At 35.3% G+C, this 119,701-nt stretch overlaps 16 protein-coding genes, 4 long non-coding RNA genes and 1 pseudogene across 31 annotated transcripts; 11 read left to right on the top strand and 10 right to left on the bottom strand.

Moving 5' to 3' along the window:
• The first annotated feature begins 5,641 nt into the window (after positions 1–5,641).
• LOC125192613 (acid phosphatase 1-like) lies at positions 5,642–9,176 on the top strand. The gene is made up of 3 exons (XM_048090239.1): positions 5,642–6,090; positions 8,341–8,550; positions 8,777–9,176. Exons 1-3 carry the CDS (start codon positions 5,717–5,719, stop codon positions 8,952–8,954), a joined length of 762 nt encoding a protein of 253 aa, XP_047946196.1. The 5' UTR covers positions 5,642–5,716; the 3' UTR covers positions 8,955–9,176.
• A 558-nt stretch (positions 9,177–9,734) lies between these two features.
• On the bottom strand, positions 9,735–11,196 carry LOC125193228 (leucine-rich repeat extensin-like protein 4). The gene has a single exon (XM_048090989.1). It carries the CDS (start codon positions 11,094–11,096, stop codon positions 9,906–9,908), a length of 1,191 nt encoding a protein of 396 aa, XP_047946946.1. The 5' UTR covers positions 11,097–11,196; the 3' UTR covers positions 9,735–9,905.
• A 1,463-nt stretch (positions 11,197–12,659) lies between these two features.
• Positions 12,660–15,552, top strand: LOC125197418 (phosphatidylglycerophosphate phosphatase PTPMT2-like). The gene is made up of 6 exons (XM_048096155.1): positions 12,660–13,156; positions 13,711–13,833; positions 14,422–14,515; positions 14,631–14,713; positions 14,794–14,883; positions 15,000–15,552. Exons 1-6 carry the CDS (start codon positions 12,944–12,946, stop codon positions 15,258–15,260), a joined length of 864 nt encoding a protein of 287 aa, XP_047952112.1. The 5' UTR covers positions 12,660–12,943; the 3' UTR covers positions 15,261–15,552.
• A 3,328-nt stretch (positions 15,553–18,880) lies between these two features.
• On the bottom strand, positions 18,881–23,162 carry LOC125192529 (NAC domain-containing protein 75). Of its 4 annotated transcripts, none has more exons than XM_048090131.1 (7): positions 22,547–23,162; positions 22,215–22,392; positions 21,504–22,021; positions 21,009–21,269; positions 20,563–20,658; positions 19,353–19,480; positions 18,881–19,276 (listed from the first exon to the last, which is right to left on the bottom strand). In XM_048090131.1, the coding sequence occupies exons 1-6, from the start codon at positions 22,670–22,672 to the stop codon at positions 19,391–19,393; spliced, it is 1,269 nt and encodes a 422-aa protein (XP_047946088.1). In that variant the 5' UTR covers positions 22,673–23,162; the 3' UTR covers positions 18,881–19,276; positions 19,353–19,390. The 4 variants fall into 4 exon arrangements, with proteins under 4 accessions (XP_047946088.1, XP_047946090.1, XP_047946089.1 ...); XM_048090133.1 differs by having other exon boundaries at positions 18,881–19,235; XM_048090132.1 differs by having other exon boundaries at positions 18,881–19,480; positions 22,547–22,728; positions 22,963–23,162.
• Positions 23,163–30,758: 7,596 nt separating this feature from the next.
• Positions 30,759–36,343, bottom strand: LOC125195779 (mitochondrial-processing peptidase subunit alpha-like). Its single transcript, XM_048094010.1, has 13 exons — positions 36,191–36,343; positions 35,023–35,259; positions 34,629–34,925; positions 34,369–34,536; positions 34,070–34,237; positions 33,889–33,969; positions 33,600–33,666; positions 33,253–33,350; positions 31,893–31,965; positions 31,633–31,703; positions 31,504–31,553; positions 31,216–31,328; positions 30,759–31,046 (listed from the first exon to the last, which is right to left on the bottom strand). Exons 1-13 carry the CDS (start codon positions 36,227–36,229, stop codon positions 31,000–31,002), a joined length of 1,509 nt encoding a protein of 502 aa, XP_047949967.1. The 5' UTR covers positions 36,230–36,343; the 3' UTR covers positions 30,759–30,999.
• Positions 36,344–36,983: 640 nt separating this feature from the next.
• Positions 36,984–40,149, bottom strand: LOC125195112 (annotated as a pseudogene).
• A 602-nt stretch (positions 40,150–40,751) lies between these two features.
• Positions 40,752–42,377, bottom strand: LOC125197062. Its single transcript, XR_007171994.1, has 3 exons — positions 42,221–42,377; positions 40,981–41,841; positions 40,752–40,900 (listed from the first exon to the last, which is right to left on the bottom strand). It is a non-coding gene; the product is annotated as an uncharacterized LOC125197062 (long non-coding RNA).
• A 3,318-nt stretch (positions 42,378–45,695) lies between these two features.
• LOC125192280 (WD repeat-containing protein 55-like) lies at positions 45,696–49,676 on the top strand. Of its 5 annotated transcripts, XM_048089811.1 has the most exons (15): positions 45,703–45,911; positions 45,990–46,022; positions 46,107–46,171; positions 46,251–46,338; positions 46,432–46,504; positions 47,134–47,240; positions 47,725–47,767; positions 47,882–47,938; positions 48,152–48,228; positions 48,386–48,434; positions 48,528–48,574; positions 48,655–48,728; positions 48,859–48,914; positions 49,054–49,174; positions 49,452–49,676. In XM_048089811.1, exons 1-15 carry the CDS (start codon positions 45,817–45,819, stop codon positions 49,520–49,522), a joined length of 1,056 nt encoding a protein of 351 aa, XP_047945768.1. In that variant the 5' UTR covers positions 45,703–45,816; the 3' UTR covers positions 49,523–49,676. The 5 variants fall into 5 exon arrangements, with proteins under 5 accessions (XP_047945772.1, XP_047945770.1, XP_047945769.1 ...); XM_048089815.1 differs by lacking the exon at positions 49,452–49,676 and having other exon boundaries at positions 45,696–45,911; positions 48,843–48,914; positions 49,054–49,177; XM_048089813.1 differs by lacking the exon at positions 47,882–47,938 and having other exon boundaries at positions 45,702–45,911.
• Positions 49,677–49,872: 196 nt separating this feature from the next.
• Positions 49,873–51,997, bottom strand: LOC125196974 (inositol oxygenase 2-like). The gene is made up of 11 exons (XM_048095649.1): positions 51,873–51,997; positions 51,714–51,792; positions 51,541–51,625; positions 51,259–51,463; positions 50,985–51,044; positions 50,861–50,913; positions 50,662–50,784; positions 50,467–50,539; positions 50,357–50,432; positions 50,192–50,273; positions 49,873–50,092 (listed from the first exon to the last, which is right to left on the bottom strand). The coding sequence occupies exons 1-11, from the start codon at positions 51,901–51,903 to the stop codon at positions 50,066–50,068; spliced, it is 894 nt and encodes a 297-aa protein (XP_047951606.1). The 5' UTR covers positions 51,904–51,997; the 3' UTR covers positions 49,873–50,065.
• Positions 51,998–55,554: 3,557 nt separating this feature from the next.
• On the top strand, positions 55,555–57,696 carry LOC125195739 (probable tRNA N6-adenosine threonylcarbamoyltransferase). The gene is made up of 5 exons (XM_048093929.1): positions 55,555–55,935; positions 56,198–56,482; positions 56,588–56,743; positions 56,850–57,186; positions 57,413–57,696. Exons 1-4 carry the CDS (start codon positions 55,657–55,659, stop codon positions 57,180–57,182), a joined length of 1,053 nt encoding a protein of 350 aa, XP_047949886.1. The 5' UTR covers positions 55,555–55,656; the 3' UTR covers positions 57,183–57,186; positions 57,413–57,696.
• Positions 57,697–58,013: 317 nt separating this feature from the next.
• Positions 58,014–60,199, bottom strand: LOC125195738 (pentatricopeptide repeat-containing protein At1g73400, mitochondrial). Its single transcript, XM_048093928.1, has one exon. The coding sequence runs from the start codon at positions 59,883–59,885 to the stop codon at positions 58,173–58,175; it is 1,713 nt and encodes a 570-aa protein (XP_047949885.1). The 5' UTR covers positions 59,886–60,199; the 3' UTR covers positions 58,014–58,172.
• Positions 60,200–61,191: 992 nt separating this feature from the next.
• LOC125197093 (transcription factor RAX2-like) lies at positions 61,192–62,401 on the top strand. The gene is made up of 3 exons (XM_048095797.1): positions 61,192–61,356; positions 61,460–61,589; positions 61,924–62,401. The coding sequence occupies exons 1-3, from the start codon at positions 61,221–61,223 to the stop codon at positions 62,324–62,326; spliced, it is 669 nt and encodes a 222-aa protein (XP_047951754.1). The 5' UTR covers positions 61,192–61,220; the 3' UTR covers positions 62,327–62,401.
• Positions 62,402–73,755: 11,354 nt separating this feature from the next.
• LOC125196649 (meiotic nuclear division protein 1 homolog) lies at positions 73,756–77,260 on the bottom strand. The gene is made up of 10 exons (XM_048095245.1): positions 77,139–77,260; positions 76,347–76,427; positions 75,204–75,320; positions 75,016–75,054; positions 74,824–74,931; positions 74,683–74,745; positions 74,553–74,604; positions 74,375–74,419; positions 74,178–74,257; positions 73,756–74,039 (listed from the first exon to the last, which is right to left on the bottom strand). Exons 1-10 carry the CDS (start codon positions 77,139–77,141, stop codon positions 73,953–73,955), a joined length of 675 nt encoding a protein of 224 aa, XP_047951202.1. The 5' UTR covers positions 77,142–77,260; the 3' UTR covers positions 73,756–73,952.
• A 1,597-nt stretch (positions 77,261–78,857) lies between these two features.
• On the top strand, positions 78,858–81,659 carry LOC125193005. Of its 2 annotated transcripts, XM_048090704.1 has the most exons (7): positions 78,858–79,048; positions 79,172–79,233; positions 79,325–79,408; positions 80,198–80,252; positions 80,659–80,794; positions 81,150–81,200; positions 81,301–81,659. In XM_048090704.1, the coding sequence occupies exons 1-7, from the start codon at positions 78,940–78,942 to the stop codon at positions 81,398–81,400; spliced, it is 597 nt and encodes a 198-aa protein (XP_047946661.1). In that variant the 5' UTR covers positions 78,858–78,939; the 3' UTR covers positions 81,401–81,659. The 2 variants fall into 2 exon arrangements, with proteins under 2 accessions (XP_047946661.1, XP_047946662.1); XM_048090705.1 differs by lacking the exon at positions 79,325–79,408.
• A 938-nt stretch (positions 81,660–82,597) lies between these two features.
• LOC125193199 lies at positions 82,598–85,236 on the top strand. Its single transcript, XM_048090955.1, has 8 exons — positions 82,598–83,043; positions 83,134–83,219; positions 84,071–84,149; positions 84,227–84,286; positions 84,403–84,524; positions 84,626–84,697; positions 84,815–84,925; positions 85,028–85,236. Exons 1-7 carry the CDS (start codon positions 82,747–82,749, stop codon positions 84,915–84,917), a joined length of 819 nt encoding a protein of 272 aa, XP_047946912.1. The 5' UTR covers positions 82,598–82,746; the 3' UTR covers positions 84,918–84,925; positions 85,028–85,236.
• A 6,379-nt stretch (positions 85,237–91,615) lies between these two features.
• Positions 91,616–92,822, top strand: LOC125193421. The gene is made up of 2 exons (XR_007171577.1): positions 91,616–91,755; positions 92,637–92,822. It is a non-coding gene; the product is annotated as an uncharacterized LOC125193421 (long non-coding RNA).
• A 5,067-nt stretch (positions 92,823–97,889) lies between these two features.
• LOC125192836 lies at positions 97,890–98,783 on the bottom strand. The gene is made up of 2 exons (XR_007171478.1): positions 98,674–98,783; positions 97,890–98,176 (listed from the first exon to the last, which is right to left on the bottom strand). It is a non-coding gene; the product is annotated as an uncharacterized LOC125192836 (long non-coding RNA).
• Positions 98,784–99,145: 362 nt separating this feature from the next.
• Positions 99,146–100,996, top strand: LOC125192835. 3 transcript variants are annotated; one of them, XR_007171476.1, is made up of 4 exons: positions 99,146–99,448; positions 99,723–99,905; positions 100,027–100,099; positions 100,192–100,996. It is a non-coding gene; the product is annotated as an uncharacterized LOC125192835 (long non-coding RNA). The 3 variants fall into 3 exon arrangements; XR_007171477.1 differs by having other exon boundaries at positions 99,147–99,448; positions 99,730–99,895; XR_007171475.1 differs by having other exon boundaries at positions 99,148–99,448; positions 99,723–99,895.
• A 2,849-nt stretch (positions 100,997–103,845) lies between these two features.
• On the top strand, positions 103,846–111,702 carry LOC125195111. The gene is made up of 9 exons (XM_048093306.1): positions 103,846–108,886; positions 109,023–109,173; positions 109,251–109,377; positions 109,569–109,643; positions 110,142–110,232; positions 110,397–110,667; positions 110,749–110,791; positions 110,865–110,968; positions 111,364–111,702. The coding sequence occupies exons 1-9, from the start codon at positions 103,911–103,913 to the stop codon at positions 111,700–111,702; spliced, it is 6,177 nt and encodes a 2,058-aa protein (XP_047949263.1). The 5' UTR covers positions 103,846–103,910.
• A 1,172-nt stretch (positions 111,703–112,874) lies between these two features.
• Positions 112,875–113,809, top strand: LOC125191777 (NAD(P)H-quinone oxidoreductase subunit M, chloroplastic-like). The gene is made up of 2 exons (XM_048089189.1): positions 112,875–113,374; positions 113,545–113,809. The coding sequence occupies exons 1-2, from the start codon at positions 112,949–112,951 to the stop codon at positions 113,722–113,724; spliced, it is 606 nt and encodes a 201-aa protein (XP_047945146.1). The 5' UTR covers positions 112,875–112,948; the 3' UTR covers positions 113,725–113,809.
• LOC125191776 lies at positions 113,756–119,610 on the bottom strand. 2 transcript variants are annotated; one of them, XM_048089187.1, is made up of 5 exons: positions 119,420–119,610; positions 114,941–116,274; positions 114,659–114,824; positions 114,452–114,534; positions 113,756–114,003 (listed from the first exon to the last, which is right to left on the bottom strand). In XM_048089187.1, exons 2-5 carry the CDS (start codon positions 116,252–116,254, stop codon positions 113,929–113,931), a joined length of 1,638 nt encoding a protein of 545 aa, XP_047945144.1. In that variant the 5' UTR covers positions 116,255–116,274; positions 119,420–119,610; the 3' UTR covers positions 113,756–113,928. The 2 variants fall into 2 exon arrangements, with proteins under 2 accessions (XP_047945144.1, XP_047945145.1); XM_048089188.1 differs by lacking the exon at positions 119,420–119,610 and adding an exon at positions 117,475–117,654.
• Positions 119,611–119,701: the final 91 nt, after the last annotated feature.

The following is a 119,701-nucleotide window of genomic DNA, read 5'->3' as shown; positions in this document are numbered from 1 at the left end:
TTATATTGAAATGTCAACAACCTATAACCAAATGTCAACAGCTTGTATAAAGTGTCAACAACTCGGAAAACAAATATTATAATTAAAAAGAAAATCATACGATAGATGTCAATAGAGAGCAAAATCAAATATCACCAACTAACAAGAAAATGTCAATAACTTGTAGTATATGTTAACAACTAAAAAACAACTCTGATTGTTGTTGACATGGCTTGTACGTGTAGTTAACATGACTTATAATTGTTGTTCACATGTTTTCTATGAGTAGTTGACATGGCTTGTACGTGTAGTTGACATAGTATGTAACATAGTTGACATGACTTGTATGTGTAGTTGACACGATATGTACCGTAGTTGAGATGACTTTTATGTGTCGTTGACACGATGTGCACCATAGTTGACATCGCGCGAAAATTGTGAATGAGTGGTTGCATCAAATGTCAACAACTTATAGTTGACATTATGTCAACTAGGGGGTATTATCGTCATTTCATTTCTAAAATGGCGGAATATCAAATGTCATCAATTCGTATTAAAATGTCAACAACTAAAAAATAACACTTATAATTCACATATCAATGGCCAGAATATCAAATGTCAACAACTCGTATTAAAATGTCAACAACTAAAAAATAACACTTATAATTCACATATCAATAGCCACAATATCAAATGTCAACAACTTATAGCAAAATGTCAACAGCTTTCACCGACGACGACTTCCATTCACGCAATCAACGATTTCTCGGTCAACAACTTATAGCAAAATGTCAACAACTTATATATCAAATGTTAACGGCTTGTCAATAACTTCTATATAGTGTCAACAACTCAAAAACAATTCTTGCAGTTAAAAACTAACAACTATTTTATCTTAATTTTTTTATTTAACACAAGTTCCGGCATCATGATCATACAACACATGTCAATAGCCTGCATATTAAATGTCAACAACTTACAGCAAAATTTCAACAGCTTATCAACAGCCACGAAGATTGAATCAGAGACATATGAAGCAACAACTGATCTTGGCGCTCAAATTCGTCACTCTAAGTGGCGCGTACATGTTCACGCGCTCCTGAACTCCGGTGCACAAGCTTCCACCTCAAGTGAAGAAAACTTTTGACCTTTCATCATGTAAGCACTCGGTTCCATATGCAAAGTAATATGAGGCCTTATAATATGATATCCTTTTTAATGAGCTAGTCAAGCATCTTCACACCTCTATCATGATGACTAGCCTTGCAGCAATTTTCAATCAGAACACCGTAATGCCCTGCTTCCGTTGGAATACTCAGCTTAATCATCGCCTTCAACACATCAATACATCAAGCAAAAATTTCATTTTTCATTTATTTAAGGGAGGAAATTTGGAATTAATACCTGTCACAATAATGTTCTACAAATTCAGACAGAAAAGCTATTTGCTAGAAGAAGCTACAAAGCATCAGATCCTTTACCCCTAAACCTATCCAAGAAAAACAATTTCAATTCAATCCATACTAAAACATCAGTTCTTGAAAACACACACTCACACAATCACACTAAAATTTTCAATTCAATCCATACTTGACATTATAGCAAAATGTCAACATCATGTCAATAGCTATATAAAATGTCAATAGATCTACATTTACTCCATCCTAATAATCAACATTCTTGAGATTGCAAATAGATTACAAAATAATCAAAAAAAATTTTTCAAATAATGTAATTTTCTTCAAATAAAAACAAATGATTCACAGAAACAAATCTGAATTCAATTCTAACATATGATTACACTAAAATTTCCCCACAATTTGGATTAATGCAACAAAATCATAGCACAATGAAAAGTCAACAAATCGATCGAATCAGAAACACCACCTGTAAAATTCTCCCTTATATCTTCCGGAACAGCTTGCTTACGTGAGTTTAATCCAATTGACGCCGATGCTTGCCCCTCCTTCACAAAACTCTCGCTAAACTTCTTTGACAGCTTCGGAGCTCAGAACAATATAATATCAGAATTCTAACAGGCTTTTCATCAAACAAGTAATGAGCAACAAATTACAAATTGCATTCTATCATCACAACAACTGAGTTCTGAACACCACCGCATTACACAACATAAATTTTCAACGAATTAGGAAATCAATCAGCGTAGCAAACTATCATAATTCATCAAATATGAATGCGTAATTCAATGATTCCTAAAAATAACAACCAAAATCGCCACCAAAAATTGCGTTTAATACTCGGATTATAAAACAAAAAGATTAGTTTTTCGTTACCTTTCACAAAATTTGTACAATAACTGCAGTTGACGCTTGCTGCTGCGCCGGAATTGCCAGAACGATTTTGCAATTGGTTTCCCCTCTTTCTCTTCGTTGGCGGAGAGGAACTGACGAGCCACTTCTTCTTCAATTTTTGTTGTTCTTGTTAAAATTACTATTCTGCCCTTTCATATTAAATTAGTCTAAAAATATTTATTGTGTGGCAAAATCTGGACCACACATTTAATAAAAATGAGTGGCTGATATTGCATCTCATTTCTCAATTAGCCTAAATAATCTCAATTGATCAACAATCCTCTATATATATATATATATATATATATATATATATATATATATATATATATTATCTAAGTAGTTAAGTATTAATGCAGAAGCAAAAATATTATAATTAACTACCTAAATGTGTATGTGTTTGTGCGTACACAAGAAAAATATATTCCATTGTTTAGATTATGCAGTGTTATGCATAGGATGGGTTAATATGTATGTGTATTGATAGTACGTGTATTTTACATAAATTAATCAGATATAGTCCTATTTGCTTTTTATATCCAATTAAACATCTTCTGTTCATTAATATTTTAGTCTTCATAATTATATTATAGTACACGGGTTGAAATCATATTGGAATCATTTGATGTATCATATTGGAATTATTTGAATCATGGGATTAAAGAGGATATGTGACAGTCTTGCTTCGGATCTGATATACAATGGCAAAAGACCTACGGGTCATATACAATGATAATAGACCTACGGATCAATACAAAGAGCAAAGAGGGACCTTCGTGGAAAGGTCAAATAAATATAAGGGACCTACGGGTCGTATACAATGGAAATCCCGGGCAGATACCAGGCTTGATGTGTCACAGAATAATAAAAAGAATGGAGAGGCATATGCATATGAATGTTAAATTGTTATGATATTTATTACTTCTGGTGATATATTTTGGTGAAAGAACGTGTTTGACTTTTGTGATGTAAAATTAAAGGCAAGGTTTATACGCACTGAGTTGTGGCTCATATAAACCACTAATATTTTTCAGGAATAAGATATCAGTGAAATTTTTCGTTGACGTGGGTCGTAGGAACTCCACATGTTATCAGGGTCAGCGGCTGACACGTTTTGGCAACCTTCTCCTCCTCATCATTTTTGCATATAGATAAATGTATAGTATATAGAGTGGTGAGAGGGTCCCACTGCAGTTTAGAATGGTTTGAAATATGTAATTGATAAATGTTGATTTTTGAAATGATATAATATGTGCGTTTTATGTACTTGAAGCGTGGGTTAATTTATTTAATATTTAAAATTTATTTATTATAAGTAGTACGTCAGATAGGGTTGGGTGTGACAGTCTATTTATGATCAAAGCTATTAAATATTGATTAAAACTAAGTCGTTGTCAAATCTTATTGATTAAATATTAGACACTATCAAATATTGATTATGACTATTAATTTTTGTTATTTAATAATTTTTATAATTAAAAAATTATTATTTTTGTTATTTAATAATTTTTATAATTAAAAAAATTTATTGATTTTTAAAATTGAAATTTAAAATTTAATTTTGTAAAATTAAATCTAACATTGAAATAAAGAAACAAAGTGAAGGATGACAAAAGGGAAGAAGAATGATAATTTTGAAATAATATCAGATTTAGTACATAACTGAAATAATATCAGATTTAAAATGTTAAAAGTGTAAAAAGACCAAATTGCCCAAATCCCCCAAAACCCTCCACAAGAGCATTTTTGTCTCGAAACAGGCAAAGGGACCGTTTTTGAAATAAACCCTTAGTCCACTACAGGTGATATTTTTAAAGTTCAGAGACCATTTTTGAGATAAACCCATAGTCCGAGGACTATTTTTGAAATTCACTCTAATCTAATAAACTAAACATAATACATATTTAATCCTAGGATATAATTTTGCAAATTAAATAACCTCTTGTTGATTTTTGCATTACCAATTCAAAATACACAAAATCAAACCGAAATAAAAATCAGGATTGTAATCTCGACCGCTGATGTCATAGCTGCTTTTAACGAGGCCAACATTGAAAAAAATTACTCCCTCCATTCCATAGTAATGGAGGCAAAACTTTTCGGCACGGAGATTATAAAAAATTGTGTTAGGTGAGTTAAGTAAAGAGAGAATAAAGTGGAGAATGAAAAAAGTAGAGAGATGTAGAAAGAAAAAAGTAAGAGAGAGTAAAGTAGGTGTGGAAAAATGTGTTGACTTTTACTAAAAAGGGAAATGACTCTATTACTATGGAACGGACGAAAATAGAAAAACGCCCCTATTACTATGGAACGGAGGGAGTACTCCACAATTGATGTCGACGTTTGTCGTCCATTATAAAAGTTCTAGCTTCACCACTCATTTTAAGAGTTGTGATTTAGCTTGGCCAGTAATGGCAAGAGTTGTGATATGACGTATAAATTGAAGGTTGAAGGGGATGATGATGATGTAGCTAGACATACGATGAGAATTACTCATCTTATTGTCAGAAAATAAATTATACTCCCTCTGTCTCGGTTAAGATGACACATTGCTTAGTCGGCACGGGATTTTAGATATTATTGGTTAAAGTGTTTAATTGGAGAGAGAAAAGGTGGGTGTAAGTATTAAAGTAGATAGATAAAGAAAGATGAATATTTTAATAGGAGTGAGAAAAAGTGGTTGACTGTATTAATTGGAGAGAGAAAATTTCTAAAAAAGTAAATGTGTCATTTTAGTTGGGACAAACTAAAAAGGAAAACGTGTCATCTTAGGCGGGACGGAGGGAGTAGCTCCTTTTGTCCTATTTTAAGTAGAACATTTTCTATTCGATATGAGATTTTATATACTTCTTCCGTCCCTCTGTAGTTGAGTCGTATTCCTTTTTGGGTTGTCCGTCCAACTGTAGCGGAGTTATTTCCTTTTTTTTGGCAAAAAAGTACTTTACTCTATCTTCATCTTTCTACCTTTTTTTTCCTTTCTACTTTATTCTCCTTTTACTTAACTCATTTAAAACAATTTTTTTAAAATTCTGTGTTACGAAAAGAAATGTCTCTACTATAAAGGGACGAAAGAAGTGGACTATTATTTTGTAAGTAGTATAGAAAAGACTAAAAGTAAAAGAAAAGTATTATTTTGTAAGTCGTATAGAAAAGTCTATAGACTAAAAGTAAAAGAAAAGTAGAGGTGTTAGTGTTTTATTTTTTTTGTTTAGACATACTATGTCAATTTAAGTAGGATACAAAAAAAAAAATTGTTATTTAGAGTTGATAGTATGAGTAGTAATATTAAAATATAGAGCCATTTATTATAAAAAAACAAAAAAGGGAAAAGACATTATAAATTCTTGAATCCAAACGAAAATCTACTAATCAACCCAACCGGAAAACCCGAAAAGCACTTTTCTTAAGCAGGAGAAGAGCTTTTCAACATGGCGTTGATCCTGATTACCCTCATGGTTATCCTGGCCGCTGGGCCCACTTGGTCAGCCCCTTCGATCATTCAGATGAGGTCGGAGAAGAAGATCCTTTTGGCCGCTGACCACCTGTACTGCAGCAGCTGGCGCTTCACGGTGGAGACCAACGACGCCGGCGCGTGGACGCGTGTGCCGGTCAGGTGCGTCGATTTCGTCAAGGATTACATCACCGGCGACCTTTACGCCTCCGAGCTGGAGGCCGTGGCCGCCAATGCGGCGGAATACGCCAGGGAGATTGGGATCTCCGGCGACGGGAGGGACGCCTGGGTTTTCGACATCGACGAGACCTTGCTCTCCAATGTGCCCTACTACGCCGCCAATGGATTCGGGTAACCACCTCTTCTCCTTAATCACTCAGTCTGATCTCAGCTGTTGTGGATTTAGATCTACTTGGAAGAACACTATGGATCGATCAAATAGTCTATTGCTGATTGTTCACTGAAGCAGTTGGTTATTAATTTGAGTTAACTTGATTGATTCATGTTGGGTTGGATTGGAGAGATCCATGTGATAAGTGAAGATTAAAATGCTCAATCATGTATTTTGTCAATGCTGAACGGACTACTATCTGTGTGCTTTCAAATGGCATGAACAATCAACAAAGGGCATATGTTGATGGTCTTTTATGGCACTTGCTTCTTGAGAGATCATTGGCTTCTATCAAAGTGTGTGGCATTTTTAATGAAAACTTGGTAACAGATTCAAGTGTAGGTTGTAAAGTATTGGAAATATTGTATGACAAGTGTAGGACTCTCTGGTTTCAGCAACATATATGATGGTCTTGACATGAAACATCTATGTGTTTATAAGGATAGAAAGACTATTTTTAATTTTTGAGCACCATTATCCATCATCCATACCTCAAAGCTCACTCCTGCCTTCTTTGTCACTATATTTTTGACTTACTCTTTTTGTCCATGTTGTCTCCTCTCAGCTAATTACAGCAATCAACTAATGAATGATAAGATTCCTACTCCTTCACAATTTATACAAACACATAATGACACCAAAGTTTTTACTACTGCCTAATTTCTTTCACAAGTATGTGTTTCCAATTTTATAATTTATCTTCGGGTTGTCTGATTCTTTCAATGTTTATCTGGTAGTCAATAATGCTTGTGATACTAGAGAAAATGAGAGAGTACGAGGCCAGTTATTATGAAGTTGTGAAACCTCACCCTATCATGGAAATGTATTCAAGACTGGGAGTCTGTGTATTGCTATTAGGCATATCAATGGTGCTAGTTATTTAAGCTCGAAAGTTTATCATTCCCCGTTTACCTTTTAAAGTAAGGATAATGGGAGCTACATATGACACTAGTAATATATTAATTTTTATAATTTTATAGGAAATATACATTTTTTATGCAATCGGGGCCTACTTTCCCAAATTTTGTTCCCATACTAACTGGACACGTGGTTGCCATCACCATGGCCCAGGCCTATTAGGACTAAACTGTTTTCATATAAACCAAAGAAACTGAACGCACATAGTAACTCAAACATGCTTTTTGTTGGACAGTTAATGTCTCTGTCCAATTCCATTCTATGTCCTGCTTTTATAAATTATAGTTTAGAATCTTCGTATGTGTGTTTATTTTTCATATTCAGAATGTTTCTTGTCGAGTGGAGCTGCATCATTTGTAGGAACAGAACCATTTTCTTCGTACATCCCCATGAGTTGTGCACTATCTTCTTCACACATGTCATTGAATGACTGAATATAACAATTTGCTATAGCCCTAGGTATAGAAAGTTTGAGGTCGTGTGCATGTGTTGGCCTAGTGTTAGTGTGGTTAATACAAGAGGCCAAAGATCTCGGGTTTGAGTAAATTTTTGTTCATTTATCAGTTAAAAAGTTTGAGGTGTGATTCGTTCAAGGTGAGGTTGTGATAGGACATAGGAGGATTTGATGCGGAGGAAAAATTCACAGAAAATCTGTCATTTGGTACCCACTAACCAATGTGGTAAAGAAACGTCAATTCTCTACTTGTATCCTTGCAATTACATTTGTAAGTGTAAGTAAAGTGGTAAAGGTTATGCTTGAAAATGTCAGCATAACATAGAGAACTGATGCGCTTTTAACATGACTAAATGGAAGGTATACATCATAAGAGAGAAGAATCCTATTCATCTGTATCCAAGCATTTACATGCCTCAAAATCTATGTGACTCTTTGTAATGCCAGTGGTAAATCTGTGAACAGAAACTTTAGGAGAAATTAGTTTGAGATGTAAGCTCTGCTGTTACGTCAATAAGGATAGGTATGCACAAAGTGTAGAAGGTATACTTCTTTTGGAGAGAACAATCCAATCCATCTGTACAATAAAATTCGAACCAGCGAGAAAAAAATCAGACTCTAATTCGTTGCCATTAAAAATTCTGTTTGGACCATTCTGCAAGTGCTGCTCTAATGGTGTTTACAAAAGCCAGAAAACATGGATAATTAAGCCTGTGGCTTGTCGTAATCTATGTTGCATTCATAACACGGACTACTTTAAGCTGTAATTGTTGGTCTTGATTTCGAACCTATGTTTACCATCACTTGACATTCAACATGCTTGTTTCCATTGGGGCAGGTCGGAGAAATTTGATGAACATGCTTTCAACGAATGGGTAGAGTTGGCTGAGGCTCCTGCAATAGCCCCTAGCTTGAGATTGTACAAGGAGCTTCAGGAGCTAGGCTTCACAGTATTTCTGCTGACTGGTCGGGATGAATATGAGAGGCACGCTACCGAGCGTAATCTAATGTATGCTGGATTCAACAACTGGGAAAAGCTTATCCTCAGGTAAATAAACATAAACCTGCTTCTAATACGATGTTGTTAAGCTCAATAGTTTGCAGAAGAACCACACTCTATGTGGATGCACGGCACATCCCCACTACTTAAATCCAACTTGGGGATTAAAACGACTACCCTAATTCGTATGGATGCACCGTACAATTAGATGTACACAAGACAGGTGTTTGTCTTTGCTGAATTTGTGAGTAACATACATTCATGGATGAAACAGGGGAAAGGCTGATGAAGGTACGCCGGCAACAGTGTATAAATCTGAGAAGAGGAAGGAGATAGAGGATGCAGGTTACATAATACATGGGAGCTCCGGAGATCAGTGGAGCGACTTGATAGGATTCGCTGTGGCAAGACGATCCTTCAAATTACCGAACCCCTTATACTACATTGCCTAGTATGGAGAGAAGTCATATATATTCTGCTCCAAGTATCAGCTACTGGTCTTGCAAATATTTCCAGGTCTTTTCACGGAACTTTCTTGATTCAAAAAATAAGGATATGCATTGGCAGTTTGAGGTCAGATGAAGGGAAGCCTCCTTGCTTTGTTTTATGACTGCATTTTAGGCCACTGTAAATATTTGCGACTTCAACGAAGTTTAACATTTTTTGGTAATTTATTTCGAACGCCTCTCTAACTATTATAGAATAATTTATAATTAGTTGTTTTTATTTTTAAAACTTATAATACTACTAAATAATTAATTCAACATGGAGCATTTATTAGTAGTATGCATATTAAAAGTTTAGACTAATATAAGATCTTTGTTTATTGTACTATAATAAATCCAACTATTCACATCTACCTACAATAAAAAGTTTCTTAAATAACTTCTTGTGGGCATGACCACCTTGGCTTTTTTTGGGACACAATTTAATGTATAATAATATAGCTAGCACCTCTATATATCAATTACTACTACTGTTCAAGTATCAATGTTTTAAATTATAAATAACTTACTCATTGAAATTTTGAGACCTAATTTTTCAGTATCCAACAAACGTTATTGAGATGGTTGGTGGTAAAGAATTGCTCAGAATTTGAGAATCAATTTCCATAATGTTTTAACAAAGTTTGACAATATTTGGAGAGAAGTTGAAAAATATGAGGTGTATGAAATGAGATGAATGGAGGAATATTTTATACGTAGAATATTTCCATAATGAGGTTAGGATTCTTAATCCACGCAGTTAAATTAGTAACGATCAATCCTACAGGCTACATGAGAATATCCTCAGCTGACACAAAATATAAACACAAATTAAAAATTAATCCGAATCCCACATTTGTGGGAAAATATATATAATTAAATAGGAAAAGCCCAAAATCATGACTTTTCCACTACAGTTCACGGTGGCTGATTCGCAGTGAACTCAGCCCCCGCCAAAACCCCGCATACAAGAGGCCTCGCCGCAGGAATTCTAAGACAGCTGAGACCGCCGCCGGGAATCGCCGTGCAATCCGGCTGCGGCCGCTGCAGCTCCCTCCCCGGAATGCAGTTGAACGTGAAATCGAACCCGAATCCGGCATTCCTGTCACACTCCTGGCTGAAGCCGGAGAAGAAATTCGCCGCGACCGTCAAATTAATCAAACTCCGCAGCGAGCAGAGCAGATCCGGCAGCTCACCGGAGAGCTGGTTGCGCGCCAAATTGAGAACCTCGATGTTACGGAGGCAGGACAGAGAATCCGGCAAATGCCCCATGAGTGAATTGGAGCTCACATCCAAAACCTGAAGGTCCGACCACATCCCCACGCCTTGGGGAATGCAGCCGGTGAGCTGGTTGTTGAGGAACAGGATCTCCTTGATCCCCATGTACCCCAAGCTGAACGGGATCGCGCCGCTCAGCTTGTTGTACGCCAGGTTTATCACAGACGCCGGAGAATTCCCTAGATTTTGCGGCAGCTCGCCGGAGAAGAGGTTGTTGTTGAGGAAGATAGCGTCGAGCTTCTTATCGAATAGCTCCTCCGGAATCGGACCGTAGAAGCTGTTGAATCGGAGGTCTAAATAGACGAGATCTGGAATGTAGAGAACCGCGGTGGGGAATCCGCCGGAGAAGCGGTTGTTGCTGAGGTCTAATTCGGTGAGCGACGCCAGGTTTCTGAACGAGGGCGGCACGGCGCCGCTGAAGCGGTTGCTGTTGAGGTGGAGGAGGGAGAGATCGGAGAGGAGGGAGAGCTCTTTAACCAAAGTGCCCTGCAAATTGGCGTGGTTGAGATCTATCGCGGCCACCACAACGCCGGCTGAATTCCCCATGAAATTGACGGAATCGGAGCAGAAGACGCCTCTGTAGGAGCAGACATTGGGGCCGTTCCAGGAGGCTGTGATCTTGAGGGGGTCGTCTGTAATTGCGGCTTTCCAGGCCTGGAGGGCGGCGTAGGCGACGGCCAGCTTTGAGGCGGAGGTGGGAGGGTTGACGCCGCCGCCAATCCAGACGCCTCCGCCGCCCACGGTAATCCCTCCGCCGACAATAACTGCGGCTCTAACGACGATGATGGGGAGGAGGAAGAGGAGTGGGAGGAGGCAGCTACTATTCTTCATGTGTAAGTGTAAGTGTAAGTGTAGTGAGAGGAATTGGGTGTTGTATGTTTGAGGAAAGTAGGTTGCTTCATTGATGGCCCTTCAACTGGAAATAGATGTTATTGTCTCTATAACTACTTACTTCTACTCCACAATAAATATGTCTTCAAATAATTTACCAGCTTTTAATTTGTGGAGATGGATTTCTTTTTCTTTTTCTCACATGTTATAAAGGATTAATATCAATAATCAACGTATGACGAAACAGTAAATTCTAAGATGTTCAATGAAGTTTTTGTTAACATGAGTATTAGAGATGATGTATTTACCTAGTTAGTTATACATGTTCATATTTGCTTCTACTTTTGTGTTTAATGAATAATTCGTTGTCTAGAGCGTGGGATTAAATTTAGAGTCAAGTTGGGCCAGGTATATACTATGACAGGATTAGGTGTGTCTTTTAAAATATATGGGCCCATCGACTGCTGGGTGACTGGAAGAAGTATTATTACCCGCTTGTGTTATACTCTATCCATTTTGCAAAACATGTTACATCTATAAAATGATACTATTAGTTTTTTAAAATGTTGTTTTAGGAGTATGTGTTAGTAAAAAAAAGAAATTACTCCCTCCGTCCCATTGAAGATGACCCACTTTTCTTTTTAGTTTGTCCCAACTAAATGACACATTACTTAAAATAGAAACACAATTATCTTTACTTTATTCCCTCTCTCTTACTTTACTCTCTCCTCTCAACACACAAAATAAATTTGCATAAAATCTCATGTCGCCCAAAAAAGGGATCATCTTTCTTGAGACAGAGGGAGTATAATTTTTATATTAATTTAAAAGATAACTTTTTTCAAAAGTAAAACTATAATATTTTTAACAGGATAAACTAAAAAATATATGATAGAGATAAAGAAAACAATCAAATTCTTCAATAATCCCACCTCACCCAAAAAAACTTTAATGGTAACAGTAGGCCAGATGCAAACAAACGTATATGTCCAAATCATCATGCATAAATTAAAAAAAGGAAGCAAAATAGACCCCTCTCAATTACTTTTATCTATAGCTTTATTTTGTGCACTCATGGCATGCACGAGCCATCACAAGACTTGAATGTTGGTACCCCACGCTTACCCTTATTTCAAGTTAATAATAGTGCTTGTGTTCATGTTTGTGGTTTGTTTTTAGCATAAATATCTACCTTCATTTCAGGTTAGATAGCAGTTAGTTACACCTCTCTTTCACATCAAGATAACACCATTATTACATGGAGAGCATTCACTTCTGCCTACTTACCAAAAGGAACAAATGAAAACCCTTTCCTTTACAAACTGGACAACATTATTAACTTATTATGCCTACTATTTCACAATATCTGTGTCATTAACCTTTTTTAAGTTCAACACTAACCCCTTTTTCATTTGGCTTCAAATTTCTACTCTTGAATAAATACACAATATTCAATTAATCTCAACCATTAAATAAAGGTTGTACTATTGTTGATCCGTGCGTTAGTACGTATTAATAAACCTAATTAATGGATTAAATAATAAGATTGAGTATAATAGAAGAAGCAAAGAAAAGCAGTTCATATCGCCCAATCATATTCCTCTTTTGACTTGCATTCTCATCCTCAACATTCCACCTCTTCTCTTCCTCGATTCCACAATCTTCGCTCTATCATCTCCCGATCATTCAAATTCTCACTCCTCTCGCCTTGGATCATGCTATTTTTTCACTCAAATTTCTAAATTATCACTCACTCCTTCTGCAATTTCATCCCCTTTCTCTGATTGTGATTCTGGCCTCCGTGTTTGCCCTCAATTCCCTGAAATTTTTATGTTCTATTGATCGCGATGAAGATCGAGGAGCTCGATGATGGCGCGGAGAGTATTATAGAGAGCAAGCGTAGCAGAAATAGCGAAACAAGGCTGATCACGGTTAGGGCTGACGCAAAAAGGGCTTTAGTCGGAGCTGGGGCTCGGATCCTCTTCTATCCAACCCTTTTGTACAACGTCTTCCGCAACAAAATTCAAGCGGAGTTCCGGTGGTGGGATCAAATCGACCAGGTGTGGCTTTTCTCGATCAAATTTACCAACTTTTTATTTATTTATTTCCTGAACAGTATCTCTACTTTGCTTGTATGACTCTGTATAATTATTCCCTTTGATCTAGTTTTGCATTTTCAATTTTATGACTTTTGCCATGCTTATTTTATGAATTGGGATTTACCTTGTTAGACTGGAATGGCATGAATCATGATAATAGCCGAAAAAAACAACTACTACTATCTCCCGTCAAAAAATAGAGTCTTGGTATTGGAAAAGTGGGTGAAGTGGTGTCAGTGGAAAGCAGACCCACCTCATGAGAAAACTTACTATAAATAGATTAGAGAAACATGACTATTTTTGTAGACCTGCGCAGTATATGGCTGGCTATATGCAGTGATATATTGAGGTTATCTTTTCCTGTTTCATCAACTCTTGTTGATGATGCTTGTTAAACTGATCTTGAATGTGATTCATTTCTTTTGGATTGGGTTTTTCATTATTCGATTTGGTATATCCACTTGATCCATGTCATACACATAATGAGTACATATTTTTTTTGTGTTGAAAATTAGTATCTACTGCTAGGCGCTGTTCCATTTCCAAAGGATGTACCTCGTTTGAAGCATCTTGGAGTTGGCGGTGTAATTACTCTGAATGAGCCCTATGAGACTCTGGTCCCAACATCATTGTACTATGTAAGTGGCAAACTCAGGTTGTATCCGTCAGTTTCCAGGATATATGAATTTGGGGTTGCAATTTCACGTCTTATGCTCACTGTTCCTTGGTTCTGATCGTCATAAGGGTCTTCTGCACGTTGCATGAGTTTTTATTCGAAATGGTTGGGCAGTGAGGAAGCCAAGGCTGGTTTATCTAAATTTTTATATCTCAATTCATTTTTGGAAACTGTTGGACTAGTATGATGACTCTAATCTGGTTGGCCTAAATTTGCATGTCATGCTATATATATCCATTTTCCTGTGTTAGATTTAGTTTCTTTTTGGCCTGTAGTTGGAAGAAGAGTATCACCTCGAACTTCATAAATCTCTTCTAGTACATTATTTGTGCTGCTTAGGGAGCAATGAAAGTTTCTTTAGCACCCTTATCTGGTTTTTAGATACTTATGGTTTTGAAGAAAGAACATTTAAATTGTTCTTCAGTGAGGATGTTAACAATTGAGGCATGTCTGCCGTTGTAATAGTAATGTAAATGACCTTAGGGATAAAACTTCAATTTCTTGTCCGTACTTCTCTTAATTATTTCACTTTTCTGTCATCGCTTTTCAGGCTAATGGGATAGACCATCTTGTCATCCCTACTAGGGATTATCTCTTTGCTCCTTCTTTTGGGGATATTAACCGTGCAGTGGATTTCATTCACAGTGCGTAATTCCTTTAATTCTTTTCCATGCTATGTTGGTCAATTATATAATTGTGTGAGGTTTGTCAGTAGTAGCATCTGGATTACATGAGTTTTTTAACAACTTCCGTTTGCAGGAAATGCTTTAAGTGGTCAAACAACATATGTGCATTGCAAAGCCGGGCGAGGAAGGAGCACAACCATTGTTCTCTGTTATCTGGTTCGTTCAATTTTATTTTTTGAACAGAAAAATGTCAATTGAAGTTACGTTAGAGACTAAGAAGTTTCTATGATATTCAGATTCACTATAAGCATATGACACCTGCTGCTGCACTTGAGTATGTTCGATCTAGAAGACCCAGGGTGCTATTAGCTCCAATCCAATGGAAGGTATGCAGGATACTATACCCAATCCCAATATGGAATTGCAATTTGGGTCCCTGCACTTTTCGTTTCATGGTGCTTTCAAGATTTCTGAACCTAAATGTCATTATGTTGAATCTCAGGCAGTGCAAGAATATCAGCAGCAATGCATGGGTTCAAGAACGGTATGCACACCTGGGGATGTTGTGCTAATCACAAAAGCTGATCTGGAAGGGTATGACAGTCCTTGTAACGACAACTCTGGCAAGGAGCTTGCAGTTGTTTCTAGAAGGTTGAACACGAGTCCTATGATGGCTAAGCTGTCTTGCCTCTTTGCGTCTCTGAGGGTTACAGGAAATTATGGACCTGTAATGAGGCAGTTGACTGAAGCACGTGCGTGCTGACTTTTACCTCTACTTGAGAAGCTCGCCTGTAAGTTAATCCCACGTTTCACAAGTAGAGGAAGATCAAATAAAAAAAAGTGTCACGGCACAAGTCTGCTTGTGTATGTATATATATATCAGATGGAGTTGAGTTGAGTCACGCCGATACATTGCTAAGCTCTAGCTGTAGCTCGACTCAACACAGCTTCCTCCCCTTGTTTTTTTCTAGTTTGTGCTGAATCCCATTGCGAATTCAGTATATACTTCATCTGGATTTGGTTAATATATTGTAAATAGCAAGTAGTTTTGAGCTTGTTGTAAATTGATCGAGTTTACAACGAATTAGGTTCAGTTCAAGTCGATTTGATTATATTACATGTAAATTAATTTAGATATCACACGTAGATTACCAATAGTGAAAACTCAAAGCCTATAGAATTAGATATTAGTGAACTTGAGCAAATAATCAATAGATTTTTATGTAGGACAGTTCAATCTTTTGTTGAGCTTATGTTCCACTGGTTGAATTAATTCGATTTGATTTATTTTTCTTAGAAAATATTAGTACGTCACAATTATATAATGAATTCAACCACAATTAAAACTTACAAAGAAAAAAACAAACACATCACGACAATGTATGTTATCTTAAATCACTTATCATTATAATATTGGCGAATAGCTTCAAAAATGGATGAATTATTCGAACAATTAATGCGAGCCATCGTTCACCTGTCCAAGGTCCCACCCACCCTTATCATAGATTGACAACTGTTCCTAACAAGTTAGTAGAAAATTGATTCATAAAAGTTCTACTATTATAATATCAATAAAATTATAAATATGATAGTAATACAGTTTTGAATTGGAATGTTGGCATCGCATCGTCTCAGAATTGGAAGGCGATAACCGAAGGTGAAGAATCGGGGAAGCCAGTATAAATATAGTAGTATGTCATTTAAAAGCATCAAAATCTTTCAAAAAAGCGAAAGAAATGAATATAGACTTTATAGAATGAACATAATTTTATGTTTTTCTATTGCATGTGGAAAGTCACACAGCACTTGTCTCACAGCGCCATCAAATTATTTCTCTCCTTTCTTGTAGCAAGAATCTATCAAATTCGATATATCCTTCATACCTATATTCGACATGAACTTGCGGCTCATATATCACAATATACTATATTTTACACAAACTTGATTGATGGTTTAACTATTTGGTTGAATTAAACTAATTCTAATATACGTGAATTATGCCAACTACCACCAAATCAAATTACTACTACTATGTTACACGCGTTGTTTAATTTCATTTTCATGTACCCAAATCATACGAATTCGACTCGACGCTACAAATATGGAATCGCCTAATTAGAGATTCCAACATTGGATTGGACCACGGATTTTTATATTTTCCAAGAGATAAAATAACTGGTCATTTATAGACTCAAAATATTTTCCATTTCAAGACACATTGGAACCACTCGCTCTCTTGCAAAGTTCTTAGAATACTTCTTTAGACTGACAAATTATCAAATATAAATAATAATTATATAATTGTTGTTATAATCATTTAAAATAAAGGAAAGGGAAGAAAAGAAATACTCTGCATTGGATGCTACTTTGAATGTAACATAACTTTCCAAGGCTAATTGACTGGGGTTCTACCGTCTACAGCCTACTAAGTATAACACATACACGTTCATTTCATAACTTCATTTAAAGTTAGAACACAAAACCATATCAATTGCAAATACATTAATATTAGTCGGCATAACAACACATATCATGAATTGATATGTTTTGTGAATTGATATCGACTGTCGACTGATATTAATGTATTAGGGAATTGATATGAATTTTTAGTTTTCAAAGTTGTCACTAGAAGATTTACATAAACATAGTGAGTAAAATATAAAACGAAGAGCGACTAAGGAATTACAATTTGAGAGAAGAAATGAAATGAGAATTGAGATATTCCGGTGAGTGTGGAGATTCTGGATGGGTGTTATTTTAAAAATGTATAAAGGCCAACAAAATCTTGTCCTTAAATTCGTAAGGAGAATAAATAAATAGGTAAAAATATATAATATGTTCACCAAATCAGACATCTTTATCCCTTTAGAAACTGCATGTCTCCATGCTTTTTCCTACATGCAAGCATAAAGACGACTATATATATATATATATATATACATACGCGTATACATATCTATGTCCCTCTCTCGTTAAGTAAAGCATATTTAGAAGAAGCAATTTGCAGCAAAAGCTCGAATCTGGAATAGAATAATTAAAGTAGATTTAAAGAGCACACAAAAATGGAAATAACTGCAATTAAAGAGCACTATATTATTTACTTGAATAATGAGATCCATAATAATTTGTCACTAGTTATCTTGCTTTGGTCGCATCTCATGTGCTACCAAAAATCTATGGCATCTTGTAATATATAAAGACTGTAAAGGGCCACTACCTAATTAAAACTCATCTATCCACATACTACTATTTGCTAGTACTCCTATAATTAGTTTAGCTACACACCCATCATATTTTGTTTCAATTCCAACTCAATTGGAGTGATTCAACTAAGTTTTATTTTAAAAAATATCTATGTTTGTGTTTCTTTACTTTTCAGTTCTCCGTTTGGGCTTTTTATTTGTTGTGTTCTCAACTTATTCCAAATACTAGTAGTAGTATGTTGTTGTTGTTGTTATTATTATTATTATTATTATTATTATTATTATTATTATTATTATTATTATTATTATTATTATTATTATTATTATTATTATTATTAAATGTTCATTGGGTTTATACTTATGATTATTTTTTAAAATATTTTTAGTTATAAGTGCAGTTAATTAATAAATACTTCATCATCTGACAATATAAACTGAAATATGCTACATATTAAATTGACTTATTCAGCTCTTATTTCATTATAAAAATAGTATGTCTCACGTTCCACTATTATTTTCAATTCATATTTTTTAAAATACTGTAAAGAAAATAGGACTCTTATTTTGTGGCAGGAGGGAATAGTTATAATGATTTACCACATCATAATTCATTTCACCTACTTAAATTATAATAAAATCTAGTACTATTATATTATACTCCCTCCGTCCCTGATTAATTGTCACTCTTTATCATTTCGGTCCGTCCCTCAATAATTGTCACATTTAATTTTTTACCATAAATGGTAAGTACTCACATTCCACCAACTTATTTCACTCACATTTTATTATAAAATCAATATAAAAAAGTGGGTCTCACATTCTACTGACTTTTCAAACCAACTTTTCTTTACATTTCTTAAAACCCGTGCCCAATCAAAGAATGATAATTAATCGGGGACGAAGGTAGTAGCAAACTCAGATTAAATCTGCATGTGATAATATATTATGGCCCATCGCCATACTGTCAAGATTACACTACATTTCATGATCATTTTTCCACCATCTTTACTTCTCTTGTACTGTATCTCGCTATAATTATGTTGTTAGAACTGAATGTCATCGTATAATATTAGGGAATATAAAATATTTAATTCACCTAACATACGTTAAATGTCCTAAGGAACTGTAATAAGGTTGCACATCTAATCATGTCATGACTACAATGAAACATCAAATTAGATACTAAAAAAACTATAAACACAGTTTCCATTTGCAATATTGTGTTCTAAAAGTATCTATAATTCTTTTGTGTAACACAATTGACAAAAATTGTAGTACAAAAAAAATTTAACTTAAAAATGAAAAAATAATAATAACAAGGAATAAACATATAGTATAAAGACGGTATAGTAATGTAATGATGATGATGGTGATGATTTTGATGCAGCAAGAATTTATCGCTTTGGACATGGGGGTTTTCTTTCCTTGCTTCTATCACTCTCTCTTTCTATCTTCTCTTTGTGTTGTATTGTGTTGTGTTTGTCAGAAGAGAGGCGGCTTTTTCTTGGTTCCTTTATTTTTGTTTCTTTTTCTTGCTTTTGCAACATGTGTTTTTTGTTGAACAGTTAGTTCAGCCCTGAAATTTAGAGTAAAAAAGAGGGAGAGGAAAAGGAAGAAAAACAATAGTGTATATTGGTCTTGGCAGCACTTACAAGTAATGATTATGGTAATGATTTATGGGTGTTTGTTTCTATCCATGATGATCCGGGTTGTCCGGGTCGGGCCAGAATGTCGAGTACTTCAACCATTCTGCTTCTTGTTGGTTCGCCATTGATGACTCCTGCAATGCCACACCATTGGTGTATCTATTAGTATTACACTACTCTCCCTATGTGTGTAAATTGCAATTAACACATAAATTCATATTCAAAATATAATTATAGGAGTAAACAAACACAATCCGGCATGACACCTGAAACTATATATCCTCTCATTTTATTTATAAATCAATAGAAATTTAAAGGGGGCGACACGATCTTGACACACCAAACCTAAAAACCCTCTTTATGAATGTGGAACTTGACCAAAATTCATTCCGAGCAGTGAGTTAGGCATAAGTAATAACTGAAAAAACTGTCTCTTTCTTTCCTAGGATACCAAGACCACAAAGGAAAGTTTTGGGGTGACGAACCCCTCTTCTCTTTTTTTAATTCTAACTTATAGATATATGAATTAATTTATGTATTATATAGGAGTATAACTCTTCTAATTATATTCTAAAGTACATCTAATGATATAGCTTTTCTTTGTCTTTATTATATTCGTTCCTACTAATTCTACTAGTGTTACAAAAAGGTTATAAACAAATTAAAGGGTTTAAGTGAGCACCATTTAATTACTTTTTATTTATGATGTAAAAAAAGTATTCTTGCCTCGGCTTCCGCCCTTCATGGCTTTTGGTTTCACACTTTGTTAATTATCAGATTTTAGCCATACATGCACATGATATGACTCAAGCAAGAGAAAGTTTTGGCAAAGAAAAAAAAGGGATAAAAAAATCAAGAAAATTAGAAAAAGGACTAAACACAATACGAGATTAATTTCACCAAATTATCTCTTTATTGAAGAGGTAGATGGGGTGGAGATCACCTTAAAAATCTAGATTGGAAAGAAAAAGAAGATAAAGTGGGAAAAAGAAAAAGAAAAGGCTTCTAGTATCTCTTTTCTAGTTTTATAATCATCACATTTGAATAATATTAAAAAAATTTCCAATGGAATAAAATATATATGTAGCCCTACAAATATAATTAGGGAGCAGATTTTGATATCTAAGTCCACCTTTTTCTTTTAAGGAGTTCCCAAATTGACACATAGGAAGCATGCAATTTGAGAGTCAAAAAAGGTGAAAATTGTAATACTTACTTCTTTCATGTCAGTTGAGGTGCATCCCATGATGAGTTCCTCCAATCCAGATGCAGACCTTCCCCCAATTTTATGATGTTGTTGCTGTTGTTGTTGCTATTCAGCAAGATAATATTGTTATTTATTTTGTTTGTCCATTCAAACACAATCATGTATATGATCATGCATTGTCTGCTAAAAGATGGGAGACTCTCAACTCTAATTTTATTAATAAGCATGGAAGAGACTAACTAGGAATTGTGCCTTTTTTTTACCTTTTTATCTGACTGGAGAGCCATCATTGTCAGACACAGAATTGCATGGTTCATTATGCATGTTTTGTTTTCAGTAACTTCTTTTATTGTTTCAAGAAACTATGTTGTAGCTTTCACTCTTGATTATATGGAGTAGTACTATCATTTTAATACAAGAAAATAGTACTAGTATTTACGGGACGGAGGGAGTACCTGGTAATTTTCATTGGGGAGCATGATTCGGGGGACATGAAAGGGGTGATCTTGATCGAGAATAATCGAGGTATGGTGTAGAGGCGGAGGGGAGATGATGGTGGAGATGGAGTGCGAAGGCCGGCTTATGTGAAACGCGGTGGCGGCAATATGGTGATGGTGGTCATGGGTGGTCACGTGATGCTGTCCCATGTCACGCTCTTCGCACGTGCCTGCTCCTTCCCTTGCAATTGAAGCCTCTCCTCCTATGCTCCCAGCCTGCTGATGCAAATTTTCATTAGCTAATTAATCTATACATTCTTAATTTTGGGTGAATTACTATCGGCCTGTTGTTATCAGGAAAGTTTCCATATGATTTTCATGCTTTCCGCACAAGCAATGGGAATTAACATGTTCTTTTCTTTGTATCATCAATTTTTACTATACAGACAACAATGCTGCCCCACACATAAATTTTATGTCACAAATTAAATAAAAACGAAATTTGATAGATACCTCATTTCTGTAAGGGAGATATCCGAAGTGATCGGCTTTGAGCTGATGAATATCAATGCCGGTATAAGTCGGGACTGAAGCTGAGAAATCATCTCTTTGAGGGATCATTTCTTTAGAAGAGGAGCAGCTCCCACTCTCTCCGGCAGTGGCGGCGGCGGCGCCTCCTCTCTCCGTCCAGTTGCACTGGCGAGGCTGAGTCTGGTAGAAAATCTTGGAGACGACGAGCTCTCCTTCCTTCTCCTCCTCGTGCTGCCCTAAATGATACTGATGCATCACCCAATTCGTCTTCTCCGGCTTCCGGTTTTTGCCGAAATTAGTGTATAGGACTAAGATCTTCTTGCAGCCCTTCTGCTTGCCGTTAGCCATGACCGGCCGCGTCTTGCCCGTCTTGTGCCACCGCGTCTCGCCGCCTTGCAAGTCGCATTCCATCTGGATCTTCCTCCGCTTCCTCGTGCCGGTGGTGTAGGCCTTCGACGGCCGGTGGAAAAAGTGCCTACTCAATCCATCTCTTGTCACTCCTGCCAAAATTTAATTTGCAAAATATTAAAATCAAAGTTAGGTCTATTTAGGTGCAACAAATCACGACACAAGAAAACAAAAACCCTAAAAATTCATAGTTCCACGAAAAATGGCATTAGTAAAACCAAACTTGTTGAATGAATCCACACACACACAAACACATAGAGAGAGATAGATGAAGGTGGTTGTGACCAGGAAGTTTCTCAGGGTGAGTGTAGCAAATCCCGTCTTCGCCTTCGATGGTGGGGATGAATTCATCGATCAAGGGGTGGGATTTGGAGTCCTTGCCTTCGACTTTGGCTTCGAGATGCTCGATAAGCTCCTGGTCGGTCGGGTCGAACTTCACTCCGGCGGGTAGGCCCACCCAATCCTGCAACAATCAACATATCAATACTTGCACTTAGCTCAATTTATCATCCCAAAAAAAAAAGAATAATTATATTCCGGAATGAATGAATGAAATAAATAAAAAAAACAAATAGTAATTCCTATCTTGAAGATGAAGCGAAGAATATTATCCGTACCGGCTTGGCTTCGAGCTTGTGACCGCAGCCGGGGCACTGTTTGGATCCGCACAATTGATGCTCCTCCAGCTTTGCATCGATGAGATCAGAGCTGCTCACGGATCCCAGCTGACTATTCTTATTCATCGCTCAACCAAACAAATCCTTTTCCTTTTTTGAGTATATTTTCCCACTATTCCAACCTTAACGCCATCAAATAGTAATTGTTTTAACAAAAAAGAGGATTCAAGAATGATCCATGTGCATGATCAGGAAACAAATTAACCCTTCAAACCCAAAAAAAAAATGAGAGAAAAAATCAATCTTTGAACCCGGAATCTATTCTTATAGAAAACTGAAAGAGATGAGAGGAAAGAGATAGAAAATTAAAAAAAATAAAAAAATTGAGGAGGTGGGATACGATTTGGGTATAAAACCTGCTTTAACCATGGAAATAACACCAGAATTGGCGTCAACTTTAAGTGAAGGGATAAAGGAAAAGGCGCCCTATATACTGCCTTTAACTCTCTCTCCCTCTTTTGCTAATTTAAGCTCACCTGCTTGTACCCAGTTTCTGTTTGTGTGTGTGTGGTAGAAAGAGAGAGAGAGAGAGAAGAGAGAGAGTTTGGGGTTTTGGATTCTGATAGTAAATAAAGGTCATCCCTGTCTAAGGGTGTGTATAGCTTTGTATGTTGTGACTTGTGAGTCTTCTTGACTGGTAAAGCAAAAGTTGTTAAACCACACACTCAAAAGCATTTAGCCAACCCAAACTCAAATTAAACTAACTATACCGATTTTTCTATTATTAATTTTATTTACTACGCTAATAGAAGCAGTGTGACTTGATTTGACATGGTTTGAAATAAATTAAATAAACATTGATTGAAAGCCAAATTAACGACGATTTCGCAACATTGTGTGATATACGCAACGCCAAATGGGGAATAGGAAATAGAAAAAGGAAAAGAAAATACCGCAGTTACAAATAAATTAATTAATTAAGGAGTAGTTTTTTCATTCAAGAGCAATAGTCTCAACTTATATAGAGATAGGTCATTATAGGGGGACTAATATGTTCTTTCTATGTCTGGAAATTTTGTCTTTTATATAAGATGATGGGGAATTTTTTTTGTTTGTAGGTATTTGAATTAGTTAATGTAAGAATTTTGTACTATTAACAGAAAATTTCATGGATCTCAATCAAACGGTGTATGTCTATAAGTGTTTAGTGTGTTTCCAAGAATCATATAAGGTTTTGAATTTCCTCTATATACAATAATACATCCATTATATTTAAAATTGGAATAAATAGGTATACGAAAGGGAGGGACACCTTTGCCCCTTGAAGAAAAAAAGAAAAAGAAAAAGGTTAATATAAAATAAAGATATAAAAACAGTAAAAGAATGGCAAAAATGATAGGAAGTCACATGGGTTTGGAGCTGGAGTGCTGATCATGATTCTTTTGCCATGAATGTTGAGAGAGAGAGAGAGAGGAATAGAAGGATACTTGATATGCAAGGCAAGTGAGCAGATAGCATACTTGATGGACCACCACTATCTCCATCCCCTCCTATTAATTTAATCCTTCATTACTATTTTATTTCCCCCATTAATACTACTTATGGTATACAAATATTATACTCTATTTAACTAACAAGACTTTGAGTGTAAGCACCCCCCATAATTTACTACTTCTGAAAAGCTAAATTCCAAACAAACAACATTACAAGTGCTACGTATTAATTAAAGTAGGTTTGTTTTAGCAGTGTGTATTACTTACAAAAATCGTATGGAATGGTTGTAGGCCATCCACAACCCATGTGTAATAGTCTCAAATATTTTTAATTTTTAATTTGAAAATTTGAAGAATAATTTGCATATATTTCCTTTATTGATATCACACAAAATACTAAAATTTCAGTAATGTAAAATTAATAAATTTCACTTCGTATGGGCTTAAGCCGGCCCCTTAATGGTAAAATTAATAAATTTCATTTTTTTTATATGACTCAGAATCATATGCATAAGTTCCTTACTCACTATATCATATATTCATCTTTTTATTTTATTTGATATTTCTGATTATAACTTCTAATTCAATTGAGTTATAAAAAAAAAAATTAATAGTACAATTACATAATTAAAAATTATGAATTCCAATAGAGCATCAACTTAAATTCAGTGGCATTGCTCGGCCACCTAGATATATAGCAGCCACGGGCATAAATACAACTATGATTGCGCATTAGCATTAGCGATTTCGCCTCTAATAGGTCGAGAAAATTCAGCTAATATAGTAGGTGAATTTTCTAAAAATAGAAGAGATTAAAATTTAAAAATGTGGGAGAAAAAAAAAAAAGAGAAACCGAAGATATGAAGAATGGTGTGAAAAACAAAGGTATTTATAAATAAAAAAAATCTAATTTTCCAATAATAAAAAAATATTATTCATTAAATATGGCACGCGCGGTATAATTGACCACGATTACTGATTGTGTCAGCATACACATGCACATGCAAGTGTGTAAATCAAGCGTGTCATACTTAAAGGCATGTAATGTCGTGCTCAAAGGTATTGTGTATAGACAATTTGCTATAAGTATAGTACCAACAATGCTAAAAAAAAGTAAAGTTTATGAGATTATATTAAAAATTAATTTAATTGTTTATAAATCATGAAATTTGGTCAAATTCTGATTTAAGTTGCTAGGACTAGAAATATCTATACCCCATGATGGGCCCACTTGAGAGATTTTCTTGTGTGGCCACTTACACCCCAAACCTACACGGATGTATTGCTATATGCTAAAGGGTATTAATCCTTAGAAGTTAAATGTAATTTAGGTATTCATGCATTTTCATGTGGTCAAAGAAACAAAGGATGAAGGCTTCACAGCATTGTTTGCAGAGAGCATATTGTAATGATTGAATTTATTCATTATCTGTCTTCAATTTGTCAAATAACGAAATACATGAAAAGATACAAGTACACTATACACCATTTACCAATTATACATATTGGAATATCTAGAATGCGTAAATTCTACAGAAAGACTGTCTTCAATTTATCTTTTTGTACGCTTTTTTTCCACTTTCACTGAGTTTGATTAATTTTCTGATGTATGGAGCCTATGACTATGAGTATACTATACAGTAGTATATTTAATTTTCAATTTTTGATTCTTTTAGAGCTGATATATTTTCAAAATTTTCAGAAAGAGACGGACTATATCTCTGTTTTACTTTGAGACTCTACATGAGATCTTTTAAATCATTATCATGTTCTTTTCTGAATTTTAATGTCACAAATGAAGAGTTTTATTATAAGAAAAAAAGCTCAAACCAATCAGTGGTGAGTATTGCAAAATCACAACCAGCTAGATTCACTACATCCAAAAAAAATCGGTTAAGACACTTTTTAATGCTATCATCTAATATTATGCAATACTCAGGGAGAAATTCGGTCGCCGGCCACGATCGTAGACATCATAAAAGTATTTTCTTCTCAAACTCTCAATTCAACTCCAAGCCTTTGATATAACTATATCTCAAAGTGACGACTATAGAAAAATGAGTGTCTAACCACAAGGCAAAACATATTGTTAGTTCTTGAACACAAAAACACAATGTTACGTTATCAAAACAGTAATATCAATAGTTGCTAGAGATTTTATATAGAACTAGTCAATTTAAAATTTTGACATAGAATTCACACATTCATTAAAAATTAGAAGAATTCATAGTTAACCCTATGATAAATATTTATATACTACTCCATCCGTCCGCGAATAGAAGTTCCATTTATTTTCGGTACGGGTTTTAAGAAATGTTAAGAAAATGAGAGGAAGAAAGTTAGTGGAATAGAGGTCTCACTTTTATATATTAGTAGTTTTTAAGATATGTGAGTGGAATGAGTTAGTGGAATGTATGCTTCTTTACTATTTATGGTAATTATGAATCAAAACTCTTATTCGCGAATGGACCAAAATGAAAAAATGGGATTTCTATTCACGGACAAAGGAGTATCTATTTATATAATAATAGAAGTAGAACGGGACAGAAGAAATTGGATATTCATATGATTTTCATTTTTCAGCGACAAGAAGAGAGACCGGAATTGAATGTTGGGTGTTGACTAATTATATTTGCGGGGCCCCCATAACACTATAGACATGCCCCAATAATCATCTTGGTATTCCGTGCATGCCAATTTTTTATAATAAAATATTAGTAAGAATTTAGAGACAGAAGAAATATGGTGCACCAGCCAAAGATATGGACAAATATTACTCTCTTTCTTCCAGATTTGCATTTCTTCAAGTTTCCAAAATTATATTCGGATCTTTTTCCTTAGATGCATCATATTTTATTTCACTCGAATGGAATAGTTCCGGACAACAATAATTTTACTATCCATGTTATAATTAATTTTAAATTCTATTTATGATTTGGTTATGAAAATATTAACTTTAAGAAAATTATGTCATGATTCATCAGAATTGGGACTTTGAGCTCAAGTATTACATATTTTATCACATTGCTAGGCCTTATACTACTAGATTTTTTTTATATAGTCTTCTTCCTAGAATTTAGCATTCCTAATTATAAAACTTTAGAATTCATACTCTTTCGTTCCTTTGAGGTATTCCTAAACAGAAATACCTTAGTACGTGACTTTAATTTACTTGGGTCTTTCTCCACCACTTGTGTAGGACAACCTACACTCTTTGAGAAGTGCTAGACTAGAATTGAGTAACCTAACAACGGTACAAGAAGAATGATGGGACTTATTGTAGGTGTTCCGATAACATTAACCAAAATTAGATTGAATTCATCTAACGGATGGGACCATAAATTTGGCAACTTGTAACACCTCAGCGAGAGTGATACTCATGTCATAACAAAGATCGAATTAATTCTTAAAAGAATGAAAACGTGTGTATTGTGAAAGGCAACGTATAGTACTTCCTCCGTTCCATGTTAATAGATGTATATCTTTTTGACATGGAAATTAAGAAATAAATATTTAATATGTGAAGTAGAGAGTAAAATAAGAGATTTTAAGAAAGAATATAGTTAGAGGAGTGTATTGCTTTTTGCCAAATATAATAGCTCTATTATTTTGGAACGTCCCGAAAATGACTCTATTAACATGGAACGGGAGGAGTATAGTTTTCCCCCATTCCAAATAGGCAACATAATGGTATAGTTAAATTAGTTACATTTGACAGTCTAGTAAATTAGTACTCCCTCCGTCCCGCTTAAGATGACACGTTTTCCTTTTTAGTTTGTCCCAACTAAGATGACACATTTCCTTTTTTGGTAACTTTCTCTCTCCAATTAATACACTCAACCACTTTTCTCACTCCTATTAAAATATTCTTCTTTCTTTATCTCTCTACTTTAATACTTATACTCACCTTCTCTCTCCAATTAAACACTTTAACCAATAATTCCTAAAGTCCCGTGTCGACTAAGCAATGTGTCATCTTAGCCGGGACGGAGGGAGTACTATTATTTATGAGTACGCAAAATCCATGATCATGTGAAGTAACTTTTCAAGGCTGAATTCAATGTCGCTAGTAGTATTATTATCAATTGCTTTTAGTGATATTCTTTTCCAATAAAATTAAGTTTAAGTCATTGGGTTGTTTGAACCTTTCCATTTTAGACTAAAACGAGCGAGAAAGAAGTTACATATGTTTTCTTCGAATTTAGGGTTTTGCTTCAATAATGGACAAAAAACTACATAATTGCTAGCTAGGTTTGAAATTGTGGTTGAGATAGAGAGAGAGAGAGGGAGAAGTATTCCCATTAATTAACACATGACAGCCTTAATTAACTGATCATGTTAGCAAATGTACAACTTTCACATTATTAGTTCCTTTTTTCACAACAAAAAGAGATATATTTTCCAGAGAAAATGAAGGAAATTGAAATAAGAAGTAATATTGGAGATGATTATATATGTATAATGATGCCAAATCTCCTTTGATCAAAACGAGGAAAAGTATACCAAGTCTCACATTTTTTGCATGTGAAATCGCAGTTTTGGAAAAGAATGGTCTTCGCTTTATTTCTCATCTTCTATTTGAGTTTGTCTTTCTCTACACAGCATATATATAAGTGAAAACTACTCAAAAAATGACGAATTATATAAAGTTAAAAAATTTAGAATCTTAGCTTTCCCACTACATATATAGTAGTGTATACTATCATGCAATTCATTGAAGACTTAATTAATTTGATCAATTAATGAATTAAGATGTGTAAATTTATAGAGAGGAGCATAATGAAATAGTTGCAAAATAAGAGGGACAAAAGAGGCCACCAAAGTATGGAAAAAAGAGAAATGTTTAGCACATTTGGTGGGAGATGTCGTGTGTGATGGTAATGCTTAATTTGGTGATGATTAGGCATGCTGACCACCTCATTATTACTCCTAAAAGTCACATGGAACCATCCCCATCTTTGCCTTGCTTATTTGTGCCCAAAATGTTTTATTCTATGATGCATTTTCTCTTTAATTTAGTAGTATTATCATTCTTTACTTTCTTATATTAATTTATCTCTCTAGCTATATGTACTTCTTGATTGCTTTTGTGACACTTTCTGTTTCATCTCAAGAGATATTTCTGGCAACATATTTGTTCAACCCCTTCATACAATGTTTCGCTAAATAAGGATATATTACTCAAACATAGAAGGAATGACTTCAAATTGCATTTTGCATTACCTAACTTTTACTTTAGGGATGACAAAGAATAATAAATATCTTGATCTAGTTACAAAATGTTCTATGAGATTTAAAACAAGGTAAATATTTTATTATATAAAACTATTATTTGGCTTTAATCAAAACTTGCCGCATATAAAGCAAGTTCTAATTTGTGCATGGTAATGGGCAACTCATATTTGTCATTATAACCAGCATATATAGGTTTGATTGTTTAAACCTTTACATTATTTGGAATTATTTTTTCTGAATAGTCAAAGTTGAGTGGTTGTTGTGCATGAGACAACAACACTAAATAGAAATAATTACTAAATTGAATCAAAATATGCACTCTTATTAGTGGTGGCGTAAAATATAAAGTAGCATTAGTAAGCTGGTCATGTTGTTTAATTGATGTCATCAATAAATAAAACTGTGAATACAGATGGACTCTAATACATTAATTAACAAGAACCTTAAAATACAATGTTAATTGTGTTATATGGCAAGTGTATACTGTTTACATATTGGAAATAAATACTAATGTTATGCCTATTTTTAAAATAAAAATAAATAAAATATTTATGAGTTCACTAGATATATAGAAGAATAAAAGTAAACAAATCCATGCAAACATAATCTCTAGTTGTATAGCTATAGTAAGATAGAGTAATAAAAGTTGTGTTGTTTTAATTTAAGAAGTCATGTGTAGTGTAGAACTAGCCAGTGATTGTAACTCTCATTGATCAGCAATTTGTCCTGTTTGTTGAAAGAGGTGACATTAATTAATTTGTATTGACTAAAATAAAATCACGAGTCCTAATTCGTAGAAGAAAGAATCTACTGTAATCTATATATGTTTTGATTGTGTTTCATATTTTTGGTGGAAAGGTGGTACTACTTTTATGAGGGAACTATATCTGCATCTCCCCTACTATAATCAGTGAAACTAAAAGAATAGAAAATTCGAATTCTATTTGGCGTAAATTCTGTTCTACTCAAATAAGTACATGACAAATTAGACAAGACAATTTTTTTATTTACATTGTAAGAAAATGACTAGAAACAGCAGAAGGTGCAAATACTGTGTGCTCTTTGTCCAAATGTGTACGACTTTGGTGGGTTTGGGGTGACTTTAAGGCCCAACCTATAGTTAGGTTCATCTAATTCAAACCTTTGCTTGTTACTTTTGCTCAATCAAGCATCATCTAACATATTTTTAGGTTTGACAATCTGCCTCCCTCTTTATCACAATCTTTTTTTCTCTTTTTTTTTAATAGAAACTAAACTCACAACCCGTATTTTTGACGAGCATTATGTACATAATATATTTCTTATCAAATTTCCGAAAAATAAATATTTGAAAACCACCATATCAAATTATCCATTCAACCATGTGTATTCTAGGTTCTCAAGTGAAATATTTATTCTAAGCATCATATTTGATGACAGAGCTACCTTTCATCAAAGAATCACAGCTCTCAAAAAATCAACATTTGAGTTATGATACTCCACGGTCAACAAGAACCTCAATCATAATAAAAATTGGTATGCTAATTCGCAAAGTAACATATTTGTGTGTGAAAATGGCTTTCCTGCCTAGTAGTAGCTCATAATTTATTGTCCAAAGAGAAGGGTCCATTGTCCCCATCTCCATTGAATATCCATCCAAAGGCAGCCGAGATTCAAGTCGCCTTCAGAGATAATACGGCCATCATCAACAGTCCCATCAGAGCCACACACGGACAACTTGGGTTTTTATTGGAAAACCCTGCTAACTGCTTCGTAGGTTGGCAGAAGATGCACTGGTAGATTAAAACAGAAAATGAAAAATAAATATAGCAATCCAGGGGTTGGGGAGAGTTCCTTGAAGTCACACAGGGCATGCTAGCCTATGTTGTGATCCCCATAACAATCATATGGGACTTAAAAATATCGTTATAAAATAACTCTTTGAGGAAAATGTGTACTAACCGTCGCCATAAGATGCCATGGTGAGGGGAGTTGACCAAAGCTTTTGGGTAGTTTTAGTAATATCTTCAATGGTAACTTCATCAACTGCCTTCAGAAAATGACCAATCGGTTTCCTAGAGATGCAAAATCAAGGTGAGACATTTGGCGTTTAGGTTATGCAAAATCACAGGCTTCACAGATAGCCCTAGAGATAAAAGTCGCAAAACACAACTCCGCAGAATGACTTAGTTCAATCCCCATTCCTAGTAACAAAAGATTCTTAGCATAAAACTATAAGTAGACTGTGACCTCTCTCCATATGTTAAAATTTGTTTGCCTATGTCTTCTGAAGCAACCATCTGCAGAAAGTGAACAAAACATTCAAGCACAAATGAACAAAGAAATGAAATATGTTAATTTTAAGTCCATATATCATACTCTGGATTCTAGGTTCATCAAAATGGCAGCTTTTGTAGCCTGTTTAGCACGATTTAATTGCACCGCATCAACTGCAAAACAAAGAGGGCAGAAAAGGGAGGTGGAAGTTCAGCAGAAAGTGGAATGATATTTTATAAATTTAATTGGTTTTTTAACAAGTAGAATTGATATTCCATAAGCTTGAAAAGCACAGATATTATCAAGATTACAAGAAACAGTTATGGATGACTTGAATTGAAACCAGAAGTAAATGGCAAAACCTTGTCCAGGAGTTGCAACAGTAATGAGCTCTGAAGCAGCTATCTCAACGGCATGAGCTGCAAAATCAGATTCCTAAATTCCAAGAGGCGGAATCCATTTCAGATCATAGTTGACAAAGAAAGAAACAAATAAAGTGGGGAGTGAAACAAATGTTCATTCTCAAATGGTTGCAATCAAACTGGGATACTAAAGTGAGAAGCTTAATGTTGTGCATAATATCAATCATGATTATGGTGTCAATTAAAATAAGACATGCATCTGAACCAAGAAGGAAAATTGGAGAATTGTCAGAGATAGAGGTTTACAGAATCACTGTCAAGAAGCAACTTCAAACCAAAACTGTGCATCAGTATGGCAATACCCTGAATAGCTTATAAACAGACCACTAACAGTAGCTGAGTTCCTAAGTTATTCAAAATTATGATACAATCATTATATCAATGTATGTAGGCCTCTCCAAGTTAAAATACATCTTTCATTCCAGATCCATCTACCACGTAGTGCATCAACTCCAACTCTTCCATTCACATCGTGTCAAGGGTTTAACAATATCATGGAGAGAACTGTACCATGTACAAACATAAAAATTCATCCTGATAAACCTTATGAAGAAAATACAAGCATCACCAGATTTTCAAGAGTGGTGCCCTTCAAAGGTACCCTAACAAGTGGATTACATACCACAGTACTACACAAAGATCAAAGGCTTTATCTAACATATGGCCAGGCCTGCAATACATCTAGCACCGGTCTCCTCAACAAACTCATGGTCCAATATTTGTCCTTTCAGCGTTAAGATATATATATATGTACCAAACCTAAGCTTACACAAGTGGGCTTAGCATCCAGAAGTCATGGATGACAATTATTCTTCCTTCTTATTCTAACTTTTCTGTTCTTCAGGAAGAAATTTTTCTTTGTTACTGTTTCTAGGAGATGAAAAAATCACGACCTCCACTAATAGTCCATGCTTGGTTGATCATAACAAGTGGGTTCTGAGATGTAAGCTAGAAATCATGTTGCAATACAATCTGGCATCAGTCTAGAACACTTTTTATTGGAAAAATTGCAGCTATGTGAATGAATTACCAGTCCGCAGATACCAAATTATATGTTTACAAGCATTAGCAGATGTAGTTAAAGCGCAAAACACTAGAGGAAAAAATTATACATATAAAATCCAAGACAAAGGTACTGCATAAAGCTGAAACACGGATATGTAAATCCATCCAAAGCTTAAATAGAATAAAGGGAAAAAATTATCAATAGCAAGCCAAACAGTTATGCAGCACTAAACACAACTTTTCATTATATAGGAACTCATCAATGCTGAAACATATGCCAAACAGTTATGCTTACTGCGGATGCTTGAATTCCAAATAATGCACTGTGATTGCAAATGCTGTTGAATGCCGTAAAGGACTGAATCGCAGGTTGCTCATTCAGTACACGGAGATCTGCATATGAGTTGCCAAAAAAAACCCATTATAAACCTACTGGCATTCATTAAACCTAGGAAATATAGGATAAAGTTTGAAACTGACAAATGATTGTAACATAAAAGTATAAACTCATTGATATGGAGCAAGAATTTAGTCCTTTAATTGCAAAGGATATGCTGACAGATTTGAAATTAGGTCATAATGGGTTGCTTTACAATTAATATGTGAAGTTTAACACAACGGAACGAAGTCACTTTTACTTACATAATCTTGAGTACATCCCTTTCCCAGGACCACCAGCTGAGAAAGATCCACCTCCACCCATCAGCATCTACAAAATTCATTGGAGTATATTGACATGCATATAAAATATGAGATTAAGAAAAATTCAACCAAATAAACACTCAAGAACCACTCCACATGATGGCAACAACCTTTTTAGTTGATTAACATTTTCCAGTATACCCATAAATCACGTTCACATTACTCGAACTAACATTAAACCCAATCAAGAAACAAAATATTCAGAAAATGAATAGGTAACTGATTAAACCTGAAGAACAGTTAATGTTATAGCATCCTTTTCTTTGATCCATCCACCAGGAAGTTCAAAGGCAATAGCAAAGTGGGTAACCTAGTACATTAAAAAAAAACAGTGTTGTTAATGCTTCCAAGCCAACAAGCTAAGAACTAGCACAACATATACATCTAATTTGGGCTTTCGTGATACAGACCCCTGAAGGACCACTGAGGCGGAAATCGCCTCCTGTATAAATTGGCTTTGGAGCAGAAGGATGAGGAACATTAGGTAGATCAGAAACAAGTGGCTTTGCATATTCCACCAACTTATCATGGTCAACACCTGATGCAGCAAGGACCATTCTAGAAGCTGTGTAGTTATTCTGAACAACGTCATCAATAAATAAAACAAATAAGAATCTATATGAAGACTAGAGTGACTTTTTTCAAAGACAACTAATGTGTTAAGAAATCAAATGCATAAAGCAAAATATATAAAATTTTTCAGACTTACAGTAACAAACTTCTCTAGCACAGTGCTGTTCAAATGGTGAACTCCAGATTCAGAAGCCAAGAGAGCATTTGCATAAGGACCGGAATAGCCAGTTGAATGAATGGCCTCCATCAGCAAGTGGTGAGGATCTTTGGAGCTTTCACTAATATCATCAGAGACCTTGCGAAGCTGTCCAGGGTATCATAATATCTTAATCAAGAAAAAAGATGAGCAAACAAATATGGTGTATCAAATACCAAGATGCAAAAGAGACAGCTTACCTGTTCGCTAACTTCCCAATCCAAAAATGCAGGGTTCCTTACACAATCGATCAGGAGCTCTACCATTTGAGGAACATAAGTTTTTAGTGCGTCATATGTATAACTGATATGTTCCCGTGATCCTGATGCAGTTACGTTACCACCAATTGCCTCCACTTCTCGTACAATGCGCAAGTGGCTCCTATTCAGGGTACTTTTGAAGGCCATTCGCTCCAACAGATGTGTTGCACCAAATGAATCTGGAGATTCATAGATTGAGCCACAATCAACATGTAAGCCGATTGAAGCAACAGGAGTCTGGTCAATAAACTTAGTCAGTAACACTGACATCAGATATATCAAAAAATAATACTTGCTTCTGGATTAAAAGTGAAATACATAAATATGTTCATACCGCAGAAGTTTCGGAGGCAATTCTGAAACCATTTGGAAGAGTGGTAATCCTAGTTTTTCCAGGCTCAACGTAGTCAGGTAGTGGAGAAGGAAGAGTGACATCCTTAAGGGGGAAGTCCAGTGATGAAAGTGAGGATGACTTCTCTCCCGTCAACCAACTGAAGAGACCTGCAGATGATGACTGGGTTGCAGCAGCAGTAGTTGCATATCTAACCCATCCTCTAGAACCTGTCAGGCGCTGCAAGGGCAAAAAATGTTTGTACTGAGTTGTATTGAAAACATCTTACATCCCCGCCCTCTTGTTGTTGTGACATAGAACTCAAAGTACTCCCTCCATCCCAATCTACTTGCAACATATTCCATTTTGGTTGTCCCAAGCTACTTGCTACACTTCCTTTTTTGGCAAAAACTATATCCTCTCTCTTCCTTTATTTTCTCTCTCTCTCTCTCTCTCTTACTCTATTCTATTTCCTACTTTATTCTCTCTTCATTTAATCTTCAATTTTTTAAATCTCATTCCAAAAAGAATGTCTCAAGTAGCTTGGGCCGGAGGGAGTACAAGATACTAAAGTAATAAAGATTAACATTCTCAAAAGCGATATCAATGCACTAAGCTGAAATATGGTGCAAAGCTATCTGACCATCACAAACTCATCTTAAGCACCTAATAACAGAGAAACAGCGGCAGCCATATTGAAAAGCAACGTCAATGCTGCACACTGAAATCACGGTGCAAAGCTAGGTTCATTGAAAACAATTTTCCTTTACGAAGATCCCCAACTTCCATTAGCACGAAGAAGCTTAGACTAACCATTGGCAACTAGAGATTTGATTTTTTTTTATTCGACAATTAAATGATAATTCTATCCTGTGAAGCATTTTTCACCAACAGTGACATACATTTGATTGCGCATATACGGTATATCAATAGGCAACAGCTAGCAAATGTTCAGAATCAAGTCTTGTGAAAATAAAGATGCTCATAACCAGCTGTTACATGAGTAGAAAAATGAAGCCAAGGACGAAAAAAAGGTCAGAACAAATCCACCACAAACATCATCAATCTCAGCGTGTGAGGAATCATTAGATCTAAAAATAGGAACAAGCAATGGAGCCAGCGAGAAAACAGAAATAGAAAGTGAAGAAATAGGCTGGGCATTAAGGCTGACCTTGAGAGACCTAGCTCTTGAGGCGGCTGTGCTGTACATAGCGAGATTTGGCGATGGAAGCGTTGGTCTGTGAGGAAGGGTTTGCGATTGCAAGAGGAGAATGCCAGAGAGAGATACAAGTAGAGAGAGTGAAAGACGACGGCGGCCCAACCACAAATGATGTTTAGTTTACGGTACCGGGCCGGGTCGTATTGGGTTGAGCACTGGGCAGGCACGTGCGATTGGGCTCAAAGCGTATGCGCATTCATAAATTATACTGAAGCTAAGAAATTCATTAAGTTCTACTAAAAGATTTTATTTAGCTAATATATATGAAATGCGTCACAACATAATTATAAGAATTTAATTTAGAGCATACTATATAAGATGTAGTATTATGAATTAAAATAAAATAAAGAAAAATGACATAATTAGTCATAAATCATATTTTTTTCAAAATAAAAAAGCCACGTAAAGAATTGGGAAAATCAAACATTATTGGAAGAAAAATTAAATTAAAAAATAGTAGCAAATTATGCGAAAGTTTGATAAGATTATATTTTAGAAGTTAGAAGTGATTTAGTTAAAGTTCAATTCTCATAATTATATTTTATGTTTACATAACACTATGCGTGCTTTACAATCAACTTTTTTTATAGTCATATGCACGTTGTTAAGTGCATTCGCACATAGTACTTGCTTCTGGACTTACAAAAGTCAGCTAATTTGATTATATGCTTTACGCATGAGGCCATGAAATTATTCACAAGAAACGCAGCAACATGAAATTCTATCATTTTCTCAAGAAACACAATCACATTGCTGCAGCCTGCCCGCCTTTCCGAGGATCGCTGATGGCCGTCAGCACACCACGGAGCACGCCGTCACCTCTCCCTTTTCGCCCCAAACCCACTGCGGCGGTCAGATTCTGAACCACAAGCTGGCATATTGCTCCCCCTGCTTTAGCCCGCAATTGGTGGCCCCTTTCCCTCAAGAAATCCTTGAGCTTTTCAGCAAGTTCAATGTGCTCTCTGTCTACGACCGTCCAGTTCTCATACGAGACAGCATTTAGAAACATATCAAATCATTTTCTTGTTTCTGACATATTAGGTGTATGAAGTTATGCTTTGGCAAAATTCAGAAATCAGAATACCCTGTGATATACTCTTGCATTCTCAACCGCTGCTAGTGGATCTATACCCAGGAGAAAATGGTTGATGAACACCTGGATCACTGCAGGAATAATGTCTAGACCGCCACTGCCACCAATGACCCCGGCTGGCTGTTTGTCCTATACACGATACAAAAAGTTCTTTCGACTCCGTAGTTGTATACTTTTTTCTGATGAGTTTAGTCAAAGTTATGATATCAAAAGTTAGAGAAGCAGCCATACCTTGAGGACTATGATAGGCCTCATAGAAGATAAGGGCCTTTTGTTCGGTTTGATAAAGTTAATCGGAGAAGGAGGGAGCTTATCATGTGACAGGTCAGTTGGAACTGAGAAATCATCCATTTCATTGTTAAGGACAATACCAGTAGACGCGGAGAGCACGCCACTTCCAAACTGTGAATTCACTGTGCTTGTCATTGATACAGCGTTTCGAGCTGAATCTACAATACAAAAATGACTTGTTCCGTGGTCCATAAGCTGGCTCCACTTGCCACAGAGTATACATTTAGAATCAGTTTAATTTGTAACTGGAGATGATCAAATTTTGTAGGAACACTGCAAAAATTAGACTCAGGAGGGAATGTGGTGTTGTCGAATATCCTCTCTTTGATGCTCTTTGCGAAAGAAGGGAAAAGCATGTCAGCTACCGTCTTACTAATATTTTCAAAATTGGGATCTCCAAGGTCCATTCTGATTGCCAACATGTGCTTCAGCGCTTCAACTAGACGATGCAAGCCTAAAGGACTGTTTACAGCATCTAAACCTCCGTAACTAGCTAAAATATTCAGAACCTGTGAATCATAAATCAGCAAAATGCCAATCAACGTATGATGAGATGAACCCCTACTCTATCAGACAACCAAAATGGGAAATGATGTGCAACACGAGCGATTTTTTTTTATCTATTACCACCCACCAAAGAAATTCCGACTGTTCCACTTGATGGAGGAGGCATCCCTAGTATGTCATACCCCATAATGTTTATAGAAACATCATTTGTGACCCTCACTTTGTAGTTTCTCAGATCATCCATGGTTAAAATCCCACCTGCTTCTCTCACATCCCTAATTAGTCGCTCACCAGCTGTCCTGTTATAAAAGGCTTCCGCTCCTTGCTCCCCCACTCCTCATTGTAGCAAGTATCACCAGATTTTAGCAACGTGCCATTTGGTGCGTAGACCTTTCGCAAGCCAGGGTCGTTCATGATCTTCTCTGCTTGCTTGGCAATACACGCTCCGACATATGTAAAAGAAAAGCTTGGGAACCATTGGAAGAGAAATATGAATATGTAAATTGTTGAATACAGTGTATTGATTCGATGGTTGTCAAGAAGCTGATATAGCTTAAATACACATATGTTGATCGATCTAGGATCACAAAAGACACAAATAATTATATCAAATTAACAACAAAAGGAATTGCAAAGGACACCATAATTATTTCTTTCTCTTCTCATCTTCTTGTGCAGGCAACTTAACATCTTCTTCACACGACTCATTAACATCATGCACTGCTTTGATTTGAAGGGTAGCATTTACAACATCTTGAACATGTTCTCTAATAATATGGACTGACTATAAAGCCCTCTTTGGCAAGCCTAATGGCAGGCTCAAACAAAGTCTTCCAAGGCAACTTCCCAAATCTCAACCAAGCAGCATGAAGGACAGCTATTTCACCAGGAACACCAATCGACAACGCCCCCTCAGATTTGGCTCCTGCATTTTCATCATACATGTTCTGCACCAAGAAAACACACAGAGACGTGCAAACTAAACAAGTAGTCTAATCTCGAATTCCGAGAAATTCATAAGAGCGGAGAAGTTTAACTTAAAGGAAACTGTAGAGACCTGTGATGCAGCTGTTGGTGCAGTTTCCCTCATGTCGATTGCCAGGGCAACGGGCAAAGATGAAGACTTAACAATCATGAAAGCTCCACCTCCTATAACACTAGACATTGGGCTAACTACACCAAGGCAGAGTGCAGTTGCAACAGCAGCATCAACAGCATGGCCACCTTTCTCAAGCATCATCACACCAATTTCAGAGCATCGACCATCGTCAGCAGCAACCACCGCTTGCTGAGACTCAACAATGTAGCTATTTCTAGTTTGTAAATTGCCATTTAAATATGAATGATCATGTTTATCCTCCCATTCAAAGTTTTCTATAAAAATAAGGCCTGAAAAATCAATTGAAACTATGTCAATTCAATTGAATGCCGTTAGAAAATACAATGCGGAAAATAAAAGACTAGTACAAGATATAAAAGACATTAGAACTTTAAAGATTACATTGTAGTATGGAGAAAATCGGATGTTTGGGGCACTCTACTACTACAATAACGAAAATGTACCCACTTTGTTATTTCTTCCATCTATGGGAAAAACGCCAACCGCGTTGGCGTGTTATTAAGGTAAAACGCCATCTAAACCGGCGTTTTACAATTTATTTTTGATTTACTTTAAATACATTATTTTACTGGAAAAACGCCAATGCTGTTGGCGTGTTTTTTAAAACGCCTTTTCAGTAAGCGTCTTTAAGCCGAATTCTAGCAAAATAAACCATATTTAAAAAAAAAATTATTATAAAAACGCCATATTCATTGGCGTGTCTTAGTTAAAAAAGCTAACATGGTTGGCGTTTTATCGCGGACATATATCAGTCCAGTTTTTCCCCAAAAATGACGAACCCTAATGCTAAAGCCAACCCAAATGCGAAAAACCATCAAGCTGCGCGAAACCCTTGCCCGGGACGATCCAATCGGCGATTTGAGAGAGAAGATTTTGATTTTGGCCTATTCTTCCACTCATTAGTCCTCCTATTCGGTTAGCATACATAATTTTTGACCAATATTTGATGGATTGTTATGAAAGTATACATTGTTGTGTAACTTATTACAAAAATATTGATGATGTATAAAGTTTCTTCTACATAATGATAAGTGTAAAAGTAATACATATTTATTTTTGTGCTACGTTATTGCAGATACTATGTCGTGGTGTGTCAATTTATATTGGGGTGGAAAGATAATTTCCGGACCAGTTATTTCATATGATCCTCCTTTCTCATCAGGATTCATTATGTTGGACAAATGTATATCCTACAATGAGTTTGTGGATACAATTTGTGAAAGGATGGGTATAAGCATACTTGAAAACAAAATTCAAATAATATGGAAACGTGCCATATGCGTTGGATCTGCAGTCACGTTTATAGGTACTCTACTAGAAGAAGTATGCATGCCACTAATGTTCAGTGAGAGTATGGCTAAAGGAGGTCAAATTGAATTATTTGTTGAGCATTCGGCAATTACTCAACAAAATAGTCATCATGTCATAAGTTACGATGTTGGTATGTCTACGAGAGCACAAGTACCAAGTTTTGCTGCAACACAAGATTTTGATGTTGGAGGCGTGTGTTTAGTCAAAACAAATTAAGTCAAAACAAAAAACAATTTAAGTTACATAAATTACTTGGTTGTCGTGCATTCTGGAGAACTGATCTCTGACATTTTCAATGCAATGCCCGGGTGCTTTTACATATGATGTCGGACCACTCCATCTAAAAAAATTAAATTATGAGCGAATAACACGAAAACTAATGAAAATTATGCTTAAAAGAATAATTAATGAACAACTTACGCGACTGCACATGGTGCGTAGTCTACATGCACGGGATTTATCATCTTCGGCCTAATATTTGGGATTCTCTCTCAAGCCCACAATTGTAACAGAGTACAAGCTCCGCCGACTTCGGTCCTCTTACCAAGGGCAGCTTCACATAAATTGTGATACAAGCAAACAAGAGTCGCACCACCCCAGCTATAGCTAGAACATCGTTCCATATCCATGAAAAATTGCAAGTAGAAGAATGGAATTTTATTCTCGGAGGCGTTCGGGATCATCAGACCACCAAATAAAAGCAGCCAATAAACACGAGCACGTTGAACATATATATAATGCTCGTGTTCATCACTCAACTCAATCCTTAGTTGATTTGGTAAGCTTGTCTGTTTCCAAATCAATTCTTTCAACTCACCTTTATCTGGTGTAAATCCAAGATATTCCAAAGAAAGTTGCATCCAATAGTTGGCTTCCTTAGGGGGGATGTAACCAGTCAAAGCATCACCGTCAACTTTGAGACCCCATAAGACCTCCACGTCTTCCAATGTAACTGTCGCTTCACCGATTGGAAAGTGAAACGTGTGAGTCTCTGGCCTCCATCGTTCAATCAACGCGGTGATAAGATGGTGGTCAATGTCCTTTGGTTTACCACACCTCAATACGCCGCCAAATCCCATCTGGTCTATTATTGCCAAAACACGGGGATGTATGGGAACATCCCAAATAATCCCTTCATATCTTCTACATCTTACTTATTCTGATTCTACTCCTACCCATATATTTTGAGAGATGTGCTGTCTTTGAAGATACAATACGGAAGGGTCCTCAGGACCACATAAGAGCCTTCGACGAGAAGTTGATGATGTTGCCATAATTTAACTACACAACATTCCCAATTCAAATTAAACAATACACAAACCTAAACACATTCAATAATTGGATACTATTCAACCTAAACATTTAAACCCAAGATCATACTCATGTCAAAGCAACCTATATAACCATAATTTTCCACCTACACAATCAAGTTGCCCAATTTTTAAGCTTGAACAACACTACCTTGTTTGGTTTTTAATCAAATTTATACCCTAACTAAACACCAATATCTCAACTATTAATCAACAATAATGTCATTCAAACAAGCCACTACGCTAAATAAAAATGCAACACAAAAATTCAACTCAATTTACAACCCATTACAAACCCTAAATAACTATCAAAAAATTACTTTAATATTGTAAAAAATAAGCATACTAACCTAAAAATGTATCAAATATGCAGAAGAATGACACCAATTCACTCCTTGTTGATGCAATTGATGGAGGGAGGGCGAAATCACCGAGAAGCAGCAGTTGAGTGTGAGTTTTCGCGATTTGGGAGAGGAGGGTTTCGCGATTTGGGGGAGGAGAAGCTGGTATAATTCATTCTGACTAAAAACGCCAATGACATCGGCGTTTCTGAACTTTAATTATTTTTATTTTTTTAATTTTTTAAACACGCCAACCTAGTCGGCGTCTATAAATTAAAATAATGTATTTTTTTTTCCAATAATTGCTTATAAACGCCTTTGTCAGTGGCGTTTTTTACTTAAACATGCCAACCTGAATGGCGTGTTATAATACGTAGTGTATTTTAATAAAATCAAAAATAAATTGTAAAACGCCGGTTTAGATGGCGTTTTACTTTAATAACACGCCAATGCGGTTGGCGTTTTTCCCATAGATGAAAGAAATAACAAAGTGGGTACATTTTCGTTATTGTAGTAGTAGAGTGCCCCAAACACCCGATTTTCTCTTGTAGTATGCTTGGTTCTCTTTCCTACAATTTATCATGGGTTCTTTATATCTAATCCTAATCCTAATCCTAATCCTATTAGATTATCTACAAAAAATATATGGATACTCCCTCTGTTTTTTAAAAATAGGGAGTTTTAAAACGGTACGAGTTTTAATGCACAATTTGATAAAGTAAGAGAGAGGGGGAGAAAAATTAGTAAAGTAAGAGAGGAAGAGAAAAAAAGTAATGGAATTAATGTTAGTGGATCATGAGCTCCACTTTAAGTTGTTAATTGTAGTGGGATAAGTGATAAATAAATTGATGTATAGGGTGTAAAGATTTCCTAAAATAGAAACTTTGAAAGTTGCTTATTTTTAAAGAACGAACTAAAATGAAAAGAGTTATATTTTTAAAAAACGGAGGGAATATATCATGAATGTATTCATATCTTCTTGTGATTTGAGTATATCTTCTAACAAATGCATAATCAGATTATGTTATTCTAAGAACATAGTTACACTATCCCTCAAAATTAAAACAACCGGGGACTTGGTTATAATTTGTGAAATGTTTGGCTAAATAGAGGAGCACCACTATATTTCAGAAGTAGCAATTTAGAAAACTAAAAAGAAAATAGAAATGATGAAAGATTAAATTGAGGATCTAAATTCTAAAGAGAGAATTGAAATGAAAGAGGAAAAGCTGACATGCTATGGCTGTGGATATAGGTATGATGAGCAACAGAGGTTTGGAGCACCGCTTCCAACTGCTGCTGATTCCATCAGTGCTGATCAGTTAATCTTGTAAGGCTTTTCCCATTAATCTATTTCAGTTTCTCGCAGTTACTCTTCTTTTCCTCAGCTGCTATCCGTTATACTTATACATAGAGGTGATAATTTATTTGTACTACTCCTTCTATATAGAGTTATTATTAAATAAATAATGCCACTTTGGATTTTGGAAAAGTGCCTACAGGGAGTAGCACTTATTGTTTACTAGTACTCCGTATTTTTTAAGGCTGCATTTCCTAGTTGAGTTTAGGTGGAGATTAGTTTATTAGGAGTAATATTTGTTTAATTAGTACTCCCTCCGTCTCATAAAAATATTTATATTTTTGTATTTTCGTCCAAAAATATATGCATTTTATTTTTAAAAAATTATACTAATTTAATAATATAGGTCCTACTATTCACTAACTACTTTAAATATTATTCTTTCTCATCTCTCTTATTTCACCAATTTAATTTTAATTCTCTGTGTCATATCCATTATCTATATTTTTATAAGACGGAGAGAATATACTAGAATATCCACAACCGGATGTGGGAGGAGCCGCCACGGGCATGTTATCCTTGAACATTAACACTACAGTAAATAATAAAGAGAACGGTAAACCCGTTTTTAATTCTTTTTATGCTGATTTCGTATTCTTTTTCTTGTATTTATTAACTTTTATTGTTATTTAAATTTTGTAATATGTAAAATTAATTAAAGTTATAATATAAATATCCAATTATCATGATTCAATTGTTACTAATTTTTTGTTTCTTTTTTATGGTTAAATGAACATAATAAATTATTACTAATCATTTTTTTTCTCCCTTTATATTATATATGTTAATTTATTAATATGTATTTACTTATTGTTTTTAAAAAAAATATATGTAAATATTATGCATACAGTACTTCTATAAAAAAAAGTACTAATTTAGATTTTTAGAGGGAACAATGTTTCAATATTCATGGGGTGTTCGGTTGCCAAGATTAAATTCCATGATTAAATATGTATCATGTTTGGTTCATAAGATTGAACCCTACAACTTAATCCTAGATGGATAGTCTCATGATAATTAGTCATAGCATCCTCTTACAACTAAAATAATCCCACAACTTAATTTTAGATGGATAGTCTCATGATTAGTCATGGCAATCGAACAACGCCTAAAAGTATACATAGAAAATATCTTACTCTTAAGGAATTATAAATTAGACAATTGGAAATTATTTACTTGAGATTCATTAAATAAATTACAATCCTAGATACCCCACAAAGATGCTAAATTAGAGACGCAATTAATTTAAGGTTGTAATTTTTGGAAGAGAGTCAAAATTTACGGCGAAAAAAAAAAATGCAATTAGAAACACACGACAAATATTTTCCAATTACCACAATCCACCTAATTTTCATATTTTTCGCTCCACCTTCCTGTAGTGGAGAATGTCCCCTCCCCTCTCACGGCAGGCTCATCACAGAATCTTCTATTTTCTCGGTAGCAATCCACTCGATTCCCCTCCGCTTGCCTTCGCCGAAAAATCGATAGAAATTTCATGGAGTTTTGTTTTGTGGAATATTTCCCCGATTCTTCTATAACCCTCTCTATTTGCTATGTTCAATAATTCTTCGTAAATCAATCATCAATGGAATGTTTAAATATTACGTTCTCTGTGTTTTTATGACATCGAAATTTTTCTTGATAATTGCTGGATAAAATTGTAGAATTTACTAATCATGAAAATGGGGGAAAATTAAGCCTGCATAACGATGCAAACATCTTAGTTTGGCTTGAGCTCCGCCGTGCCGGATGAGATAGCATGATTTGTAGTACTTTTTCAGACTAACATCATGATAATTTGTGATATAATTAATGAATTAATAAAATCATGCTTTAAAAATGAATTAATAAATTGACTTCATCAACAGATTCAGGATGACAATGTGTAGTGCTAAACTTGGTGCTGGGAAAGAGTGTTGTAGAACCATAATTTGCTGGAAATTAAGATAGAGGAGATTTTGTTACTGTTATGCTAAAAAAGAAAATAATTGAGTTACAAGTGAAACAAGTAAATAAGAAATTCAAGTCAGTTAATGGGAGTAGTAATTGCTAAATACCAAGTTATCATTAAATGGAAAATAAGTTATGGGCTATTATATTCATTATTGGGCCTAATAGGAGAAGAAGCCCTAGAAAATACATACTCCTTCTCCCTGGCGCCTGAATTGCCACGGCCGCACTTCTCCAACCGCCATCCCGCCTAAATTGACTAGTATTTTCAGCTGTAGCGTATTTTTATTACCAAATGGAGATTGATTTGGAAAAGCTTCCGTTTGATCTTGACTTTCATCCATCAACTAATATCGTCGCGGCTGGTCTCATCACCGGCAACCTCCTACTGTGAGTTCACTCTCACTTTCCAACTCTTATCATATGAATTACGATGTTGTTGATACATTCTCTGTTCCTTTCCATTAGGTACCGGTATGATGCAGAAGCTACGCCACAACGGTACAATTTTCTCCTGGGCAATACAAAATTGTGAATTTCATGTGTTTTGTTTTGTTAAACTTTTATGTTTATGCTGATTATCAGGCTGCTGGAAGTGAATGCTCATACCGAATCATGTAGGGCTCTCCGTTTCGTCAACGAAGGACGTGGTAATTTGTGTGCTTTCTATAGTACTCGTTGTATTTTTTTGGGTTCATTTCGCCTACTGAAATCGGATTTGGTGCTCAGCTATAGTCACCGGCTCTCCAGATTGTTCCATTCTTGCAACAGATGTTGAAACTGGTGCGGCTATTGCACGCCTTGATAACTCTCATGAGTATGTTTTACATCAAAATTTTGAGTCTAGTCACACTATCATAGATGTCGAGACTTTTTGTAAAATTAAACGGGTTACTTGCCAAATATGTAGGGCTGCTGTAAATCGCATAGTTAACTTGACAGAATCTACCATTGCTTCCGGTGATGATGAAGGTTGTATTAAGGTGAAGTTTCACTCACCTTACTACTGAAAATTCAGTCTCATGACTTAAAGTGCACTATAGTTGTGTGCTATTATGGAGGGTGTGCTAAATGAATGTACTGTGCTTGTTGTAACTTATACTTGTAAGCTCTGTAAAACTCGAGGAACAGCAATTAAGGGATGTATTTTGGTGGTTATGTTGTCAGGGTTGATCAAGTATTTTCAAACATAAATGCTACTGGGTAGCTCCCTCACAGTGGACATACTTAATGCATATTTGTTATCCAATTTATTCTTGTCTGTATCCAATGAAATTTATACTCTTTATCTTATTACTAGTAAAATCACTTTGTTGATTAGTGTGAGTTCATCTTATCTGTAGAATAATTAGTTGAACTGTGCATTATTATCTAAATGCAGCATGTATCCCTTGGCACCATCTTTTGCGTTGAAATCAAGAATTCTGCTCTAGATTTGTTTTTAGTTGAGTAAAGAGAGTTCAGCCTATGACACCTTCTGTTTCAGTGATAAATGATGAGTCTTTATTATTGTTTAGTGAGAAGAGTGTTTTTTTCCCAAGCAGCTAATGGTGAACCATTTTCTTTTAACTGTCTAATGAACATATTTTCAATTTTCGTAATGCCATCACAGGTATGGGATACCAGGCAACGTACTTGCTGCAACACTTTACATGTTCATGAAGAATATATATCAGATATGACATTTGCATCAGACTCGATGAAATTGATTGGAACAAGGTAGTCTTGTTCTCCGTATGCGTTCATGTCTGTTATTACAAACCTTTCTGGTAAAATCCTGCAAAATGTGGTTTGTTCTGAGATGTGGGCTCTTAAGTTCATCAAGTCTGTTATAGTTGAACTCACTGGGATGTGGGAATTGGTCCCCCTCATTTTTTCTTTTGTTGCCTGCTTGGGAGGCAGGGAGTAGTACCTATAAATTTAATTTTCTGAAATTTTGTTACCATGTTCCTAATCCTATATGTCAATGTTCATTTCTCAAATTTCATATGCTGAGTGTAGACTGCCCTATTTTCATGTTGAGAATGTAGTGTATAGCTTCTATTAGCTTCCCAGTTTTAATCTTTTGTAAGTTTTGTGCTTTGATGCAAATTCATCACGTGATAACATTTTCTTCACTACATCCAGTGCTTATGATGCCATCCATTTTATGATATTTCCACTTCTCTTATACATGCTTTAATTTTTATGAAATTTAACACAGTGGGGATGGCACTTTATCTGTTTGCAACTTAAGAAGCAACAAGGTATGCTCTTTTACTTGCTTCCACCACTTTGTCATTTTGATTGCATCTGGTTGTCAGTGCCTTTATCAATTACGTTTACTCAATGAAAGAATATACGATATTAATGTACATCAGGTTCAAACTCGATCCGAGTTCTCTGAGGATGAGCTGCTTTCTGTTGTGATTATGAAGGTTGGTTTTAATTTCTTCTTGAAAAGTAAAAGTTTCTAGATTTGCTTTGAAATAAAGGCCTGTAGCATAGAAGAGACCTGCTGAGTTTGCTGTTGTTGCTATTCATTGCTCATCAGTGAGTGATGAAGCCTTTTTACTACTCGTATATCTTTCCAGGTTACCTTGTACTCTTTTTTATAAGCCTAACTGTTGCATTTCTCCCCTTTGGACTAGAACGGTAGAAAGGTTGTTTGTGGAACACAAAGTGGAACATTGTTGTTGTACTCTTGGGGATTTTTCAAGGATTGCAGGTATATGCCTTTCTTGGATGTCTGTTTTCTTTATTTACATGCTGTCCTAACCATATTGGGATGGAATAGAGGACCCTGCAATATCCTTTTCTACTTTGGAATTTGGTTTGCATTACTTGTTTTTGGTTGATATTGATAGTAGTTTTTTAATGATTAGTGATCGTTTTGTTGATCTCTCCCCAAACTCTGTTGATGCCATGCTAAAGGTCAATACATTCATGATGAGCTTTTTCCTTTTCTTATAACTTTTTTCTTGCTTCTCAAGTTGTTTGTCTGATGAGATTATTCTAAATCTTAAGCTTGACGAAGATAGATTAATAACTGGTTCAGAGAATGGAATAATCAGGTGAGGTTTTTGTATAAAAAAACTCACATTCCACACTTATGTTTTTAGTTCAACTAATATCTCCCTTTTTGTCTTTATAGCCTGGTAGGTATTCTGCCAAATAGAATAATTCAGCCAATTGCTGAGCATTCTGAATACCCTGTGGAAGGTCTTGGTATGGCACCATTCCTTTTTGCAAACTGATAATTGAAGTTTTTAGCTATTGTAGACAGAAGCAAAGCAATTCAATAATCTTTTGCATTTTTCTCTTTTCTCTCACTGCAATTAGTTTTCTTGCCCTGCAGCTTTTTCTCATGATAAAAAAATCCTTGGCAGCATTTCACATGATCAAACACTAAAGGTCAGGGTCTCTCTGCAACTCAACTGTTATATTCATATATGTAAATCTACATTTTGTCTGTCTATCTATTTTTATCTGCATATAGCTTGTTTTACATAATCTATGCTTTCAACTTACCGAGGCCTGTAAATCTATATAGCTGTGGAATTTGGATGAATTGCTGCTAGGATCTGAAAATAGCATGCCAAACCATTCTGCGGCTTCAGATAGTGATAGCGATGGGATGGATGTCGATGCTAGTATCCCAAAACCCTCTAAAGGTATGCCAATATCTTTAGTTGCATTCAATTTTTCACTTTATAGACTGCAAGGTAAAACTTGAATTTAATTTTCTGGCAGAAATCATTTTAGGTTTCAATAGCATTCTTTGAGTCATGTAACTCGTGTGTTTGTTGATGCATCAATTTTTTATGATTGAGTTATACAATGAGGTTAAATCTGGCTTGGCTTTAGTTAGATTAAAACTTTCTTAATCTTTTTTCTGAATAATTACTACAAATATCTTATGAACTAGTGTGCTCCTGGCAATGTTTGCAGGGACCAAGAGGAAAAATGTAAGCAAGGGAAGCAAGCTTGACAATTCAACTAATTTCTTTGCAGACATGTAGAAGTTGCTGAGCGTGGTTGTTGAATGCAGATTTATTTATTTGTATTATTATTATATTTAGAATAGTTGAATGTAGAAAATTGTGCGACTAGAATTGGCCTTCAAGTGTTGTGCTGACAATTTTTTTCACAGATATATGCACTTCTTTATTGTAATTTGTAAGTAGTTTCATTTTGTCCTGTGGATGATTTCTGATCTTGTAGTTTTCTATAAAAAACATGTTATAAAAAACTGTTATTCCAGGCCCAAACGTGCATTAAATCAATACTTTCATCCTATGCCCAACATAATAATCTAGTTTTATCAATAAAAGATACTAGTAATTGATTTAACACAAGGAGAGAATGAAAATAAAAATAAAACCAGTCATTCGCTTACAAAAAATGGCTTGTAAGTCCATGACATATTTATTGGTGTGTTACGAAAGTTTAGATGATAAAACTGTAGTCAATTGAAACACTTGCACAAAAATTGACAAAATAAAACAAATACAACTTTCATCCTATGCCCAACATTACTCTTCAAGAAACACTTGCACACAAATTTACCATCTCAGCTTTTCTGGGAAGTACTGCAATAATAAAATATAAAATATTTACTTCTCATCAGCCAATTAAAACTAATAAATAAATTTAAAAAAACAACAAAACAGAAAATGAAAAAAACACACCTTGTTAATGAGTGACATATAGTAGGGTTTCACTTCTTCTACATCAACATGAACTTTGCTCTTACTGTAAAGATCGTATTTGCTGTACAATTTTAACAATTCAAAAAATAGTGTTAATATATACCAAGGACTTAATTTTTAATTAAAATTAATCAGTTTATTTACTTGAATACGTGGAGCCATTTGAGGTTCTCCCTGTCTTCGTCGTTCATCAAGTGTGTATAAGCTCCAGCCTTATGCAAATCATTCATTTACTATGTCAATAGTCGAATACTTACGATAAAATGAATGGTAACGGACGATGAACAATGCGGCTGTAGGTAGAGTTGTACCATTTTCCTTAGCCACCTAAAAATAGAGACAAATTAAGAAACATGAGATTTCAACTATTATAACTAGTTTAAGATTTGGTATAATGATATGAAAATTGTGTACATATATGTAATTTGTATTAATTGTTAGAGAATTACCAAATACATGTAGTCGTCGTGCCCCCATGACATAACCACATTTTCCAACCCACATCCTTGCTCGTAAACTCCATTCTCAGTGAGATAGGCAGGGTTTTTGCTGTCGGGATTCTCCTCGAAATACTGTGTTTTGCATTAATATTTGATTATACAAGTCACATAAAATCAAATGAATTTTGAGGTAGTATTAATATGTCACCTTGTGATGAATATTGGAGGCGTCAAAAGCACATCCAAGAGGAAATGTGTCACCTGATTTGGGAAATGTATATTAGTGATCATCTTCTAAATGGAGAAAATCTGTAGTAGTGTTATGTACTCACCAACAACAGCCCATTGAGGCAGCCCTCCGAATTTCGGGAGAAGGAGAACTTTTCCAAGATCTAAAAAAAAGAATAGCGTGTTAGGCATAAACGATGCACACTCAAACTCAATATTAGCATAGTATGATACGCTTTGAATCAAGGTTCCACGATTTTGTCGTTGGATTATTCCCCAAAAGGCTTCATACTAATGAAGTTGAGGAAACACTTATTATATTGTTTTTCAATTTACTTGTGAATAACTAATTAATGAGGGGGTTGTTTGGTTGCGTACCGTGAATTAGAGCGGTGAGGTGCAACCAATCTTGATCGGGGTAGTCCTTGCGGATAGCCTCGGCAGATTGCAACAAGTGTTGAATCTGTGGCTCGTCTAAATCAGGATCACTTTCATCCACTACTTCATTAAGAAGCTCACAGCATTCCCATATGCTCATTTCCATTTTGTCAAGTTTTGAAAACTTTTCTCTCATCTGCTTAACCTGCAATTTTAAAATTATATATAGAATGAAAAAAGATATAGAAGAGATTGATTAAAGATGAAATATATTGCACCCACATAATCATATGTCTGGTTGATGTGTTGCAACCGGTAGAATTCATCAACCCCTTTCTGCCTCTCGGTCTCGGCATTAGTATAGTCCCTATAAAATCCATATCAAATACTATACTAATATTTTTAAAAACTTGGCTTAGAAATTAAATCACATGGTAATATGATTAATTAAATACCTAAAGTTTTGGCCAAAAGCATTTATTTCAGGAGCTTCGAAGGCGCCTTGAGATTGCTGCCCAACTTGAATCTCTTCATCTGACACACAATTTGAAATTATAGATCGTGAATATTATGAAACATTATGGCATTTTGGGAGGAAAATAAAATTATAGTACCATGATGGAGCTGGTCAACGAGGTTGGTCATCTTGGCAACAAAAAGAATTCAATATCAAGATTAAAACACAAGTAGATATATTATGTATATGACTGGAAAAATTACAAATGTGACAAAGAAACGGCTTTTCTGTTTAATAATTTATGATTGGAAAAATTCTGGTATTTATAATGAGATAAAGTTTGGACTTGTCGTGTACTCAATAGAAAATCTAATTGCGTTTAGATTGGCTGATTTTGGGAATAAGATTTGGTCAGAGGTGATATATTGCCACTTACGGTTGGGAAATAAAAGTATAATAGTATTAATTTATTATATATAAAAAAATGAAAGATACATACAATAACCTTTGTAATGATAATAATGTTGACTATTACAATCGATAGCTTCAATATATTTCATTAATTTATGATTATGATTTTATTTATTAAAAATAATTTAATAAATTAAGAAAATATAGAGAATACAACACAATATTACTTAAATAATATCAATTGCATATAATAATAAGCAATAAATAATCCTTAAATTGGTAATAGAAAAGGTTAAGACTTAACATAATTAAAATAAGAGTAAAGACCAAAATTGGTCATGAACATGTGACCATTTTACGTTTTTGGTCCTAAACATTATGTTTTGGATTTTTTAGTCTTGAACATATGAAAATTTGATCATTTTGGTCATCCGTCAACATTTCCGTTAAAAACTATGGGTCAACGAGTTTAATCCAGATTTTGACCAAATTAGACTTTTAATTCTGAATTATTACCCCCTAATTAATTCCCTAATTATTTTAATAAATATTTATTTAAAATCAGAAATAAATAATATTAAAAGAAAAAAGAATTGCTCTTCTTCTCCATCCACTGCAACTCTCTCCTTCTCCCCCTCCCCCAAAACCCTTCCTCACCCTCGACACCTTACAAATCTCCCTCATCTCCGGCTCCACGATCCATCTGGAGCACGACCCAAGCGCCTGCAAAACCCTCTGATCCTTCAAATACAAATTCAGATTATTGGGGCTTTTTTTAACATCCTGCATCATCTTCACGAAATCGGGCTGCTGGAGATACTCACTCGTGCTGGGATCGCTCGCCAGCCTCACCCACATCTCGGGCCCGAACGCCTTGCCGAAGGGGCTCGTCGGGCCGCTCGGCGTCGGCGAGGCCGGACTTGAGGGCGTCGTTGGAGGGGTCGATCAGGAGGCCCTTTCTGTAGGCGGAGGCGTAGCGGCGGAGGCCCATGTGCGCATTCTCGGCGTCGGAAAGAGCTTCGATGAATTGGTGGAGGGAAGCGTAGGCGGCGGAGCGGTTGGAGTAGAGGACGTGGTTGGAGGGGGAAAGGTTGCCAGCGAAGAAGTCGGCGTAGCTTTGGCTTCGTCGGCCATAATTTAGATGATTTTAAATGAATATTTATTAAAATAATTAGGGAGTAAAAAATCAGAATCAAAAGTTTAATTTGGTCAAAATCGGGGTTAAACCCGTTGACCATTAGTTTTTAATGGAAATATTGACGGAGGACCAAAATAATCAGATTTCCATATGTTCAGGACCAAAAAATCCAAAAAATAATGTTTAGGACCAAAAACGTAAAATGACCATATGTTCAGGACCAATTATGGCATTTACTCTTCAAATAACTAACGTCATTCTTATCGATTACTTATCTTGTGTATTGTTAGGATTTTAAATTTATATAATCGGTTAAATACAATCAAGTAATTGAAATAATAACTCAATTAACTAATTAATGAAATAATTATTAAAATTTCCATTGATAAAATAAAATAATATAATCGATAAATTATTTTTTAGGTCAATCAATAGTGCTAAATGCAATTTGTAAAGCTTATTCAATCGTTCAAATGTTATAATGCTCTCTTTACCTTTTATAGAAAATTAGACATGTACACTATTTGTAGTAGGGGTGGAAATACGGATATTGGGTATTGGGTTTACCCGTACCCAATCTGATATCCGTCAGGTATTGGATACCTAATATCCAATTTTATGGGATTGAGTATGAGATTGGGTATTGAAATTTAAGATAAATCGGGTATTGGATTACCCGAATGAGTATCAGATATTACCCGAATATATAATTTATTATTTAAAGCAAATTTTAAATTAGGTTTAGCCCTTTTGGTCTTCAAGAGCTAGACTAATTTATTTACTAATTATAACTTACTAGGTTAACATTCTCTAAATTTATATGAATAAGTCAATCTCTCTTACTCTAGGTCATAGCTTCTCCAAACTCAAAAGTTTTACCTATTGCATAAACAAGTCATATGGTTTTTATATTTTAGTTAATATTTTGACTTTTGAATTATATTGTTGGTTGCTTCTACTGTTTAATTAAATGCGTAACTTTTATTATTTTACTACACATTGCATAACCAATCTCCATTTATATAATCATATACTTTAAAATAAAAGTGACGTATTTTTTTATAGTTTTATACTAAAAAATAAATGCAACATTAAAGATATTAGTCAATTTAAATATTTCTATATTTATATTAATATATAAAATTTGAATTTTTTAAATAGTTATTAACTCACGTAAAGAATTGGGTATTTGGGTACCCGATACGTCGGGTATGGATACCCGGGGCGGGTATTGGAGTATCCAAAAATATATTCGGTCGGATTTTAGATAGACATTTAGATGATTTTTGGGTTTGGATACTCGATTTTTTCGGATCGGATATCCACATATACATTCCCACCCCTAATTTGTAGACCACTCAGAATTGTAACAGACATTCACAGAAAAAAAAAAAATCAAAATTTGCCCATAAATATATTTATAGAGGGATGTGATCAATTGCTAACTAATTATCAATCCAAAATTGAGACCAATTTTTAACTATTAGATTAGAAGATCTTGTGGTTGATATAATGCCAAGTGTAATATATTTTAAATTTAAATAATTATTAATTAAATTAAAAGGATATTAATGTCAAATCTAGTAATTATAACTAACTACTTTCTCTCTCCTCAAAATCATCTTAAATCTTTAAATTTACGTAACTCTCTCAATTTAAATTATTTTTTCTCAAAAAATATATCAAATTAAAGATAATTTAATAAGGATTCCAACGAGATCTCAATTGCATATGTTCCGACGATGTTCGGGTGATGAAATTTGATAAATTATATTTCAATTTTCGTACATGTTGATAAGCAGCTTTTATCAACAAATGCAACAAAAAATCTCAATATTATGGATGTTCAATCTCAATAAAAATGTGTTGATATTTTCTTATCTTTGTGTTGATATTCTAATGTCATACTTGTTGATATTTGTAATACACAATATTGATATAAAAAAACACTCACTCTAAAATTATCATATGATAACATAATGACGATATTACCCTTTTGTTGATATTTTGTCTACTATTTATTGAGATTTGTGAGCTTTAATCTCATCCACTCATTTTAAAATCTAAGGATGAAGATTTAATCTTGATTTTTGATTAGAGTGCTATAAGCACTAGAATATGACCCTATTATAGATATATGCGATGATTTCAGCACAAATACAATATAATTGCGCATACATCGATGGCCCAACAGTCAAATTATATCTCATAAACCCATCAAATCAAATAAAGCCCAATAATCTAAGTGGAGTAATTTATAAAGAAATGGAAAAATGAAAGGAAAAAAGTTTATTGAATAAAAAAAGAGAACCCTCAACTTGAAACCGCCGTTTCTTGTTCATCTTCTTCAGCTTCCATTTCTCAGTTTTTAGTTTTTAGTGGTGTGTTAGTTATGGCGGAGAAGAAACGGCTAATAGCGTTAGGGTTTGAAGGATCCGCGAACAAGATTGCGGTAGGCGCTGTGACGCTGGACGGTTGCATTTTGTCGAATCCTCGTCATACTTACATCACTCCGCCAGGGCAAGGCTTTCTCCCCCGCGAAACCGCTCAACACCATCTCCACCATGTGCTGCCGCTTGTCAAATCGGCCCTCACTGAGGCCAACATCACTCCGCAGGATATTGACTGCCTTTGCTACACCAAGGGCCCCGGAATGGGCGCCCCTCTTCAAGTATGAATTCACTTAAATTGGGGATTTTTTTTTGTATGTTATCGCTCTTACTTATTTGGACTCCGAATAAAGTCACCTCTAGTACCAATTTATAAAGCTTAGGAGAGGATGTTCACATTATTTCCATTTTGGTTTAGTTTAATTGGTGTTACTCTAGTTGAACTGATGTTAAATTAGTGTTTTTATTGGCTATTTGTATTATTGACATGTAACTGTGGATATTCATTGTTAGAAGGCTTAAAATCATGTGTTTCTTTTGTAGATATCAGCTATTGTCATTCGCATATTATCACAACTTTGGAAGAAACCAATAGTTGGGGTTAATCACTGTGTAGCACATATTGAGATGGGGAGGATAGTGACTGGGGCAGATGATCCAGTTGTGCTGTATGTGAGTGGGGGGAATACTCAGGTCATTGCCTATAGCGAGGGCAGGTATCGTATCTTTGGCGAGACGATAGACATTGCAGTTGGAAATTGCTTAGACAGATTTGCTAGGGTTCTTAATCTGTCTAATGACCCCAGTCCCGGCTACAACATTGAGCAGGTATGTTTTTAATGAAGCTTTTAAAGCTGGTTCCGTGAACACAATTGCATATGATACAAAAACAACTGCTTGTGAGTCATTCTAATTCCACCAATTTCCTGCCAGCTTGCTAAAAAAGGAGATAAGTTTATAGAGCTTCCTTATGTTGTGAAAGGAATGGACGTTTCCTTTAGTGGGATATTGAGCTATATTGAAGCTACAGCAGAAGAGAAACTTAAAAATGATGAGTGCACACCTGCAGACTTGTGTTATTCATTGCAGGTAATTTGGGGCCATTTTCGTTATAGATGGGCTAACATCTAGTCCTCATTTTTAGAAAAAAAAGGGAAATTCTTACCACATTTGGTTGCATATTGGGGATTTTCAGGAAACGTTGTTTGCAATGCTTGTGGAGATCACGGAGCGGGCAATGGCACATTGTGACAAGAAGGACGTGCTAATTGTTGGTGGTGTGGGATGCAATGAACGGTTACAGGAAATGATGCGTGTTATGTGTAGTGAAAGGGGAGGGAAGTTATTTGCAACTGATGACCGATACTGCATTGACAACGGGGCAATGATTGCCTACACTGGGCTCCTTGCGTATGCTCAAGGCCAGACAACTCCGTTAGAAGAATCTACGTTTACCCAGCGATTCAGAACAGATGAAGTATTGGCAGTTTGGAGAGGGAAGGAAGATTTTAAATCAAATGGCAACTGACAAGGTATTCTCTAACTATAATCAATACAACTCTGTTTATTTATTTTAAATTAATCTGATGCATAGATTCCTATGTGTACAAATGGTATTTCAAACTTGGAACTCATGGTTTATGGGGATCCCTACAAATGTCAACATATTTTCTATGACATGAAACTTGCATAGCTACAGCTGCTAATCAAAACGAAAGTATTGGTCTTATTTAATTAGTTTATTTGTTTGCATTGCAGGCCAATCCACGTGTATCTTTTTCCATCAGGATTTCGTCTTTGTTGTGTATTAGGATGTTGGATAAGGAATTACTCGATCATGTACTGATTTATACAGAAGATGGGATTCTTTCTCTTCCAATTTATCTTCCATTGATCATATGTACTGATTTATACAGAAGATCAAATATTCTCTCTTTTTCTTTGTTTCTTCTTCCATCGATCATGTACTTGTTATTGTGTCTAGAATCAAGATGACTCGAACTAATTTTAAGTCCAAGTATAAGCTTGATGTTGAGTTTTTATTTTTATTTTTAATTGTAGTGCAATATTATCCATGCCATTTAAATAATGCTAATAATTGTTATAAGTTGAACATTTTATTTTATACATTATTCCCTGTGATATGTTATCTTTAAAAACATCCCAACATGGTGAATGGTCATTAGGTTCGACGGTATATTTTGTTAGTAAAAAGTTCCTAACTGAATTTCATTCTATACATCTGTTCTAGATCATGTGCTGTACAACCTTAACTATTTTCTCCCACTTGTTTAACTAGGGAATAAACTTGCTATCCTAAACTTTGAAGCAATCAAAAATGGCTTGAAGCTTCTTGTGATTTAGTTCCTCATTAAACTATGTCATTCCAAACTAGACAGAAAATAAGTTTACAGGATGAAGGAAAAGATTGCAAAGTTGATTTAAGAAAGAAATTGTCGCATGTGGGGATATCAGGCATATATCATACAAGCCATTGTGAATTTGTAGGAACCAGCCCTCACCTTCCTCTCAAGCTCATACTTCTACGCTTCTGAGTTACAGCGAAACGGCGTGCCATTGCAGGATTGTAAAATTTACGCATTTGCGCCGACAGTCTACCGATTGCACGGAGGTCACCAACTGCAGAGAGCTCCTTCAAAAAGGCGTCGAATTTCTTAAAGGGTAATTTCATCCCCATGTTTAAAACTTCTTCCAAAAGTGAAATGGCATCCTTGGTATTATTGCATCCGAATAGTCCTTCAATCATCACGCAGTAGGTATCAGTATCACGAGCACAACCTCTTCTCTCCATCTCCCTCCAAGCTTCAAAGGCACCATCGGGCTCACCAATCTTGAAAAACAACACAATCAGCATATTGTACGTTTGCACACTGGGTGAGCATCCCACCTCGTTCATTTTCCGGAAAAGACGAAGTGCCTCTTCACTATTCCTATTATCACACAGAACCTTGAGAAAACAGTTGTAAGTGACAATATCAGGAGGGTAGCTCGTCTGTCCCATCTCTTCCAAGAACTTATACGCAGCTTCGATTTTTCCAGCAGAACACATGGCATCAATCAGTTCTTTGTACGTAGACACATCAGGAAGGCATCCACTAGCTATCATATCTGCTAAGATTTCAAAGCACTCATCCATTCTGTCATTCTGAACAAGTGCTACCATCATAATAGCGTAAGTTTTTGCTGTGGGAGAAGACATAGTTGAGCCTTTGGTCTTCATGAACTGCAGAATCTCAGCAGCATCTTTCAGCATCCCTGCTTTGCAAAAGGTATCAATGGCAGTGTTGTACGTGAAATATTCGGGCGTAAAACCCATACTGATCATATTATCGAGCACGCCCATAGCTTTGGTCGGGTTCCTAACCCTGCACCACCCAAAGAACAAAATGTTATATGTGTCAGCATTCGGCTTGACCTTGCTTCTCACCCTCTGGCACATCGCCTCAGCATCCTCAACGAGAGAGCACTTGCACATAGCATCCAAGAGCAGATTTAACGCGTTTATCTCAGGCTGTGTCTTCACGCGTATCTTTTTCTTCTTCGCAAACTTCTGAAGATGCGTCAAGTGTTTCTCAGTATACCTTCTCAAAATGGTCAGCAACACCTCAATAGGTACAGAGCTTTTGTCACTCCTTTTCATATAATCAAGCAGATCACAGATGATCCGAAACTGCCTCACCTTGTACTTAGTACTGGATAGAATTTCAATCATTCTATTATAGGATTCAGGCTCATGACTATAATATTCTTGGTGCCCCGCCCAATTAAAGAACCTGAATGCTAGCTTCTCCTCAAATCGAAGCCTGTCTAGAACCTCTACTACCAAAGGTGTTGTCAATTCAATGCCAAGTTCATCAAGAGCCCCCTCCATTTTGTACTCGGGCTTTGCATAATCCAACACTGTTTTGTACACCTCATCAGCATGATCAGTTCCATCAGTAGAAGATGGCTTGATCGATTCAAATTCCTCTGAAGTGCAATAGGGCCTAAACATAAGTGGATAAAAATGCGGGGCGATGAGAATATTTCTGCTCGGTACAGAGGAGGGGTAGGCGAGCATTTTGCTGTAGTCTCTATAACAACTTAAAGCAACAGGATAAGGCGCTACTGCAACATGATTAGTGAATGATGCATTTCTCAATAATCTGTGAGTTGTGTGTAAGAGTGAAAGCCGCCGCGACATTGCGGTGAACATTGCACACAAAAGCATCAACAAGACCTCAATGCATAGTCAAATTAAAAGAAACCGCAGGTTCAGAGCAAAGAAGGCACAATCATGCCATTGAAGCATTTCATCGAACACATTAGCGGCATTAAGATATAGCCTTCCGGTTTCCGCCGCATTAATACTACAGAGCAGCTCAGATGCTACAGAGAATTTATCCGACCAGATACTTCAAAAGCTTGGTGTGCTAGGGGACTGATCAGAGGGATGGAGAAAATTCGCGCCAACTGTAACTCAAAATCTATAAATACGATATTTGCTAATTTGCTTTCATGAAACATAATGAATAAAAAGTATAGCCTTTTCTTCAGAAATAGTAGTAGTAAATATACGGGAAATAGTATATATTGATAATTATTTTAAAAAAAATACTATCTGCGTTTGGGGATGGCCCCATGTAAGGCCCAATCTGAATTGAAGAATATGGGCCTGACCCATTGAAGATTCTATGAGGCTCTTCGGTTTGCAAGATTGTATATCGAGATTAAATATATAGTGTGTATGGTTCATGAATTCAATCTTAGATGGATAATTATGAAATAATTAGTCATAGCCAACCCCCTCCAACTGGATTAGTCTCTCAACTCAATCTTATATTATATCTCGTTACTATATTAGTTTCATATGCTCTTAATTAATATCGACACGCATTTCACGCAATTTCTCTAATCTCTCCAATTAAAACATGTACTACTTGCCTTAAAAAAATAAAGCCACTGTTGAAGAGAAAAGAAATAAAGTAGAATAAAAACTTAAAGCCAGAGGTTATCATTAATTAACAAAAACTCAGTTGATCAAATCTCATTAAGAAATGTATAGGTATCTTAGAATAGGGTAGAAAAATGGCAACAAAAAAGTTTTACAAGTCCTCTGTCAACAAAGTCATGCAATGAAATACAAATACTAAAAGGAAGGCTGACTATTCAGAGGATTAATATGTATCTAATCATCTTTCATACTCTCTCATAATCTTATTACCATGCATTTAACATTTTTAGAAGTCATGGTTTAGATTATGTGAATACATCAAATCTGAGCAAAGAAAAATATCTATTGGGGCCCTTGAGTTGATACTCAATGTAAAAAATGTTGACATATGTATTGCTTACCCATGAATCAAATTTGACCAAGTTGTTTCCTTTATCTAACACAAGGGAATAAAAGTGCTTATTAATCCAAGTGGGGGAAAGAAATTAGCAAATTACTAGTTGACAAAGTCAAGCTCAGTAAAGCACAACATCCATAAAATCAGACTCATTTCTTCCCCATATTCTGACAACCTCTCTCTCTAGACATAATAGTGATAAAAGTGAGAGTTAAATGGGAAGAGCACCTTGTTGTGACAAAAGCAAGGTAAAGAGGGGGCCATGGTCTCCTGAGGAAGACACCACTCTCAGAAACTATGTTCAGAAGCATGGCACTACTGGAAGCTGGATTTCTTTGCCTCAAAAAGCAGGTACTAAATCTTTTTTTCTTTTTAATTAAAATTTCCTCAATTTTGTTTAATTTATTCATACACACGCGCGCGCATACATAATCACTTTGTGTTGACGAAATAGGGCTGAAGCGATGCGGCAAGAGCTGTCGGCTGAGATGGCTTAATTACCTTAGGCCCAACATCAAGCACGGCGGCTTCACTCACGAAGAAGATACCATCATTCTTACACTCTATCATACCATTGGAAGCAGGTATTAATTTATCTCTAAATTCATCTAACCAAATGTATATAGTTACATTCATTATCCATGCATTGATGCCAAAGTTTTCAATTCCTTTTAAATGCCAATAATTTATCAGCATACTCATTCCGCTATTAATCCGTTAATGTACTATTAGAAGCGTTGCCAAAATTTAGCAGCAACTAAATTAATAACGGTGTCAATTTGTCGCTAACCATTTTTACTAGCGGAATTATATTTATGACATATAGTAGTGGAATTGTGCACTAGTAAATAGTGATATTTTTGTAGCGAATTAAGTGTCAAATAATTGGCTTGGATTTATACTGTATGGTATGAATAGGTGGTCTGTGATAGCTTCACAGCTTCCAGGGAGAACAGACAACGACGTCAAGAACTATTGGAACACCAAGTTAAAAAAGAAGCTATTGGCTGCCAATCATCCGACCGCCGCCACAACAACAATGGGGAGCATTAACTCAAAGATCGACAACATGTTGCCATATTTCCCAGTTGATACGGAAATTCTAGACTCTCCGTTCCTACTTCCCGGACTCAACGAAGCACCGGATTCTGCGCCACTTCCTTCAGCTCCAGCGAGCCTTTCAAACATTCATGTAAATGGATCATCCGAAGACGACTCGTTTCTTGTTGAATTAATGCCCTATGATGCCTTCGATTTCCAAGACAAATTTAACTATCAACTTAACTATCTCGAGCCGATGTATCAAAGTTATACTATGTGAAGTTGAAGAAGAGAGGAGTGATGTTAATGCATTCAATAAATAATTTAGTGGTAATGGATATATATGTTCAAGGTATATAGTTGTGTTTAAAGTTTAAACTATTACTGTTGATTAGCTGTCGTTGTAGTTGAAATTGTATGGTCTTTTTTAATTGATCATATCATACCAATATCCACATGCAAATTTCTGTTTGAGATAATTGCAATATCTTGCTGAAAATATAGTTTATGTTTGATCCAAATACTTAATTTTATAACATGGTATCAGAGCAACTAACGCCCAAACTACCATAACCGAAAAGATGTCTAATAAACACGGATTTTACATGTATATAAGTGTTAGACTTGACTTGTTTTGATTAATTATTATTATGTGATAGAAGTATGTTTTTCTTATATTCCTATCAATTGATTGTTTAATGAATTTGTTGAGTTTTCACAATAAAAATAACTTAAAATATGTCAAGAATTGAAAATACTAAATTTGGAGTCGATCGGATGTTGTCTCGCATACTCACCTTCTTATTGGGCGAGACGCGCGTGGTGGCGAGAGCGGCTCTCGAAGCCTCCAACGTCGTTCTTCGGCATAGGTAGGCTAACTTTGTTATCTGAACTAGCCTTATTAGCTTCATAGAAAATAAATAGGTAACATGCATTTGCAATCCCTAACTCCCAAGATTATATGCTGAAACACGTGGAGAGGTAAACCGTGCAAGCTTAGTTTAGTGGCATTCATCCATTTTATAAATTATAAGAGTGGAAGATTTGTGTACAAATCTCAATCTCTCAAACTCCAATCCAAAGCAAAATTTAAAAATACAGGGTAAAAGAGTAATTAAGCAGAGAGAAGAGTGATGCTAAACAACCAAAGGACAACCACACAAGGTTATATTAGTAAATTGAAGCATTAATTATATTATTATAATATTCATCATAGTTAGTGGACTAATTAAAAAGAGTCTATTAATCCTCAGCCTCAATATTCATTTTTTAAATCAAAATTCCCTCTCTTCTTACTATTCAAATTTTAATTAAAGTTGTTCATTGATTAGATGTTATAGTTCCAATAAAACAAAAATTTATACACAAATCTTTAATATAACCACAATATTTTGAATAATAGTATTACTTACTCTATAATGGATAGCGTTACCACCGTAAGAGAATTTGGAGAAAACTTGTACATACTAGTAATAAAAATTAAAAGATGAGAATTTCCATAACTTAATCTACCAACCCAAAAAAAATGTGAAATAACTTATTCCATAACATTCCTTCTAGTAGCAATTGGAGAATATATACATACACTAATAAACAACTGCCTATTTTTTTTTTATTTGCTTAGTAGTGATAAATCTATCTATCCATATATCATATACATATTGTTATATATTTGGATTAATTAAATAAGCAAGATGATAAAAAAATATCTTTTAGTGATTAACTCAGTGATTAAATGAGCAAGATGATAAAAAAATCTTTTCGTTAATAACTCATTGATTATATTTGCAAGATGATTCAAAATTATTAATTTATACATTGGATTTTATTGATAGCAAATATATGCAATTTGGGTGAGTGTTTTTATTTGGGATGTGTCGTATGAAAATAATTCACTAATTGATATATTGATTTTATAATATTAAATCTCGAGCATGTTATAAAGTCTTTAATCAAACACTATAATATTTCTTTTACGTACAAAATAGTTGGTGCGAATAATTTACTATTTAATCGATATTAATCAATTAAATTAAACAAATTATTTAATCAAATAACAACGATAGAAGGATTTTTCTTATAAATGAAGAAGTTAGTAGATCTCAAGTACATTAATTAATACTCCAAATCTTTTAATCTAATCACGAACTGTTCTGTCTAATTTGCACCATTAAATATCAATCAAGACTACTTCATTAGTATTTCACTTATAAATCAAATAGCTGGGTGAGAACAATTTACTAATTGATTGATTTACTTTGCAACATTAAATCTCAAGCATGTATAGTCAAACACTAATGTCATATTTTGCACCAATAGGATTTCTTTTACTAAAAAAAATCCGATGAAAATAATTCACTATTTGATCAATTTGTTTCTTGTGGTATTAGAACTCATGTAAATTAAAAAAATATGTAATCAAATAATAATGTCATTAGGATTTATCTATTAAATCAAAACGTTGGATGAAAATTAATCACTAATTAAAATTTACAATTTTAGATATTAAAAAATCATTTAATCAAGCACTAATTGATCTATCAATTTGGCAACATTAGATTTAATCAAGACTAGTTATTAGTATCTCTCTTACAAACCAAATAGTAGGACGAGAACAATTCACTAATTGATCTATTTATCTTGCAATATTAAATCTCAAGCACATTAAAAATTATTTAATCAAACACTAATATCATATGATTTCTTTTACTGACAAAATTGTCCGATGAGAATAATTTACTATTTAATCTTATTTATTTGTTGTATTAGAATTTAAGTAAATTAAAAAATATTTAATCAAATAATAATATAATTAGGATTTCTTTAATGTATTTTTAATATAAATACAAAATTTATCAATATAAGGAAATTAGATCTAAAAGTTACTGAGATAAATTTGAGTTTGTAATCAATATCGATAATAAAATTTGAATAAAAATATATTTAATCAAATCATTACTTGATTCATCTATTTTACAACATTACATCTCCGCCAATACTGGATGAGAATAATTCAATCTATTTGCTTTGAGTATTATTAAACACTAATGTCATAGGATTTCTTTCACTGTCAAAATAGCTCAACGAGAGTAATTATGTTTGATCTATTTATTTATTGTGATATTAGAATTTAAGTACATTAGAAAATTAAGTTTTGTTTTCAAGTGTGGGTGGGAGGTAAATTGAAAAATTAAGTTATTCCAATAATAAATTAAATCGAGTTTCTAAAATAAGGATGAATGAAATTAAATTACTGATTGAAATTTGCAATGTTAGATCTCAAAGTGCAATAAAATTCAATCAAAATACACTTATAAGAAGATGAATTATAATCTAAACTAATTTACTTGTTGTAATTTTGTTATTTATCTTTTAATTTGATTTCTTGTATTTCAAATATGTTATTCCAATATATAATTGTTTTGTTAAGTTTTATAGCGTATATTATATAATTTAGCTAAATCCAACTAAATCTAATACAGAATTAATTAAATTCAGTCATTTAATTAAGTGATACAATTATTTAAATTAAATATTCGAATTTTCATCTATTATTCAACAATAATAATAGAATGCTTTGTACAAACTAAATGGATGGTTGCCGGGGTCATTACTTACCTATTAATTACCTCTAGCCTAAGAGGCGGTAAATCTTAGGAAAACTGAAATGGAAGAGAGGGAGAAGCTGAAACTAAAGGACATTAAAGTAAAATTGATTATAATTGAACCGGATATTATAAGTAAATTGGTTTTTTTTCATACTAAATCAGTTTATAGTTGTACATAATGTGGTCACTTGGCTTTTCCCTTTTTCCATACTAAATCAGTTTATGATTGTACATAATGTGGTCACTTGGCTTTTCCCTATTGTATATACAGCCTAAATAAACACGCGCGAAGGAAACCATTTTTTTTGGCCTCTTGGATAAGTTTGAACCAAAGTTAAAAAAAAACATAATTATCATTGACTAATCTAGCAATTAGGAGTAGTAGATTAGTAAAAGCAATCTCCACGCATTTAATTTTACTCGGGCGGCTCTTGACTCTTGAGATCATTATCCAATAGTTTATCCATATGTTTTAGTAATTGGTTTAGTAGTATTAGAAAAACTTAGATTTGTTGACTTCACAACATGAGGGTGTAAATAGTCTGTCGCCCTAAGCTTTGAATTGAATGAATTGTCTAAACCATGTTGGTGAAATACGACGACATCAATCCACATTTACATAATCCTTGTTGATAATAAATAACTATTAATGATACGACCAATATAGTATATGACCTTTGCGAGTTAAACTTTCAGTGACAAATCATGCGTGTTGGGTCATTATCAGATCAATCTGTTAACGACACGATCTAATAAGGACAAACACGAATATGATCTGTTAAAAAAATCCCAAACCCGAACATGAATACGACCCACTACCCTCAAACCCGAACACGGCACGAACCCGACACGAAACCATTAACGACACGAACTACTTTGGGTCAATACGTACATGACACGACACTATAACAATACGACCTGATAACACGATAAGAATCTGATAACAACTGCTCTTGATTAACAAAAGTTACAAAACTTTGAACATGATCATTAAGAGTCTAATGAGAAATCTAAAATCTAATTACACAATGTGATCTGATGAACAATAACATCATCTGATGAACAATAACATCAATAGATTCATAGTAACGAAATCCAACAAAAAAAATAGCATCATTTTTATAATACTACTAGTAAAATTTAATAATATTATAATATTATTTCTTAATAGGTAACCCGAACACGACACGAATTTTTCGTGTCCTTAACGGGTCGACCTAATAAGCTTTGACCCTAACCCATTAATTTCATGCGGATTCGTGTCGGATTATCGTATCATGCCAAAAATTGAGAGTCCTAGTTTACGTTGATAATAATCCATATACTACTTCTGCTATTTCATCTTGATATATGATATATACTACTACATATTATTATAGACTCCACGAAAAGTAACAATAATTTATCAATTATTGATCCATATATATACTTCATTCCTGAATTGGTGAAACAGCATTCATATATCATGCTTGGTCTAACAACTTTCAACTTCAACCCCACCAACCAACAAACACATGATTTTTGTAACTGTAATTATTCGGTGATGTTACCGCAGACTTGGCCATTGACTCACAATGTGTGTTATTACTTCCCTAAATCAAACAAAATTTCTAATTCGAAAAAAAGGTTATAGACCAATTCTTATCAATAATTGTGACAACTTTTGTCTGATTTTAATTCTTTTAAGGTACTCCATATACAGTATACTTACATACAGTGTCTTTCATGTATATTCACATATATTGGAGTCGGAGAGAAATTGACTATCTTGTAGTAGTAATAGTAGTAGTACATTGAATAACAATACATGGTTTGAAGCGAGGTTAGTCAAGTGCGCACATTGAATAGCTAGTGCCTTGTTCTAGTCTCCGCCAGCGGCTAGCCCAAAGTTCAACAAAAATAGTCATCAAGTCTCAACAAAAATCAATGGTAAACTCAAACTCACAATTCATAAATTGGCGCCAAGCTGACAAATCAAAAGTAGTCTCAATATTAATAACAAACACTCTAACCCTTCATGGCTATTATTATATAGGAGTACTAGTGGTATGAAATTAAATTAAAGAGTGATCAATTACGAAAAGTATGGAGACACAAGTAAAGAATAGTTACACATTCGTATTTAAGAATAGAGTGAACTACATAAATCGTACATGATCTTTCACTTTTGCAAATAAATGGTACCTGATTTTTATTTTATATCGTTTTTGGTACCCAATGACGATAATAACCCTAGGTACCAAATATGTGATTTTTTTTCATGGGGAATATTTTTGGAAATTGCAATTAAATAGTACCAAATATGTGATTATTTTTTCTTCCTTTCTTATTTCTCCTTTTCTTATTTAGTTTCTTCTTCTTTCTTTTTTCTCATTTTCTTCTTTTTTTTAGTATTTTATCTTCCTTTCTTCTTTTTCTTTTTTCTCCTTAATTTATGTTTCTTCTTCCTTCTTTTATCTTTTTTCTTCTTTTTCTTCTTTCTTTTTAGTGTTTTATACATACATCTAATTGCATTCATAATATAAATAAAAAAAATACCTAATTAAATTAATTATTTAAAATAATTAAATTAATTGAATATTTTTAAATAAATTATTTTATACTCATTTTAAGGTTGAAACACCTAACTAAAAATATTCAACTTTTTATATCATTGCAATTCACAATGTTAAATTTATATTAAGGCTATATTATTTAGTTACTAATTTAATATAAAATAATAATAATAATAATAATAATAATTATTATTATTATTATTATTATTACATAATATTATGTGATTCATAATTTATAAAATTACACTACAATTATTTATTAATTACTATCAGTTTTTAGTATTATAATAATAATATTATTATAATAATTAAATATAATGATAACTATAATTATATTTAAGTATATTTGAACGATATTAAAAATGAATTAATTATTAATTTATAATATTAAAATAATAATATTATTAATATTGATTAATAATAATAGTATAAAGAATGAGAAGAATGAAAGAAGATATTATAATACTCCCTCCGTCCCAGATTTGAAGTGACATTTTGCCATAAAAGTCCGTCCCACATTTGGAGTAACAATTAGAATTTATCATATTTGCACATAACATTTTACCCCATTATTCACTCAAATTACACCCAAATGCCATTATATACACAAAAATAAACCAAAACATAAATCAAAATCTAAAAGTCAATTCATCTCACTTTCCACCAACTAACTTCATTTATTACACACTCCACCTCTCACTTCATTAATTACACACTCCACCAATTCCTTGAAACTCGTGCCATAACTAATTGTCACTCCAAATGTGGGACGGAGGGAGTATCACTTTTGGTACTAATTTTATGGATGTCCAAAATACTCTTTATGACATAAATGAGAAAATATATTTGCTTAAAGGGCATTTTGGAAAGAAAATTGCATCAGGTACCAAAAATGTGATTTATAGGTACCAAAAATGATACTCCCTCCGTCCCATAAAAGTTGAGATAAAACTTTTGGACACGGAGATTAAGAATTTATATTAAATAAATAGGAGAGATGAAAAAAAGTAGGAAAAATAAGAGAGAGTAAAGTGAATGATGGAATAAAGTAAGAGTGATTAGATGTTTTGTCTTTAGTTAAAAAAGGACTCAACTTTGTTGGGACAGACTAAAAAGGAATACGACTCAACTTTTATGGGACGGAGGGAGTATAAAATAAAGATCAAGTACCATTTACGTGCGAAAGTGAAAGACCAGGTACCATTTATGTAGTTCACTCTTAAGAATAAGACACTGAATTTGCAATTTGGGGCAGCTAAAATTATTGGACTCAGTTACAGAAAATAATACAACTATTTGTAAAAAGAATATATTCTTAAGGTTCCGTTCAATATCATAGAATTGAGCTCGTAGAATTGAAATCAACACTTTCAATTCCAAATCCATTGTTTAGTAATTATAAAAATTTGTATTTGATAATTCAATTCCATGATTTGAATTTCATATTAAAAGTAGGGAATTAAAATTCTAAATAGTCATAATATTAGGCACTTTCACGCACTACACTCACCGCACACACTTATATCAATTCCTACAAAATTCAATTATGTATAGTATCATTTTTACTTAACAAAGAATGTGAAACTGATTATAATAGTTCAAATTCAATTCCAATTCTTGAACTGAATGGACCCTTTATCTAGCCCAACCTAACAAAAAAAAGCCCAAAAAATTTCCTTGGCCCACCAGTTACATCACCAGATTCCTTATTAATTTGATTCCACACATTTATGTATATAGTCCCACACATCGCATAATGACTCTGTCATGAACACTTGCTCTATTTTAATAAAGAATCAAAATCCTTTCTGGATGAACCGTTCGAAGAATTGTTTACGTTATTACAGCAATTCTTTATTAAACAAGTGTCTTCTTTTATTTATAGAGGTGTATTCGATATAAACAGAAGAAGATTATTGAGTTATGTGAAATGTTTCTGTTCTTTACTTTATACTCTGTTCCACACATTGCTTCAAAGTAATTTCATAGGTGTATCAATTTTTTATGCAGTATACTAACTTAATAAACTTTTGGGAATAATGACAATATATTTGGCAAATCAACTAATCGACAAGTGAACAAAACATTTCAATTAATATAAACCCAGCTTGCATGAATAATTATTAGTTTAAAATATGTTGGCCCTTCTGCCGAATCAGAGTCATATCTCATCCAACGGTTACACACAAATCTCAAATCTGTACCGATGATGAAAGATAAAAAAGAATTTATAATAACAAGAAAATTAACAAATGGGCAGAGATAAATAAAAAACTCCAAAAAGAATATAGCTTTGAAGCAAGAATCAGAAATGAAGAAATGCAATCCACTAACTAAACCCAGAAACTGAAATTTCTTCACACAATTGACGTGGATCAATGAATGATGTATGTAATAGCCAAAGCAACAAGCATCAACACATATGCTATTCCTTGATCGATAGCAACCCCTGCATAAATCACCAAAATACAATTGTCAAAACATTTACAAATAATTACTAGTACATGATTATATATAAATAAAAAATAAAAAATAAAAAAATAAAAGACTGACCGTCGCTAGAAGGAGCAGGTGCTGGCTCAGATGCCTGCGCATTAATTGAAGGAGCCATCAATGCCAAAACTAAAGCAGCGATTACCATCACACTGTACAATCTCAAAACCTCCATTTTTCTTTTTCTTTTTAATTTTGTTTCTCAACGAATAAATCTTGTTTGTATACAAGAGAGAAATGAATTGAAGGGAGCTGCTTATTTATATGGAAAATGAAGGAGGAACCATTTTCCATCTGTCAAATTTTTGTTTTCCAGATTCTGAAGGGCTGTGAAGCGTCGATGGTGGACACGTGTACGGCTCAGGAGCGTCGCACGTTCTGTTTCCAGGTAAGATAGAGCTGTTGGATGAAATTGAAATTAGTGGGGATATGCGACACGTGCGGAATAATTTGGCATTTCGAATTTGAGTGACCGTTGGGGACAACTAATAAAGGCTTATTGCTGACAAAAACCAACTAATTTTTCGTTGTAAAAACTTGGACTCTTTCTTTCTCCTTGTATCAACAACATGAAAGCAACATTGGTCTCAAATAAAATAACAAAACTTTTCTTGTTTTTTACATTACAAAAGAAGTAATAGACGACCAATTCTTCAATGCATGGAAACACCCATTTTATTAGTATATGAGTATGTACTAATGAAAATCACTTGCATAAAAAATAAAAATATCTCAAATCATTCGTTGAATTTATTGAAACAATGGTATCAAAGCATGACAAGTGATAATATTTTAGACAAATTAAAATAGAAAAGGGTATGATAGTCCTTTAAAATTAAGGTTGGTATGCTATATCCTAAAATTACATCATATTTCAATAATCAAATGCACATATTTCTTGTACTTATATCTAATAGTACTGTTATGTTGCATTGTTGCAATACTAGCAGTAATATGTTATTCACATTATGATAATACATTTCATATATTAGTGGCTCAGTAGTTTTATATTGAAAATTTCTTATAATTATATTTGTTATTTACTATATAGATATAGGAAAGTGATAAACCGATATAGATTATACTATATATGGATATTGTCAGAACAATATATTGATACATACAGATCGATATATTGTGTGTAATAATGAATTGAAGTCTATCAATATCAACACAATAATTATTTCCGAATAGAAGTATTAGAATATTAGTCAAACAATACCAGTTACTTTAAGATTGGAATAGATAAAATAAAATATAAATATATTTTGAGAAATTTTAAAGTATATTTTAAAAATTAATAAAATATTTCTTATAGTGAATTTGAATTTTCTAATTTGTTTATCTATCATCATATTAATAATAATCTAATACTCTCTTTGTCCCATAAAAATATGGATATTTTTCTTTTTTGTCCGTCCTACAAAAAGAGCTTATTTATATTTATGGAAAGTTCTCCCCAACTCATTATCCATATACATCAATTTATTTACAACTTATATCACTAGGCCGCGATTAAACACTATTAATAATTTGGATCTCACTATGCACTAACATTATTTCAACAATTATGCTCTTCCTCTCTCTCCCTCCCTCTACCAAATATGCACTAATTCTTGTTTCTATTCCAAATGTCCCTTTTTTTTATGGGATGGAGAGAGTATATGTATATCTAATAATAAAATTGAAGGTTACTTATATTATAAAAATCACTACTGAAGTGTTGAATTAAGTGTCAAATAGATGAAACAATATAAAATAGTTGCACCTAGGTCTAATTCACCGGGTCAGCCCATCTGGTTCCAGGTCAACCTACTTGGATTGCAGGCTAATTAGGTTTTACTTTTATCGGACTAGAAATTTCAAAACTCCATATAAATTTAACCGTTTATTTAAGTCAGCCTACCACTTACGTGTTGCATTGATATCCCTAAAATTAATGAATCCATTATTGGAGTATAATTTTTTTAAAACTTCGTTCCTTATAAATTGATACTCCATTAAAGTAGTACTCCCTCCGTCCCATTAAAAATGCAACGTTTATTTTTGCGCACTTGTTTTGGAAAAATTATAATAAATAACTAAAGTGGTGAAAAAATAAAGTAAGAGAGAGAATAATGTAGAGGAGAGTCCCCTTCATATTATTTTCTTTTTTACTTTATTTTTTCTCCACTTTAACTATTTATTATTATTTTTTCAAAATATGTGTGAAAAAGCAAACGTTTCATTTCTAATAGGACAGAGGGAGTATTAATTATGATTCACTGTACTATAATCATATTTATTTTGTACTAGTAGTATAATAAATATTGACAAATAATATTTTTTATTACATGTAATAGAAAACAAACCACCTACCACATGATGTTCTATTATTGATGATCATTTTTCCAACTAAATCATTTTCTTTTTGTAAAATGGCATCTCACCTTCAGTAAAGTCCTGTTGAATGTCATCGTCGATCATCATTGTAATATATGCCCACCTCGACTGCATTAAACTAACTCAACATAAAATAAATGTATTGTGAACGTATTGCAACGAAACGAGTCAAATGATAAATTAGGCATAGGCATTTAATTGTAATTTTGATATATATATATTGAATTATTCCAATATAGTATGATATTGGAGAGGAATGAGCTGAAAGATGATCCATAGCACACCACACCTCTCATAGATTGTAATCCTGTTTTCTTCATTCTTTCTAACGTTTTTTCATAGCTGGAAATTGGGTATGGCCGACAACAACTATTGATGGAATGGACCCGAACCCAAAAGATATACCGAATATGGTAGGCACATTTTTGTGCATTATGAATTTATGATACACTCTATCATGATTAAATCCTAATTATAACAGATAAACTATAATTGTGGTTTAAGACGTATCACCTCTTAATAAATTCTAATTGTGCATTAACAAAGCTTAACGGTGAATTATAAAACCCTGACAGAATTCATCAATATTAGTGCAGAAGTCCACGCCAGAGTTTTTTTCCTCTTCAATTTTTTGATATATGCGCGCAGCAAAAGTTGCTAAGTTGACAAGATGTCACCAATATATTTTCAAAACTAAAAATGGGGAAATTGGCAGTTCATGCTGCAATTAACATTATATCACTGTCACTATCAAGTATATAAGCATTAAGAGCCAATCTTTATAAAGAGTCAAGAAAGCCAGCTTCTTAAAATCCCCTTGATTTTCAATATGTACTGTGTGCTGCTTTCTCACCTCAAGCTACAAAGCTCAAACGTTCCCCTCAGTTTCACGGTTAGAGCAAACTGGAACAGGTGGAGGTAACTCCACATAGTCAAAGTCATCAGTTATTCCGACCTATTCAACATAATGACAAGCACAATCAAATATTACTTAACATGGAAGGATGCTAATCCTAGGATCTAATTCTTTTGCCTAGTTCTTCCACAATCTCAAAAGATCTAATTGCAATCAAGCTTGAGTATAGCTATGTACCTCATTGTAAAGTTGCTCGAGTTGTTCTGTTGCCTGAGGAAAGTTTTTTGAGCACCATTGTCGCAGTGTGAAGATGTTATCTGCAAAAGCATGACATGTAACGGACAGGGAAACAAGAGAAACGAAAATTACATAATGAGCAAAAATTTATTGGAACTTTGAAGGAACAGAATATGAATTCAATTATATACAAGAACCTGTCCATCTATTAGCCGCTGCAAGAGCTACCTCTGTGGCTTGCTCTGCAGGAGAACAAAAGACGTAAGAATATGTAAATAATTTAGTCCAAGAGAACCATGAAGAGGTGAAAGATCCACCGCTAACAGAGTTTAGGAAAAACAGGAATTTTGAAACAGAAATGATGAAAAAACTTACTCATTGCTTCAAATGTAGCTGGATCATTGTCTGCGTACTGTGAAATTTCATCCTGAAGAACAAGGGCAGGAACTTCAGAGATCAATATTTTATAACAGAATGCATTTCACAAGAAGATACGGTATTTAACCTTGAGCTCTTTATATTTCTTCTCAATAGCTTTAAGTTCAGAAAGAGCCTTCTCCCTTTCATCCTAATAGAGTGAGAAGCTTGTGAAACACTGTTAATCAACTAATGTAATCAGTAAAAGCTCTGCAGATGATGTACTTACAGATTCCTCTCGTCCCTTCTTCAAAACATTGTACTGTTCATTAAGTTCTGCATATCGTCTTTCACTACTCTGGAGATCAGCGTCAAGCTTTTTCTGTATATTTCTTAACTGGAGCAAACTCACAGATTGTTTCAATCAAAATTGGCTTAAATCTCATTCTGATTCAGTATATGAACTTAACTATCAAACAACCTGGTTACCAGCACAGCTAGGAAGACTCCAAAAATATACCTGAAAAGATTGGAAGTACAATGAAAATTAGAGAGGATATCTACATAACTTAAAGCACAATGTCACATGAAGAACATATTATGCATAACCATTTCATGCAAGATAAAAGTAAGAAGCTTTATATTATCCATCTCAATAATGATACTCACAGATGTTCCAATCTTGTCTTTGAAAACAAGGTCGTCGTCTACTAAACTTTGGACAACATCTTTCACTGACTGCATAATCACACCCTTTTTGGGGCCCGATTTCTCGAGTTCCTTCAGCTATAAAAAATTTCAGAAACAAGCAGTGGTCTTAGCAAGTTAGCGAGTAGAACTTACAAAAATGAAAACATTTATATCTTGTGGATCAATTTCAATAAATAGACCTACTTCTTAAGGGAAATTGTGACTGAGAAACAAAATGTGTAATACGTCCTGGGATATGAAGTAATCAGCAGAAGATAGTGGGTTGTCACACCAACTGTTGGTTATACGCAAGTTTTTCAAGTGCATTAAATTTTTTAGATAAGCACCCAGTTCAATACCAAGTCTATATATTTTGATAATAGTCATGTTAGAACTAAACCATGAGCTCTTCAATCTGCATACAGCAAGATAATTTAGAAGCAAAATCTAAGAGAACTACAATGAAAAGAAGCAAGTCGCAACCTCTGAATAGAAGTATGGAACAAGGTTCCATTATTCAAATTAATAGCAGGAGCAAACATGAGTCCCTAGTGGAGTGAACTATTTTGATGCCTTTCCTATCCCAGATTGTGTTATATGCACAGGCTATCTACTTGTGATAGTTTCAATTTACATATATGGAACAGAAGCAGATAATATTTCCTAGAATCTACTAGAAGCTGGCTGAAAATGTATACAGGTTATTAGTTTAATTTATTATATTCGTTACATAGGCACACATAATGGTTCTCACTTTCAGAAAGGGGAAGTGACATCCCATTTTACTTTACCATATCATTAGTTGATGTGGAACCATAATGTTACAATAGTACTAAAGATAATGACAGAGTTGAATAGAGCTCCTTTATAACAATTAACAAATATGATCATAAACTCAGGAAGCACTAGTCATTACGTCATCTTGATGACTACGCACGTGAGGAAAAAAATCATAATGTTGATGCTAGTTTGCAAATGCATAGAAGCTAAATGTTTAAAGGTAGCAATCCCCTGGGTAGAATTGGTAGATAGAGAAGAACCATTGGAAACGAATTGGATGATTCAAGACATGAATGACATTAGAAATTAACACAATATGAGCACACTGGTTGAGATTCTTACGAGAAAGAAGTCCTGAGAGTCATAGAAAATCTGTAACATTTTCTCACGTTTCTCCTCCAAAGAGAGCCCTCTTTTCTTTGACTGCACATAACCAAAACAAACGTTAGAATTATGGAAGGGCTGCAACTGCTCTACTATGATATAGATGGAAATACAAAGTAATAAAACAGAATCAATAAGTATCAGGAGTAGAAGATATAACCAATTTTAACACATAAGCCAATAGATACATTGAGATCTGAATCCCAAATATGCATCAGAAACATGCTGAATATATCAAATTTGTCATACGTTATTTATAATGTCCCAGTTGCATGATAAGTTTCCTGAGTAGTTTGCCTTGAATATCAAGATACAGATAACAGAACATAATACAAAAGTGGTGGAGATTTGCAGAATGTAAAGAATCAGGAACAATGATCAAACAATTTTACCAAATTATTATGCATCGAGTCTAGGAAACACACCAAAATACAATTTAACAAATAACATCAGTGTTTAATATGATCCTTAATACTCACAAGTCTGTACCAAAATTAAAAAGCCAGTCCAATTCTCAACCTCCGGACCAATTACCATCCAATATACAGTCACTGAAAACTGATAAACACAAGCCTACTGCAACTTACAAACCTAGGCGAAACAATAATTCTCAAATGTGGAAACAAAATGGCAGATAAATTGGCGATTTCTCAAAGTAAATAGCAAAAATCCGTCAAATGAGCAGATAAACCGAAACAATAACTAATAGTAGATCTTAAAAATGGAAAAAACGAAAAGCGAAGGGTGTACCATCGTGAAACGATGAAGAGATGGAGGCCGTAAAGCAGAAAGCAGCACACGAGTAGTGTGGAAGCCGATGGATTTGGGGTTTCGCGCTTTTACGCCTCTCCATATATAGTTTGGCGCGACAAATCCATTTTTAACTCCACCCCATTTTACACTCTCTATTTTGTTGTAAGTTGTAGTACGAATATGATTGTTACTAATTTCTTGAAATAAGTAAATTAATTAAACATATTTCTATAAATTAAAGACTAAAGTCCCTTTTGGTCTTTGACATATCGCGATTTTTTTTTTTGGTCCATAACATTATCTTTTGAATTATTTGATCCTTAACAAATAAAAATCGATCACATTTGATCCGAAATGGACGGAGCTGTTAAAAATTAATGGTCAACGAATTTTAAATCAATTTTGACCGGATTAAGAGTTTTAATTATGTTTAATTAATGTCTAATATCTAATTAACCTAAATCTAAAAAACTACAAATAATAATAATAACTATTACAAAATTAAATTAAACATAAAAATAATATAACAAAAGAAAATGAAATCACGAAATCTCCCAATCTCTCTCAATCGCGAAATCGCGTCCATCTCCCAATCTCTCTCACTTTGCACACCGGCAAAAAAAACCTAGTTTTCGCCGGCGAATCGAAGTGAGGTTCTCGCCGGCGATTCCACCGTAGTTCGCGGCGGCGATTTACATACAAATCAACCGTCGATTCAACCCTAGATCTCGCGAAAAACCCTAGTTTTCCATGAGTTGGTACGAACGCGGCAATCCTCGTGATAATAAGTGGACGTTTGAGAGGAGGAGGAAGTATAGCTTCCCCCTTGTTGGTTTTCCATGGGTGTTGACGATTCAGAGTGAAGCCCGATTCTTGCGATGGCCAAATTCGCACCTGAATCGGAGGTCACGTCCACCGCCACTCCCACCGGTCTCTCTGCTGTAGTTCGAACTGTCCATGGTTGGCGAGTTGGGGCTACTTGATGTTCTTCCAAGAACTAGGGTTTTGTCTCCAAAAGAAACGATGAAGAAGATGAAAAAAGAATAAGAATGTAAACTTATTCTAGGGTTTTTAAATGATACAAGCAATTCCTTTTAATAAAAATAATTTTTAAAAAAATAGAATTTATTTGAAAAAGAAAAAAAGTTCTAATTTTTAAAACTCTTAATCCGGTCAAAATTGATTTAAAATTCGTTGACCGTTAATTTTTAACAGCTCCGTCCATTTCGAACCAAATATGACCGATATTTATTTGTTAAAGACCAAATAATTCAAAAGATAATGTTATGGACCAAAATCAAAAAATCGTCATATGTTAAGGACAAAAAATGACCTTTACTCATTTAATAACTATTTAAATTTTACCATTCACTTATTTTAAATATTCTTAATATTTAGTTTACTTAGAATGTTTAATATATGTTTTAGTTATATATCACTGTTAATTACTAGTATAATTTATTATTCATTAAATTTAATATATTTTGTAAAAGTATATTTTATTTTATATTTATAAGATAAAATGGTTCGACCAATGATTGTACCGGTTGAACCGTGAACCAGAAGCCTCATCGGTTCACCGGCCGATCCAATTTTTAAAACATTGGAGTTTAGTCACATTCTCAATAAGCGGAATCCAATTCTGCTACTAAAATTTGACTTGTCAATATATTAATAATTTTATTCCATATATTCGAATAAACAAAATTAGGAAATCCAGAAATCGAAGAAATCAGAGAATTTTTCAAACGCCAATTATATATCCTACAATCAGAAAGAGAAGTACTAATTCAGAGGAATGATGCAGAAGCTCGCGAGAACATTGAGAAAATCGGCGGGGGATGTCGACGGCGACGACGACTACTCGCTTCCAACTCGGGACGACTCCCGTCCGATTGACATCCAAGGTGATTTTCTGTTTGCAGATTCTCTTTTCATTTGTTTCGAATTTGGATTGGAGTCTATTAGTGAATTACAATTTGATTTAAGTTGCTTAGATTGATGAATGTCGTATGCGTGTGTGTGTGCAGAGCAAGAGGAATTGGTCCGGTCCCTGGAGAAGATTCACGCCCAACAGTCTCTTCTATGGAGGGTTTGTGCCTAAAATCTTCAACACATGATAACATTACTCTTAATTGGGTTGAATTAATTGTTTGTTTTCCCCTCATCTGATATTGCTGTAGAGTGTGTTTGCCGGACTGCTTTTCTGTTACATGATTTTCCTGGTTTATTCAATGTATCAACAGGCCTTTTCTCCATGGGATTTGGTATGTTTTCTATCATTTGATCTCCCACCGCAACCGTGTTTATTTATCTATTCCTTTAACATTCATTTACTAGCTGCGTGTATTTGAATAAGAATATTTGTATTTTCCATTTCAAGGAGGACTCTATGCCGCCAGACATAATTTAAATAACATTAAGAAAACATGGAAAGTATATTTATTTGCTACTACATTCTAACCATCAATTAAAATTGTTCGAAACTTTTAGGGGAAATAATAATGTTAATCTGCACTTTTCAGTTGATTTTGTCCGAAGCATGAAGATCTGAGTGTTTGACTTTATAGCAGTAAATATGGGACGTCTAAAATTCTATCTTGGGGATTATTGACTCTGGTATGGTATGAGTGAAAAACCTTCATGTGGGTCCCATTTATAGCAGTATGTGATTAATGCTACAGTGATGGGTGATGCTACCCCATTTCTGGATGAGCACTGTAAACTTGAAGACATTGAGCTAAACTTATACGAAGCAAATTAAGTGCATGTTTGGTAGGCATGTTAAATTAGCACTAGATAATTAATTAAGATGAGCTTTAAGATAAGGATATGCTATCACTCTTTTGGCCTGTTAAATCATCCACCCTTTTGAACTAATTCGCTCCGTGCCTCAGCGGGCCGAGATGGGCTTTGATAGCCTAACATGGTCTTATTTTATCTACCAAACAGCCAAATAATCCGTATAACTCATATATCTTGGTCTTATCTAGGCTACCAAACAAGCACAAGGGTTTATGCCTTTTTTTCATGTTGTTATTTTTTCCCATTTGCAGCAGTATCATGCTTACTTCATGTATGAGATTGACTCAGGGAGCATTGTATTTGCAGGTTTGCATTCTCATCTTCTCTATTTGATCTCTGTCTGCTCTTTTTTGTATCCACGATAAGCATGCTATTTGACCACTTTACATGATTGGATGGATATTCATATAGAATGGGGAGATGTCTAGATGAGCTGTGCAAGCTTTTACCCGTTCCCGACTATAGTGGTTTCTCGAGGCCACCCAATGGTCATTGATTTACCAAAACACTTGTTTATATGTAGAAGGCTACTTCTACACTGTGATAAGTTTCAAGTTGGAGAATACTTTTTTTAATTCACAACACCTTTCAACCATTGGAAATAAGTTAACTAATGAAACTGGTGTTTTGTTTCAAGTACCAACTTATGTTTTGTATACTAGTATTAATTCGAAATCTTGCCACACTCTGTTTGATTGAAACTATGTTCCAGAGCTGGTAGCTGTTATCACATGTTTGATGATCATCACTGGCCTTATGCATCACTCAAAGCGCCATCACCTTTGGCTTTGGTACTCTTTTCTACCTGGTACATTATTGGCGATCTTCTGGTTGCACCACATGCTGAGGTGAGCTGTTAATATATGCCGTGAATTCCTTTTGCTATATATTTAACTCATTTTTGGATGAGGAATTGTGGAATTTATCTACTCTAGTTATTATTTCTAGGAAGTGTATTGATTATGTGTCTTATATTCAATTTTGAAAAGCTATAAACCAGCACACTTGCCCCAAGCTACTCTATTATTCGTCCATCCATTTCTTTTATGAATTGGCGTTGGGTCATAACTTCAAGATTTTATTACTCTGCTAGTGAATGAGAACATAAAATGACTTGGTCGTAAAACTAAAGAACATGTTGGAGAGTCCTTTTTCTGTTGTATGATTTCACTTTCCAATGTTAGATTTATGTCTCTCACGCAGGTTGGCAAAGTTTAGATGGGAAATCATGTGGGTTCCTTTGGCGCCATTATGGTAGACCCTAATTCACAGTTTCCAATTTTTTCTGAATAAAGTTTAGTTGCTTCATGCTTGCATTTTTGCTAACTGAAAGCATCGCTTTGAACCCTTTCAGTGGAGCTGGAGTATGCCTATATGTGGATAGTTTACTCAATGGGTCATCTGAAGAAGTCAGGAAACTTCGAGGATATATGTATGCTTACAAGGCTTACTAAATTTGTTTGCTCTACCTACAGAAGGATCTCCTATGTACAGGGCTTGCCACTGTTCTTGGCTTGTGCTTGATCCATGGATGAGCAAGTTATTGCTTTAACAAGAGGGCCTTTGTTTCTATTTGAGATCCATGCATGTTTTAGCTGTGCAATATACGATTTTGAGATGAAGTATATAGTGGCCTACATTGCTAGTTGATTTGATATTGTACATATCACAATTTTTGCTTATGATCAGAATATCAGGTTGGCAGTTCAATCATATGCAGTATAATTGTCTTACACTTATATATTGACATTCATGTGATGAGGATTTCATTTATCTGGATGACTTTGCTATACTTTTAACCATTTTGGATAGTAGATGTGGACCATGTGGTAATCGATCGTTGGAACAAGTGGTTTACTAATACTAGTTGAGAGTGGTTGTGGTACTATAGTACTCCATGTCTATGGGCACTGCATTGCCTACTCCTATTTCAACCTCATTGCCTTTCTTATCTGTATACTATTCCCTTTGTCCACAAAAAATAGACAAGATTTACTATTTTGGATCGTCTAGTAAAATTAGACTATATCTAAATATAAAAAGTTTTAAACATTTAAATATTACTCCCTCCGTCCCACATAATTTTATTCACTTTGACCCGACACGGGTTTTAAGAAATTTAAAGGAAAGTGAGTTGAAAAAGTTGGTGAGATGTGGGTCTTACTTTTAAAGTATTAATTTTATAATAAAATATGAGTAGGAATGAGTTAGTGGGATATGAGGTCCACTACCAAAAATGGTAAAAGTGAAGTGTGTAAAATTATGTGGGACGATCCAAAATGAAATACTGGATAAAATTATGTAGGATGGAAGGAGTATTAATAATGTGGACCTTATGACTATGTCTATTTTTGGCGTAAGGAGGGAGTATGATGATACGTACTTAGTCCTATTCATTTTTGTATATCAATTGGGCTTTTATAATTCATTGTAGTTTTATTATGAGAGATGTCACCCAGTCTCATTTAGTATATTTTGTTATGTGTTTTAGATTAGGTTGAATTGTAATAGGAGTACCTTATTATTGACATAATTAATTTTATGAAATTGAAGCTTAATGTGTTTACACTAATTATGAAATAATCGGTTACCTAATAAAATGGATACAGAATTTTAGATATCTTAACACTCTTGTTAATTTAAATATTTTTATGAAGCAAGTAAAAGATATTCATAGGAAGAGGTGATTTAATCTGCATATCTTCTTCACTCCTTCAATGGCCGACTGATAATCTTGCAATTCTTCCGCTAAACTCGTCTCCACCACTCCTCAAACGCATTCAATTTCAACATATCCCTCATGCTTATCCTCCAACCCTGTTTCACCGCTCTTCCGCCAAACAAAATCCTCCCCTTCCGACGCGCCAAACCGCCTCATCATGCCGGCTTTTATTCGCGGCTGAGGACCAAGACTCCCCACTCCCAACACGAAACAAACGGATTTGGTGGCCGAGATGATGAAGAAGCCATCGATGTGTCTTGGGCTGGAGGCGGGTTTGGTGGTCGACAAGGCGAGGAAAATGATTACGATAAAGACCCTGAGTTCGCCGAGATTATGGGCTCCTGCCTCGATGATCCGGATAAAGCTAAGTCCAAGGTCATTTTTTGGATATAAAATTGGGGTTCATTTAATTCAATTTCAGCTTAATTTTATGTATGGTGTATGTAATTGTATTTTATTGGAAAGATGGAGGAGAGGTTGAGGAAGAAAAGGAACAAAATACTGCACACCAAAACTGGCTCACCAAACCCAATGAAGGTGCATTTTAACAAGTAAGTGGACTCGCATTTGTATACCAAGTTTGAATGCAATTTTCTGTTTTGTGTACGAGCTTAGCTTATCCAGACAGTTGAAACTCGCCTTTTGTTTCCCATTTCTAAAACTTACAAGTGTTAGGTTAAGATTATGATGATAATATGCAGCCATTTATTCATCCTAATCCGTTCTAAATCTTGAAGAGCTCATCTCAAATTCACTTTAAATGAAGGAAAAACTTAGTTAATTCGGATATATCTGAGCTACTTGTTTGGATATTCAGTTGGCATGATTGTTGACGTTGAGCATTACAGATGCATATGTCGGCTGATTGTTGGCCACGTTATTTAGAGATTCTGTTCGCCTGACCTATACTAGTTTGCATTATCTGCACTTTGGGTTTTGATTCCGTAGGAATTTGGTTTGCATTACTTACACACTATTTTTCTCATTTGGGGCACACATCAAGATATCTTAGTCCCAGTGAATATCAGGATAACTTATGATGGGTATGGGAGGCACTTGTTTTCATAGTTATACATACTAAATGGTATGGCAGACATTGCTAAATATGAATAAAAGATGTAAGTTGCAACTATCTCATTCTGATGTCTTAAAGTAACAGTATTACCTCTTTATGTTTTATATATTGCATCCTGTGTTATTACATTGTACTGGAGATCAAAGTCCTAAATTTTTAGCTAGAGATTATTGTGACTCGATTTACTTGTCACTATCTTTCTAAGATTTTGGTGTCCTTTTTCATGGAAGACACATAACCGTCTTCTTGTTGTCAATATATGAAAAGTCTAAGATCACCTTTCAAGTACATTGGTTAAGTGACCCATTTCCTGGATCATTTGGCCAGATTTGATTTCTCAAATTCGTATATATGGTTGGAATTCTATAATGCACCACTTGAGCAAGATATTTCCCTGATCAGCGATGTGAGTGTCTGTCACCCAATTCCATTAATTTAGGCACTTAATCCAAGTTATTTATTCTTGAATGAACTTGTATTCAGACCATTCGATCATGGCACATTATTGGAAGACTTGGTGGTTGCAACTCTATGAATATGCAGGTAAAGATCCTTCAACACACATTTCTTTACATCTAGCGTGAACAAACATTGGAGAATTGCAAAACCACAGATTCCTATTCCTATAATTAGTTGATTTCTTGCTCTGTTTTTTACAGCTATCACAAGCTCCTTTGGACATGAGACCAAGTTACGATGCTATTCAAGGAGCAAATGTGAGTCCAACAACATTTTACAATATAGGCGACCTTGAGGTCCAGCATAACTTAGCTCGAATATGGTAAAGTATTTGATCTTATAAATTATTTAGGGGTTGGAATGTGTCTCTGAAAAGATCCAATACAATGTATTTTTGCTTATTTAGTTAGTATTTACTGACAGGGTTGATATTGGCACCGTGGAACCATTACTCTTGGATATTTTGATTAATGCTCTAACACAATTAAGCTCTGAGTAAGACACAAATCTCTCTCTTTTCTTTTCAGTCTTGCTCTACGAGTATCACCAGAAAACAGATGATAAATTGCTTCATAGTATTTTCGTCTCTGACCACTTTGACTTGAATGACAGTTATGTCGGGATTAAACAGGTGATGTTTGGTGGATCTGAATTTGAGGGATGGGAGGAAAACTTGAAATCTGAGGATGTAGGATACAATGTTCACAAGATCTAGAAAAATCGGTATATATCTTTTAGTTTTTCTGTGAGATTTTATATTTAACTACCTACCATGTGTAGTATAGTTGATGATTTTGAGCCTAACTCTCTTACATTATTATCCAGTTTTGCCACTTTGGCATTTCAACAGAGCTCAGCTGGGATTTCAAATAGCCCCTTTTCCCGCGAAGAAGCTTTACATGATTTAGGGAAATTTTGTCATGTTTCATTTCTAAGAATGCAACTGAATGTCCTTGTATCAATGCCCCTATAATAGTGGATTAAGTAGTATTGTTTTTTTGCTAAAAGAGAAATTGATCACTTAGACGGTCAAACGAGGATACCAATCACATACTCCGTTCTCAAAGAATATGCACTTTGGTTTCGGCACGGATTTTTATGTAAAATTGGTAAAGTAAGAGAAAGGTAGAGAAAAAAAGTAATTAAAGTATTGTTAGTAGAAAATGGGTCTCACCTCATTTGAGAAAAGAGTTTTCAAAATTAGAAAGTGAATATTTTTTAGGATGGACTAAAAAAAGAGAAAGAATGCATATTCTTGTGGGACGAATAGAGTATATTACAATGGAAGATGTATTTTACTAGGAGTACTTCTGTTCACAATAAAAATAGATTTATATTTTTGTTTTGGCACCAAAATTAATTGTTATACACCCTCCGTTTCGTAGTAGTGAAGACATTTCTTTTCGGCACTTGTGTGTTAAGTGCAGAGAATAAAGTAAGAGAGATGGAATAAAGTAAAGATAAATGAGTTTCTATTTTTGGTAATGGGTTCATCTTGGTTAGGACAAACCAAAAATGAAAGTGAGTCATCTTCAATGGGACGAAGAGAGTACTTTTTACTAAAAAGTAAGAGCACTAGCAGTGGTGACCTCTCTCCGGAGCCCATCTCAGGGCCTATCTCCATTTTCTCATGCCACGTCAGCAGGCTCATCTCAGACCTATCTCCCTGTAATGAGAGCCATCCCACAGCCTATCTCAGAGCCCGTCTCATTTTCACATTATCACTATTTTTATATATTTCACTTTTAATTGTTGGTGTTAATTAAAGACAACGTAATATACGGCAAAAAACAAATTTTATTAAAAACAAAATAAACTTAAATTAAACATTTAAAAAAAAAAGAGATAAAGATAGATAAAATGTGAATTGATGTAAAATTGGAGAAGTTCATATCACCGTGGAGAGAAGTAAAATTGACATTGGAAACGGATGAATGTGAATTAATGAGTAATGAGGTATATATAGTGGATTTGAATTAAATTAAAAATAAAATACTAAAAAAGGGATATCGGCTGGGCCGATCTATGGCTTCGGGGCGGAGCCGAAGGGGATGGGAGATAGGCCTCCTCCCCACAATGGAGGCCTATGAGAGCCGATGGGGGGCCGATCGCTCGGCTTTTGCAATCGGCCCCATTGCTAGCGCTCTAAGGGTAGTATTTCTCCATGGTGAATCTCATTTTTTTAAAAAGATGAGTATTCAACTACTTTTTCTCTATTTTCACTTATATTAAGTACACTAAAACTAAATTTGTGTTGTTCATTACTAAAATTATTTCTTTTCGCAGTGGTAAATACTCTTCTGTCTCACAAGAATATGTACTAGTTTCTTTAAAGTTCGTTCAACAAAAAATATGCACTTTTTAAACTCTTTTCTCTCTAATGAGGTGAAACGTATTCTCCACAAACAATACTTTATTTACTTTTTCTTTCTAATTCTCTCTTATTTTATCGGGCTAGCAGGCCGGCTAGGCGATTCGTGGGCGCTGGCCGGTCCGCTAGCCTACCAAAGCGATCGGCCAGCGATAAATCGGTGAGCCGATCGGCTAGCCCACGTCGATTTTCGGGCGCTAGCCGGTTCGTTGGCCGCCATTGCAGGCTCCCGATCGGCTAGCGGACCGGCCAGGGCATTTTATTATTATTATTATTATTATTTTTATTTCTGAAACTCTATATATACGCGATCTGCACGTCATTTTCATTCGCACCACTTGTTTTAACGATTTTATCTCTCTCTTAATTTCTATACAAGAGCAATATCGTGAAATGAGTGATGCGGGTGGAAGCGGCGTGGGTGGTAGTGGTGGTGGTAGTGGTGGGGATGCTGAGGAGGTGTTCAGCCGGCGATTTAACGAAGAGTTGGCGGCCTATACGTCCCGTGAGATAAATCGGCTGATACAAAGGGCCTTGCAGCCGCAGTAGCTGGCGGTATCTCGACCCATTGTCCACCGCCAAAGTGTGGTTGATCGGGATCACGTTGCTTCACATCAGCGGCTATATGAAGACTACTTTGCTCCGTAGCCGCGGTTTGGGGCCAACCTTTTCAGGCGGCGTTTTAGAATGCATAGGTCACTGTTTATGCATATCGTTGACGCTTTAGAGCGTCGATATACGTGTTTCCGGTTCAGGCACGATGCGGCTGGCAGACCCAGCCACACACCTATACAAAATTGCACTACGGCAATCAGGCAGTTGGCCTGCGGAGGCGCAACAGACATGTGGGATGAGTACCTCCACATCGGTGAGATGACTGCCCTGCAGTGTCTGAAGTTTTTCTGTCAGGGCGTCATTGAAATATTCGGTGAGCAGTATCTTCGAAGCCCTACCCCCGAAGACTGCTAGGATCTAATGTGGATGCACGGGGAGAAACATAGGTTCCCGGGGATGTTGGGCAACATAGACTGTATGCATTGGGAGTGGAAGAACTGTCCCGCCGCCTGGAAAGAGTTCAAATGACCGGCCACAAGGGAAAGAATCCCACGATGATCCTCGAGGTCGTAGCTGATTACCGACTGTTTTGGGGTAGCCGGGTCGAACAATGACCTCAACGTCTTCAATTTGTCGCCCCTTTTCAACGAGCAGTGCCAGGGCGTCGGTTCGGCCATCAGTTTTGTCGCCAACGGCAACCAAAGCATGATATGGGTTACTACTTGGCGGATGAGATATACCCTAGGTGGCCTGTCTTTGTGAAGAAGATCAGATGCACATCTGAAGAAAGGAAGGCCTACTTTGCGGAACGGCAGGAGTCGGCGCGCAAGGACGTGTAGCGGACATTTGGTGTGCTCCAGGCTCGATGGGCGGCAGTTAGGGGTCCAACGCGTTTGTCGCATGTCCACTGCATTTCGATATAATGTACGCCTGTATTATCATGCACAACATGATAGTCGAAGATGAAGGTTTACAACTGACTAGTTGGACCAATGACTATGCTGATGAAGCCGGTCCAAGCCACGACGTGGCCACCCCCAACGTACGAATGGGGGTACTTCACGATGAAGCCGGTCGCCTCAAGGCACATACCGACATGTGTCAAGTGGATGCTCATATTCGACTCCAAAAGGATTTAATTGAAGAGTTGTGGGCGCGGAAGACTGCACGACGATAGATTTTTTTTATGTATTTTTTTAATTATGTAATTTTTTTTAGGATGGACTTTTTTTTAATTTAAATAAAATGGTTGTATTGTCCCCGTATTTGTGTCGTAAATTTTAATTTCGTATTTGCGTAAATGTAATTTATTTATTTTTTATAATTTTGTTTAGTGGCTAGTCGTAGTGCTAGTCCAGTTTCTGGTCCTGATAATGTGTCATGCAGTTTCTAGTCCTAGATGATGTGATAGAAGGAGTTTTTGGTTAGACTATTACTAGCCTATTGATGAGCTATAGCCACTGTGGATGTTCTAAGAGAAGAATGTTGATTGACTTAAATGGCCCATGTGGACGAATTTTCAGTCTTTATAATAAACTAGTATCACACCCGTGCTATGCACGGTCCACTTTATTCTCTTCAAATATGAAATATTTTTTTTAAATCATACAATTATATGGGGTCTAAAATTGTAATGTACTTATTTAATAATAAATATAAATAATACATTTGATTAAAGTAGTAAATTTCATTAAAATAAAGTTGTGATATGTACAAATGATGAAAAATAATTTGTATCACAAATTTGAGATGAGAAAATTTTATTATATAATGATAATATTGAAAACTGTACATAAATATAGAAAAAAATATATATGGATATAGCAAGTTTGAAAAAAAATATATCAATGACATTTCCATATTTTTAATAAATATGACCACAGGGGTGTGATCCGTTGCATACTTTTCTTAAATTGCTAACTTGCTAATTCATCAATGCAATGAATTAAAAATGTCAACACGATGATACTGAAATGTCAACATAAACTTAAGTTGATATTTTAATACATTATATCGACATTTATAATTAAATGTTAACACAGTTTATTAAAATGTCAACACAAATATGTGTTGACATTTTAATGTGATCATGTTGAGATTCAGCTAAAATATAAATACGTGGAAACTAATATTGTACATTATTTTCGTAAAATTGGAAAAATGACTTTGACCGTGAGACTAAAAAATATAGCAAATTTACATCACACAACCTAAAGAATGTATAACTACCACTTTTCCTAATGAGATTTAAGATATTTTATCAAAAAGCTATATTTTAAGATTGCATTGGTGAGGCATTTTCTAGTCGAGCTTCATTTCATTGCAATATAGTGACCCTATACACTAAAAACCCAAACCTTGAAACCTAAATTCTAAACCCTTAACTTTAAATAATACTCATCATGACCAACAAATGATCCAAATATCAATAATTGATCACTTATTCTAATTTGGGGGTTTTAGATCTGTATTCGATATCTTACATTGGTCGGCCTACTTGATAATCCCTTACTAATAGAGGTTCCTGAATCTTGGTTGTAAATATGTTTATATGCTCATATCAAGAAATTGCTTTACAATAGGGTTGTGAACGGTAAACAAAAAAAAACTTACTTGCATTCGTCCAAGCATCTATTCATCCAATGGTATTATTTATTGGAGCCAAAAATTAAATTAAATTATTTACATTTTATATATATAATTTAATATGTGCATTTAACTTATAATGTACAATTAACTAAGTAGAAACGTAGTAGAACAATGTAAAAGATCGAGCCACTAAAATTGCAAGTCAACCAACGTTTAGTCCACTTTTACTACCCAAATAAACCATGAAAATTCAATTTTCTTGTAATTGAAAAAAAAGCTTAAAACATGTATATATTATTTAAATATTCCCATTACATTATTGATTATGCGTTTAATTATTTAAATACCATTATTTTCATTAATCTCATCAATTCCATAAACTAAACATGAAATTGGCACTCGTTAATATTAATTGTCAATCAATCAACAATTCACCTAGTAATTTCATTAATTTTGTGCATCTAATTTTGTAGCAGTTTTCAAATATCATTTTTATGTTAAACGGCTAAGGTAACTCCTTAATAATTCTTTCTAGCCCATGATATATATCCAACTACAACAACTTCATAAAGTAAATAATTTAACACAATTTGTTTATTAATTGTATTTATATATTAAATATACTAAAAATTGAATACAAATTTCACTAACTTTATAATAAAAATACATTAAATATATTATTAACATTTAAAGATTTACATAAAATATACCACAATACTAATACTATAAAAATAAAAACAAAAAAAAAAATTCATATTATGCATTCAAAAATAAAATTTATGAAATAATTTTATAATAACTCCAATAATATTGTTATTTCTTCCAAAACTATATGTGTATATAGATTTTTAATTAATTTACCATATAAATATTTTATTTGAAGATATATAATAAAAAAAGTTAATTGAATAAAAATGCATTGAGATGGTAGAATTAAACTAATAAATAAATAAATAAATACTAAATATATGAATTAATTATAAAAACACAAATAAAAGATAAAATCACAAATAAATGTATACAAAAACTCCAAAGATTACATGGTGCCTCCTCTTCTCCAAATCCATTTTTCAATTCTTAACTCTTCCGTCTTTATAATTATCTTCCGAATTTCTAGTCAAATCTTTTCTCTCCTTCCTTTGTCTTCATCACGCGCTCCTATATTTCTATAATTTTTGTGAGGTTGAAGGTTGCTTTCAATCATGTCATTCCAATAGCAACTCTCCCAATTGTCACCTTCATAATAAGCCAGCGTGAAGAGACTGCAAAAAAACATGAGAAAGAATTGGATAATAACAGACAACTCATGCATCCACCAACATGTTGGTGTACCTGGAACCTATTATACCATCACAAAATAGATGTATAAGTTAAATAAAAGGGATCATATGTCAACATAGAACAATGGTTAGAAAGCTAAAACATCCAAAAATTAAACTATATCCATAAAAGTACACAGGAAAAATAGTTTAAAAATAGTTGCATACTTGCATTAGTCATCAATTTCTTGAGCACGAGATATCCGAGTTTCTGCATGTCACGACCCAACTTTGCTTACTATAGCAAGGTTCGATATACCGTGACTGTGGTGGATAATAAGAATGCGGGTTGGGTAAAAAAAAATGGACTTCATGGTTGAACTTTCTGACTGTAGAGTATAAACATTGAATACATGAATAGAATGGCTCGATCACAATGACTCGAGTCGGGGACAATACAATATACTGGTTAATTATCAGAGTCTTTAGAGAAATAAAGAATTTCACTTGCTTTAATGCACAGCGGAAGGAACTGAACGCGGTTCCATGTATGAAGACACGAACCTCCGAGAGTATTGAATGGAACTATAAGTAGGTCTGGTTTAATTAGCACCCTTCCCTCCATCACAGCTCTCTTACCGAAGGAGATCAAATTTTAACGGTTAGATTTTCCAGAAATAATTTCGGAAGTGGCTGTCGGTTTCTACAGTAGCAGCGTCGATTTTCTATACGATCGGGGGTTCAAACGTAGTCCGATCGTTCTGAAATTTTAAAGGAAGGTAAACAACTTATCTAACTTCATTATGACCAAAGGAAATTTCATTTGGACGGTTAGATTTTCTATTATAAATTTCCGAAGTGGCTGCTAAAACAAGAGGCTTATTTTGAAACATGTTAGGAGATTTTCTAGTTTCTTGAATAAAAACAAATATGACGTATTTGGTAAAAGGAGAGCATGCTTGGTTGTGATTCTATGTTCTATATGAATTCATGCTAACATGACGTGCTTGATAAAACTTGAAAAGAGTTAACTTGCGGTTTGAAAATCATTACCTCAAAAGAACGATAAAAGGTTTATTTAGAAGTGCTTCTGCTTGAAATTCTCCTTCTTGAAAAATGCTTGCTTGAAACTTGCTAGGAAAGATGGAAAACTTTTCTGTCTGCTTGCTTAAAATTTTGGGTGAAAAGAGATTTTAGGTGCGTATGATTTTGGTAGAAAGAAGTTTGAGAGTGCGTCGCAGAAGTGTGATACTGGATTTTGGTGTGTGTAGCAAAGTGATGCCTCAGAGAAGTTATGAAACTTGAAATTTCACAACTCTCCTTCCTTATACTACTTTCTGCCGACACTCGCATGCAACAAAAAAAATAATTGAAAGCTTTTAATTCAACGCTCTTCCTGATTTTGGGGATATGTCTCCCTTGATTTAAATTCTTGTCTGCAGATTTTGCAGAAAATAATGACTCGCCTTTACATACACACATATATATATATACTTGAATTATAAAACGTGATGCATATACTTATGTGATGACTCCATGTCATTTTCAGTGAATAGTGTTGCACTATTCACATGTTGACTATGGTTAAAGATGGTAGAAGTTATTTTTGTTACTACACTATTATTACACTGTCGTTTCTGACTTGTCCCATCATTTGTAGGAAGTTGGGGTTTCCTGAAGATAGAATACTAGCTTTGCGAAGAAGCTTTAGCTCATTTTTGTAACATCATAAATTAGATATAATTAATACATTTCTCATTTGAAGAGAAATGACTATATTCTGTAAATAGACATTTAATATCCCTCTGCTTTATAAATGTACATGGACAATTATTTTATCGTTTCATGTATCCTTTTGTACATTAAAGTCCTTGATCAAAATTAGTTTCACGTTGGCTCTTAACTATCAATTAAAACTCATCAAGAATTTTAATACCACAAAACATAGAGTTTAAAATACTACTTGCTTTAATATAATTATTTACTCGATAAACGTTCAAGGACGTTAATTTGAGCGGGGTATTACAACCGTTTCCACGTTAGCAAGCCAAGCGGGATGACACCTCGTCAGTTTGACGCGGTAAGCCAACGTGGCTGACACGTGACAGTCCACGTCATGAACGAATCTAGAAGCTTCTAGATTCAGACTCTCAGCTCTGTAACGGCTTGTAACGCCTCGTAACAAAATCTCACTCAAAGGAAAAGACATCACTCCTTATGAGTTGTGGAAAGACAGGAAACCATCTTACAAATACCTCAAAGTGTGGGGGTGTTTGGCGAAGGTGATGGTTCCCCCGCCCAAAGAAGTTACAATTGGCCCCAAAACAGTTGATTGTATATTCATTGGATATGCACTTAACAATAGTGCATATAGATTTGTTGTCCACAAGTCTGAAATATCGACTATAACAGTGGGAACAATAATCGAGTCAAAGAATGTCGTGTTTCTCGAAAATACATTTCCTTGCAAGGAGAAAGAAGAAGTCTCAATCAATTCTGAGACAAGAATTGAGGAAGAGGCCACTAGTTCTAAGACAGTGGATGAAGCCACTAGTTCTAAATCCGCGGATGAAGAGCCTAAATCGCGCAAGCGAGTGAGACATGATCCAAGTGATGCAGTACTAAGACATGGTAGTAGGGTCAGAACACCAAAAATATTTGGTCCCGACTACATTGCTTTTATGTTGGATGAAGAGCCAACGTCTATAAAAGTAGCCTTCGATGGCCCAAACGGGTTACATTGGAGAGAAGCTGTTCAAAGCGAAATTGACTCAATTTTGCTAAACCACACTTGGGTGTTGGTTGATTTGCCCGAAGGTGCGAAACCTTTAGGGTGCAAATGGGTGCTTAAAAGAAAATTTAAGGCCGATGGAACAGTGGACAAATATAAAGCCCGACTGGTTGTAAAGGATTTTAAACAAAAGGAAGGACATGACTTCTTCGACACCTATTCACTTATAACGAGGATTACATCTATACGAGTGCTTCTCGCGATTGCTGCATTGCACAATCTTGAGATTCATCAAATGGATGTTAAGATTGCGTTTCTAAATGGTGAACTAGAGGACGAAATCTATATGGAACAACCCGAAGGGTTTGTAGTACCCGGACAAGAGAAAAAGGTATGTAAGCTGGTTAAGTCACTCTATGGATTGAAACAAGCGCCGTTGCAATGACACTTGAAGTTTGATAATGTGATGTTATCAAATGGGTTTAAAATCAATGAGTGTGACAAGTGTGTCTATATTAAGAGCACTGATAGCAGAAATGTTATAGTGTGTCTTTACGTTGATGACATGCTAATCATGGGTAGTAACACTCTAGTGATTAATGAGACCAAAGCCATGTTAAAAAGGAATTTTGACATGAAAGACATGGGTCTAGCCGATGTAATTCTTGGAATGAAAATTCTAAGAATATCCGACGGAATCATCTTAACCCAATCTCATTATGCTGAGAAGATATTGAAGAAATTCAATGCCTATGATAGCGCGCCGGTTAAGACTCCAATTGAACTCGATGTTTACTTGAGCCAAAACAAGGGCGAACCCGTTGCACAAGAAGAAAATGCACGGGTCATTGGGTGCATTATGTACTTAACTAATTGCACTCGATCGGACATTGCTTGTGCCGTGAACAAGTTGAGTCGTTACACGAGTAATCCAAGCAAAGAGCATTGGAGAGCTCTTGTAAGGGTTTTGAGATATCTAAAACATACTCAAAATCATGGGCTACATTTTTCGAGATACACCCCCGCACTTGAAGGGTACTGTGATGCGAATTGGATATCCGACAATAAGGACTCACTTTCAACAAGTGGATACGTCTTTACTATTGGGGGTGGTGCTGTCTCGTGGAAATCCACTAAACAGACATGTATAGCCCGTTCAACCATGGAATCGGAATTCATAGCTTTAGATAAAGCTGGGGAAGAAGCCGAGTGTCTTAAGAACTTCCTTGAGGATATTCCAGGTTGGTCTAAGCCAGTGCCACCAGTGTTGATTCACTGTGATAGCCAAGCCGCTATCGGGAGGGCGAACAATGGCTTTTATAACGATAAGTCTCGAAATATCCGTCGACGACATAATACTGTGAGACATTTGATCACAACAAGCGTGATTACAATTGACTATGTAAAGTCAATAGATAATCTAGCGGATCCGCTAACCAAAGGGTTAAACCGTGATCAAATGAATAAGTTGCTAGAGGGAATGAGTTTGAAATCCACAAACTAAAGAATTTTCATAGTGGTAACCCAACCATGATGACTGGAGATCCCAAGAACTTGGTTCAATGGGAAAACTAAGCTATGAGAGTTCGTGTGAAACACTCATCTACATCTATTCCCTAAAGAGCAATAGAGTGTTGAAACTTACCTTGTGGTGAGAATAAGTCTATGACTTTTTCGGATTCCTAAGGATCTCAAGGAGATTGAGTTCTCAAAGAGACCGAGTAGGGCAAGATACTCGAGTAGGAATCGCCTATGTAAGTGTGAAATGTGGCCGCTTCAAATTACACATTTATGAATCCAAAGTGGTGTCCAAGGCCGCAAAGGACAAAAAACGTGAGAACAGATGAGGTTGAGGTGTTTGAGTGTTAACACCATTGTCTCGGTGCACGCCGTGGGGGACTAGTTCAAAGCATCGCGCTACTAGGCCGCCTGTGTATCCGATGGCATTGACTATGGAAGGAAAGCTAAAAGCTACCTATCCTTATGTAACACCCAACCCTTCCGACGTATTTTCTTATGATAAAAACAAATATCCAAAATTTTAAAATAATTTACCCACGTGTCAAATATGAAATAAAAGGCTCATATAGGATAAGTTCAAAAACCAACCAACATTATTGGGTACACTTTTCAAAACATTCTGAACTGTTGTGGACCATCTCACCTCTCAGTGTATATAATTTCCACATTTAATCTCGCATCACACATCAAACATATTCTCTTCATCTTTACCAACACATATATCCAGAAGCAATGAATATCATAAACAGTTTAGTATTCATATGCATATGCCTCTCCGTTCTTTTTATTATTCTGTGAAAAATCAAGCTTGGTATCTGCCCGGGATTCCTCTATGACCAGAAGGTCACTCTGTATTTGGACTCATAGGTCCCTCTATACTTTCAGATCCAGGGCAAGACCGTCACAGATCCTCTTTAGTCATATGATTCATGTACTTTCAATAATATCATATATAAAACATATCATCAAAATCATACACAACATATAAATAATAAATTTTATATTCATATGCATATGCTCCATGTTCCGTTTTATTATTCTGTGATGGATCAAGTCTGGTATCTGCCCGGGATTCCTCTATGACCCGAAGGTCCCTTTGTATTTGGACTCATAGGTCCCTCTATAGTTGGACTCATAGGTCCCTCTGTATTTGACCCGTAGGTCCCTCTGTATTTGACCCGAAGGTCCCTCTATAATTTCAGATACCGGACAAGACCGTCACGGATCCTCTTTAATCAAACAATTCATATATTTATGTAGAACATATCAATATCAATTACAGATTTAATATTTCTATCATATTTCATCAAATAAATTCCTTTAAAATATACTCTCTTATATCAATCATATATTCATATCATATTCCACCATATAAATCAAATATTCACTCCAAGCTAACATATAGCAATCAACTATGTAATATATAAAAATAAAAGTGTGATTTATACATACCTGATATCTATAAATAATTTAATCAAACTCTGGTATCTATAAGTAATTTAATCAAACTCTTGATTCTGTATCCAGATCTATCATCTCAGTCTTATTTTAGGATATTCACGTCCGAACTGAGGGGAATAATATTTTTATTTTCTTATTGTCTAATCTAATATCCCCTCGTACTTCTAATTTTTGCCTATTTTATTTTATTTTTTTCTTTTCTAGGAACCCCCTCCGTTACGAACACAAAGCTATATATATGATCTATATATATTATTCAAGTAAAGTCGGCTGCCATATATATCACTTTATTGTTTAATTTCTAGAATGTGAAGACATGAATTGGTTTATTTCATTACACATGGAAAACTTATGTTATATGGTTGATACACTAAGCACTCAATTATTTAACAAATAATACGTAGCATGGTACTCAATATATGCATTACACGTATACTCTAATTTTATACATATTATAATTATAAAATAATAATTGTTACACGTATACTCTATAATATTATACATATTATAATTATAAAATAATAATATAACAATTATGCTAATAATTCATTAAAATTTAACTTTCTATCTTATTCTTTTAATGTTTTAAATATATAATATGTCATGGAAATATAATTATACAAAATAATACATTACGCACCAGGGATGTCACACCTTATGCTTATATACCTCTCGAGGGTTGAGCTTGTGTCTGTCATGTGGGGGATTGTTGGAATCTATGCCGGTCAATGGACTTTGACCAAATTATAATTTCAACGAGACATTTAATTTTGTGAAATTAAATGATATAGCGTCGATCTACGTTCGGAGTAGATGACCGTGGTATATTCATTTTCTCAAATCGATTCCCGGTGATTGAGAAATAATGGATTAAAGTTGTGCAAAATTGCAAATTTAATGAGCTATGAGAGAAGCTTAGGGAATAATTAAGAGAGTTAATTATCCCACATTGGAAGTTACAACCTTATTAAACAAGTATTTAATAAGAAGGATTATTAAATGTAATAATTATAGTGGACTAAGATGGCTTATAAGAGCCCACACGCGCACACACGCGCGCGCCGCCCGCCCCGCCGCGAGCCTCGAGCCTCGAGCCTGCGCCCGCGCCGGTGCCAGTGCTCGGTAAGTGTCACGACCCAACTTTGCTAAGTATAACTAAGCTCATTGGATTATGACTTGGGATGGAATAGAAGGACAATCTTTAGATAAAAAGGATTTTCACACACAATACTCGCTTAATCAATACTCGATTATGCAAAATCGAGTTAAGGTTCTTACAATACAACATAGCACACATCAGAGTTTCTTTAGAAATAGGGATCTCAATTTATGGAATAAAACAGCGGAAGCGACTGGAACGCGGTTACATGTATGAAGACATGAACCTCCGAGAGTAGTACACACTAGTAGGGTAGATTTCTTTATTCGGCATACAGTAGTAGGATAAGATAGTTGATTCAGCACACTCCACTCCATCAGAGCTCAACCTGCACATTTAGAAATACATGCAGGGCTGAGTACAGGGGTACTCAGTGCACACGTTGCCGAAAAATACAATATATAAAAACAAATATTGTCAAGCCATCATACAAGTAATACTCGGGGTTTTTCTGAAAATGACCCAAGCTTACTAAATTCTTTTACTTTAAAAGTTGACTGATCAGTCTTAGTTCCTTCTGTAATTCGCCATATCTGAACTTTTCTTCTGGTGCCGGGAAAGTGGCCACTTTCCACGAGCACCGGACCGGCCAACCCTCTCGATGACACACGGTCCATGTGTACACTAGTCCGAGTAGGGACTCTCCCCTTGCTGGGACCCGAATTCGATTTCTTACTTTATTTGGCATAGCACATTCGGTATAACCAAACAGATAGGCATCATACATAAAACAAAACATTTAAGGCATGACAACATTATTTTCATAATTAATCATCATAAAACAATACTTTATACTTTTATCCATTGTAGGATAAGAAAGTGCACCTCGTATGCTTCTTACTCCGTATGACAATATTAACCCACTTGGAGTTAAATTCCTTGCGATGGACCTTGTCCAATAAAAGATAATAACCTATTTAGCTTCAAAGAAATAACAATAGCGGATGATATGCTCTTAGGATATGCATCCTATTTTCCTTCTCTCTTTCATAAACTCATTCACTTTAATTAAACCCGTAGATTTAATTATTGGTATTAATTAATCGAGAGATTAATTAATTTAATAAACTTGAGGATTTACATACAAACCCACTTACTCAAAATTAATTCAAGAGAATTTTATCTCGAGCGATTAATTCAATCATAAATAATGAATTCCAAATAAGGACTAATTAATTTTAGTCTAACACTCATTTGATATTTGAAAGGCCCAAAAGTCAAGGGAGCAAAATCATTATTTCAATTACCTACTGAGTCAAACTAGCTGCTATACGTAACTTCTTTCTTATCATCATTTATCTCTATTCTCTTCCTAACTCTCTCTCTCTTTCTTTTTCTTTTCTAAATTTTCGCCACACAAGGTGCAGCCTCGAGTTTCTTCACGATCGGGAATTCAAACAACATCCGATTGTCACGAAATTTTAACCAAAGGTAGAAGACTCATAAAGGATCATTCTTACCGAAGGAGATCAAATTTTAACGGTTAGATTTTCCAGAAATAATTTCGGAAGTGGCTGTCGGTTTCTACAGTAGCAGCGTCGATTTTCTATACGATCGGGGGTTCAAACGTAGTCCGATCGTTCTGAAATTTTAAAGGAAGGTAAACAACTTATCTAACTTCATTATGACCGAAGGAAATTTCATTTGAACGGTTAGATATTTCGTTATAAACTTCCGAAGGTGCTGGTCAAACATTTAGGAGTTTTTCCTACTTTTTATGTGATTCCAAGACTTTGCACAAGTAGTACGTAACTTAGGCTCAGCATGAATTGGCACATGAATTTGAAGATTGATTATCTAGGAGCATGCTTGGTTGTGATTCTATGTTCTATATGAATTCATGCTAACATGACATGTTTATAACAACTTGAAAGGATTTAGCTCGTGGTTTGATAATCATTACCTCGAGAGGATGATAAGAGATTTCTATGACGAGACTTGGAATCCTCCTTCCTAAAGAGAGTTTGAACACTTGGTATCGGGAGGTTGGGAACTTCTTCGTCTACTTGCTCGAAAATAAAAGTTTGGAAGTGAAAGAGAATTTTGGGTAGGCGTCGGTAATGGAAGCTGATACCTTCCTTTATACTCTAATTCTCTACACAAGTTATGGCTGTGCGTCTTTCTCGGTAAATTATCCCAACATCATCATTGTTTTATTTAATTTCATCACGTTTGCAGAAGTAGAGTCAAGGAGCTTGTTTGATGGCGGAGCTCCCGGGATGGTGCAGGTGGTAAAGAAGGTCAAGTCTAGGTACTATTCATCTCTTCCCCACTTCCTATTCTTTTGCCCATAGGTAGATATATATTTATTTTACTAATTACCGTGGTCATTTTCTTATGTAGGAGGTTTTTCTAAAATGGAAGCAGGAGTTACTAATCGCTCGCGATGTCGGACTTTCTTTTATCATTGTAAACATTCAAATACCACTTGTTATTTTATGCATCTAGATTAGTGCATCAAATATGTAATTAGAACGGGGTATTACAGTAAGCCAAGCGGGATGACACCTCGTCAGCGAGCCAAGCGGGATGACACCTCGTCAGTATGACGCGGTAAGCCAACGTGGCTGACACGTGACAGTCCACGTCATGAGCGAATCTAGAAGTTTCTAGATTCAGACTCTCAGCTCTGTAACGGATTGTAACGCCTCGTAACCGACGACCGTTACGGTCTAGCATTGATGACAGCCATCAAGACTGTGTTGGCCCCTGCAGTGGACTGAGCCTATAAATAGGCTAGTCATTCTAACATTCTAGACACCAGAAACTAGAATAGCACTCTGCATCATACACTCCCTCTTCCTCTCCTCTGCATTGTTTTTTCTGTCGAAAGCTCTGCCCTCTCCTCCATTCAGTTCGCCGGAGCTCTGTTGATAGCGGTGCTGCTTCACCAGAGACGCAGCCGTTTTATCTTTGGGGACGAAACGCCAATTCGAAGAGCACTATCGGGGCGTATCTCGTCTTGCGGAAAGAGGCCTCATCGACTCGGCTATTTCCTGTTCTACGGTTTATAGTTTTGATTTTTGTTTATAATTTTCGTTTCAGTTCGTTTCTATATTCCTTCTTGGGTTGTATTACGCCCGGTTATCTCTTGTAATTCCACAAAACCAACAGTCACATACTAATAAAAGATGGTATATTGATGATATATCAAATACAAATATGATATAAGAAGTAGTACCTTATAATTGACGAAAATGATTTGATTAAAGTAACATTATTATGTTGAATTAACTTAATTAATTGGATGTATCCATAATTATTACATCAATTTAGGAAAATCAGTTTTAGGAAAATAAAATTAATTTGTGCAATTTTCACAATTACCGTTATGAAATATTTTAAACAAATTTGTAATCGATAATTATATATTTTAAATAAGTACTTTAACTATATGAGCATAACCAAGTTAGTCTTAGGATTGATTATTTGATCGTCTTATTTACGTAGCACTGGAAAGTGCTTCCTAAGTTTCTATTGAAGTACACGGTTCACTGCGAGCCAACCCCATGGTAGCCCCGTTACACAATGGAAGGATATTCATATGCGGGGGCACTCCTACAAGAAGTAGTTGGATTGAGATCTACGACCCGAAGAAAGGGGAGTTCTTCAGTAGGGAATTACCTGCGTACATCCAACGGATTCCCGTAGCAAGATCTTGCTTATTGTGGACCAAACAACTTGTTATGGCGCGCTATTATACCACCAAAATATAATGAATATCTACTGCAAATTCCATTCTATTTCAAAGCAACGGACATTCCAAGACTATTCCATCACAATTAGTAACAGACTTTCATTTGCAGTTAAAAAAATCTGCTGCTAATCAGCGAATTTTTTGTGGTGACTATCTATACAAATCAAAGAGAAAGTTTGGTTCCGTAACTATTAATGTACTCAAAAGCATAAGCAAAAAAAAAAATTAATATATATAAAAAATATCACAAGAAAATGTAACACAACGAGAAATGTACAGCTATGGATTCAACTAGTATGAAAACGTCGTGCAATTAGTTCAATAACTTCGAGTACCCATTTTATGTCTCTAGGATTACTATGAAAGTCACTAGTCTAGGTGGAGCCCTCTCTCGAGTGCGCTCTCCTCGTTGATTAACCCTTAATATTGAAGTCTCATTCAAATATGTCTAGATTAACTCCAAGAAACAAAAAAATACTTCTATGTTCAAATCCCACCAATAAGAAATCAAGACAAATTCATCAAAATATCCTTCATGCCAATACTCAAATAACCTCACAATATAAGTACTAGGTGTGGGTGCACATAAGCATAGGCATTCCTTCACAATGTAGTCCCAAACAAAACCATTAGATATAAAGTCTTTAACAAAAAGACCATAAAACATCTCAATTCCGTTGAAATGCCTGATTGACATGCAATAAAAACAATTAACATGTCAAGACACACATGCTCCAAGCACTTTGTTTCCATTTGGCTCAGTCATCTCCACACTATCTTTGCCCAAATTCTTGAATATTTTTACAAAAGATTTGACATTCTCAACTAGACATACACAAGAAATGGTCATCCTACTGTACAAAGTTGAAATTAAACAAGATAGGACTAATTACAAAATCCCTATTCTCAAGATCATGCAATAAAAACTTGCGAAAAGTAACAAGTATCATAAGATTCTCATCAAAATAAGTCCCACGTAATTGCTCTAACAATTTTAATACAAGACCACAAATATGGAAACAATGCATTCTTATGCCATTAATCACAACACAATTCACGAGAGACACGTAAGTGACAAAATCATTTATAAGATAACCATAGAACACTTCAATCCCATTGGAGGGTTTAAACTCTTTGCAACGAAAATACAGCAAACACCAAGTTCTAAAGTCATTATCCATTTCACTTCTCTTGGTCCTATTCACATCCGCATTTTCATGAAGCTTAAGATCATCCAAAAATAAGAACTTAGCCATCTTAGCATACAAGGAAGTCATTCCAACATTCAAGATAGAATCCATAAGAGAAATGTCATGTCTCTCAATACTTGAATTAATAAAAAAGGATCAATATATAATACAAAGGTAGATTTAGTCTTCAAAAATTTAAGCTCATAAGGCCACTTATCACACAAGTCATCAATAACAAATCCATCGACAATTATTTGGACCAAACAACTGTTCAAAGCAATTATAGACAAAAGAAATCTATGTACAATTTTATTGTTAATTTTATAGCCATACTAAAATCACTAGGCCAACTATACAAGAGGGATATGAATAATATGGAGAAACATACAATGACATTTATGAGTTGGATTGTTGCTATACTCAATAATCTGTATATGTACAAGGATGGGGTTGTCTTGAAAGTTCGGAAAATTTGGAAAAAATGGTGAATTATTTGAATTGTTTGAAAGTCCAACGCAGTGAAAGTTGTAAAAAATTCATTCACGAAAATAGAAAATTAGAAAGGAAAAATGAGAAGAAATTGCATATTAATGTAAAGGGTAGCACTCAAAGCTCAAGAGTTAATAATAAAATAATTTCATGTGATTAATGCAAAAAATGTAGATGATTTCATACTTGGACCACAAAATTTGATCAATCTAGTACAAATCGACGAAATTCATATTAGATATAAAAATTAGTAATGAATTTAATGATGCAGTATTTTCATAGCATTAAAATAGATCATAAAGAACAAGACTGCAAGTTTTTATCATCATGTTACATAAAAATTAAATACCAAGTTTATTGACGCTCAATCTTAACTATCTGTTTTTTCTACAAGAAGAACCAAGAGAATAAACGTTCCGATTCAATTATAAAAATATGACAACCAATGAATAAATATTGAAAAGATATTTTACGTCACCTAAAAATGAAGATTAAATTTAATTCCGTAGTTATGAGCTCGCGCTGACTGGAGAGTCCATACCTAAAATTAATTGGATATACACAAGCAATATTAATTGTTTTTGTTTTTGTTTTTCTTTTTCCGCCGGCTAATTGGAATTACTCAACAAAGAAATCAACACCGCATAATTCTAGCTCACGCAAAATTGACCAATCGCCGCCGCCCAATGGATCTCCCGCCTCCGCCTCCACCGCCGCCGCCTGCCTTCAGCCGCCACCACCACCTCAGGTATGAGAACGTCCTCCACCCTCCTGATTTCCTCCCCCCACCACAAACCCCTTCGTTGAATACTCCTCTTCCACCACCGCCTCCTCCTCCTCCGCCTCCCCTACAAATTCATCACATGTCTCCAACCCTCCATCCTCCGCGATTTGCTTTCTCTCCGCCGCGATATCCAATTATTGAGCGATCCCTCCGTTACGAATTCGATCCGCTACAAAAACCCTATATCCACCCCACCCTTCCTCCGCCTCCGCCTCCACCTCCACCGCCACCGCCTCCGAGAGATGACGTACCCTTGCGAGTTGTTCGTGATTATCCCGAGAGGAATCTTGTCTTTGAACATGACAATTTTTCTCGGGGTCGTATTGATGATATACGTGAATTGCCTGGGAATTGGGATCGAGATTTAGGTTGGGGTGCTCCGAGAGCTCATAGCAGGGTTCCGGAGACTGATAGAGGGATTATTGATAGATATCGTGATGTAATTCCTGAGAGTTTTGAGCTGTGTAGAAAGAGGGATGATGGCAGGATATGGGATAGTGGACTTCGTGATTGGGGTTCTGAATTGGACAGGAGGAGGGAATATGATGAAAGGGGATGGGATAGTGGTATGAATGATCGAAATCGTGACTTGTACAGGGAGCGTGATTATGATGAGAGGAGATGGAAGGATACTGGTATGAATGAGCGAAATCGTGACTTGTACAGGGAGCGTGATTATGATGAGAGGAGATGGGAGGATACTGTTATGAATGATCGGGGTCGTGACTTGTACAGGGAGCGTGATTATGATGAGAGGAGATGGGAGGATACTGTTATGAATGATCGGGGTCGTGACTTGTACAGGGAGCGTGATTATGATGAGAGGAGATGGAAGGATGCTGGTTTGAATGATCGGAGTAGTGACTTGTACAGGGAGCGTGATTATGATGAGAGGGGATGGAAGGATACTGGTATGAATGATCGGAGTCGTGACTTGTACAGGGAGCGTGATTATGATGAGAGGGGATGGAAGGATACTGGTATGAATGATCGGAGTCGTGACTTGTACAGGGAGCGTGATTATGATGAGAGGAGATGGAAGGATACTGTTATGAATGATCGGGGTCGTGACTTGTACAGGGAGCGTGATTATGATGAGAGGAGATGGAAGGATACTGGTATGAATGATCGGGGTCATGACTTGTACAGGGAGCGTGATTATAATGAGAGGAGATTGGATACTGGTATGAATGACTGGAGTCGTGACTTGTACAGGGAGCATAGTTTTGATGAGAGGAGATGGGATAGTGGTATGAACAATCTGGGAGACAAGGTGTATATTCAGATGGATGATGATGAGATGAGACGGGAACATAGCAGATCTGCTGGAGTTTTGTCTCGACTGGGAAACAGGCAACCAGAGCTTCCTCAGAGTGATCTAAGGTTTGGTAGGGTTTTGTCTCGACTTGGAAACAGGCAACCAGAATATTCTGAGGCTGATCAGAGTTTGGGTGGAGTTTTGTCTCGATTGGGGAACAGGAAACCAGAATTTGCTGACGACAATCCGAGTTTGGGTAGATTTAGTGGTAGGTTAGGGGCTGGGGTTTGCAATGTTGATAATGGGGAGTTGATTTGGCCTGATAAGAAGAAGAGATTGCAGAAAAAGAATACATTACTTAGGACTCAACAAGGAAAAATTCGCAGCAGGCACATTGGAGGTTTTAAATCTCAACACTTGGCAAACGACTCCAATAGAGGTAGTTTCAAGGTCAAGGAAAAAGGATCTGCGAAGATGCAGACAAGAATGGAAGTTAACAGAGAGAGGGAGCAGAGTCCTATGGAGCTTTCTATTTCATTCAAGTCAAATGCTCTTGTGGCAAAGGCTATTCAGGTGTCACCTCATCCATCTACTGAATTAAGTGTAAGGTCAAATTCAGTGAAAGAAAGAACAGGGTGTGATGTGTCTGCTTTGCCTGCCGCCAAACAGGATATAGTTTCAGATTTCCAATTTGATCCACAAGAAGCTTCACAAGAGCATATTGATATAGGAGCAACAAAGCACCCTTTGCTTGGAGCCGATCCACAGATGGAAAGAGAAAATCATGCCATCGAAGTTGATGCTTGTCAACCCTTGGTTCCTAAATTGAAGAGAAAAAGGAGCAATTTGAACGCAAGACACGGGCTGGAGCGGAAACAGAACACTTTGAACACAAGACCTGCATCGTCATATGTGGTCCATGATGTAATGACCAAGTGTTCTGGTCGTTCTGGGGGATTGGTAACTACAACTGAGGATGCTGACCATGTGCACCAGTTGCGAGCTGATGGGGTTGCACATCAGGCACATGAAAACTTTTCATCTCAAGAGAAAGCTGATCGTGGAGACAGTCTGGACGTCAATCAGGATATGAACATTTCAAACAAATATGTACACGATAAAGCTTTTGTATGTGATGCAGATAGGGGTGCAATTAAGCCTGCTAGCCAATATACTAAATTTGGTAGAGATATAGAAGATGAAGTTAGCGAACATCCTAATATGGGTGAGGCAATGCAAATTAAAGGGCATCCTATCATCTCTGATGTTGGATTTAAAGATGCTAACTCAAAGGACTTTCTCCAGCCCCATGATGATATGCCCCAAGTTATGTCTGATGCAAAGCAATTCAGAAGTTTAGAAGGTGCTGCTGTTACAGATTGTCCAAATGTTGCTTTTGACATCTCAGTCGGTTCCTGCATACTTTCGGCGAATAATAAGGAGACTTCACCTGAATTTGAAGCATCTTTTCCAGATAATATGGGAACTGTTCTCCCACATAATGTTTACTCTATTGAAGGATCTCCCGAGATGATAAGTGGCAGAGAAATTTGTGTGTCCATTGATAATTCATCCTCCAAGGTGATAATTGACAGTGAAACTTGTATACCTGTTGCGAACTCATCCAAGGTTACTAGGAAGAGGGAACATAGAGGTGATCAGATGGGTGTTTCTCGTACGAAGACCAATGTGAATGTTGAAACAGTTAGATTCACTGATGGTGGAAACACGAGCTGTTTGCTAAAGGATATTGTTCCTGCAATGGATGGTGACTTTGTTGGTGAGAAAGACAGATGCAAGGAGGTTAATTGCTTACAAGAAGGCCCATCTGGAGCACAGAATTCAGACCTAGAGGTTCATGTTACTGCAAATGGCTCATCCCAAGGCTCCCAGAAGAAGCAGAAACTTTCCAGCCCAAGATCGAGTATTTCATCTCTTTCTGAAGATGATACAATTGCAGATGGGTTCAGTAGTCCGCTAATTCTTGAGCAGCATCCCACCAGGCCATCTGAATTGGGAGCTGAGCAAAGTGGGAATACTTCATCAGCACCCACAACCATCTCACAATGTCGAACCATAGATGCACGAGGTGAAGACTTAAATGTTGCAAATCAGGACGAGAATCTGGTAGATAAAGACATATTACTAGGGATTGATGATCTGGCTTTAATTACTAGTGGCATATCGTGTTCTTACAGAAATGGTCCCAGTGCTTCTGATTCTGGAGATGAATCGTTAGCATCTAGCGTTGACATGCGATCTTGCATGTCTTCTCCTGAAGGGCTGCAAGTTTACTCGGATTCATGCATTTCCAGAAACACTGAGACATCCGCCTGCCTATCAGATACTGAAATGATTTGTCGGAGTGACAAAATATCCCACAAAAAGAATGTGTTTGCTGATCCAAATACCAATTCTCTTGGGAAATGTTTAGAGGAAGCTGTGAACAAATCAGAAACTAATCATGTCGCGCCACAATCTCTACTTAAGAATACCAGTCAGTTTGTCAAGAAATGTTATCCAGTACATGGTAAACTTACTTGGAGTAAGGACCAGGTTCCTTCTGCCGTTACTAAAGTTTTTCCTGTGCAGCATCCTTCAAATTTTAGTAATACGAAGAAATTGTATCCTTCTCATGCCACAAAATCAAGGACGTGGTGTCGAACTGTTGACTCCACTGCTTCAGTTGCGAAACCTAAAGTAAAACCTCCTGTTCCTCAGAGTAATGCAACGAAGGCAGCTGGACCTATACAGAGTTCATACATACGAAAAGGAAATAGTCTATTGAGGAAAAATTCCCCATCAAATGACACTTCACATGGATTCCCTGGTTCAAGCTGCTCAGTTTATCGGCCAAGTCCTTGCACCAATACTATAAAGAGTGACCTGGAATCTGAGTACAAGACTGGTGATGCTGATTCATTAACTCTGAAAAGAACAGGGAAGGTAAACACTTCTGAAATGACAAAAGCAATGACCCAAAATCGTAATTGGAACTCATTAAGTTGCAGTACTTGCACCTTGGAGGAGCCTTTACCCGTCAGTAATCCTCACAACAATGATTTTCCGTCTAAAACTTTAGATGTCATGGAGGAGAGGATAAAGTATTCTCCGGCCCCTGAATGCGGAACTGATTCAGTCGTCGTCTCAGATAGCCCAAGTACATCCGTAGAAGGGAATCCTGGGAAGAAGGTTATTTATGTCAAGAGGAGATCGTATCAATTGGTTGCGACTTCTAATTCTGATGATAAGTCTATATTAGGGGTGGATAGTACACAGCCACGATTATCTGATGGTTACTACAAAAGTAGGGAAAACCAGCTTTTAAGAGCATCACCAGAAAATCATGTCAAAAGAGGGAATGAGGATGCTACTGCGTCTGGATTGGTGCCTCACTCAATTATTCCTAAAATTCCCACTAGGAGGCAATCTAGTCTTGCCAAGACTAGCAGATCATCAAAATTTTCATTTGTGTGGAAATTACATGATACACAGTCTTCAGAAAAGCATAAGAATTCATTGAGACCTCGGAAAGTCTGGCCGCATTTGTTTTCTACTAAAAGAGCTGCTTATTGGAAAAGTCTTATACAGGGTATAAACCCGTCTCATTCTAACATCAGGTATGTGGTTATGTCTTACATCTCTCTTGTTCACTGCTGCAACTGCAATGCCCTTTCCCTTCTTTCTGAGCTGGTTGGACTAAACTAATGATGCATTTGTTGCATGTCTCTCTCTCTCTCTGTCTGAGTTGTGTAGCCAAAAGCTGCTGGTGTCAAGAAAGAGAGGTGCAATTTACACTAAATCGAGTCATGGATATTCTCTTAGGATGTCAAAAGTCTTAAGTGTTGGCGGTTCTAGTTTAAAGTGGTCAAAGTCCATTGAAAGGAGTTCAAGGAAAGCAAATGAGGTTTGTTGAGCTCAAGTCCTCATGGATATACAGCTTCAATCATGCAAGTGAGTATATTATACATGCTTTATTAATAGGAAGCTACAAGAGCTGTTGCTGCTGCTGAGAAGAGGAAAAAGGAAGAAAAGGGTGCTGTTCACATTGCTTCAAAGAGCAGAAACCATGTTTCTCGTAAGTGGGTTCTTAATGTAAAGCTGCGTCCAGGTACGCCACTCTGCAATCCTGGTGTGGCATTTCAAATGTGCAGTATGCTGAAAATTATGCTTATAGATAAGCAAAGATATAGTATATAATAATATGTAAAATGCTTGTTTATTGTGAATGTTAGCTATATGTAGTATCATTTTATACTCCCTCAGTGTATATAACACTGCATTTTTGGATCAAATAAACAGGTGAACGAATATTCCGTATTGGTTCAGATCGCTACAAAATGGATCCAACAAGGAGGACTCTTCAGAGGATCACAGGTGGCATTATATGCCTGCTCATTAGTTTATGTGTCATTTGTGTTGGCCAATTTGTCATTTACCTTAATATTGTGTATATTACCCAGCCTACCTTTTTCCTATTTTCGCAAATATATTTGCTGTTATGTCATGAAAATATTTGTGTTTGATTTTTTGTAAGTGGAGTTCTGTTCTTCTGTGTTCAGTGTTGATTTCATCCTGATTTAAAGGCATGATATGTCTGAGTTCTCTTGCATTTACATGCCAAATTAAGTGGTAATGCTGTTGATGAATGACATTTCGTTTGATTCCATTGTTTGAATGTGTATACTTCACTGTAACTTGAAGCAACTGCTCTGATCTGCCTCAGGAGATTTATATATCTATGGTTTTTGGTTCTTATGTAATTGAACATTAGAGCTAATTTAGTTTGCGTGTCACAATAATATGATCATCTCTGTTGTCATTACCTGTTGAAATCTACTCATCTGATCTCGTCTCATGATGCATATCCAACAGACAAAGAATCATCATCATCAGTTGCTCCTCAATCTAAAAAGAATGTTAAGAGATCTTATATTCCCAAGAGATTATTGATTGGCAATGAAGAGTAAGTTCTCTTGCATGACTGCTTCTGTAATCTTGTGCGATTTATTGAAGAAGTCCTTAATAAATGAAACAAACTTTTACTAGCAATGGAGATACAATTACAGAGACAGACTTTGAGTTTGAGCATGTTTAAGTGGTCTCGTTGATACCTTGCTATTTATTTAGATATGTTCGCATTGGAAATGGTAACCAGCTGATTAGAGATCCAAAGAAACGTGTTCGTGTCCTTGCAAGTGAGAAAGTTCGCTGGAGTTTGCGAACTGCTCGATTGCGATTGGCTAGAAAGAGTAAATATTGCCAGTTCTTCACTAGATTTGGAAAGTGCAACAAGGATGATGGGAAGTGTCCATACATCCATGATCCCTCTAAAGTAGTAGTCTGTACGAAATTCCTGGCTGGTTCATGCACCAATGTTGACTGCAAATTGACCCACAAGGTAATAAGTGATTTTTGTCGTATGGTATCTTTGTGTATGGTATCTCTGTGTATTTATGCAATGACACTATTTGTGATGTAGGTTATCCCTGAGAGGATGCAAGATTGTTCATATTTTCTGAAAGGTACTGAGTGCTACATATTTTGGTTGTGTCAGATTAAGATCAACAGTCCAGTAACTCATTCTTGTTTTTACAGGGTTGTGCTCCAATGACAATTGTCCTTATAGACATGTACACGTCAATCCTGATTCAAGTGTTTGTGAAAATTTCCTCAGAGGCTATTGTGCTGATGGCAATGAGGTATTTGGCTTCTTCACTCAAGTTTTGAATGATATTGATTTCTTTTGGGTTTTGCTAATCTACAAGAGGCGTTCTTTTAACAAAACATAGGAATGGCAACCTTAGCTTATTTCATCAGTTTCCGATATAGTTTTTCAGCTATCCGTTTTGTCTCCTTGTTGTGTCTCCCAAACATCCTTCTCCAGAAGACCTCTCTGTTAATTGAATCATGCACTTTCTTTATAATTAGATGAGTTTTCGAACTATTTCGGAAGAATTTATTACCTGTTATAAAGCCCCTCACCCCATATGCTGCACGCTGATCCTCAAGCTAGAGAGCTGGATTTTGAAGCAACAGCAAAAGACAACAACATTCCTCTGTTCACGCGCTAGTTATTATGTCTCTAAACTTGCAGTGCCAGAAGAAACACACCTATACCTGTCCGGCTTTTGAAGCAACTGGAGTGTGTCCTCAAGCATCAACTTGCAAGCTGCACCATCCAAAAAAGAAGAAAGAAAAGAAGCCAACGATGGAGCAAAAGGTTGTAAGAGGGCGCTACTTTGATGGTGGACTTGTTGGAGTTGATGACTGGAGCTCAGCATCAGCAGCAGCACCAGCGGTAGAGAAGCTCGCCACGAGAGGTAAGGATGACATAGGCTTACTAAGCGCTGGTTCTATCCCAGGTGGGAATAGTGAAAGAAAGAGAAGGGGAAGAAGCGGGGTAGAGGAATTGGTCAACTCATCAGGCTCATGACCTCAATCTCGTCTCTTATCCATCTCTTTCATTCATTATTTATGAATCTCATACCACCTTTACTTCAATCTCTTAGTTAAGAAATAGCACCTGCAACCCTTCATCTCGTATTCATCTTTTCGCTTCACTATCAATAGGTCACACAAATTTATTTAATTTTTATTTTTTTTTCAACAAATTTAATTTGTATTCAGATTAAATATTATTTTAGTACTAAAATTCAGAAATTTTAGTGATAAACACGAAAAGTTAATTAAAAATAAAATAATTTTTAAACATTTTGCGTATTTTCACCGTGAGCAATTTTTAAAAATAAAATAAAATCAGATTCACTATTCAATTTTAAAATACAACTAACAAAAAACATTTCATTTAACATACATTAATTAAAAAACTCGAACATTCCAAATTGAAATCTTAAAAATTGAAGAAATTGCATAATTGAAAATATATAATTAAAATTCTAGAATTTTAAAAATTTTAAATTTTAAATCCTAAAAAATTATTCTACTGGCGGCTGTGACGGAAATCTCAATTGAACCTTGAGAAGCTCAAGTGCTTTGGTTGTCTGCTCTTAATTTGGATGGCGTCATGCTAGAAGTATCGACAATCGTGGCCACCAAGAACATGGCTATTAAAGCTTTATCCGTCCCTTGGGTGGGGGCTGTTTGACTTGATTCGCCGTGTTCCCTTCCTCGAGCTCTAGCCGCCTTCTCGTTCCCTCCATGGCTTCCTTCACCGGACAGTTTTGCACAACAAGAGAGATGAAGGTATAGAGAGTATTTTGGTGTGAGAAGAATAATGTGATAAAAATGAGATATTTATAGGTGATTGTGGGAATATAAAAAAATTGAAAAAATAGAAAAAGGATAAAAAAAACAGCTAAGTCTTTTTAAAAAAAATATATATTTTTTCATTATTTTCATATTTTTCAAATTAAAAAAAATAATGTCATAAAACGATGCCCACTAGTAGGCCGGCGAGTGGACATCACACCTCAATACCAGCGCGCCACGTGTGGGGGTGTGGGGGGGGGACTCGTATCGCTAGGACGAGTCCGAGCTGGGTAAGCACCGCGTTGCGAGTGCCCTTAGTAATAGAATTGTATTGTGATACTCTTCCAACACAAGAAAACAAAAATTCTTATCAACAAACAACAGAATGAGGTCACAAATCCATCACGAAATTGAGAAAAGCAAGAGTGAGTGAGAGAGAGGAAGGCAGAGAAACATCAACATAATTAAACATGGCTGCTGCCTCCTCAGCCTACGCCGGCTTCTCCATGCTCCCATGGAGAAACAGCAGCCAGAAACTGAAAAAGATCACCACTTTCTCAGTCTCAGCCCAGCAAGCAGAAGTCGAACAAGAGACAACAAAAGTAGAAACAGAGACGAAGAAGCAGCCGGGCATGACCAAGCCACGGCCAGTGGAGCCGCAGCTGAACGTGGAGAGCAAAAACATGGGGAAGGAATACGGAGGGCAGTGGCTTAGCAGCACCACCAGGCACGTCAGGATCTTCGCAGCCTACATCGATCCAGAGACGTGCGCATTCGACCAGACGCAGATGGATAAGCTCACCCTCATCCTTGACCCCACCGATGAGTTCGTGTGGACAGACGACACCTGCACCAAAGTCTACTCCTACTTCCAAGAGCTCATTGACCATTACGAGGTATCCATCCATCTACCTATCGGGATATGATCCATCGCTAACTTTTCTTAAATTGCTAACTTGCTAACTCATCAACACAATGCGTTAGCAAGTTAGCAATTTAAGAAAATCTAGCTTTATAATCTATCTATCTATCTATCTCGTTAAACTTAGTGGTGTCAACGGAACAGGGAGCTCCGTTGACAGAATACACGCTGCGTCTGATCGGTTCAGACGTAGAACACTACATAAGGAAGCTGCTGTACCAGGGAGAGATCAAATACAACATGGATGCAAGAGTGCTGAATTTCAGCATGGGGAAACCGCGCGTCGGATTCAGCTACGACGGCCAAGTTCCCGATACCTACTGATACTTGTATCAAAATATATCTTTGCAAAGTATTGTAAAAACACAACAATATCATTTATGCTGCTATGCATGACACAGCACTGAAATAGTTTTGTGAAAATTCCAAACATCAAAGATAAAAAGACAGCAAAATGTAAAAAATTATTCAAATTGTTCAACAACAACAATGAAAAGGGCTTGCACTTGATAGTCTTGATTCAGGGGTTTAGTCAGAAGGTAGCTCCAGCTCGATGTAGCGCCTGTGTTTCCATGGCCGAAACACTCCTTCACGGCTCACATTCTGAAACGGAGTAGAATTTCAGATCAGCATAACCGAACAGTAATATGAGGCTCTAATTAGGTACGAAGAACAAAGAAACAAAGCTAGTCCAAGTAGTGCTAAAACGGTAAAACCAGATAACGGAGCGAGGAGGTCTAAAACACGTATCAATGAGGTTTCTAAGCAACTGTTTAATGAGTCAAATTGACTAACAAAACTTGATTATTGGTGATTAGATATTGAAAATAAAAGAATGATAAAACACTAAGCAACAAAGGCTGGTTAGTATCTAACCTCATGTATATCTATTTATATGTTACATGTTCACATATGACTTTATGAAGAACTAAAATGGCAACAACGTTTAGGTAAAATTTAAATATCATCAATCTAACAAATATGTATATTCTATGGTACTATCATGAATGTGTCAACAAGGACAGCATAAAAGAAAAATACTTTCACTAACCTCAAGCCAAAACAAGAATCCACGAAGGATGGTTAAGCAATTCTCCCGTTTATATCTGTATCTCGTGAGTCTTTTTTGCACATCTGCATTCAATAAGTATACATTAGATAATTCATCCAAGAATCTATGAACTGACATCATCTATCAGAAAGATAAACAGAATAAAATCGAAAATTATTCAAAAAGATAAACAGAATCTTCACTGACCGGGATGGTAACAGGCATATAATCCAGACTTGTAAGCTTCCCGGGCCCTTTTGAGTTCTGCTCTGTCAAATGGTTTACTGAGAACTTCTAAGAGCTCCTTCTTGAAATCGTTATCTTTTTGTTTTTCATTAGGGTCTTCATTGAAGTCAAACTCAGCATCGCACATCTGTTTTAACGCCAAAAAGGAAGAACTTTCGATTACTACCAATTGCTAACAAGAAATTAATAACAGGAACACGACCTCAATCAAAAGGGAAGTAGTTGTGTAAAGAAAAGACGTACACTTCTGTGAACTGCGTTTTCAGAAACAAAAGGGCTCCGGATTTCATTGTTAAGAACCTTCTTACTGTCTAGGATGACCACGTCTGGAACACTCTTACTGCTACCTTCTCCTTCTTCCCGATCCCCTACACCACTACAATATACGCGCGAGCATTTAGGACACTTGACCTTTTTAACTTGTTTATGGATTCCTTTTTGAGGCGGACGAGTTTCCACGTGACGGTCAGGCTCCTCCTCCTTAACACCAGCATAGGCAGCCTTCGTGTGTGAATCTGCTCGGGCGAGTTTCCTCCTCCTTCTTATCCATGAGTCTCGATTATGCATCTTCTCATGGTCCTCAGGCACCCTAAGCTTCTTCGCGTCTGCCTTACGCAGTTGTTTCATCACACCCTTGCCTTTAGCGTGTGACTTCCCTTCTGAGTTCTTGGCTGGTGTTACTCCAGCAGCACGGTCACATGGAGACCGCGCCAGCTGCAAACCACTTTTAGGTAATGGTACCTTATTTTTCTTAGTGGCTTGAGCGCTACCACGATGCCCACCATGCTGGTCTTTGACTACGGATTTTCCTTTTCTGTTCTTAACTTGCAAGGGCCACTCCGCGATCTCAACGACATCATCTGATTCAGAATCATCTGATGCAATTTCATCAGATTCAGTTTCATCCGAATCAATTTCATCCGATTCAGTTTCCTCCCCAGTTGAATAATCCTTGTAATGTTTATCAACGGTTCTGCATTTTCGTTTCCTATTCATAACTTCCGAGGGCCTCTCCATCACCTTGCTTGGACCAGCCTTGTCATTTCCGTCTACCATTCTGCTTTTAAACCCACTTTTCTTAACGTGCGAGGGCCCCTCAATCAGCTCAATGCCTACATCAGGTTCAGCTTTCATCTTGCGCAAAGCATCCCCATCATTTCGGGAGATGACTCTACCATTAACCCCACTTTTCTTAGCTTGCAAGTGCCTCTCCCTCTGCTCAATGCCTTCATCTGATTCAGTTCCATGCTCATCATTTTGGCCTCTGATTCTGCAAAGTTGCCCACCTTTCTTAGCTTGCCTGGGCCTCTCCATCTGCTCAATGCCTTGATCAACTGCTTCAGTTCTCACCTCGCCTGGACTAGCCTCCTCGTCCGAGGTTAGAAGGTTTATGATAACGGTCTTGTAGGCCGAATCCATATGGCTCCTTTTCTCCAAGAGACTTTTCAAAATCCGGTGATCGGGCTTTCTCACAGATTTAGCAGTAGCATACCTTAAGTCGGAACTAGCCTCGCTGAGTTCCAACTGTAGATTCTTGGCAAGGGGAATAATCGACATATTCGCTTTCACACGGAAATCTAACAACAATGCAGCAAAACCAACATTAGTTTTCTCAGAATTAACAAATGGAACACATGTACAAGGGGGAAAATCAATCTTCAATAGGAAGGGACAATCAATTAAGAATAACTATAAAATAAAAAATAAAAAAAAATGTGGCAAGCATACAGCATAAAAACTCAACAATCCAACTTTCAGAATTAACAATAAGTGGAACGCAAGGGGAAAAATCAAATCTTTAATAGGAGTGAGCATTCAATTAAGAGTAACAGTAAAAAAAAAATTGGCAAGCACATCAATCCAACATTCGAAATAAATGAACTCCTTTTCAGAATTAACGACGGGAACATGAAAAATCAAATCTTTCATCGGAAGGAACAATCAATTAACAGTAACTATAAAAAAAAATTTAAAATGTAGCAAGCATATATCATGAAAAATCAACAATCCAACATTTGAAATAAATAAACTCCTTTTCAGCTTAACAACGGGAACACATATACAAGGGAAAAATCAAATCTTTAATAGGAAGGAACAATCAATTGACAGTGACTATAAATTTTTTAAAAAAAATATACTCCATATATCATGAAAACTCAACAATCCAACATATGAAATAAATAAATCCTTTTCAGAATTAACAACGGGGACACATATACAGGGGGAAAATCAAATCTAACAATCAATTAATAGTAGCTATAAAAAAAATAAAAAAAAATTGGCAAGCATATATCATAAACATTCAAGAATCAAACATTCTAGATAAAGAAACTCCAATTCAAAATTAACAACAACTGAAACACATATACAAGTGAAAAAAAAAATCAAATCTTTTATGGGTAGGAACAATCAATTAAGAGTGACTATAAAAAAAATTCCAAGCATATATATCATAAACACTCAACAATCCAACATTTTAAAGAAACTCCATTTCAAAATTAACAGCTGAAACACATATACAAGTGGAAAAATCAAATCTTTACTAGAAGGGACCATCAATTAAGTGTAACTAAACAAATAAAAAATGTGGCAAGCATACATATATATCATAAAAACTGAACAATTCAACATTCAAGCACACAGCATATATATTAACAATTCTTGGATCTGCCAAAAATTCCCTATGAAAACTCAATTTAATAGAAAAAAGTGCTGTATCTATCTGCCATTCTTGCAAAAAAAAAAAAAATAAGAGTACTACAATAAACCAACAGCACCTAAGAAATGGCTTGCAGTATTTCTTCTGAAGTTTGAGGGATTCAAGAATGGCTTAGAATTTTTTCTTCTTTCAGTTGTTGTATTTATCTGAGAGAAATAGAGAGTTGAGACAATTTTGATGTTTCTTCGACCCTCTATTGCAAATAAAATTGAGAATCTTTCCTTTCTTAGTCACGAATTTAATGTGAATACCTGTATTAGATTCATTCACTCAATTTTCTTCATCTCTTTTCAATTCTTACAAATTTTTTCAACTATAAATTTTTATTTTAATTGTAAAGGCTTAAGGATGAATTATGTACTCCATTCAAGTCAACTTAAGATAGTATCTACCATTAAAGTGTTGAGCTGTATCCTATGCAATTTAATAAATACTAATTTCATTTTTTAGAAAACGGAATATGTAAAATTCTGTCCAAATTATAAGAAAGGAAATGAAATTAAAGGCACACAGTATTACATAAAATAAGAAGGAAAATGAAATTAAAGGCACACAGTATTACATAAAAAATACCACTACCTCCCTCCGTTCCAACCAAGTTCATCTTATAAGTATGCCTGTAAATTTAAGTAATTGCTGGCATTCGAATTCATAATTTTTAAAATATCCTATCTTATACCTAACTCGCATGTAAATTCAGATATCCTAAAATTTTTATGTTTTAAGATTATTCTATTTATATAAATTAGATATCCTAAAATAATTTTGTTTTAAGATTATTCTATTTATATAAATTATAATATGATGAGTATAGAGATGAAAATTAAATTGAAGCCAACTAGAAAGGGCATATTAACATTTCTACTAAGTTTTTTTCAAATTTAAGCCAACTAAAAAGGGCACATTAACTATTGCACAATATACGCAGAGCTGGCTCCTATGCAAGTTAATAAATACTACTAGTAATATCATTTTCTTAAAAACTAGATAAATAAATATTCGTTTAAATTATAAAGAGTGAAATGAAAACAAATGTACACAGTATTAGAAATACTACTACTGTATAATTCAACTATAAATAGGCCTGCAAATTCTGGTAATTTGGTGTTTGAACCTAAATATTTATTAGTATTTCTCTCTTTTAAAAATAGAAATTATTATTTTAGTTTGTTTCATAAAATTAGAAGCTTTCTATTTAAAAAAACAAAATTTCTCTAACATATGGAACTCATTCTCCACTAACAACACTTCGCTCACTTTTCTTTCTATCTCTCCCTTACTTTACTAATTATGCATTAAAACTCATTTCTTTTCAAACAAATACTCCCTCCTCCGTCCCTTAAATTTTGTCACATTTTTTCTATTTTCGTTCGTCTCACAAAATTTGTTACATTTCACTTTTTACTATTTTGGTAGTGGACCCCATATTCCACTAACGCATTCCAACTCACATTTTATTACTTCCTCTGTTTCACGGTAGTAGAGTCATTTTATTTTCTGCATTAGTTTTGAAAAAATGATATAAATAATTAAAGTAAAGAAAAAGTAAAGTAAGAGCGAGAATTATGTAGATAAGACTCTTCTCTACAGTATTCTCTCTTACTTTACTTTTTCTCTACTTAACTATTTATTATCATTTTTCTAAAAACGAGTACAGAAAATGAAATGACTCTACTACAAAGAAGGGAGTATAAAATTAATATAAAAGTATGATTAACTCTCCACTAATTTTTTCAACTCAGTTTTCATTATATTTCTTAAAACTTGTGCCCTATCAAAATATTACAATATTGAAGGCATGGAGGAGTATATGAGTAATAATATTGGGAGTTTGCTGTGGAAATTTTGGAATTCAAACAAATCAAAGTATATGATGTATTTAGATGATTATTAAGACTAAATCTATCATGTAATATAAAAGTGTTGCATGTTAAAAACGTTAAATGATTCACGTAACAACATATAAAATTCTAAAACATGATTCTACAAAGAGAAAGCTATACCTTCAAAATTCTTCAAAGAATCGAGATTGCTTGCTACATCTCCACAAGCTGATCACCGTGGTAGAGCTCAAACCAGTAAGAAAAACAAGGTGCCGTTACCTAAAAGTGGTTTGCAGCCGGCGCAGTCTCCACGTGACCGTGCTGCTCGAGTAACACCAGCCAAGAGCTCGAAAGGGAAGTCACACGCGAAAGGCAAGGGTGTGATGAAACAACTGCGTAAGGCAGACGCGAAGAAGCCTAGGGTGCCTGAGGACCATGAGAAGATGCATAATCGAGACTCAT

Source organism: Salvia hispanica, chromosome 6 (assembly GCF_023119035.1).
Source record: "Salvia hispanica cultivar TCC Black 2014 chromosome 6, UniMelb_Shisp_WGS_1.0, whole genome shotgun sequence".
NCBI lineage: Eukaryota > Viridiplantae > Streptophyta > Magnoliopsida > Lamiales > Lamiaceae > Salvia > Salvia hispanica.
This window is presented reverse-complemented; position numbering and strand designations above follow the sequence as displayed.

Excerpts from the sequence above, each read along its gene's own strand:
- LOC125191776 (XM_048089187.1), bottom strand. The coding sequence starts at position 116,254 with ATGTCGATTATTCCCCTTGCCAAGAATCTACAGTTGGAACTCAGCGAG. Across the intron at positions 114,535-114,658 it reads ATATGCCTGTTACCATCCCG|ATGTGCAAAAAAGACTCACG; the intron begins GTCAGTGAAGAT and ends TATTGAATGCAG. Across the intron at positions 114,004-114,451 it reads GATTCTTGTTTTGGCTTGAG|AATGTGAGCCGTGAAGGAGT; the intron begins GTTAGTGAAAGT and ends ACTCCGTTTCAG.
- LOC125193005 (XM_048090704.1), top strand. The coding sequence starts at position 78,940 with ATGATGCAGAAGCTCGCGAGAACATTGAGAAAATCGGCGGGGGATGTC. Across the intron at positions 80,253-80,658 it reads AGGGAGCATTGTATTTGCAG|AGCTGGTAGCTGTTATCACA; the intron begins GTTTGCATTCTC and ends ACTATGTTCCAG. Across the intron at positions 81,201-81,300 it reads GTTCCTTTGGCGCCATTATG|TGGAGCTGGAGTATGCCTAT; the intron begins GTAGACCCTAAT and ends GAACCCTTTCAG.
- LOC125193228 (XM_048090989.1), bottom strand. The coding sequence starts at position 11,096 with ATGAAGAATAGTAGCTGCCTCCTCCCACTCCTCTTCCTCCTCCCCATC.
- LOC125196649 (XM_048095245.1), bottom strand. Across the intron at positions 75,321-76,346 it reads ACTCTCAGGACTTCTTTCTC|CTGAAGGAACTCGAGAAATC; the intron begins GTAAGAATCTCA and ends AATTTTTTATAG. Across the intron at positions 74,420-74,552 it reads AGCTACATTTGAAGCAATGA|AGCAAGCCACAGAGGTAGCT; the intron begins GTAAGTTTTTTC and ends GTTCTCCTGCAG.
- LOC125191777 (XM_048089189.1), top strand. The coding sequence starts at position 112,949 with ATGGCTGCTGCCTCCTCAGCCTACGCCGGCTTCTCCATGCTCCCATGG. Across the intron at positions 113,375-113,544 it reads AGCTCATTGACCATTACGAG|GGAGCTCCGTTGACAGAATA; the intron begins GTATCCATCCAT and ends TCAACGGAACAG.
- LOC125195738 (XM_048093928.1), bottom strand. The coding sequence starts at position 59,885 with ATGCTTTTGTGTGCAATGTTCACCGCAATGTCGCGGCGGCTTTCACTC.
- LOC125196974 (XM_048095649.1), bottom strand. The coding sequence starts at position 51,903 with ATGACCAACCTCGTTGACCAGCTCCATCATG. Across the intron at positions 51,793-51,872 it reads CGTTGACCAGCTCCATCATG|ATGAAGAGATTCAAGTTGGG; the intron begins GTACTATAATTT and ends ATTGTGTGTCAG. Across the intron at positions 50,914-50,984 it reads GCCTCAATGGGCTGTTGTTG|GTGACACATTTCCTCTTGGA; the intron begins GTGAGTACATAA and ends TTCCCAAATCAG.
- LOC125195739 (XM_048093929.1), top strand. The coding sequence starts at position 55,657 with ATGGCGGAGAAGAAACGGCTAATAGCGTTAGGGTTTGAAGGATCCGCG. Across the intron at positions 55,936-56,197 it reads GAATGGGCGCCCCTCTTCAA|ATATCAGCTATTGTCATTCG; the intron begins GTATGAATTCAC and ends TTTCTTTTGTAG. Across the intron at positions 56,483-56,587 it reads CCGGCTACAACATTGAGCAG|CTTGCTAAAAAAGGAGATAA; the intron begins GTATGTTTTTAA and ends ATTTCCTGCCAG.
- LOC125195779 (XM_048094010.1), bottom strand. The coding sequence starts at position 36,229 with ATGTACAGCACAGCCGCCTCAAGAGCTAGGTCTCTCAAG. Across the intron at positions 33,351-33,599 it reads AGGGATGTACTCAAGATTAT|ATCTCCGTGTACTGAATGAG; the intron begins GTAAGTAAAAGT and ends ACTCATATGCAG. Across the intron at positions 31,966-33,252 it reads TTGGAATTCAAGCATCCGCA|GAATCTGATTTTGCAGCTCA; the intron begins GTAAGCATAACT and ends CTTGGAATTTAG.
- LOC125197418 (XM_048096155.1), top strand. The coding sequence starts at position 12,944 with ATGAAGATCGAGGAGCTCGATGATGGCGCGGAGAGTATTATAGAGAGC. Across the intron at positions 13,157-13,710 it reads GGTGGGATCAAATCGACCAG|TATCTACTGCTAGGCGCTGT; the intron begins GTGTGGCTTTTC and ends GTTGAAAATTAG. Across the intron at positions 13,834-14,421 it reads TCCCAACATCATTGTACTAT|GCTAATGGGATAGACCATCT; the intron begins GTAAGTGGCAAA and ends ATCGCTTTTCAG.
- LOC125192280 (XM_048089811.1), top strand. The coding sequence starts at position 45,817 with ATGGAGATTGATTTGGAAAAGCTTCCGTTTGATCTTGACTTTCATCCA. Across the intron at positions 48,575-48,654 it reads TCAGAGAATGGAATAATCAG|CCTGGTAGGTATTCTGCCAA; the intron begins GTGAGGTTTTTG and ends TTGTCTTTATAG. Across the intron at positions 48,915-49,053 it reads CACATGATCAAACACTAAAG|CTGTGGAATTTGGATGAATT; the intron begins GTCAGGGTCTCT and ends AAATCTATATAG.
- LOC125193199 (XM_048090955.1), top strand. The coding sequence starts at position 82,747 with ATGCTTATCCTCCAACCCTGTTTCACCGCTCTTCCGCCAAACAAAATC. Across the intron at positions 84,150-84,226 it reads ATATTTCCCTGATCAGCGAT|ACCATTCGATCATGGCACAT; the intron begins GTGAGTGTCTGT and ends ACTTGTATTCAG. Across the intron at positions 84,287-84,402 it reads GCAACTCTATGAATATGCAG|CTATCACAAGCTCCTTTGGA; the intron begins GTAAAGATCCTT and ends TGTTTTTTACAG.
- LOC125197093 (XM_048095797.1), top strand. The coding sequence starts at position 61,221 with ATGGGAAGAGCACCTTGTTGTGACAAAAGCAAGGTAAAGAGGGGGCCA. Across the intron at positions 61,357-61,459 it reads TTCTTTGCCTCAAAAAGCAG|GGCTGAAGCGATGCGGCAAG; the intron begins GTACTAAATCTT and ends TTGACGAAATAG. Across the intron at positions 61,590-61,923 it reads TATCATACCATTGGAAGCAG|GTGGTCTGTGATAGCTTCAC; the intron begins GTATTAATTTAT and ends TGGTATGAATAG.
- LOC125195111 (XM_048093306.1), top strand. The coding sequence starts at position 103,911 with ATGGATCTCCCGCCTCCGCCTCCACCGCCGCCGCCTGCCTTCAGCCGC. Across the intron at positions 108,887-109,022 it reads CCGTCTCATTCTAACATCAG|CCAAAAGCTGCTGGTGTCAA; the intron begins GTATGTGGTTAT and ends TGAGTTGTGTAG. Across the intron at positions 110,969-111,363 it reads ATTGTGCTGATGGCAATGAG|TGCCAGAAGAAACACACCTA; the intron begins GTATTTGGCTTC and ends CTAAACTTGCAG.
- LOC125192613 (XM_048090239.1), top strand. The coding sequence starts at position 5,717 with ATGGCGTTGATCCTGATTACCCTCATGGTTATCCTGGCCGCTGGGCCC. Across the intron at positions 6,091-8,340 it reads TACGCCGCCAATGGATTCGG|GTCGGAGAAATTTGATGAAC; the intron begins GTAACCACCTCT and ends CCATTGGGGCAG. Across the intron at positions 8,551-8,776 it reads TGGGAAAAGCTTATCCTCAG|GGGAAAGGCTGATGAAGGTA; the intron begins GTAAATAAACAT and ends TGGATGAAACAG.
- LOC125192529 (XM_048090131.1), bottom strand. The coding sequence starts at position 22,672 with ATGAATAAGAATAGTCAGCTGGGATCCGTGAGCAGCTCTGATCTCATC. Across the intron at positions 22,393-22,546 it reads ACAAGCTCGAAGCCAAGCCG|GATTGGGTGGGCCTACCCGC; the intron begins GTACGGATAATA and ends TGATTGTTGCAG. Across the intron at positions 22,022-22,214 it reads TCACCCTGAGAAACTTCCTG|GAGTGACAAGAGATGGATTG; the intron begins GTCACAACCACC and ends AAATTTTGGCAG.